Source organism: Pelophylax lessonae (assembly GCF_965119305.1).
Source record: "Pelophylax lessonae genome assembly, chromosome: 6".
Taxonomy (NCBI): domain Eukaryota; kingdom Metazoa; phylum Chordata; class Amphibia; order Anura; family Ranidae; genus Pelophylax; species Pelophylax lessonae.
The window spans coordinates 18,875,321-18,997,216 of record NC_138773.1 but is presented as its reverse complement, the minus strand read 5'-3'; the positions used below and the strand labels follow the sequence as shown (position 1 = coordinate 18,997,216).

General features: G+C 43.8%; 1 protein-coding gene across 1 annotated transcript; it reads right to left on the bottom strand.

Annotated features, from left to right (window-relative positions):
• Nucleotides 1-575: 575 nt before the first annotated feature.
• LOC309558466 (uncharacterized protein) lies at nt 576-85,374 on the bottom strand. Its single transcript, XM_082261537.1, has 17 exons — nt 85,056-85,374; nt 84,902-84,912; nt 73,647-73,806; nt 70,416-70,441; nt 68,291-68,534; nt 64,658-64,846; nt 52,240-52,320; nt 47,818-47,901; nt 46,114-46,200; nt 39,523-39,609; nt 39,379-39,440; nt 31,181-31,460; nt 29,124-29,318; nt 21,864-22,001; nt 18,884-18,924; nt 14,094-14,358; nt 576-1,258 (listed from the first exon to the last, which is right to left on the bottom strand). The coding sequence occupies exons 3-17, from the start codon at nt 73,705-73,707 to the stop codon at nt 1,038-1,040; spliced, it is 2,061 nt and encodes a 686-aa protein (XP_082117663.1). The 5' UTR covers nt 73,708-73,806; nt 84,902-84,912; nt 85,056-85,374; the 3' UTR covers nt 576-1,037.
• Nucleotides 85,375-121,896: the final 36,522 nt, after the last annotated feature.

The window sequence follows — 121,896 nt, the reverse complement described above, 5'->3', positions numbered from 1 at the left end:
AGCTTCATGTCCCGTGGGCACACTGTGTGTCAGTGTTGGATAATATGCCATGCATTTATAAAGTGTGGGAAGACTTCCCAGCGGGGACACAGCCATTAAAACCACAGTGAGGCTGTAAACCTTCTACACTATTCAAAAAATGGGTTTTATTGCTGTTTATGTTCCCTGTGAATGGATTATTCTTCACTTCCTGTGCTAGTGGCATGGCAGGATATGAAGAGACATCTCCACAATGACAAACTGACAACACCTGATGAAGGGTATGAGCCTTCACCACTTTTGTGCTCTATACAAAAGAAAAAATAAGGCTGCATATGACTTTTTTTATCTTTTCACTGCTAAGGCTGGGTTCACACTGGTGCAAATTGGATGTGGGTTTCCCCGCATCCAATTCGCATGTCATTAGACTGTGCCTGGCTCTCAATGAACCCGGTTCACAAAACTCTAGGGAGGCTGCGGAGCGGTTTGCAGAAGGATCCTGTGCATCTTCTGGTCCGTTTTAAGTCCAAATTCAGCCAAAAATTCAGACCAGTTTCGGATCTGAAACGGTGAACCAGCACATACTGGACCCCCTGCTGCGAGCCACTCCGCACATAAAGTGAACCCAGCTTAAGACTATGCAAGGGACAAGGTAATACAAGCTTGAAGAGTGGTCCTCATTCAGTCATTCATAATTATTCATCATTCTTCTTGATGTGAAGAGAAGCCAATATGACACCAACTTAGAACAGGTTCTTCAGATCTTCAATAATATGGTGACCAGTCTTTGGAAAATGTTTGCAAAGGGGGGTGGGCTGATGGGACGTAAGGACTGGGTGTTTTGGTAGAATAAATGGTATTTCTGGGTGTATTTATTGGGTCCACTAGTTGAGGAATTGATGTGCAAAACTATTTTGGCAACACCCAAACTGTTGGCTTCGTCTGGAAGAAGATGGTGGAACTCAATGGACGTTGGTCTTTTCTTAGCCTCGTGTCATTGTGTTGGATGGCCATTTGTTTTTATTGTGTAAAAAATGTGGAGGATGAAATCCTCCCCTTTATTTGATCAGCAATTCCTTTATTGCGTTGATTTTGTCCATCAATTTTCTTCCATCTTTTGTTGGATCCTTAACGTTTAGGTATTTTTTCTCCTTCATACTGAAGAGGAAAAGGTCTTTGGCGAATCTCCCGGTGCTGGGCTGCCTCTCGAGGATCTGAGATTTAATTTTATCATCACTGTCCACCAGATCATCGATCACCACAATCACCCTACGCTTCCCTAAAACCAAAAGAGAAATGAAATAAGTAATTTTCAGAAAGTAAACTTCACCTTCACCAAACCTACGAGTGCAAGCATGCAAATATATCACAAAAAACACAGGATCGTTAAAATGATAAAATATTGTATTTTAACAGTCTAAAAATTTCTTAAAAGAGTTTCAATTTTATCAATTTTTTTCTGTCATATCTTTCCTGATTTGCTTTTTGCATTGGTCACCGTACAAACTTTACCCATGTCTTGACCGGAAGGATTTGCCCCCTTAATGACCAGGTAATTTTTTTTTGCGATTCTGCACTGCATTACTTTAACCAGATCGGACCCCTAACTGACATTTTTGACACTTTTGGGGGGACCAGTGACATTACTACAGTAATCAGTGTTAAAAATATGCACTGTCACTGTATTAATGACACTGGCAGGGAAGGGGTTACCCAGGGGGGATCCAAGGGTTAAATGGGAGCCTAGGGGGGTGTTTTATAACTGTATGGGGGAGGGACTTGTGAAATGATCACAGAGACCTGTGATCCTAAATAGGAGGATCACAGGCGCTCTGTGATCATTCCAGAGAGAACAACCCCCAGAAGTAAGTCTGACCTGTGTACGATGGGGGAGCTCCTCGGTGTCGGAGGCCGGGTCCCGGGTGTTGAGGGTCACCCCCGATAATGGTGGGGTGTGAGGGACGTTCTGAATTCGTATGTGCTAGGGAGGCGGGAGGCGGATTTCCAATCAGTTGCCTTAGATTTAAAAATGGCGCCACCCGGCGCCAACATGTCACTGCGCATGCTCTGCTGCTCGGTAAAAGCCGTACACGTTTGGCATTTCCCTGTACCATGTCCGCAGCCTCGCATTCTCCTGTACAATGCCCGCAGCCCTGCATTCTCCTGTACCATGTCCGCAGCCATTGTAAACTTATATTCTGAGGTTTTAATTACATTATTTTAATATAGTCAGTCGTGAACTAAAGTGGGCCGGTCTAAGGCATGAAACTCCAGGGCTGAAAATGAGTCGCACTCCGGCCCTGCCGGAGAGTCTACACGCACCTGCATGCTGGAGCCGGGCAGGAGCACCCCGTCATGGGTCAGGAGAAGAGGCAGGTGCCGGGGGATCTGGATAGAGCCGCTAGAGGCCATGACCGGACACACACACAATCCGCACACCGACCGACCAAACTCACTGACAGCTCCGAGTCCGGGCAAAGAGCAGCAAGACTACAACTACGGAGAGCGGCCAGAGACAAATCATCTCCGCCTGAGGAAACCACCGCCATCTTGTGATATCCTACATACACCCCAGTATTATCACCTCGTCATATACTATATACCCCAATATAATCACCTCATCATATACTATACACCCCAGTATCATTCCGGTATAACTCCGCAAAGTCAGCCGATGTAGGTCTACGTCAGTTTGCGGTAATTTATGAGCTACATTATTTGAGCGCTGCTTGTGCATCTGACTGCCTGGAGATTTCCACACGAGGAGTTATATGCATCATTTTTGAAACTATTGCTATTTGACTTTAAATACCCCAATAGTTGAAAAATGAGAATTGTATGCCATACATCGAAAAAAAAAAAAATCACAGTATACATTCCCTATACTGTACTGTTGCAACCATGAAAACACAAATTAACTTTAAAGAATAACTCTTCTGTCATAGGAAAAAAATTAGCAAGTAAAAAAAAAAAGGAGAATATCATATACAATTGCTACACAAGCCACGTTGTAATTTAAAATGAATTTACCTGCCCGCTGTAATTTTTCTGTAACATTATTTTTTAAAATACCATATGGCAACCTGGAGGACTTCTGAATAGGGTTGAGCGAACACCTAGATGTCCGTGTTCGACGGGTTCGGCCGAACTTTAAAAAAAAGTCCGGGTCCGTGTCCCGGACTTTTACCGAACTTTTCCCGGACACCGAACCCCATTGAAGTCAATGGGGACCCGAACTTTAAGGCACTAAAATGGCTCTAAAACACCAAAGGAAAGGGCTAGAGTGCTGCAAATGGCAGCAAAACGTAATTAAGAGCATGGCAAGTGCTCTGCAAACAAATGTGGATAGGGAAATAACTTAAAACAACAAAAAAAAACAGAAAAATAAAACAATGTTCTTCTTCATCTCTGAAGGACGAGGCCCATATGGAGTAGGAGGGAGGTTAAGGTGGTGGTGGATGTGGCGGTGACATAGGCGTGCGCACAGGGTGTGCTGGGTGTGCCTGGGCACACCCTAATCACCTAGGGCACATAGCATTGCCAGTGAGGAGATGGGAAAGATCTCCCTGGGACCTGCTCTGCTCTATTTCTCCTTGCCTACAGGTACATGGCCCCGATACATTACTCTCCCTGCTGGCAAACACATGCATGTGTATTTCAACTTTGGGGTGCACACCTTAATGCAATAGGCTGCGCACACCTATGGGCGGTGTAGGTGGAAGCGGCGGTGGAGGAGGACCAGGGCCGGATTAACAGCATCATGGGCTTGGTGCTGAGGATTTTGAAGGGCCTTAGGGCCGTGCCTTGCCATGCACCCAGAGGAGGAAGGGTGCAGCCATGCATGCCTAATTCAACATGGGATGCTGTCTCTGAAGCCCATAAACACATCCATGCATCGCCAACTGTCCCTCCTTGTCCGGCCTTCACGCTGTGTGGGGAGGTTCTGAGGGTGCTGCCTGGGGAAGCGAGCATAGAAGCCAGACTTCTGTGTTTACAAGTGACAGAAGAGCGGTAACAGTGAATATGGCCAACCCGGGGCCTATATAAAAGGTAGGGGCCTGGAGCTGCAGCTCCAATAGCCCCTACATTAATCTGGCCCTGAGGAGGAGGACGAGGTAGCCAACACTGCTTCTTTTCACAAATTTTAAATGAGGGTACACCCCAAAAGAGTGAGAAAGAGCAAAAATGGAACAATGGGTGGGTAAGGTCGGTATCCATTGCTATTCTGCATAAGGTACGGAAAAGTCCCGTGGGATCCATGCCTGGTTCATTTTAATGAACGTGAGCTTGTCCACATTGTCTCTGGACAGGCGGCTGCGCTTGTCTGTTATAACGCCCCCAGCCGTGCTAAATACCCGTTCAGATAATACACTGGCTGCAGGGCACGCCAGCACCTCCAAGGCGTAAAGGGCAAGCTCAGGCCATGTGCCCAATTTGGAGACCCAGAAGTTGAAGGGGGCAGACCCGTCATTCACTACATGTAGGCGTGTGCACACATACTGCTCCACCATGTTGGTAAAATGCTGCCTCCTGCTAAGACGTTCCATCTGAGCTGCTGGTGCTGCTGTTTGTTGTGGCGTGCTGACAAAGCTTTTCCACATTTCGGCCATGCTAACCCTGCCTTCTGAGGTGCTGGCGGTGCCCTGGTTGCGTTGGCGACCTCCTCCTCCTCCTCCTCTGCCTTGTGCTTCCACTGTGGCCCCGCTGTCAGATGGGAATGCCAGCAGCATGGCGTCTACCAGCGTGCGCTTGTACTCGCGCATCTTGCGATCGCGCTCCAGTGAGTGAATTAAGGACGGTACGTTGTCCTTGTAACGGGGATCCAGCAGCGTGGCCACCCAGTAATCAGCACAAGTTAGAATGTGGGCAACTCGGCGGTCGTTGTGGAGACACTGCAGCATGTAATCGCTCATGTGTGCCAGGCTGCCCAGAGGCAACGAAAGGCTGTCCTCTGTGGGAGGTGTATGGTCCGTGTCCTCTGTATCCCCCCAGCCACGCACCAGTGATGGCCATGAGCTGGCCTGGGTGCCACCCTGCTGTGAACATGGTTCCATCTCCTCCTCCAGCTCCTCCTCCTCCTCATCCTCCTCATCCTCCAGAACTGTGCCCCTGCTGGACAATTGCGTCCCTGGCGTTTGCGTGTGCAGGAACCCACCCTCGGAGCCCCTTGCGAATGACTGCCCTGAAAGCCTTGGAAATGTTACCTCTTCATCCTCCTCCTCCTCCTCATCCTGTGCCACATCCTCTTCCATCATCGCCCGAATTGTTTTTTCAAGGAGGCATAGAAGTGGGATAGTTAAGCTGAGAACGGCGTCATTGCCACTGGCCATGTTGGTGGAGTACTCAAAACAGCGCAACAAGGCACACAGGTCTCGCATGGAGGCCCAGTTAAATTAAATAGCGGAATAGAAAATATGATCCAAAAAAAGTGTATGTATATCACACGTACACAACCACACTAGGCCCCAATTACTATTGTTTGTACCCCTAAAAGGCTAGATGAGGAGTAGGGGGAGTATGGAACAGGCAGCACCCTCAAACCTTCAGAAGTATGAGATGAACCCCAACAACTTGGAAAGGTGGATCTCTCTCACACGTACCGACACAGACTATCCCGCAATTCAATTGATCCTCAAAGGTTTTTATTGAATAGCGGAATAGGAAATATGATCAAAAAAAGTGTATGTATCTCGCACGTACACAACCACACTAGGCCCCAATTACTATTGTTTGTACCCCTAAAAGGCTAGATGAGGAGTAGGGGGGGTATGGAACAGGCAGCACCCTCAAACCTTCAGAAGTATGAGATGAACCCCAACAACTTGGAAAGGTGGATCTCTCTCACACGTACCGACACAGACTATCCCGCAATTCAATTGATCCTCAAAGGTTTTTATTGAATAGCGGAATAGGAAATATGATCAAAAAAAGTGTATGTATCTCGCACGTACACAACCACACTAGGCCCCAATTACTATTGTTTGTACCCCTAAAAGGCTAGATGAGGAGTAGGGGGGGTATGGAACAGGCAGCACCCTCAAACCTTCAGAAGTATGAGATGAACCCCAACAACTTGGAAAGGTGGATCTCTCTCACACGTACCGACACAGACTATCCCGCAATTCAATTGATCCTCAAAGGTTTTTATTGAATAGCGGAATAGGAAATATGATCAAAAAAAGTGTATGTATCTCGCACGTACACAACCACACTAGGCCCCAATTACTATTGTTTGTACCCCTAAAAGGCTAGATGAGGAGTAGGGGGGGTATGGAACAGGCAGCACCCTCAAACCTTCAGAAGTATGAGATGAACCCCAACAACTTGGAAAGGTGGATCTCTCTCACACGTACCGACACAGACTATCCCGCAATTCAATTGATCCTCAAAGGTTTTTATTGAATAGCGGAATAGGAAATATGATCAAAAAAAGTGTATGTATCTCGCACGTACACAACCACACTAGGCCCCAATTACTATTGTTTGTACCCCTAAAAGGCTAGATGAGGAGTAGGGGGGGTATGGAACAGGCAGCACCCTCAAACCTTCAGAAGTATGAGATGAACCCCAACAACTTGGAAAGGTGGATCTCTCTCACACGTACCAACACAGACTATCCCCCAATTTAACTGATCCCCAAAGGTTTTTGATTAAATAGCGGAATAGAAAATATGATCCCAAAAAAGTGTATGTATATCACACGTACACAACCACACTAGGCCCCAATTACTATTGTTTGTACCCCTAAAAGGCTAGATGAGGAGTAGGGGGAGTATGGAACAGGCAGCACCCTCAAACCTTCAGTATGAGATTGTGTTCACTGTACCCCACAAAGATTGAGTTCACTGCACCCCACAATGATTGTGTTCACTGCACCCCACAAAGATTGTGTTCACTGCACCTCACAAAGATTGTGTTCACTGTACCCCCCAAAGATTGTGTTCACTGCACCCCACAAAGATTCTGTTCACTGTACCCCACAAAGATTGTGTTCACTGCACCCCAAAAAGATTGTGTTCACTGCACCCCAAAAAGGATGTTGTTCACTGCACCCCAAAAAGGATGTTGTTCACTCCACCCCAAAAAGATTGTGTTCACTGCACCCCACAAAGATTGTGTTCACTGCACCCCAAAAAGATTGTGTTCACTGCACCCCAAAAAGGATTTTGTTCACTGCACCCCAAAAAGGATGTTGTTCACTCCACCCCAAAAAGATTGTGTTCACTGCACCCCAAAAAGATTGTGTTCACTGCACCCCACAAAGGATTTTGTTCACTGCACCCCAAAAAGATTGTGTTCACTGCACCCCAAAAAGGATGTTGTTCACTGCACCCCAAAAAGGATTTTGTTCACTGCACCCCAAAAAGATTGTGTTCACTGCACCCCACAAAGGATTTTGTTCACTGCACCCCACAAAGATTGTGTTCACTGCACACCAAAAAGGATTGTGTTCACTGCACCCCAAAAAGATTTTGTTCACTGCACCCCAAAAAGATTGTGTTCACTGCAGCCCAAAAAGATTGTGTTCACTGCAGCCCAAAAAGATTGTGTTCACTGCAGCCCAAAAAGATTGTGTTCACTGCAGCCCAAAAAGATTGTGTTCACTGCAGCCCAAAAAGATTGTGTTCACTGCAGCCCAAAAAGATTGTGTTCACTGCAGCTCACACACAGAAAAATGGATGTGGATCACTGACACCTGCCTATCTCCAATCCCACACCACACAGCAATATCGATTGTAGTTTGTAGAACACAGTTTCCCTAAAATTCAGCAGACTCTGTCCCTAACAGGATTGAGAAGAGATCGTAGATCAGGATTGAGTGCAGACCCCACCCCCCACACAGCAATATCGATTGTAGTTTGTAGAAGACACTGACCCTATATAATTCAGCAGACTCTATCCCTAAAATGCCTACAACTCGCCCTGCCTAAACACTCCGACCTGTCCCTCAATTCTATCCGGACACAAATGGTTTTTTCCTGCCTATCTTTCCCTAATCAGCAGCCAGCACGTTGATGTGTGCTCTGTCCCTGAATCTAAGCAGCATAATGACGCCGCTGCGGCTGCCTCGAACTTATAAAGACTTGGTCACATGCTTCAGACGGCCAATCACAGCTACTGAGACATTTGCAGGCATGGCTGGGATGGCTTAAGGCACACCAGTTAAACGATTGTTGATTGGCTGTTGAAAGCCCGCCATGAAAAGAGCGCCAAAGCATGCAAAACCCGGAAATAAAACGACCGAACACGGATTTTTACCCGAACATACAGTAAAGTGTCCGTGTCCGTGTTCGGGTACAAAAAATCCAATTATTCGGTACGAACACGAATAATACAGTCCGTGTTCGCTCAACACTACTTCTGAATACTAATAGTATAACCCTCCCCCCTCTTCATGTCTTTTCCTGCTAGTGTGATTGGCTCAATGATTTACCCAGATGGCTGCACTAAGATACAAGTCAGATTTTAAAGATGTGGTTGTGAGCGGTTGTCCTTGGAACCAATATCTTCCAATTATTCCGGTACAAGTCAGATTTTAGGCATCACTGCAATAGGAATTTCTGTTTTGCTCATTTATTACCCCAAATGTTAAATACTTCTACAGGGTTGCAGACCCTGCAACTTTCCTCATCAGAACACTGCTGTGTACCCCCCACCTGATGACAGGACACTTTACTTTATTTCACAACCTGATGGCAACAAGATCCCAGTGAATTAGACACAGTCTTCCTTTAGGCATGCCTATTATACCTTTAGAATTGTAGGGGTGGAATCCTCTAGGTCTCAGTGATACCTGCTCCTTGGCCTCAGGGTGCTGCACCCTAAGCAGTTTAAATTTCTTCATCAGCTTTCCAAAAAATAATGTCTTACATATTATGTGAATATGTGGGCGGTCGAGCAGAATTCTCAGGCTTTGTTTTTAAGGAATACATGGATTGTTCATTTGTAATGCCACATGATTGATTCTGATCCCACACCCCTGATGAAGGAGAGATTCACTCTCTGAAACGCGTCGGGTGGAGGAAGCTACAGCCTTATCATCGCCATCTCTCACAGTCAGTATTTTTATAGCTGCTCATACCGTGTATACACTGTGTTTTATAATATTTTTTTATTCTATGATGGGTGAATAAAATATAATTACAAGAAAACAGCATAATATTGGGATTTTAAAGACACTTTGAATAAAATGTATATTTTTTTTATAAATTACCATTTCTTTATGTTCTATAATAAAAGTGTCTTTAAAATCCCAATATTATGCTGTTTTCTGGTAATTATATTTTATTCACACATCATAGAATAAAAAATATTACAAAACAAAGTGTATACATGGTATGACTATCTATAACCCTCCCATTCAGCTAAAACCCTCCCATTCAGCTAAACCCTCCCATTCAGCTAGACCCTCCCATTCAGCTAAGACCCTCTCATTCAGCTAAAACCCTCCCATTCAGCTAGACCCTCCCATTCAGCTAAAACCCTCCCATTCAGCTAAAACCCTCCCATTCAGCTAGACCCTCCCATTCAGCTAGACCCTCCCATTCAGCTAGACCCTCTCATTCAACTAGACCCTCCCATTCATGAATCACTCTGCAAAGAACATGGTAAAACAGACAGCTATTTTTTCAGAGCAACAAAAGGTAGAAATCCTTATTAAAGTTTGTTATAATCCCTGTAATGTACATTGATCACCCAGAGGGGAATGTTTTTTCCTTAATAAAAGTAGAATTACTCTTTAAGCACGAATCAGCTTAGTACATTCTAGGTTCATCAAAATAAAAGGTGTGCAAAGTCTTACAGTTCCTTTTCTATAAAAAGCAACCACTGCCTGAGTATAAAAGCCTGTCCCCTTCCAGAATGCTGCAAAGAAAGACCCTTGTTCTCTGTGTGGTATCAAGGGTCTCTCTGCAGAGTTTTGGCATGGCCCCCACAAGGTCAGAGCTAGAGACATCCAATTGGCCAATCAGCAAGCCATATTCTCAATGCTGATTGCAGAGCCCTTGCTAGAGCTGTTTGAGCTCTATACTTACCTTCAATCTGGAGCTGTCCCCTGTGGTTCTCTCTTTCCCCACAAGATTCCCTCAGTCTTTTAGGTTGAATAATTCCTAGTGTCATTTAACCTGGAAGACTGAAGACTCTACTGTAAGTGCATGGCATCACTAGCCGACCCATGAGAGGACATTATCACAGTCAGCTCCACTCTCTGCATCATCAAGGATGGTCAGCAGAAGAGGCAAATGGGAAGAAATGGGAAGAAGAAGACCCTGAGGCATCACGTGCCTGAAAACCTAAGGAAAAGGTCAGTATTGGGACGCCTGCCTTTACACACACATGAACATTATGGGCATCCCAGTCTTAGTCCGTAGGGTTCAATATTGAGTTGGCCCACCCTTTGCAGCTATAAAAGCTTCAACTCTTCTGGGAAGGCTGTCCGCAAGGTTTAGGAGTGTGTCTATGGGAATGTGTGACCATTCTTCCAGAAGCGTATTTGTGAGGTCAGGCACTGGTGTTAGACAAGAAGTCCTGGCTCACAGTCTCCACTCAAATTCATCCCAAAGGTGTTCTATCGGGTTGGGGTCAGGACTCTGTGCAGGCCAGTCAAGTTCCTCCACCCCAAACCCATTCATCCATGTCTTTACGGGCCTTGCTTTGTGCACTGGTGTGCAGTCATGTTGGAACATGAAGGGGACATCCCCAAACTGTTCCCACAACATTGGGAACATGAAAATTGTTCAAAATGTTTTGTTATGCTGACACCTTAGGAGTTCCCTTCACTGGAACTAAGGAGCCAAGTCCAACCGCTGAAGAACAGAAGAACAACCCCACACCACAATCCCCCTCAATCCCCCCTCCACCAAATGATTTGCACCAGTGCACAAAGAAAGGTCCATAAAGACATGGATGAGTGAGTTTTGGGTGGAGGAACTTGACTGGCCTGCACAGAGTCCTGACCTCAACCCTCAACCCTACTCGTCCACATCAGTGCCTGACCTCACAAATACGCTTCTGGAGGAATGGTCAAACATTCCCATAGACACTCCTAAACCTTGTGGACAGCCTTTCCAGAAGAGTTGAAGCTGTTATAGCTGCAAAGGTTGGGCCAACTCAATAATGAACCCTACGGACTAAGACTGGGATGCCATTAATGTTCATGTGCGTGTAAAGGCAGGTGTCCCAATACTTTTGGTATTATCGTGTGTGTATATATATATAAAGAGAAGTGTTGGATTAAAAAAAAAAAACTTACCTACAGTATGTGGATGCAGCATCAGCTCAATGCTGCAGTTGACCACTGCCGGCTCTAAGACGGAGAACTATGTGATCACACAGCCGATCGGCTTACGGTCTTCTTGGATCAGGGAGCCGTCACCGGCAGTCACCGGCTCTTTGCTCCGCCCCTCCAGCGCTCACTGACGGGAGTGGCTGGCTCAGGCACTCAGCAGTGAAAATCTGGGTGGATCGTGTCATTATTTTTGGGATCTCTGTGTCCTGAGTCCTGCAGAGGCTTTAGCCCCCTGTCCACTGAATCTGTGTCACATGAGTGCAGAACTAAGTGCACCCCTGTGTCCTACAGGAGAAGTATAGCCAAAAGAACTTTGGCCATACTTCTCCTCTAACAACCCCGTATATTGCGGGGCCGGGGGACCTGTGCAGGACCACACTGGGGGTGGAGTCACAAGGCTAGATTTGGACTTTAAACAATGATGTTCCACTTTTTATAGTTCAAAGTCATTCATACATTTTATTAATGGGTCTATAACTATATAAATATTTTAAACACGATTCACAAAACTTCCACCAAAAGCTCACACAACTTTCCATTTGTAATCACTTGGATAAATGTGTGAATGCTGGAGAAAAAAATGTGTGAATCTCGTGTGAAAACATTTACAAATAGACCCCTTAGTGCATGGGTTTCCAACCTTTTGGCTTCCCTGGGCCACATTGAGTGTGGAGAAATTTTCTTGGGCCGCTTAATAAAACTGTGCCCTTCCCGCGCCGCTGCACCCCCCTCCCCCCCCCCTCCCCTCACTAATCAAACACAACTAGAGGATGATGAAATGAAATGGAATCAGTTCACAGAGGTTTACTTCTTATGAGAGATATTAAAGGAACACTCTAAGTGTGATCAGTGATTTGAAGTGGTGATGGTGGTAGGAGTCAGAAACACTGCACATGCTGGGGTATTTACAGTTATTTGCTAGGGGTGCAACTAGCCCCCAGCACATATGACTTAGGCAGCCAGAAAATGCCATTTCCTTATTCATATATGTATGAATGAGGACATGACATTTTATTATGACAAAACACAACTAGTTATTAAAAAACATTGCAACAATTTACACACGCTAATGCACATACCATTTCTACTTATTTTGCTGACTGCTGGCGGGTACTGCTGGTAGGTAATGCTGGTCATGATGTCAGGTATTGATGGAGGAAGCAGCTGCTGCAGTAGAGAGCAGAGCCGCTGCTTCCTGTATGGCTCCTGTCACAGGCGGAGTGCATTTCATATGACTCTGCCTGTGATAGAGCCGGAAGTATACAGGTAGCAGCGGCTCCGTCACTGACTGCAGACATCCTAAGTCTCCCGCATCAGCCAGGAGATTGCACGGCACTTGCAGCCTAGTGCGTGCCCATCCAATGCAGCTTCACCAGTGTGTGCCCATCCAATACAGCCTGATCAGTGCCCATCCAATGCAGCCTCACCAATGCATGTCCATCCAATGCAGCTTGATCAGTGCCCATCCAATGCAGCCTCACCAGTGCATGTCCATCCAATGCAGCCTCACCAGTGCATGTCCATCCAATGCAGCTTGATCAGTGCCCATCCAATGCAGCCTTACTAGTGCATGCCCATCCAATGCAGCTTCATCAGTGCATGCCCATCCAATGCAGCCTGATCGGTGCCTATCCAATGCAGCCTGATCAGTGCCCATCCAATGCAGCCTCACAAGTGCATGCCCATCCAATGCAGCCTGATCGGTGCCTATCCAATGCAGCCTGATCAGTGCCCATCCAATGCAGCCTGACCAGTGCATGCCCATTCAATGCAGCCTGATCAGTTTCCATCCAATGTAGCCTCACCAGTGCATGCCCATCCAATGAAGCCTCACCAGTGCATGCCCATCCAATGCAGTCTGCAATGAAGGGAGAGGAGAGCCGCTGGATTACAGAGTGGGGATCTCCTGCTTACCCGGCGACCGTTGTCATGCGAAGTCCTGCCTCCATGTCACCAATGTGCTGTCAATCATAGGAGCTGGTCCAGGGGGCGGGGCTTCGTATGACAGCGGCCCCCGGGTAAGCAGGAGATCCTCAGCAAAAAAAAAAAAAAAACTTGTCAGGTTTGGACATGCCTGCCTTAGTGTATACTTAAAAAATATATTTTTTTTTTAATGGCACGTTGTTTTACATTACATTATAGCTCTTGTGAAGAAATACAGCTTGAAGAATTATTTCAACCAGAGGAAAGCAACATATTTATTGGTAATTGTTGCCACTTTGCATGCACATAATATTTTGAGTTTCACTCGCTATTGAGCTTCAGTGGAAAGAATGTCATTGTTTATATGTGTGAAATATATCATTTGTATCACATTCACTTACAATACTGCTATAGTGGCATGAGCTTCACACTAGGCTGTAGTTACTTTAGTGGCCAGCAAGTGGCAGTGTTTGAGAATGAAGACAAAGCTATACAATGCACAACAATTACTGTCCAATTATGTATATACGGTTTTCAATAAACTTTCTTCATTTGTTTTTTACTACTTTGCTGAGTATAAAAATTAAAATGTAAATTTTTCTGGGGACAAACCAAAAGTTGGGATTTCTTTTTTAATTTCAATGATAATGGTAAACAGGAAAAAAATGAGAGGGTGAAGCTCCATAATAGGACACAGACAGCAAGAAAAATCTGACAGGGGTTCCAGACCATCTCCACTCTGTCCAAAACCAAAAAAGAAAAAAAAAAAAAAACTTACAGGAATCGAATTTTAGTAAACGGAAATAGTGTATTTACCCGGAAAGAACACATGATGTTGTCTTTCATACCTTGTGAAGATCAACCTCAGGTATAAAAGCAATAAATACATTTGGAATTCTCTTACCGAATTTGATGGAGAGCATTTCCAGCTCCTCGTGGTACATGGCATCCTTGGCGTCTGTAAGACGTAGCTTCCCATCATGCATATTGTGATACAAGATTACAAGCTTGCACTGGAATGCGGTTTCTTGGGGCTGATTGGAAGAGGAAATCTTATAAGATCGGACATCCAGACCTCTATTTGAGAGCTGCTGACTCAGCCAGGAAAAATCACTCTCCTCTGATTTGGAGAAGATGGCGACCGTAGACTTGGCGGATGCTGTCACAGCCTGGAAAAGTGAAGAAAAGACCACACTGTCAGACAGCGGAGGATGGAGTCACTGGGTCCTTCTGGGACTGTAATAGTAATGGCACTTTTCCACTGCAAGTACCGACTCGGCTCCACTCGGCCCTGCTTGGCTCGGTTTGGTTTTTTCCACTGCATGGTATCGCATGGTACGGTGTTGGAACAGTTCGGTACGATTTGGTACGGTTTGCTTTTCCACTAAAGTAGGAAGTGGGTGGGATAACAACGATTCTCTGACCAATCAGTGGCTAGTAGTGACAGTCAAGGCTGCATGCAAAGGATTGTGGGATATGGTACCAGTACGGCCCTCTTGGAACCACAACCAAGGTGGTACTGTATAAGCGAGCCGTACCGTTCGGTTCCATGTAGTGGAAAAGCGCCGCCATACCGTATCGAACCGTTCCAACACCGTACCATGTGGTACCATGCAGTGGAAAAGTGCAAAAGCGAGCCGAACCATTCGGTTCCATGCAGTAGAAAAGTGCCATATGTTAGGGCTTGTTGACACCATGTGCAGTGACCTGAGTTTTTCTACAGGTCACTGCATGGGCACATGGAAAACAATGGTTTCCGATGAGTTCAACCCTAGTGTGACTAATTTATGTTGGAGCTGTTCATCAACACCGGGCACCATCCTGCATCTGTGGTGGTCCTGTCCAATGCTTCAAGCCTGCTGGTCTAAGGTACATGAAATTATTTCTCAGGTTACTATCTACACTCTGGATTATACCCCGTTACAATTTCTTTTGCACCATTCCTCATTACTGCCTAAAAAGTACCTTAAATTCCTAGCCATGCCAATGGTTAACTGGGCAGACTGGCAACTTTTAGCCCAGGGGGCAAGTACAAACCAGAGGCCCAAGGTGCAGAGACTTGGTCCAGCTTCCACTCTCCCTCTTCCTTTCCTCCTCCTGATCCCCATTCCAGGCTGAAGCTCCACTCCTGGTGCTCTCTACTCATTGGCTGAAACCCAGTTCCTGACCTGGCCAGCAGGAGGCAGTTGGGGGGGAGCTAGGACAGCTGGGTTGGGGCTGGCCAGGGTGGGGGTGGAGAGTCTCCAGTGGGGCATTAAACTGGCCTCTGCTCAGACACAGTTTACACCATCCATGCTGGGGGGGCTGCGCTCTGCCCTTGTCTTCAACCGGCGCTCAGTAGGTCAGCGGCAGGGACTTTTTACTTCTCTTCACCAGAAATCCTTTAGGTGTGTCTGTAGCAGAAGCGGTGCAGCCTTTTTACTTGGCATCAGAGGGGCCCAGGGGGCAGTTGCCCCCCCTGCCCCTTGGCCCAGTCCTCCCCTGATGGTTAATGTTGCAAAATTGTGCATTTACCGAGATCAGATATGCGGTGTGTCCGAGTGACACATCGCACTACCGATCGCCATGCTGCCAGCCGCTTATCCTGCTGGACGTCATATGACCCCCCAGTCAGGATAACTGATCCTCCGCCTGGCCGTCATTCTGCTATAGGCTGGGTGGGATGTGGTTAATATCGCACCCCACCCCCTTCCTTTTTTTAGAATGATAGTAGTAGTATTTTTTTGTTTTTGGGAATAAATATTTTTAAGCCCATCCCCACACTCTCAGGATTAGGATAGAATACCATAGCCATGCTGCTAACCGCTCACATTCCTGGAAGCTTTGGATCCATCTATCACATGTTGTGCATGCATGGAAGGATGTCACTAAGGCCTCATTTAGACTTGCAGTTGGGTGTGTTCCTGTCCCTGACCTAGCCACATGCAAAATAGCTTTATAAGCATTGCCCTCAACAAAGATGGATTGGGGGGTCTTCCATGGCAGCAGCATCCAACCGGACAGATATGGAGGCCTAGAAGAAATGTGCATTCATCCTGTCCTCCACTCTCCCTGCCTGGTGAGTGCACAGCGCCACCTATGTAGGGGGTCAACCTACACCTGCCAACAAGAATTCACATTCTATTCAAGCAACTAATTTAACATTTTGAGAGCCACGTATTAGCTTTGGAGAAGTGCTGGCAGATTGCATATCACATGCAATAATGGAAATATTTAGCCCCCGCCTTGCTGGTGTGTTACGCTTGCAAAGGATTTCCTCCTAAAGCATTAACAACACCCTTTCTGGTCTTGTTAGTGGAGATGGTGTCAGGGGCAGACTGGCAACTTTCAGCCCAGGGGGCAAGTAGAAACCAGAGGCTCATGGTGCAGAGACTTGGCCCTGCTTTCACTCTCCCTCTTCCTGTCCTCCTCCTGACCCTCATTCCAGGCTGAAGCTCCGCTCCCGGTACTCTTGACTCACCGGCTGAATCCCAGTTCTCAACCTGGCCAGCAGGGGGCAGTTGGGGGGAGCTGGGACAGCTGGGGCTGTCCGGGGGGAGGAGAGTCTCCAGAGGGGCAATAAACCGGCCTCTGCTCACACACAGTTTACACCATCCATGCTGGGGAGGGGGAGGCCTGTGTTCTGTCCTTGTCTTCAACCCACACTCAGTAGGTCAGCAGCAGGGACTTTTTACTTCTCTTTACCAGGAATCCTTTAGGCATGTCTGTAGCAGAAGCGGTGCAGCCTTTTTATGGAGTATCAGACCGGCCCAGGGGGCAATTGCCCCCCTGCCCCCTGGCCCAGTCCTCCCCATGGTGTCATATAGTGAGCAATCTCCAGATGAGGTTCTACTGTATGGACAGTTATCATAATTTTCTCAAATATTTGCAACATTTACACTAAATTTGGAGATTTGATTGTACTGTATATTTGGTAACACACGTGTGTTTGTATTTTCTTCTTCACAATCAAAGGTATCCAGTTCTTTATATTCAGTCATTGGTTCTTTCTCAGCCCTTATGTATTCAGATTGAAAACCAGTTATGGAAAGAATGTAAAGTTCAGTGAAGCACAGGATTGCTGCTACAATGAGCTTGGTTATGTGTACTGGTAAAGCTATTTACGGACAGACAACCGAGTTGTATTACAAATAAAAAATGTTTCCAGGATCCACCTACACCAATTGTTTTCTCAGGTGAATTTGAAAAAGTAAAGAGCTTTCCGATTTCACCATTCAGCACACTATTGATATCACATACTAGCAATCAATAGGGTTGATTTACTAAAGGAGTAGGGAATGTTTGCTTTGCAAGTACTGTATGTCTGACAAGGTCCCCCCTTTCTGTCCTTCTTTGCCACTGATCCGGATGGTGGACACATTGATCCAGTACTGTAATGCCCTGCAAGATCACCAGTCCCTTGCATTCCTTCCTTGATGACTTTGACCTCTTCTGGATCCTGAGAGAACCCCACTGCTGAACACCAAGTGCGACCAATGATAATTCACATTCCGTTGTTTACGACTTTGGTAAACTAAAATTTAATTGGTCATTCTATTTTATTTACAACTTAACCGCTTCCCAAATGCCCGCCGCAGTTATACTGTGGCAGGCAGTCCCTCCTGAACAAACCAACGTAGGTATATGTCGGTTCACGCGCCTGCAGCTAGGGGGCGAGCGCGCTACCTCCAGCATGCTCCTGTCCCCACTCATCAGCGGGGACTCCGATGCACGGGGCAGGCAGCTCCGATTGGTGCCCGACACCTGCAATCGTTCCCCGCTGAGAGAGAAGAACGGTCGGCTGTTGTAAACACAGCCGACCGTTCTTCTCCCTGGAATGATCACAGAGCCCCTGTGATCCTTCTATATAGAATCACAGGTCTCTATGTTCATTCCACAAGCACAACCCCCATACAGTTAGAATCACTCCCCTAGGTACACATTTAACCCCTTGATCACCCACAGTGTCATTATTACAGTAACAGTGCATATTTTTAGCACTGATTACTGTAGTAATGTCACTGGTCCCCCCAAAAGTGTCAAAAATGTCAGTTAGGGGTCCGATCTGTCCGCCGCAATGTCGCAGTCTCGCAAAAAATCGCAGATCGCCACCATTACCAGTAAAAAAATAAAATAAAAATTACATAAATCTTTCCGTAGTTAGTAGACGCAATATACGCTTATTGCGATTTTCTTTTACAAAAAATATGTAGCAGAAAACAAATTGGCCTAAAATGTTAAAATAATTAGATTTTTACATTTTTTGGGGGGGAATGTTATATAGCAGAATGTGAAAAATATTGTTTTTTTCAGAATTGTCGCTCTTTTTTGTTTATAGCGCAAAAAAATAATAATCGCACAGGTGATCAAATACCAGCAAAATAAAGCTCTATTTGTAGGAAAAAAGGACATCAATTTTATTTAGGTACAGCTTTGCACGACCGCGCAATTGTCCGTTAAAATAACGCAGTGCCGAAAAATGGCCTGGTCATTAAGGGGGCAAATCCTTTCCGGTCCAGAAGTGGTTAAAGAAGAACTTATATATGGATGTATATAAGTTATATGGATATATGGATTTATCTCTTAGTTATAGATCAATTCAGTTTTATTATCAATGTCATACCTCTATATTGTCATTATCCTAAAAAGTCTATTTGATGTTTGCAAAATTTCATATAAAATAACCAAATAAAGTTACAATGTGTCCATACTTACACTTGGCATTCTTTCTCTTGACTGGACTGGTGAGACATTACCTGAGTCAACAAAGCAAAAAATTAAATACAGGAACTTAACAAACATATAATGATAATATGAGGGACATTTAAGTCAAACCGGGACTTTTAGGTTTATATAATAAAAAAATCTAATTTCAAGGAGTGGAAACTGCATTTATTTTTTTACATACTCCCCTACTACATGTATACACTTATCCCAGTGTTTAATTAATGCCTGGAAGACTTTGGCATAGAAAGAATTGTTAGTACGCCTGAACTGCCATCTTGGTTAATGGTCCGGGACATGTGCGGTGCCTATTAGTAACAAGACACACTTGCCGCCTACTACTGCATGCCAAGCTGGCTTCCCCTTTTTATACCTGTACAATGAAAAGTCCCGGTTTGAACACCCATCGTGTATATAAAGCAAAACATTTTTTTGAAGTCCTGCAGTCCATAATGGCCATGTGGACTAAACACGACAAGGTCATTATCAGTGGTAATGTTATCATCACATCAACAAAAGGCAAAAGACCCCCTAAATTGGGTGGGACTATATAGGCCGCCACACATCCAGTTGCATAAAAAATATATATGTTTATTCAAATCTTTAGAAGAAAATTGTATGTAGCTTGACATGACAAGTGTCTAAATCAGGGATCCTCAAACTACGGCCCTCCAGCTTTTGCGAAACTACACATCCCATGAGACATTCACAGACATGACTAGGCATGATGGGAATTGTAGTTCCTAAACAAATGGAGGGCCATAGTTTGAAGACCCCTGGTCTAAATACATGTTACAAAACATACATGTTCAACAATAAAATGTATGAATATATGAAACACATGAAATATTAACAATGGTAAACACGGCTTGCAAAAGATGCTCATCAAAGGTGTAGGGATGACGTTGGGGAAATCCTCCTAAACCCGACGCGTTTCAGGTGAACACCTTTCCTCAGAGGTGTGTAGATGGAGTTGTATGATTTCCAATTTAGAAGTTCTAAATGATGGGAAAGCCGTGTAAGGTAAAATCAATAGAAGGAAAACAGGAGGAGAGGAGGAGGAAGTTGCGTGGCTGGAGCTACGAGGTGTAGAGATGCTACCCCAATGTCATACAGATACAGTTAGATCCATCTTACAGACCGAGGAATGACTGACTGGCCTGCTTTAGCTGAAACCCTTGTGAGATCTCTCGAGACTTGGCTGTGGTGGCACCCTTGCTGTTTCATTGGGGTAACATCTCTACACCTCGCACCTCCAGCAGCTCTAGCAGCTCCAGACTCTTGCTCTCTGTGTGAAAGTAGTGGTCTCTCCACAGTGGTCCGACATGTCTTCTGTTGAGTCAGAGGTAGAGCTCCTCAATTGGCAGGGAGCATGAGGGTTGTTGGTTTGTTGGCTATGGTACTTTGGGTTTGACTCAGCAGGAATGTATTTTACCCCTGCAGAGAGAATTGGGGTCTTCATGGTTAAAAAAATTAGAGAGTTTTAATACCACAAATTTAACCCTGGTTGGCCATTGAAAGAATGTGTTTTTTTTTTTTTTAAACCCCTATACTGTTATCTTGCCCTTGGGGATTATTCAAGTTGCCTATAGACCTTACCCATGTCCCAACAACCTCTTTGGTTACCAGAGAATGATGCCTATCAGCATTAAGCTGAAGCTTTGAAGGGTTTGCCCCATTGTGTGTGTGTGTTGGGGTGGGGGGGTTATTAAAGTACCTGCCCTCTACTAAATGGGTAATAGATTGGTATTGTTTATGCGGCAGCTCATCCTATTCAGACATATGGTACTTTTTATAATTTAATCTCAATCACAGTTACTTAACCTCTTCACGTCGGTGGTACACATACTGCACTGAGTTGCCGCATATATGCGTGCCAGAATGTAAACAAAGCTGTGCGAAAAGTGCCCGCTACCACCGCAGTTACTGGCAGCCAATGGAAAGCTCTCAATCTCTACCTACGATCGGGAGCTTTCAGACCATGTGACCCCTCTGACATCCAATCACAGTGGGCAAATGATTAAAGGGCCGGGAGGCCTGGCGTTAGGGGGTTAACATAATTCTTAGGGAAGGACGTTGATAATTGATGTGCTTCCATGAACTTCTTATGCCTTTGCCCTGTATACATTTCAGTATTTTTTAAAATGTATGTATTGATACATTTATTTGACCAAAGCAACTGCTGTATAAAACTTGTTTTGATTTAAATGAAGACCTGATGAAGGTAAATGACCCCTGGAACGCAATGGTTGTCAGCTCTTGATAGACCCTTTTACTGTGACAGATAAAAACTCATATATGGACCAATCCCTTCAACCTGTTATTCTTATCCTTTCTCTCCATACAAGCTGACTCCCAGGGACCCCATCTGTAAAACGATAGAGGCCCGCCACACTATAAAGTTCTTCCACCAAGCTTTGAGTCCAGTGCTGCATCAACCCGATTCCTGAATCTTGTGCATCATGTTGATGAAATAAAGCTCAAACCCCCTATGATTAAGCCACGGTGGGAAGGGTGAAACATGTCAGGGGGCATGGCCTGAGGAGCGGAATTCACAGAGGCTTTCACATCTATTAATCGACACAAGGATTGGCTATGGTGAGAGGCGGTTTTATGTTTAAATGCTCATTGCTCATTGGATGCGCTTTTCTTACATTGGCATCCCTACTATCCTGAGTGCCAATGGGGCTCTATACTGGAGCAGCACCACTGAGTACGAATGGCCCTATTAGATAGAATTTACCTTATTCAAATATATATATACTCTGTTCCCTGTTATTAAAGAATATTGGAACTGTATTTACTGGACTTATTATCTTCTCACCCACTGAAACACGAGGAGCTAAAAGTGTGACGGTGATTGGTTGGATTTTGTTTTTTTCCACAGTTTATACATTAAAACATTTAGATTTTGATTGGAATAGCGTTCTCTTTTAAGGCAAAAGTGGGGTTCTCTAGAAGGGGTAAATACTTATAAGATGCTTCTTTAGAAACCAGAGAGAATTACCTGCACCGTTTTCCGGATACGGAGGCACAGGACGAGGATTCGGAGGATGGGTGTGCTGGTCGGGGTTACCAGTGTTCTGAATTTTTAGACTAGCATAGTCACCTAGAAAAATCACATAAAATTTGTTTTATGATATTAAACCTTAACAGATTTCAGTTCAAGAAGAGAATAAAGTAAACAAAAATAAATAAATAAATAAAAAGTAAAAAACAAAACAAAAAACAAAAAACAGCAAATATAATAATGTGATTTTCTTTATCTGGACTGAAAATAATGACCTAAAATATTCGGAAAGTGATACTGTGACTGTGTTCACCGTCACTGGGAGTGAAAGACAGATAATTAATGGTTTGAATTGCTTCAGATGGGACAGTAATATTTGTCAGCGATATCTTCATATAGAAATATGAAGATTTAATCCTATTCTACACTGGGAGACTTAGACTGTTATAGACCATCACCTTGATGTCTGACTCCTAGATAATGTGTATTCCGTGTGCTTGTCTGTGAGAAAGGCACACAGACTGTCATTGGCAGACTTCCCTATTGTTTGTGTACTGAAATGGAATGTGGATTGTGCCTGTCCCATTGTTAAATGTTGATGAGCTCACATTGTTCTGTCCAGATGGCTAGATAATTAGTTTAGGTTAATTCTGTTCCTGTATACAATTTCATCTGCATATGATAATGTAATCAGCCAGAGGGGAGGGATTGAGTACACTGTATTGGAAGTACTGAATGTAAAACCCTGTTTCTTTTGAATTGTGAATGTCATGTTCTGTTCCCAACAAGGTCCACCTGGGTGGTAACCTTGTTGGGGAAAACTGTATAAAAGAACAGCTGTAAAATTAAAGTTTGAGTTCATCTTCACCCTCATTCTAGAGTCCTGTCTCTCATTGGGGGAACCTGCTACAAGAGATTGCTATGCTCTTCATACTCCCTTGGATAATCACTAAGCTCTTGTAAGAGCTTGTCCCTGCTGCACTCTCTTGAGAAAGAGACGTTCACCCACTGGAATCCGGAGCCTTGTCGTAGGTCCAGGGTGGGTAGGGGACGGCGAGACCCCAACCAAGCTGTGGCAGTTCGTGGGGTCTGTGGTGGTTATGGTGTCTGGTGGGTGCTTGGAGCCCTCGGGAAGCACTAGGAGCATCCGTCAACGGAAGTACTCAGTCGGGCTGCCGGTTGATCCGTTACAGATTCAATTTGTAATTTTTATCCAATAGCTCCATTTATTCACATTTTAGCTATGGGCCTATTACAGTAATTCTGCTGCCATTTTATTTTTAAGTAATGATGCACAAGTTGTCTTGCAAAAAATATTTTTTATTTATTTTCTATATGTTATAAAGAAAAAAAAAAATACTAAAACATTTGCTGTCTCCAGGCTTCAAAATCAAAAAATCAAAGTCTATTTGGTAAATAAACAGGTATTAATACAAAAAAAAATCATAAGAATGGCCTCAATGACCACATTCCCACATTCCACAGATAGCAGCTATCTGTGGAATGTGATCATTGAGTCCATACTTCAGGTTTTTATCTATTAGTACTAATATACACTGCCTGGCCAAAAAAAAAGTCGCCACCTAGTATTAACTAAAGGGCCGTACACACTTGACGAAAATCGGACGAAATATCCTCCGATTTTTCTCTGTCTTCTCAGCGTTCATTAGGCTGCATTCACACTTGAGCGTAGCGTTTTTTACAGCGATTTTACCGCGATTTTTACCGCGATTTTACCGCGATTTTTTCAGGCGTTTTTCATTGACATCTATCAAAAACGCTGGTAATCAGCCCAAAAAGAAGCTCATGTACTTTTATTCAGCTACAGGCGTTTTGCAAAACGCTCAGATGTGAACAGGGGCCATTTAAATGAATGGGGTTTTACTTGTTGGGCGTTTTGGAAGCGTTTCTTTTGAGCGTTTTTGGAGCTGAAAACGCCCAGGTGTGAATGGAGCCTTACCGTTTTTAGTCGACAGAGCATAAATGTTCACGAAATTTCTCGTCCGATTTTTCTTTTTTTTTGGCACATTTGTTCCCAGACTTCCGGGTTGTCAGCAACTTCAGATCATGCACGGTCTTTCGTATCCGATTTTTCACGGACGTACTGCATACACATTAAACGAAAATCGGTCGTCTGGGGATGGACGAAAAAAATTTTGGTGTTTGTCCCTCCGTTTTTTTTAGTTGAAAATGTCGGCATTGGCTGCTGAAAGTTGTGTACACACTAGCCCGAAAATCGGATGATTTCACATCGGGCGGGAATTTTCGGCAGATTTTCTACTAGTGTGTACCCCACTTAAGCAACTAACTAAACTAAGCATGCAGTAACTCTCCTATTGGATAGTTACTGCATGTGCCCAAATAATGAGGTCAGCTGACTACCTGAATGACCAGGTTATTCCATCAATGGATTTTTTCCTCTCTGGTGGCACGGACATATTCCAAGATGAGAATGCCAGGATTCATCGGGCTCAAATTGTGAAAGAGTGGTTCGGGGAGCATGAGACATCATTGTCACACATGGATTGGCCACCACAGAGTTCAGACCTTAACCCCATTGAGAATCTTTGGGATGTGCTGGAGAAGGCTTTGCGCAGTGGTCTGACTCTCCCATCATCAATACAAGATCTTGGTGAAAAATGAATGCAACACTGGATGGAAATAAATCTTGTGACATTGCAGAAGCTTATCGAAACAATGCCACAGCGAATGCGTGCCGTAATCAAAGCCAACAAAATATTAGCGTGTGTGACCTTTTTTTTTTTCGGTGGCGACTTTTTTTTTGGCCAGGCGGTGTATATGTTTTAAAGGCAGAACAGTAGAGGAGAGAAATAATTAATGCTAGTTGGGGATGTTCAAAGTTAAATAGGAAAGAATTACACTTACAAGAAAAGCTAAACTGTTTTATATTAACTAAATACTTTGTAATTAGCTGCTCATGATAGGCACTACAGTAGTAATTCACGCAGACTGTGTTCTCATTTGCGTGTAAGCACGGGGGAAGGTGGACACTTTAATTTTTTTGATTATTATTATTTATTTTATACAAAACTTTTTTTCTACACAGTTTCTATAATTGTTTTTGTTATAACTTTATTGCTATCACAAGGGATGAACAACATGTCAGCAGGGGCCACGACAGGTCCTCTTTTTGGAGAGATATAGGGAGAGATTTACTAAAACTGGGGAGTGCAAAATCTGGTGCAGCTCTGCATAGAAACCAATCAGCTTCCAGGTTTTATTGTCAAAGCCTAATTGAACAAGGTGAAGTTAGAAGCTGATTGGCTACCATGCACAGCTGCACCAGATTTTGCACTCTTCAGTTTTAGAACATCAACCCCTTAGTGTCTATTAGACATTGCACATGATCAGACACAGATCGATCTGATTGGGTGCTTTCCTGGCTGCTAACGGCCAGGTAAACAAAGAGCTGAAACTGGAAGTGATGAAATCCTCGTTGCTTCCGGGTTCTGGGGGTCATAGAGAGGGAGGAGCAATGTCAGTTCCTCTCTCTCTGTGTAGTAATGCCGTTGCCATGGGTCCCTTCACTCCTGGGATCAGCGATCGGATGGCAGAGCCCAGGAAATGTGGCAGCAGCGGGAGAGGGGGGGGGGGCCTTTCCGCCAGCTGCAGATGTGATCAAGTGGCTGAAATCACTTCTGTCTAATGGGAAATCGCCGGCTGCAAATATTGATACCTGCACCTATAGACATCATCCCAGTATAACCACTTTGACCTAAGGACATCCATGGATGTCCTACATTCTTGAAGTGGTTAACCAATATTATTCCCAAAACAAAAAATGTAATATATTGCACCAATCCTTGGTGCCTGATTTTTATTTTTTATTTTTTTATGTTTTTTTTCTTACTTTTATCTGGTGATTTGGCCATAGAGGAGCAACAGCACCACCCTTGGACAGTAGCATTGCTAGTCTGGGGGGAGGGGAGTGTTAAAGCGGAGTTCCACCAAAAAGTGGAACTTCGGCTCATTTGTCCCCCCCCCTCCGATGCCACATGTGGCACCTTTCAGGGGGGAGGGGCCACGGGTACCTGTTTTTGACAGGTACCCTTCCCCACTTACGGGATACGGGGCTGCAGCGCCGTCCCTTGGATGTTTGGTCCCCTCCTTCATCCCCCGCCGCTGTGCCACTAGAAATGTACAGCGCGCTTCGAGCATGCGCAGTAGGGACCCGACTGTGAAGCCACAAGGCTTTACTGCCGGATTCCCTTACCGGCAATGGCGGTGGCAGCACCCGACAGCCAATGGAAATATCGGCTGTGGTGCCGACATCGCTGGACTCCAGGACAGGTAAGTGTCCCAATATTAAAAGTCAGCAGCTACAGTATGTGTAGCTGTTGACTTTTAATTTTTGGAGGGGTGTGGAACTCCGCTTTAAAGCAGAGTTCCACCCAAAAGTGGAACTTCCCCTTATCTGTCTCCCCCCCCCCTTCAGTGCCACATTTGGCACCTTTGGGGGGGGGGTACCTGTTTTGACAGGTATCCTGTCCCCACTTCTGTCGGACTTCGCCACGGCAAGATACGTCAGAAGTTCAGCCCCCTCCTCCTCCCTCCTCCTTCCTCTGCTGCCAGGCCAGTAAGAGAGCGCAGCGCGCTTCACGCATGAGCAGTAGGGACCCATCCGGGAAGACCCAAGGCTTCACAGCCGGGTTCCATTACCGGCAATGGCGGCGTCAGAACCCCACAGCTGATGGAAACATTGGCTGTGATGCCGACATCGCTGGACTCCAGGACAGGTAAGTGTCCTAATATTAAAAGTCAGCAGCTACAGTATGTGTACAGTATGTGTACAGTATGTGTAGCTGCTGACTTTTCATTTTTTGAAGGGGAGGGGGGAGCACCACTTTAAATAGACTAGCTAGATTTAGGTAGACTTGGCTAAAAAAATAAAGCCAAATTTCAGCTAATACTTTTTAACCAGATCCCGGGAGGTGGGGGAGGGGTTAATGATCATGTGACCGCTGTGATTGTCTGTAACAGCAATCACATGATCGGAAAGCTCCCAATCGCAAGGAGTGGTATGGAGCTTCCCATTAGTAACTGTGTCGGGAGCGTGCAGGGCACATGCTCTCAGCACAGCTGTGTTTGCAGTGTGGTACACAAATATGCAGCCACTCGCTCGCAGAGAGGCTGCCTATTTTGCGTGCCATCTGCGACAAGAGATTAAGCAGCTAGAGCAACAGCTTTTTCGGGGAATAAAAGTTTATTTAACTACTTGCCGCCCGCCCACCATCAAATGACGGAGGAGTGGCGCTGCTCTCGTTCTGGGAGGACGTCATATGATGGCTCCCCAGAACAGCCGATCTCATGCGCTCACAGGGACATGCAGCACGGCGATCGCGGCCGCTCCGTGTTCCTAGGACACAGTGCGACCCCTATCTTGGTAAAGAGCCAATGATGTGGCACTTTTCCCATGTGATTGACTGTGTCCAATCACAGCCGGTCACATGTAAATGCGGAAGTGCCATTTACCGGTGTTCCGTGAGAATTACCTACCCCGTGAGAATTACCTACCCCTCGTCACTTCCGGCCAGAAAGAGCTGAGCAGCGCAGCAGTGCGCATGCTCAGAGCCCCGGATACGTGATGGAAGAACAGAGGAGCTTACTAGTGCGCATGCGCACTAGTATGAAACGATCACGGTGTACCGTGAGAAAAACCTACCGACGCGGCGCTTACCTAAAACAGCTGTGCGGCAATACGAATCATCTCCGCTCCTGTCCCGGTCACTTCCCTGCTCTCGGCAAGTAAATATAAAAGCGGCTTTCGGCTCCGTGATTTATCTTTTCATACAGCCGCTGCCGCTTTTATATTTACTATCCGAGATCAGGGAAGTGACCGGGACAGGAGCGGAGATGATTTGTATTGCAGCCCAGCTGTTTTAATGTACCCGCTGCATTCCATACAGTGCCGAGTACCGGAAGTGACGAGGGGTAGGTTTTTCTCACGGGTAGGTAATTCTCACGGAACACCGGCGCTCCTCGCCTCACACTGTCAGAGTGTGTGGCGAGGAGAGCCGATCAGCAGCTCCTCCTCAAAGGGGAGTCTAGGACAGGTAATCAGGGCACTGATCATCAGTGCCCTGATTACAGTAAAGCAAAAACAGTGCACATTAGTGACACCAGTCAGTGACCATCAGTGACCCCAATCAGTGCCCACCAGTGACATTAATCAGTGCCCATTAGTGATGCCAGTCAGTGCCAATCAGTGCCTTCTCATCTGTGCTGCCCATCAGTGCTGCCCATCAGTGCCACCCATCAGTGTCCATCAGTGTCACCCATCAGTGCAAACTAGCAGTGCCATCTATCAGTGCCCATTGGTGCAAACTATCAGTGCCACCTATCAGTGTTCATCAGTGCCATATATCAGCCCCACCTATCAGTGCCCATCAGTGCGGCATATTAGTGCATCCTCATCAGTGCCGCCTAACAGTGCCCATCAGTGCCACCTATCAGTGTCCATCAGTGCCACCTATCAGTGCTCATCAGTGCTGCATATCAGTACCATCTATTAGTGCCCATCAGTGCAGCATATTTGTGCCTCTTCATCAGTGCCACCTCATTAGTGCCCATAAGTGGCACCTCATCAGTGCCCATAAATGCAGCCTATCAGTGCCCATCAGTGCTGCCTCATCAGCGCACATCAGTGAAGGAGAAAAAGTACTTCTCTACAAAATTTACTGACAGAAACTAAGAAAAACATTTATTTTTCAAAATTTTCTTTTTTCTTTTTTTAGAAAAAAAAAATGAATAAAAACTCCAGCAGTGATTAAATACCATCAAAAGAAAGCTCTATTTGTGTGAAAAAAATGATAAAAACGTAATTTGGGTACAGCATTGCATGACCGCGCAATTGTCATTCAAAGTGTGACAGCGCTGAAAGCTAAAAATTGGCCTGGGCAGGAAGGGGTGAAAGTGCCCGGTATAGAAGTGGTTAAATAAATAAAATCTGACCAATGTAAGCACCTTTCTCAACCTTATATCTGCTACCTCTGCAAGACAGCTTGGTCTATTAAAGGAAGTTGAAAAATAGACATTCTGGCAGGATCAACAGGTAGAAAAAAGTCTAAAAGAAACAAATGCAGCCACCATATTTAAGAATTAGAAAGTTGCAATATATTACATTTTTGCTTTTGATTTTAGCTACACTTACACATGCTAAAAAAGGTACTTTTTATGTAAGAAATCAAATTAAATTTCTACCTTCAAAAATGAATTTGAGCGGCTTCAGTTTTGTCGCCAGTCTCAGTTTATTGGCTTTTTCTGAAACTGAAATGAGGAAGAGTTCACAGGACAATTTGTTCAGTCTGGGCTGTGCCCGTAGGATCTTAGTCTTCTCCTCCTCACTGCTCATGTCCTCCTCCAGATCATCAACCACCACAATGATGTTTCTCCTGCCTGCAAGAGAAAATACAAATGATCAATCTGAGAGTAGAAAATGTCCCAATGCCGGTAGAGAAAAAAACAATGCCTCATCTTTGGTTTCATTGGCAGAAATTGTGCCCTATCATTGGTGTCAATGATAGACCAATTGTAGGTGTCATTAAAGCCTTGTACACACACAACGATTGTTGGCCGACCGATCGGCCGTCTTTTGTCCAGTGTTGTTGTGTTGGTTGGAATGTGCCTAGACTGCACACGAATTTTCTCGGCCAACAAAAACCAACTTCAGAAGTGATGTCATGTGCTGGTTAACTTTACGTGTGTTTTTTCTTCTCTGAGCATGCCCAGTCTTGCTCATCAGATTTTTGTCTGCCGAAATCTGTACTGGCTGAGGAACAATCGGCCGCTCTGGTGACGGCCAACAAAAATTTTATAGCATGCACACCAGATTTTGTTCGGCCGAAAAGTCGCAGTCGGTTGTCGGAAGCATCATACTAACAAGCCGACAATCGGCCGATCGGACGTTGGCCGAAAATTCACGGCCAACAGTCGGTGCGTGTGTACGGGGCTTAAGAGGAATAATACCTCATCAGTGGTGTCATTGGGAGGAATTGTGCCACTTCATTGGGATCATTGGGCCCAATTGTAGGTGTCATTGAGAGGAATAACACCCCATGGGTGGTGTCATTGGGACAAATTGTGCCCTGTCATTGAGCCTAATTGTTGGTGTCATTAGGAGGCATTATACTGCATTAGTGGTGTCATTGGGGATACATTTACCCCATCATTGGGCCCAATTGCAGATGTCATTGAGAGGAATTGTACCTCATTATTGGTGTCATTAGGAGGAATTGTGCCACTTCATTGGGTTTAGTGGGCCCGATTGTAGGTGTCATTGAGAGGAATAATACCCCATGGGTGGTGTCATTGGGAGAAATTGTGGCCTGTCATTGGGCCTAATTGTTGATGTCATTAGGAGGAACTATACCCCATTGGTGGTGTCATTGGGGGATGAATTTGCCCCATAATTGGGCCCAATTACAGATGTCATTGAGAGGAATTGTACCTCATTATTGGTGTCATTAGGAGGAATTGTGCCACTTCATTGGGTTTAGTGTGCCCAATTGTAGGTGTCATTGAGAGGAATTATGCCCCTTCATTGGTGTCATTGGGAGGAATGGTGCCCTGTCATTGGCCCCAAATGTTGGTGTCATTGGGAGAAATTGTGCCCTATCATTGGTGTCATTGGAAGGAATTGTGCCCTTTCATTGGTGTCATTGGAAGGAATTATGCCCTTTCATTGGGGTCAGTGGGGTAGGGGGAAATTATGCCCCATTGTTGGTTTCAGTGGATGAAATATTGCCCAGAGGGCCAGATAAAAGAAAGCAAAGGGTCACATCTGGCCCTCAGGCCACAGTTTGGAGACCACTGCTGTAGGCTATAAGAATTGTGCCACAATGCCAGGAGGGGTGTTCCTAAGGACATTGATGATTGTGAGAAGATTGAGAGGGGTGTTCCTAAGGACATCTTTACATCTTCCAACATCAGCTTCCTTTTTTCTCTTTCACCATTTAGTCATATGATATCTCAGAGCCACAAAGAAAGATGGCGCTGGAAGACATCCCTCTATGAGTGGCTATGATCTAAGATCTCAATGGGAAGCTGTAGCATTAAAAGGTCCACCATGTTTTACCAACTGCAGGTCCCTCTCTCATCAATGTCTAAGTCGTAAAGTGTGTCCACTTGATGGCTACCGGCTCAACATTGTGTTAAAATGAGTGACATGGGGAGCAAATGATCTCCTGCCCATCAGCATACCCCAGCCCGGCCTTTCTGTGATTAAATACATAGTTTATTTAATACATCTTATTTCTTACCAAGTTCAGCAGAAATGGTTTCCAATTCCTCATCATATAGAGCCTCTGCCACATCGGTAATGTTGACTCTCCCTCTGTTCTTAGTGTGATAAAGAATACCAAATGTGCACTGAGACATGCCATCCATGAGTTCCCGTTGTCCATTGTTGGAGACGAAACAACATTTCACATCCCCAACAACATCCTGAAAGGCTTCCTTGAGGAGTCTCACCAGCCAGGTGTAATCTTGTTCCCCTGATCTGGAGAAGATACCCACTATGTGTTTTCTGTCTACTGACCTCTAAAGGGAAAGCAAAGGAGAAGTTAATCAATACTTAGTAACAGGTGTTCAAGTAATTATCAGAGGTTTGTCAGTCATTATATATTTTTTGCTAAACTTTCTGATAACCTTCCATGATTTGATACATTTAGGAAATGTACAATGTGAATTTTCGTTTAAGGTATTCATTAGTCGCATAATATAAATTTTTAATCCATTTTAGTTTTAAACCTTTCCAGTCTACCCAAAGCAGAACTACTGTCGGGATTCGAACCCGTGACTAGCCAAATCCCAGGCGGTAGCCCTGCTTACTAGGCTACCGTCCTCTCTGGACATTCTTCCTTGAAGCCTATTATTTTAACCTTAGTCTTGCCAAGCCTTGCTCATCACTCTTGATTCCCCACACCTGGTACTTCCCTATATAAGTCCAGCCCCTTGCACTCAAGCTTGCTGATTATTGAGCTCCTGAGCCTTGATCAAGCTTCTCCTCATCTGCTGCTCTATCTACTACCACAAATCCACTGCTGACCAGGAACTGACTACCGACTATTCTTCTGCTTTGTCCCTACCTACTGAACTTCTACCTCCGTTGCCGATCCGGATTGTCTGACCACGCTTACTGCTGCCCGCCCTGACCTTTGGCTCATCTGACTTCTCTCTGGTTGTCCCTTGTCTGCTTTCCCACCTCCGGACCGAACCTGCACTCTGCCTGGCTGGGTGATCCTGGGGACCGCGACCTGGTGTTAGCTTGCAGCGCAGTCTATCCCCACCATCAGGGGCTCTAGTGAAAACTAGCTAGCACTTAGTTTCCGTACCTCAGGTGAACCCGTGTCCTCATCAGAGTACTACCTGGTGTCCATCCGGCATCCAGCACTGCTACCACCGTAGCCAACCCGGATTGTCTGACCACGCCTCTGCCAGACTTCCTGCACCTACTACCGGCCTGCGGTCCTTGCCGCTGGGCTCCACTCCTACCTCTGGCCAGCAGTCCTCTGACTCAGGTGAGCCTGTAGAATTGTTACACCTACACTATCACCATGATAGAATATATTTTTCTTTCAATCTTTTTATTGAAGTTTACCAAAAAGAAAACATCATCAAATACAGAACAAATAACATAATCATGAGAAATGGAGTTTATCAGAAATGAAATAACTGCCCAAAAGTACATAAAGTTTCTAGAACTCCTTGTTATCCACCAGCTGGGAGAATAATTGCCTTTGCCTTAATTGCCTTATCTCATGTGACTTAGTCACTGGTATGATTTCAGGGAATCATCAAGGTTACTATTAATCTGGAGGGATAGAAACCCAGGAGCCGCGCGCCAGTATATTGGTTGCAAAACTTTTGGATCCTTGGGGACAAACCAACCAGGAGATAAATTGTCTGAAAAGGTTATAACTCAACTTGGAAACCATAGGCAGCCTGTAGTCATGATAAAAACAGTTGAGAAAAATAAACAGTTATTCGACATCCCTGCCATTGGGACTACCTAAAACATTACTAAGTAACAAATAAGGGATCTTGGAGCATCTCCCTAATCCTAAAGGGAGGGAACCTTCGGAGGGAGACAGAGCAGGGATGCCTTAACAAAATTGAGGTTGAAGTCAACCTTAATAAGTAAAAAGCAGGGCTTTTTTTCTCAGATAATAGTTGCAGGAACTCCCATCTTCTGAGTCACTTCTTGTCTCCGCCCCCTATCCACCTCCGAGAACCATTCCTTGGTTCCACCGCCCCTACTCACCTCCCAGTAGCACCCCTTTTAAGACAACAGAGAGGCAGGTATCATTTTGTGGTGGAATTAGTTTTGGTAACAAGAAAAGTAGTAAAATAGATCCCCACAGCCAGCAGCAATAGACCCCCCCCCAGCAACAATAGATTTGCCCATAAACAATAGACCCCCCCCAGCAACAATGGACCCCCACAACAAAAAGTCACCCAGAAGCAAGAAAAGATCTTCCAGCAGGCAGCATAAATAGACTCTCAAGCAGCCAGCAAAACTAGACCCTCTCTCTCAACAGTAGATCTCTTCCAGCAACAACTGACCCCCAGTAAAAATAGATCCAACACCAGCAACAACAGACCTCCTCAGCAGCAATAGACCACCACACAAAAATAGATCCCCTCCAGCAACAACAGATCCCCCAGCACACGCCAGCACCCCTTGCCGTTGCATACATTCACTGCTGGAGGTGCTGGAGGTGCCGGAACTGCGTTCCCTCGCATTCCCACTAAAAAAAAGCCCTGGTAAAAAGAAAAAAAAATATATATATGTATGTATGTATATATATATATATATATATATATATATATATATATAAAAACAAAACAGAAGGCGGACAGGGAGAAAGAAGAAAAAAAAGGATGAAAGTGGAGAGGGGAAAAGTGGGGAAGAAAGTCACCATGAAAGAAACATGAATACTCCGACAATAGTTTAAGTTATAGGGAGATATTAACATAGGATGCTCAGGGCTCCCAAGTACGTTGACATTTCTCCATCCAGTCTATCTAGTAAGACAGAAACCAGTTTTTCTTGCATCAGAATTCATGAGCTTTTACGTTTAGGCACTCTATAGAGATCGTAGGTTTTTTCCAGGCTCATGGTGATCTTAGCTCCAAGAAGCATATAGAATATAAGAGTTTGGAAATGTTTAGTCATCTTCTCCATCTGACTGTTTAACAAGGCTATCTGTGGGGTTTTAGAAATAGCACATCATGTGACCTTGCCTATTATCTGGAAGAATTTATTTCAGAATTCATTATGAATTCTGGGATAAGACCACCATGTGTGGATAAAGCTACCTATATGGCTGCACATGGAAGAAAGAGGAGAACCGCTCCGATGTGCAAATGCCCAAACAATCAGACAGGGTGCCAGCTAGGTCCGCAAACCCAGCAACTGAGTAAAAATGGAAAATAGGCAACCACACTCCTGATTGAAAGTATGAAAGATAAAATCTGACTATGTCGGTTATGACTAAGCAAATTTTGTTTTCGTGAAACGCTTTAACTGTATTCATCCTTTGTCTCTGATGTTTGTCACTATGGATTATTTGGATTTTTTTGATCTTCAATAAATGGATTTTATCTTTCATACTTTCAATCAGGAGTGCAGTTGCCTATTTTCCACTTTTACCTATATGGCTGCAGCCTCGAAAGCAGAGGGGAGATGAATCCAGATACATTTTAGCCAGATGAGTAGGCACTAGATACCGGCGTGACATAGGTTTTACATTTGCCTCAACTAGTGAGACATTGACTACTGGAAAGAGCGCTGACAACGCTGGTGCAAAGTGGCTAGATCCCATTCCTCCTCAAAGTCCTGTTCCCAGCTCTGTGTGTAGCCCGGCTTCTCCCTGCTCTCTGCAAACAGTGAGTAAATTATGGAGATACCTCCTGGTCAAGAAGTTCTGAGCACCAACGTTCATATGCTGAAATTCTGGGGGGGGGGGGGTTAGATTTGTTGATCCAAATAGAGTGCAAAGAATTAGAGATTTGTAAAAATCGAAAATCTCTCTATGGGGGGCATTTTTAAATTGCTGATGCAGTAGCTTGCAGAAAGTGGCCCCAAGGAGATAAAAAAAAGGTGCCCTATGCGGTACAGGCCCTAATATTCAATCCTGGGGGGATGTGTGGGTTGTGAAATATATATGTCAGAGGTCTAAGTTCAGAGATCAGAGAAGGGTGTTTGTGGAGTTGATCAATTAGAGCAAAGGAATGTGATAAAGTCGGTGCAAGAATCTGGGGTCTGGTTTTGGGTGGGCACCAAGCAAGAAAGTCTAATGTAAACTGGGGGACAGCTTGACGTTTCATGGGGATCCAGTCAGGTTTGGATCCTCGGGAATGGATCATGGAAAATTGGGCTAGATGAGCTGCTTGGTAATAGGGATGATCGAACGGTTCGGAACATTGGCTGTTCGAGGTTCGGCCGAATTTAGAACTTTTTGCTGAAAAAGTTTGGAATTCGGCAACCAGAACCGACCAAAATGCAATGGGTCAGGAAGTGGGCTTTAAAAGCCTGTGATTGAACCAGAACCATTAGTAAAAGCCAATTGAGGGGGCAGGAGAATGCTAGGAATGTGATTGGAGTGACTAGGGGGTCCCTAGACCAATCATTAGTGAATACGCCCCCCAGTATATAAGATAGCCCCCGCCAAATTCCTAGCATTGTAATACAGGGACATGGAAGAGAGTGGAAGCAGTTCTGTTAATTTTACTTTAAAAGTGTCATTTAGCAATTATTAGTGTGAGGAAAGGGATATCTAGTGTAGTTAGAGTGCTATTTTACACTTTAGTTAGATGCAAAAAAAATAGTTTCTGTAGGGAAAGTGTTAACCACTTAAGCCCCGGAGGATTTGGCTGCTAAAGGACCAGGGGTTTTTTTGCGATTTTTTACTGCGTGACTTTAACGGACAATTGCGCGGTCGTGCGACGCTGTACCTAAACGAATTTGACGTCCTTTTTTTCCCACAAACAGAGCTTTCTTTTGGTGGTATTTGATCACCTGTGCGATTTTTTGATCACGCGCTATAAACAAAAAAAGAGCGTAAATTTTGCAAAAATAACAATATTTTTCACATTTTTTTATATGAAATTCCCCAAAAAAAAAAGTAAAAATCAAAATTTTTTAACATTTTTCGGCCAATTTGTTTTATGCTACCTATGTTTGGTAAAAAAAATCGCAAAAAGCGTATTTTGATTGGTTTGCGCAAAAGTTATCGCGTTTACTAACAAAGAGAAAGATTTTTGTCATTTTTGGTGTTTTTTTTTTTAACGCATAATGGCGGCGATCTGCGATTTTTTTTTCGGTACTGCGACATTGCGGCGGACAGATCGGACCCTTGACTGACATTTTTGACACTTTTGGGGTTACCAGTGACATTACTGCAGTAATCAGTGCTATACATATGCACTGTTACTGCAAAAATGACACTGGCAGGGAAGGGGTTAACTTTATTGGACAGGGAGGGGTTAAGTGTGTCCTAGGGGCGTGCTTTCTACTGTGTAGGGACATGGCTATTGGTGTAAAAGCAAAGATCAACCGTTCTACATAGTAGAACGGTCAGATCTTCACTTTTACACAGGGAGAACTGACAGGCAGCTTGTTTACACAAGCTGCTCTGTCTTTCTCCCTTCACAGGAGCGATCGTAGTGTGGCCGGCGGACATCGAGTCCGCCGGTCACACGCACTGACTTGCCTGTGAACGAGCCGCGGCGGGCGCGCGCCTCGGCGGGCGCGCGCCCGCCCGCGATAGGCTCGCAAGTCAGTGACAGGCGAGTGACGTACCGATACGTCACTCTGCCTGGCCGGGGCTGACCGCCGCAGTATATAGTCGTGCGGCGGTCGGCAACCGGTTAAGTGCCAGGGTGACCGTAATGTAGTGTAGGGTGAACTGACAGTGACTGCTATGGCAGAGTGACCAAACCCTTCCATATCAGGGTGACCGCTATAGAGAAAAGATTGTTTCTCTTAAGTCACATTCAGAGCACTGATATGGCTTCTCGCCGGTCAGCTTGCTTTTTGGCTGCAGGCGTTTATAGGGACTTTTTGAGGACATGTTTGGAGTCAGGCATGACATCTGAACATGTGAATAGGGGGTATATATACACACCCATGTATGTATATATACACCTGCACATACAGTATATAGGTGTGAAAGGAGCAGAACACTATACTTGCGCTAATTAAATAATTAACAGGCATATGGCTCCGCTCCTATAACACCTATATATGTGTAAGTGTAAAATGCATATAAGGGTGTATGTACATATATACCTCTATACAGAAGTTCAGATGTTTTGCCTGCCTCCAAAGAACCCAAAAAAATGCCCAAAAAAATGCCCAAAAAAACGCTAGCGCCAAAAAATGTTGCAGGCATTTTTTGGGTTTTTTTTGGAGGTAGGCAAAACATCTGAACTTGTGTATAGTGGTATATATACACACATACTTGTATGTATTTTTACACTTACATATATATAGGTGTGAAAATAGCGAAGCCATATCCCTGTTCTATAAGTGACATAATACAAACAATCTTTTTTTTTCTGGTTCTGGACATGCTACAGAGCTGAAACTTCACAGGTACACTTTTTAGACCCCCTCAGACACTAAATCCAAAGTCAAAATCAAAAAATCTCTTTTTTTTTTCAATAATTGGCTCTCTATCAAAAATGACAATTTTTAAGAACTTTTTTTGTGTGATTAATAGTCCCTGGGGCATGACCCAGAACCCTAGGCACTTTTTAGGGGCATTTATTGGGTTTATGGCTTCAAAATGGTGTTTTTTGATTACCGAAGTTCGGGTCCCATTGATTTCAATGGGGTTCTGAAATCCGGGCCGAACTTTCGGGAAGTTCGGATGTTCTGGCCAAACCGAACTTTTGAAAAGCTCGATCATCCCTACTTGGTAGTACCACCAGGGGTTAGGAAGGGAAAGCCCTTCCCGTGTGCGTAACTGGAAGAGAACCGTTTTGGGGCAGCAGTGGCCTTTTTTCTCCCACACAAACTGAATAATTTTAGACTGGAAACTATTCAGGTGTGCCCTTTTTATCGGCACAGGGTGGGATCTAAACAAATATAGGAGACGGAGGAGAAGGGTCATTTTTACTGAACTGATCCAACCTATCTAGGATAAATCATGCTTAGCCCACAAAGTGAGGTCAGCAGCTAGTTTCTAATAAAGGAGAGGGTAGTTTGCCTTGTAAGTTGGGCTATGTTGGAAGTTAAGTGAATGCCTAAAAGAAGGTAAATGTCTTTGTAAGCGCTCAGCTAGATAGAATATATTTTATATTTTCATTTTTGAAATGCTCTTGGCAGAAATGGATCTGTTGTACATTAGACATCTACGCCATTTTACTATTCAAATAATAATAATAATAATAATTTAATTTTGTTTTACCTGTATTGTCTCACTCTGATGGCCTGTGGGTAAAAATATATATACCATGAATCTTGTTAAGAAAAAACAAATTCTAGCAACATTATCATACCTGGCTGAGTGAACGATAACTTATTGAATGATATCTGAGTGAATGATTAGACTGAATTAGAAAATCATTGTTAGACAGAAAGAAAATAAGTAACCAATGTATTGATAAACTCTAGCACCCGGCTCTGTGGGCTGGTAGTTTTTGACACAGGGATTATACATTTTCTTAATAGGATATGATAGGAATATCTTAATAGGAAACTCCATCCATAAGGACCCGCATCTACTCTGCTATACAGTAGAACCATCCAGTTGCCCTGCCATCTAATAGGACACCTCAGTTACCCTGTTATCCCATTAGACCAACAGTTACTCTGCCATCCAAAAGGGACCCTCTAGTTGCCCTGCCATCTAATAGGCCACCCCAGTTGCCCTGTCATCCAATTGGATATACAGCTACTCTGTCATCTAATAGATCCCCAAAGTTGCCCTGTTATCCATAAGGCCCCCCAGCTACCCAGCCATCAAAAAGGACCCCTAGCTGCTCAGTCATACTATAAGAACCCCTAGCTTTCCTGCCATCCAATAGGACCCTATAGTTGCCCTGCCATCTAATAGGTCACCCCAGTTGCCCTGTCATCCAATTGGATATACAGCTACTCTGTCATCTAATAGATCCCCACAGTTGCCCTGTTATCCATAAGGCCCCCCAGCTACCCAGCCATCAAAAAGGACCCCTAGCTGCTCAGTCATACTATAGGAACCCCTAGCTTTCCTGCCATCCAATAGGACCCTCTAGTTGCCCTGCCATCTAATAGGTCACCCCAGTTGCCCTGTCATCCAATTGGATATACAGCTACTCTGTCATCTAATAGATCCCCACAGTTGCCCTGTTATCCATAAGGCCCCCCAGCTACCCAGCCATCAAAAAGCTACCCCAAGCTGCCCTGGATACTATATCCAATAGGTCCCCCAGTTATGCTACCAGCAAATGTGACCCCCCTAACTACCCCAGGTTCTGGGATTAACACCTTTTCAACAGGTAATGAGGTCTTCCTTTTTCTTCTACTAGCTATGTGAAAGTGCAAGAAGAAATTATGTTATAGAGGTGAGAAGCTTGTATAGGGTCTATTTCAGAAGTAATAGAAGATTACCTGTGCCAGCAGGTTTTGGTAGACGGTATGAAGGCGTTCTGTATTGATCCAAAATTGGTGCAGGTAATTGGTTTTTAAATGATCCACCTAAGAAAAGCAGATATTTCACAATGAAACTCTTCACTGACAAGACCCAATCCACCCTGCCATTCAATATGACCACATCCATATGCTCCTTGTAACACTACCCCCCCCCCCCCCCCAGCTGCCCTACCATCCAGTAAGACTTCTAGCTACCTACATTTTTATAGATATAACAAATAACAGAAAAAAAAAGAAAATACTTCCCTCTTTTAACAGGAACCACTGACATCTTAAGACAGCTGTTCCAATTACCAAATATAAAGGCGTTAGTCCTCTGATCTCTCCTGAAGAGAGGGATCAGCCCAGTGCCTGAATACCCCACTTCGAAATACATGATAGGCTCAGTTTAAAGATACCACACCAGGATAATGGATCTTCAGTGCTTCATGAGAACTACCTGGAAGGGGTTTTTTTGATCTCAGTGGAGCCCTATAGTCGTTCTTTGCCACCGTCCCGTAGAATTGTGTTTTTGGTTTTGGTGCCTCACACCAGGTTGTTGGGACTTTATGGGCAAGAGTAAAGCAAATAGCATGGTATAAAATCAAACGATTTATTTAACTATTTACAGTATAATACAAGCTTTTTGGGACTGGGTGAAGGCCCAATGTGTTGGAGGTGCAAAAGTATAGAAAGGTAAGTGACAGGTGATAATGGGTGACTGACCACCAACACGGCTAAACGCTACTTGTCTAGCCCAAGTAAATATATTCTTTAATTTAACCACTTATTACCCATATCAACACAGCTATTATTTACTCATTTTTTATGGTTTCAAAAATGATACTTTTTCCTCCAAATAGGAGGCTTAAGAATAACTCATCTCTATTATTTATTATTTAAAGAAATGGTGACTAGTGTTGAGCGAACACGGACTGTATTATTCGGGTCCGTACCGGATAATTGGATTTTTGTTACCCGGAAACGGACCCAAAAACTTTACCGTATGTTCGGGTTTAAAATCCATGTTCGGTAATTTTATTTCCTGTTTTGTATGTAATGGCGCGCTTTTAATGGCGGGCTTTCAACAGCCAATCAACAAGCGTTTAACTGGTGTGCGCCATCACAGCCATGCCTACTAATGTATTAGGAGCTGTGATTGGCCAGCTGAAGCATGTGACCCAGGTCTTTATAAGCTCGAGAGACACAGCGCGGTGCATCAGTCTGCTGTAGTGTAGGGAGAGAGCACACATCATACGTGCTGGCTGCTGCTGATTAGGGACAGACAGGGTAAAACAACATTGTGCTGAAAAGAATGTAGGGACAGGTCGGAGTGTAGGCAGGGAAAGTTATTTGAGCATTTTAGGGACAGGCTGGAGAGATTAGGCAGGGAGAGATTAGGAGACACAGGACAGAACAATCGTCCGCTAGCGATCTACATCGATTTTGCTGTGTGGGGGGTGGTGCAGTGAACAATCTTTTTGCCCTCACTTGAGCCCACTGAGGAGGAGGAGGAGGGAGAAACAAATATTTTTATCAGTCTGTTGTGTGCAGCGTTCAGCTATATTTTACTACAGATTGATGTTCTAATCTGCTATTTAAAAATTACAAATTTAAAGGGGAATTTTTTTAAGAGCACTTGCCATGGTCTTAACTACATTTTTCTGCCATTTGCAGCAGTCTAGCCCTTTCCATTGGTTTTTTAGAGCCATTTTAGTGCCTGAAAGTTCGGGTCCCCATTGACTTCAATGGGGTTCGGTGTCCGGGTAAAGTTCGAAAAAAGTCCGGGACACGGACCCGGACTTTTTTTTCAAGTTTGGCCGAACCCTCCGAACACGGACATCTAGGTGTCCGCTCAACTCTAATGGTGACAAATCCTTGAAAAAGGCCCTATACGGCCGAAACGCATAGGATAACCCATTGGACCTTTCCTCTGAACCAAGTTCCAAAGATATATGGAACAACAGAGCAAAATGTCCTGTTAAAAGTCACCCATTATCACCTGTCACTTACCTTTCTATACTTTTGCACCTCCAACACATTGGGCCTTCACCCATTGACAAAAAATCCTGTATTATACTGTAAATAGTTAAATAAATTGTTTGATTTTTATACCATACTATTTGCTTTACTCTTGCCCATAAAGTCCCAACTACCTGGTGTGAGGCACCAAAACCAAAAACTCATGAGAACTACCTTTCTACTACCTTTCATGACATTGAAGGAACGGAATGGGACAGGGAGATGCATTGGTGTCATTTGGCAGTAGGTCCAGCTTACACTGGTTGGGATTATAGATGGATTAGTCACTCAGAATCCAATCATTTCAACTGATCTTTAATGGTGACTGCCCCAAAGGATAATAACCTTACACAGCAAACATAGGGACTGTTGCTGGAGAGATGTGATCCCTGTTTATATCCAGAGAACTGGCAACCTTTTGCCTAGGGGTGAAGCAAAACCAACTGGTCCTTTAACCGGTTGCCGACTGCGCACAGTATATTTACTGCGGCAGTCGGCCCCGGCCAGGCAGAGTGACGTAGATCTACGTCGCTCGCCTGTCACTGTGATTTGAGCCAATAGCGGGCGAGCGCGCGCCCGCCTCTGCTCGTTCAGGGAGGAGTGCGGACCCGATGTCCGCCGGTCACACTACGATCGTCGGTAGAGAGGGAGAAAGGCAGAGCGGCTTATGTAAACAAGCCGCCTGTCATTCTCCCCTGTGTAAAAATGGAGATCAGACGGTTCTACTATGTAGAACCATTGATCTCTGTTTTTACACCAATAGCAATGTCCCACTACAGTTAGAATCACGCCCCTAGGACACACTTAACCCCTCCCTGTCCAATACAGTTAACCTCTTCCCTGCCAGTGTCATTTTTACAGTAACAGTGCATATGTATAGCACTGATTACTGTAGTAATGTCACTGGTACCCCCAAAAGTGTCAAAAATGTCAGTCAAGGGTCCGATCTGTCCGCCGCAATGTTGCAGTACCGCAAAAAAAATCGCAGATCGCTGCCATTACTCGTTAAAAAAAAAACACCAAAAATGACAAAAATCTTTCCTTTTGTTAGTAAACGCGATAACTTTTGCGCAAACCAATCAAAATACGCTTTTTGCGATTTTTTTTTTTTACCAAATATATGTAGCATAAAACAATTTGGCCGAAAATGTTAAAAAATTTTGATTTTTACATTTTTTTGGGGGGAATTTCATATAAAAAAAAGTGAAAAATATTGTTATTTTTGCAAAATTTACGCTCTTTTTTTGTTTATAGCGCATGATCAAAAAATCGCATAGGTGATCAAATAGCACCAAAAGAAAGCTCTGTTTGTGGGAAAAAAAGGACGTGAAATTCATTTAGGTACAGCATCGCACGACCGCGCAATTGTCCGTTAAAGTCACGCAGTGAAAAATTGCAAAAAAACCCCTGGTCAGGAAGGGGGTAAAATCTTCCGGGGCTTAAGTGGTTAAGGGGAGATCCGGGTTTTTGTGGGCTAAAGAAAGTGTGTAAAGTGTAAGGTGTCCCATTACTTGGTGAACAAGCTGAAAGCTGTTTCTAAAAATCAAAGTCTATCATGGTACACCTTTACACATCTTCCACCATCAGCTTGCTTTTACTTTGACCACCTGACATCTCAGAACTGCAAAGGAAATTGGTTGTGGGAAATTTCCCACTGCCAGGTGTCATGACTGTAGCTCTAAACAGGGAGTTATGAAATTGCCAGCATGTGTCACTGACTGAGTGTCTGTCTCTGATCAGTGTTTGAATGGTGATGTGTTTCCACTCAGGGCCAACATGTCCTATTAGTACTGACCCAGGGGCAATTGCCCTTCTGCTACCCTAAACTCAGTCCTTCGCTATTTATACCAGTCAAATGCCTTTTGTTAGTCAACACGTGTTATTAGACTTGCAGAATGTTTGTATAGCACTGCCCCCTTGGGAGCTGCTGAGAATGGATTCCCCTGGGTTACCCATAGCAACGGTCTGTAAACTCTTAGCACTTTAACACTTGGCTCAGTCAATGAACAGTCCAGGGGATTTGGTTTTTTTTTTGTGTTTTTTGTTTTTAGAACTTGGATAGGAGAAGGGATGAGTGGGATACTCCAACTTGAACTATGCACAATGTAGAGGACATATAACTATAGAGTATGCGGCAAGGCCGCTGCTTCACTCTGCCACTGAAGTGAAGATGGTGAAAATGATCCTGTAATATTGAACCTTCAGGGTCCTAGACTTGGCACCCCCTTTCTCATTTGCTGTGTGTGCTAACTTCTGTCCACTGACCCTCACTGGAGTGGTCCCCTTCCTGGGCAGACCCCTGGCAAGCTCCCTGGTAGTCACAAACATTGTTTTTCCTCAGGTAGCTCTGCCTCTTTCTCCACTGTCAGGATCCTGGACCTCCCAGCTCAGCACCGCACCTGCTGGTCCACTAGGCCGACCGCCTGTGTCCACCTTCCACTCTGACAGGAGGAGAGACAGCCGTCACCCTCCTCCAGGGACCTGGCTTCCTGCCCAAAGACACCCTGGCACATGTGCCCTTGGCTTTTATGACCAATCCCAGGATGCACTGTGGTGGTGCCCTCCCACTGGGACAGCCACAAAAGCCTGTGTGTCACTGGCTGGGTTTCCTCCACTGTCCTCCGAGAATAGAAGAAATCCAAGTTTGAGACCGCACTCAGGGTATATGGTGAAATCAAAAGGTTTCTTTATTCCTCATAAATAGTGTGGTTATGAGTAAGCGACCTACAGCGTCGTGAAACGCGTTAACCCGACAGGTCTGTTTTCACACTGTCTGTCTATTTTATTTATGAGGAATAAAGAAACCTTTTGATTTCTTCTATTCTCGGATGACGGATCTGACCTGCACCGGGTCTGGAACACACACCTGAGCGGCTTCCCCCCCTCTTCATTGTTTCGTTTCCTCCACTGTCCAACAGGCTCCCCTATTGGATACAGTGGGGACACTCCCTCAGACCAAGTGAATCACACATGGACACATGCAACAAGCAAAACTACTGATCAGGCTCCCCTGATAAGCAGATGAAGCAAACAAATGCTTTTACCTAGCACCTACCTGGAAGGGTGCTACATCTGCAAAGAATGTTGATCCGGAGTCATGCAATGCAGAGTTGTTGCAATTGTGAAACAAAATTGTGAAGCCTGGCAAGTCTAGCAATAGCTTAGCAAGTCATTTTCAAACTTGCAGAACAATTGCTTGTTAAACAGACCACCTGTGACTGCAATAATGTTCCTGGGTTTGGACCTGTTTATTTGCATATGCTATATACCTAAATAAATATGGCATTTTCTACCCCTTTTAAAAGTGTCTCCTTCTCCTGTTTGAGAGGCTTGGCATACAGGCTAATATAAAGAAAGCTATAGGCCCGTATGCCTGTCTGTACTGTATAGCTGGTTCTAGAGGGAATCCCTTTTGAACTGGTAATGAGGACCTTTGTGTCTTCTACTATCTATTTAACCGCTTTACCCCCGCTCACATTGCTGCTACTGCGGCACAGTGGCTCGTTATCATCCAGCGACGTAGACCTACGTCGCTGGACTCCTCCTCTTGTGGGCGGCGCGCACGCGCCGCCGGAGGCTCGCTCCCGCTGTATTCAGTCACAGCGGGAGTCAGGCCAGGGGAGGAGCAGCGGCGATCGCCGCTGCTCTTCCCCGATCGTCGGAGAATCGAGTCTGGAGATCCGCCCGCTTGTGTAAACAAAGCGAGCGGATCTCCTAAGTGACAGACAGTGACAGATTACAGGGTTCAGCATAGCTGAACCTGAGATCTGTCCCTGTGTCACTCAGTCACCTCCCCCCACACACGTCAGTAAGCACCAGGCATACATTAACCCCTCCCTCTCCAATAAAATTAACCCCTTCCCTGCCAGTGTCATTTTTACAGTAACAGTGCATATATATAGCACTGATTACTGTAGTAATGTCACTGGTAACCCCAAAAGTGTCAAAAATGTCAGTCAAGGGTCCGATCTGTCCGCCGCAATGTCGCAGTCCCGCAAAAAAAAATCACAGATCGCCGCCATTACTCGTTAAAAAAAACCCACCAAAAATGACAGAAATCTTTCCCTTAGTTAGTAAACGCAATAACTTTTGCGCAAACCAATCAAAATACGCTTATTGCATTTTTGTTTTACCAAAAATATGTAGCAGAAAACAAATTGGCCAAAAATTATAAAAAATTTTGATTTTTTTTACATTTTTTTGGATGGGGAATTTCATATAAAAAAATGTGAAAAATATTGTTTTTTTTTTCAAAATTTTTGTTCTTTTTTTGTTTATAGCGCAAAAAGTAAAAATCGCACAGTTGATCAAATACCACCAAAAGAAAGCTCTGTTTGTGGGAAAAAAAGGACGTCAATTTCATTTGGGTACGGCGTTGCACGACCGCGCAATTTTCCGTTAAACTCACGCAGTGCCAAATCGCAAAAAGTGGCCTGGACGTAAGACAGCAAAATCCTCCGGTGGTAAAGTGGTTAAAAGTGCAGAACAATATGTTTGGTATGGTATTAGGTTCTTTTAAGGTCTTCATCAGAAGTAATGTAGGACTACCTGAGTCAGCAGGTTGTGGAAGACGGTAAGGAAGGTGTTTGTATTGTTCCAGATTTTCTTCAGGTAATTTTCTTTCCAGTGATCCACCTAAGAAGAACAGACATTTCACTATAATATAACTATTCACTGGCAAACCATGAGCTGACACATACATTGCAGTCTGTACAATCAACCTAACCTCTTCCCACCCAATCCTGGCATCCCGTAATAGGATCTCTGTACCCCGGTGGCAGGAAGGATTGGGTCATGTGACCACTGTGATTGGCTGTCACTGCTGTCACATGACCGGGAGCTGGTCCCACTGACTCCTGATCTATATTATGAACCAAAACAGCTGGGTAGCTGGGCTGGAACCATGCAATGAGCGTGCTCTCAGCACAGAAAGCTCTGCTGCCCATGGCGGCATAGGCGTGGCATGTGGGCATTAACGTGCACCTTTTTGCTGCTACACATATGCGTTATATGGGTGGAAAGAGTTTAGATTTATTGTAATATGATGGTCTATCTTATTGTAACTATGTTATTAGATTCAGAGGCGTAACTAGAACCTTTAGAGCCCCGGTGCAAGAAACCATGAAGGGCCTCCTGGACCCCTGGTCGGGGCCCTTCCCTTCAAGACTGGGACTCTTCCCACTGATCCTGGGGCTCTTTACTCTCATTGCGGGGCCCCTTATTATGGTCCCGCAGCGGGTCCCTTTCACAAGTTCTGCAGTGGGCCCCCTTCCTGCCATTTTGTGGCCTCCCCACGGTGGTGGAATGCTAGGGCCCGCTCGCAAGTGTGACCTTTGCGATCCTGGAAGTTCACCCACTGGTGTCAGAAGTTTTTATTTTTTGGTATTTTAATTATATTATTTTTTATCATTTTATTTTTTTTACAATGTCACTGACTATGACTCTGTCCATTCAGAAAAGGAAGGAGCTGGTAAATTACATATTTACTGATCCCTTCCTGGGTTCTCTATTGTGAAACATCCCCTGCAGCATCCGGCAGGAGAGGGAAGGGAGCACAGTAGAGTGGGGGACCAGGGGAGCACACAGGGGCCCATAGACAGCAGAACACAAGTGAACCTGGATAGGAGGAGTGGCGGGGGCAGCACAGTAGTGGGGGGGGGGGACCAGGGGAGCACACAGGGGCCTAGAGACAGCATAACACAAGTGAACAGGATAGGAGGAGTGGCGGGGACAGTACAGTAGTGGGGGGGGGGACCAGGGGAGCACACAGGGGCCCAGAGACAGAAGAACACAAGAGAACTGGATAGGAGGAGTGGCGGGGGCAGTACAGTAGTGGGGGGGGACCAGGGGAGCACACAGGGGCCCAGAGACAGCAGAACACAAGTGAACTGGATAGGAGGAGTGGCGGGGGCAGCATACAGAGGAACCAATCTCCTCCATTTTCCTCCTGCAGCTACAGGAGGAAAAAGGAGGACAGTGATTTCTCTACATGCTGCCCCCGCCGCCCCTCCTATCCAGGTGTACAGGGGAGCCACACAGGCCCCTAGAGCATGGAGCCCGGTTACAATTGCAACCCCTGCAGTTACACCCCTGATTAGATTGAAGGGCCCTCATTCTAAAAATCTGTTAGTAAATCTAAAGGTGTTGGAAGAGGGATTGTACAATTGGTTAAGATTTAGGATAATTTGATATGTATGAAATTGTATATACTAAGTTCTTCTAAGCTCTTCTTCAGAGGAAAAAGAGGACTACCTGTGCCAGCAGGTTGGGGTAGACGGTATGGAAGATGTTTGTATTGATCCAGATTTTCTTCAGGTAATTTTTCCAATGATCCACCTAAGAAAAACAGACATTTCACTATAATATAACTCTTCACTGGCAAACCATGAGCTGACACATACATTTCAGTCTGTACAATCAACCTACCCTCTTCCCACCCAACCCTGGCATCCCTAATAGGGTCTGCACCCCAGTGTCAGGAAGGATCAGGTCATGTGACCACTGTGATTGGCTGTCACTGTCGTCACATGATTGGAAGCTGGTCCCACCGATTCCTGATCTATATTATGAACCAAGTCAGCTGGGTTACTGTGCTAGGAGCATGCAATGGGCATACTCTCAGCACAGAAAGCTCTGCTGCCCATGGAGGCATAAGTGTGGCATATGGGCATTAAAGGGGTTGTAAATTCAGAAGATAAAAAGCCTTCTGGGTGTAGCAACCCCCCTAATACTTACCTGGGCCCCATCTTACATAGTTAGTGAGGTCGAAAAAAGACATCAGTCCATCCAGTTCAACCTATGATGTGTGTGTGTTTGATGTTAACCGTACATTGTATACCCCTCTATGTTGTGGTCTTTAAGGTGCCCGTCTAAAAGTTTTTGTCCAGTGATGTACACAAGTGTGTCAGCTGTCCGAGTTTCTCCCTCATGACTGGTTGAGACACAGCAGCGGCACCATTGGCTGTCACTGCTGTCAATCAAAGTCAGCTATCCAATTAGGAGAGAGAGAGAACAGGGCTGAGTTGGGGCTCAGTGTCTGAATGGACACAGGGAGCTGTGACTCGGCTTAGGTGACCCCATAGCAAGCTGCTTGCTGTAGGGGCACTGAACAGGAAGGAGGGGCCAGGATCACAGGAGAGGGACCTGAGAAGAGGAGGATCTGGGCTGCTTTGTTCAAATTCACCGCACAGAGGAGGTAAGTATGATATGTTTTTTATTTTTATAAGAAAAAAAACGAGACTTTACAATCACTTTAAAGTGCACCCTCTTTGCTGCTACACATATGTGATACAAGGGTGAAAAGAGTTTAGATTTACTGTAATATGACGGTCTGCCTGAAAGAAAGGTGCTCTATTGGGTTGAGGTCAGGACATGTCTTTATGGACCTTGTTTTGTGCACTGGTCTGGTGCACAGTCATGTTAGAACAGATGGAATCCTATCCTAACATATCATATGTTATTGGATTGATGGGCCCTCATTCTAAAAATCTGTTAGTAAATCTAAAAGGTGATCGAAGAGGGATTGTACAATCAGATCGATAACGTTTAGGATAATTTGAAAGGTATAAAATTGTATATACTCCTTTTGCTGCAAAACAAAGTAACAAAAAAAAAATCCAAACACCCAAATGGAATGGTAGTGCATCTAATCACATAAAAACCTAAATAGACATATTTAGTAGAGCTGGGTGAACTCAGGTGTGGTTTGCAACACCTTAAAAAAAAAAAAAAAAACCTCTGAAATTCAACATTTTCCGATTAGAAAGCCCATTAAAATCAATAAAAATCCAAACCGGGCTCCAAAATTTGTGAATAACAGAACTGGAAACTATAAAATATTTTCAAATTGATTTTGGAAGCCCTTCCTGATATGATAATGGGACCAGAAATCTGCCACTTCAATCCAACAAAATCCAACCAGGGATTCTAAAGCCTCGTACACACGCACAGATTGTTGGCCAACCGATCGGCCGTCTTTTGTCCAGTGTTGTTTGTTGGTTGAATTGTGCTCTAGACTTGCACTGGACTTTTGTTGGCCAACAAAAACCAACTTCAGAAGTGATGTCATGTGATGGTTGACTTTCCCTGTGTTTTTTCTTCTCTGAGCATGCCCAGTCTTGCTCATCTGATTTTTGTCTGCCGAAATCTGTACTGACTGAGGAACAATCGGCCGTTCTGTTGTTGGCCAACAAAAATTTTATAGCCTGCACACCAGATTTTTTTCGGCCGAAAAGTCGCAGTTGGTTGTCGGAAGCATCATACTAACAAGCCTACAATCGGCCGATCGGACGTTGGCTGACAATTTACGGCCAACAATCTGTGCGTTTGTACAGGGCTTAAGGTAGATTGGTGGAACCTGGTGGCACTGGAAATCAAGCTAGTGGTGATCAGCCAACAGCAAACACAGCTAAAGGGCAGAAAATACTCTTGGTCCCTTTCTTTCCTTAGATTTTAGGGAATTTGAATTTCTAAAGAAAAAAAAAAAAAAAAAAAACATTGAAATCTGATTCAAGTTGTGACTGAAAGTCAGTGCGAATCTAACATCATCCTAACTTTGGAATCAGCTCTAATTTCTAATACATATATATATAGTTAACGAACATGTGTTTTAGGAAGAAAGCCCAAAATAAGTCTCTCTCTACACACATCTGCTTATCTGGTGTTGATGAAGCTTGGGCTCCTCTGCACTTCTGCTACCCAGCCGGTGGTTATGGGCAAATCATGGACACAGACCTCAGTGGACCATTAAAAGGCTGTTAGTCAGAAGCATTGATTGATGCTACTGACTGATTTCTTCATTTGACAGGGCCGGCCCTACCATCAGTCCAATGGACCCAGGCAGCACTTTGAAAGGGGCAGCAAATTGATGCCCAAGGAGATTTCTTTTCCAGCAGTTTGGTGCGCACTGCCGGCACCAGATCAGATGTACAGCTTTCCTCTACCTGTCCCAGTGGCACGGCAGGTCTGTCTCTTCCATAGGATCACAGCACTCCCCCTCCCCTATCTTATTTACACAAGATGGGAAGCATGACAAGTCCAGTCAAAGGACAGGAACTTTAAAGTTCAGAACCGGGTGATTGGTTACTAGACAATAGGGAGGTCCTAGCAATCAATCACCTGGCTTTCATATGAAAAGTCCCGCCCTTTTCCAGTCCTACAATGCTTCCCATCTGGTGTAAATATGGTATGGGAGGGGGAGTGCTGCGATCTTATGGAAGGGGCAGTCTGTGATATCGATGGAGGACTGTGATGGAGGGTCTGTGATGAGGGGTGTCTGGGGTTGGGGGGATCTGTGATGGAGAGGGGTCTGTGATGGGAGGGTAGTCTGTAAGAGGGGTGATCTGTGATGGGGGGCTCTGAGATGAGAGGAGTCTGTGATAGGGGGAGACTGTAATGGAGAGGAGTCTGTGATGGGGGGGGGGATTGTGATGGAGAGGAGTCTGTGATCTAGAGGAGTCTGTGATAGGGGGAGACTGTGAAGGAGAGGAGTCTGTGAAGGAGAGGAGTCTATGAAGGAGAGCAGTCTGTGATGGAGAGCAGTCTGTGAAGGAGAGGAGTCTGTGATCTAGAGGAGTCTGTGATAGGGGGAGACTGTGAAGGAGAGACTGTGAAGGAGAGGAGTTTGTGAATAGGGGGGGGGGATCTGTGATGGAGAGGAGTCTGTGATGGGGGGGGGGGACTGTGAAGGAGAGGAGTATGTGATAGAGAGGAGTCTGTGATGGAGAGGAGTCTGTGAAGGAGAGGAGTCTGTGATCTAGAAGAGTCTGTGATAGGGGGAGACTGTGAAGGAGAGGAGTTTGTGAATGGGGGGGGATCTGTGATGGGGAGGGGTCTGTGATGGGAGGGTAGTCTGTAAGAGGGGTGATCTATGATGGGGCTCTGAGAAGAGAGGAGTCTGTAATGGAGAGGAGTCTGTGATGGGGGGAGACTGTGATGGAGAGGAGTCTGTGATGGAGAGGAGTCTGTGATCTAGAGGAGTCTGTGATAGGGGGGAGACTGTGAAGGAGAGGAGTTTGTGAATGGGGGGGGGGGGGGAATCTGTGATGGGATGGTCTATAATGAGGGGAGTCTTTGATATGGAGTTTGTGGTTTGGATTTGAACATAATGGAATGCCATATTTTGCAAATGGACAAGGTGCTGTTGCATGTAAATCTGACTTCCTGATAAATTTAATTTTAATTTTAATTATCATGATATAAAAATAATGGATGTGGGGTGTTTTTGGTGGGCATGTTTTTTTTTTTTTTTTTGGGAGGGGGCAGCATTTCATTCTTGGACCCAGGCAGCCCTGTCATATTCTGTGTTTTGTTTCAGCCGTAATGCTTCCAAAAGAAAGTTCTATCTCAGAGGAAGCAGAAGATTATCTATAATGCCAATAATGGGGAAGCAGAAAGTTCTGGTATCCCTGGGCCCATGAAGGCTTCTTTGCAGGGAATACGACTCTATAAACTGCCTGTGACTGCAGTCATGTTCCCCATGTTTGGACCTGCTTATTTGCATATATTGTATACTGTATAGCCTATCAGTGCTTAATGGCTGGTTCTGAAGAGAACCCCTTTTGAACTGATAATCAGGTCCTTTGTGTCTTGTAATAATTAACTTAAAATGCAGAAAAATGTTATGGTGGTGATACAATTTTTATATACTCTTCTTCTAAAGAAATGGAAGACTACCTGTGCCATCAGGTTGTGGTAGACTGTATGGATTATGTTGATCCAGATTTTCTTCAGGTGATTTTTTTTTAATGGATCCACCTAAGAAAATTAGACATCTCAGTACAATATAACTCAATATATACCAATATATCACAAACATTGTAGTCTGTACAATCAGCCTTACCCCTTTCTACCCAACCCACGGCATCTTAATAGGGCCTGTGGCTACGTGGGTAGCCAGATGTTGGACTGTAATATGACAGTCTGCCTAAATGTATATAAATGGAATGGATTGGTGGGTTCTTATTGTAAAAAGCTAAAGGTGATTACAGAGAGACTGTACAATAACATTTTTCATCTTTCGGATATTTTTTTTATAGGGATTATAATAGACAAATCATTGTAATTGTGTATATATATATACTTTTTACTGCAAAGCTGAGTAAAAAAAAAAAAAAAATCCAAAAAAAGCCAAAACAGAATGGTAGTTCTCCTAATTGCCAAATAAAATTACATAGAAATATTTGGTAGAAATGAGTGAACTACACTTTGCTGCATTAAAAAAAAAAATAAAACTCTGAAGTTCTGAAGTTTTGGACTGGAAGTTCCATTGAAATCAATGCAAATCCAAACCAGGCCTAAACCATTGTGAATTTCAGAAACAGAAAATTATGAAAATTGTTCAAACTAATTTTGGAAGCCCTTCCTGATATCATAATGGGACCAAAAATTTGCCTGAGCCATTTCCTTTTAAAGAAAGCCAATCTGAGATTGTAAGACAGTAGGGTGGAAACCTGGCAGCACTGGCAGTCAATCTAGGAGTGATTAGCCAACAGCAGAAGCAGCTAAAGAGCAGAAAAAGCCTTTGGCCTCTTTCTCCCAGAAGATGTTTAGGAAATCGAGAAAAAAAAAAAAAAAAAAACACTAAAATTTAGGTTCAACTTGGGACTGAAAGTCAAGAAATAGCTAAAATGACAATGAAAGGAGAAGTTATCATTATGGGAGATTTCAATCTTCCAGATATAAACTGGAAAACCAAAATAGCAAGTTCTACCAGGAGTACAGATATTCTAAATTCCCTACTGGGGTTGTCTCTGCAACAAGTGGTTGAGGAGCCAACCCGGAGGGAGGCCATTTTGGATTTGGTATTCACAAATGGGGATTCGGTATATGATGTCATTGTAGGCGAAACCTTGGGATCTAGTGATCACCAGTCAGTGTGGTTTAATATAAGAACTGTGAAAGAATCACACCACACAAAAACAAAAGTTTTAGATTTTAGAAAAACAGACTTTTCAAAAATGAAATTAGTCATAAATGAGTCCTTATCAGACTGGAACGGATTACATGGAGTCCAGGAGAAATGGGACTACTTAAAAGGTGCACTATTGAAGGCAACAGAAAATTGCATTAGACTTGTCAGTAAAAGCAAAAAAAGGAAGAGACCACTGTGGTACTCAGCAGAAGTGGCCCAAATCATTAAAAATAAAAAGCTAGCATTTTGTAATTATAAAAAAACCCAGAGCAATGAAGATAAGGAAATCTACAAGATTAGGCAGAAAAAGGCCAAGCAAGTTATAAGAACTTCTAAAGCGCAGGCAGAAGAAAAACTAGCTCAGTCTATGAAAAAGGGGGATAAGACATTCTTCAGATATATAAATGAAAAAAGGAAATTAAAACAAGGAATAACTAAATTAAAAACAAAGGACGGAAGGTATGTAGAAGAGAATAAAGGGCTAGCCGACTGCCTTAATGAATACTTCTGTTCAGTTTTTACAGAAGAAAAAGAAGGAGAAGGACCTCCACTTGAAAGGATGACTAATGAATCGTTTGATGCATGTGTCTTTACAGAGGAAGACGTTCTAAGATTGCTGTCTAAAGTGAAGACAAATAAGTCACAGGGTCCTGATGAGATACACCCAAAATTATTAAAAGAGCTTAGTGGTGAGCTGGCAAAACCATTAACAGATTTATTTAACCAATCATTAGTAACAGGAGTCGTCCCGGAAGATTGGAAATTGGCAAATGTCGTGCCCATTCACAAGAAAGGTAGTAGGGAGGAATCGAGCAACTATAGACCAGTGAGTCTGACATCAATAGTAGGCAAATTAATGGAAACCCTATTAAAGGATAGAATTGTGGAACATCTTAAATCCCATGGATTGCAAGATGAAAAACAACATGGGTTTACTTCAGGGAGATCATGTCAAACAAATCTTATAGATTTTTTTGACTGGGTGACTAAAATAATAGACGGTGGAGGTGCAGTAGACATTGCATATCTAGATTTTAGTAAGGCTTTTGACACTGTCCCACATAGAAGACTTATCAATAAACTACAGTCATTGAACATGGACTCCCATATTGTTGAGTGGATTAGGCAGTGGCTGAGTGACAGACAACAGAGGGTTGTAGTCAATGGAGAACATTCAGAACAAGGTCATGTTACCAGTGGGGTACCTCAGGGATCTGTACTGGGACCAATTTTGTTTAATATCTTCATAAGTGATATTGCAAAAGGCCTCGATGGTAAGGTTTGTCTTTTTGCTGATGACACAAAGATATGTAACAGGGTTGATGTTCCTGGAGGGAAATGCCAAATGGAAAAGGATTTAGGAAAACTAGAAGAATGGTCAGAACTCTGGCAACTGAAATTTAATGTGGATAAGTGCAAGATAATGCACCTGGGGCGTAAAAACCCAAGGGCAGAATATAGAATATTTGACACAGTCCTGACCTCAGTATCTGAGGAAAGGGATTTAGGAGTAATTATTTCAGAAGACTTAAAGGTGGGAGGACAATGTAATAGAGCAGCACGAAATGCCAGCAGAATGCTTGGATGTATAGGGAGAGGTATAAGCAGTAGAAAGAGGGAAGTGCTTATGCCGCTGTACAGAACACTGGTGAGACCTCACTTGGAGTATTGTGCGCAGTACTGGAGGCCATATCTCCAGAAGGATATAGATACTCTAGAGAGAGTTCAGAGAAGAGCTACTAAACTAGTACATGGATTACAGGAAAAAACTTACCAGGAAAGGTTAAAGGACCTTAACATGTATAGCTTGGAAGAAAGAAGAGACAGAGGGGATATGATAGAAACCTTTAAATACATAAAGGGAATCAACTCGGTAAAGGAGGAGAGCATATTTAAAAGAAGAAATACTACCACAAGAGGACACCGTTTTAAACTAGAGGGGCAAAGGTTTAAAAGTAATATGAGGAAGTATTACTTTACTGAAAGAGTAGTGGATGCATGGAATAACCTTCCTGCAGAAGTGGTAGCTGCAAATACAGTGAAGGAGTTTAAGCATGCATGGGATAGGCATAAGGCTATCCTTCATATAAGATAGGGCCAAGGACTATTCATAGGATTCAGATATATTGGGCAGACTAGATGGGCCAAATGGTTCTTATCTGCCGACACATTCTATGTTTCTATGTTTCTAATCTGAATCTAACATTGGAATTAGCTGTAATTTCTAATGCATATACATACAGTAAATAACACTATATTGTCAAAAATATTGGGACACCTTCCTTTAGATGCACATGAACTTTAATGGCATCCCAGTCTTAGTCCGTAGGGTTCAATATTGAGTTGGCCCACCCTTTGCAGCTATAACAGCTTCAACTCTTCTGGGAAGGCTGTCCACAAGGTTTAGGAGTGTGTCTATGGGAATGTTTGACCATTCTTCCAGAAGTGCATTTGTGAGGTCAGGCACTGATGTTGGATGGGAAAACCTGGCTCGCTGTCTCTGCTCTAATTCATCCCAAAGGTCAGGACTCTGTGCAGGCCAGTCAAGTTCTTCGACCCCAAACTCACTCATCCATGTCCTTATGGACTTTTTTTTGTGCATTGGTCCAAATCATGGAAGGGGGGGGGGGGTTAGTGGAGGGGGATAATGGTATGAGGTTGTTTGTCAGGGGTTGGGCTTAGCCCCTTAGTTCCACTGAAGGGAACTCTTAAGGCATCAGCATACCAAGACATTTTGGACAATTTCATGCTCCCAACTTTGTGGGAACAGTTTGGGGATGACTCCTTCCTGACTGTGCACCAGTGCACAAAGCAAGGTCCATAATGACATGGAGTCCTGACCTCAATCCAATAGAACTCCTTTGGGATGAATTAGAGCAGAGACCTTCTTCTTAGAGCACCAGGCCTTCTCATCCAACCATTACAAAACCTCCCTCACCTTTTTGCTTCTCCTAACCTCTGCAGACATATCCCTAAACCCTGGGCCTCCATCATTTACCTGTACTCAACACACCCATTACCCTGCACTCTCTGGCTGCAGCTGCAATCAGCACAATTTAAATCCCATCTCTCTAATTCCCAAGACCAGACTCCCTCTCTCTTATGAAAGCCCGCTCTGTCTATAATAAACTCACCTCTCTCAATGACCTTTTCACTCTAACTCATTTAATCTACTCGCCATTACCGAAATCTGGCTTCATGAATCCGACACTGCGTCTTCTGCTGCCCTATCCCAAGGTGGTCTTCTCTGGACTCGCTGCTTCAGAACCAGTGGACGCAAGGGAGGGGGTGTTGGGATCCTTCTAGCCCCACATAGCACCTTTCATGTACTTCACCCACCTCCCTCTTTGTCACTCTCCTCATTTGAGGCACACTGCATTTGTCTTTTCTCCCCTGTTTCTCTAAGGATAGCTGTGATCTAACGCCCCCCTTAACCAGTACCAACGTTTCTTGATGACTTCTCTGCCTGGCTACCCTACTTTATCTCTGCCGAAATCCCCACAATCATTCTCCGTGGCTTCAACATCCATATTATTATTAACACTCCTACCACTTCCAAACTTCTCAGTCTAACCTTCTCCTTTGACCTGAAGCAATGGATACATGCTTCTACTCACTCTGAAGGCAATATCCTTGACCTTGTTTTCTCCCACCTATGCACTCCATACAACCTTTCAAACAACTCTTTCCCTCTCTCTGATCACTACCTTATTAGTTTCACTCTCTCCCTCTCTTCCAACTCCTCTCCCTCCAACTGCCTTACAGTTACCCGTAGAAACCTACACCATCTCAACCCTTCTCTTCTCTACTCTGCTACTGACTACCGCTATGACAAAACCGCACCCCTGTCCTGGCCACTTCTGTCTACAATGCCTCACTTTTAGCCTCCCTAGACACACTGGCCCCCCTCACTACACATCGAATCAGGCCCCGACCCCTTCAACCTTTGCAAACAGATAACACTAGAAGTCTGAAAAAGCATAGCTGTGCTCTTGAGCGCCTATAGCGCAAGACTAGGTCTAAGAAAAATTTCAACCAATATAAATCTGCCCTCCAAAAATACAATTCCAGTGTCCACACTGCCAAACAGACCTATTTTATCACTCTCATTAACAACTTATCATCCCGCCCCACGACAACTCTTCGCTATCTTTAATTCTCTACTTCGTCCTCCACTGCCTCCACCCACTGGCTCACTCACTGCCCAGGAGATTGCCAACCACTTCAAACAGAAGATTGATACAATTCGTGAGGAGATCACTGCTGTTCAGATACCTTCCATGCTTAAGCTTTATGCCCACAGGTGCGATCACTACTTCCCTCATTCAACCCCGCCACTATAGACGAGGTTAATAAACTACTTGCTAACGTCCACTTAACCAATCTTAACAATCTACGCCCTATTTCCTTGCTCCACTTTTTATCCAAACTCCTTGAACGTCTGGTCTACAACTGACTGTGCGACCACCTTGCCGAGAATAGCCTGCTTGATCCCCTTCAGTCTGGATTTCGGCCTCAAAACTAACAAACGATCTACTAACGGCCAAAACCAATGGACACTATTCGTACTCCTACTCCTGGACCTTTCTGCTGACTTTGATATGGTTGACCACCCCCTCCTCCTCAAAAAATTCCATGCCTTTGGTCTTCGTTACTGTACTCTTCACTGGTTCTCTTTCTACTTATCCAACCGCACCTTTAGCGTTACTTAAAATTCTACTTTATCCTCTCCTCTTCCTTTCTCTGTTGGGGTCCCCCAAGGTTCTGTTCTTGGACCCCTCCTATTTTCAATCTACACCTCCTCTCTGGGTCAGCTGATAGTCTTCCATGGCTTCCAATACCATCTCTACGCTGACGATACCCAAATCTATTTATCCACCCCTCAGCTCTCTCCCTCAGTCTCCTTACGTATCACTAATTTACTATCAGACATATCAGTCTGGATGTCTCACCACTTCCTCAAACTCAATCTATCCAAAACCAAACTTATAATTTTTTCTCCACCACGTGCCCCTTCCCCTGATCTCTCTGTCAATATCGATGGCACAACTATCAGCCCATCCCCGCATGCCAAGGTCCTAGGTGTTTTCCTGGACTCTGAACTCTCCTTCAAGCCCTACATCCAATCACTGTCCAAATCTTGCTGCCTTAACCTCCGCAACATCTCCAAAATACGCCGCTTTCTAACAAATGACACAACAAAGCTCCTAGTTCACTCCCTGGTCATCTCCCGCCTCCACTACTGCAATTCCCTTCTCATTGGCTTACCTCTGCATAGGCTATCCCCCTTCAATCCATCACGAGTGGTGCTGCCAGACTCCTCCACCTTACCAATCACTCAGTGTCCGCTACTCCTCTCTGTCAATTCCTCCACTGGCTTCCGCTCACCCAACAAATTAAATTCAAAATACTAACAACTTAGAAAGCCATCCACAGTTTAGCCCCCAGCTACATCACTATCCTAGTCTCAAAATACCAACCAAATCGCTCTCTTTGTTCCTCTCAAAACCTCCTGCTCTCTAGCTCCCTCGTCACCTTCTCCCATACTCGCCTCCAGGACTTTTCCAGAGCCTCTCCAATCCTATGGAACTCCTTACCCCAATCTTTCTGATTATCCCCTACTCTATTAGCTTTTAGACAATCCCTGAAAACCCTCCTCTTCAGAGAAGCCTATCCTACCCACACCTAACAACTGTACTTCCATTTTTTCCATCAGCTCATCCCCCACAGTTATTGCCTTTTGTTTCACTTGACCCTCCCATTTAGATTGTAAGCTCTAATGAGCAGGGCCCTCCAATTAATCCTGTATTGAATTGTTGTCAGGTCACCTGTAGCCAGGTGACAACTGCACCCAGTTGGAGGCAGGGGCGCAGCGCAAGGTAGTGAACCCGATAGCAGACTGCTGCAGATGGACCGGAACGTGATCCCAAGATTCCCCGGGGCGTGGAGTCTAAGAACCAGCAGGTGTTCACCAGAGCCTATAGTGGTGAGGATGGACTTGGCTGCAGCTGGGCCCAGGTCGCGGCCCCTGGGATCCCCCAGGTCACGCTCCGTAGGGAGAGAAGGGATGCAGCCACTCAGTACACACGGAATGGTGATGGGCAAGCCAAGGTCGGGGTAACAGGCAGACAAGGGTAACCAAGGGACAGGCCAAAGGTCAGGGTAACAGGCAAACAGGAATAGTCAGAGACAAGCCAAAGTCGGTACACAGAAAAGTAGATCAAGCACACGGCAAATAGGAAACAAACACTAAATAGGTATATATCATAGGTAAAAAGGCGCTGGTAATCTTAATATATCACGTGTTATAAAAATTAATAGGTGATTTAAAGTGTAATATATGTGATTAAAAATTGCTACAAATATATATATGATCTACTATTGGTGCAATTAGCAAAGAAAAGTGCATACCAGTGCAATTTCAATTCAGAAGTGTTTGTGCTTCTCAAAGTAAATTAATCCACAAAGGTGTGGATCAGTGAACCAATAAATAGATATATAAAGAATTCCATACAAAAATCACATAAGAATATATAAAAATATAAATATATAAATGTGCTCCAAGTAGTGTTTAAAAATCCAGGCAATAGCATGCAATCAAAATTGTGCTTGGTGGATTCTTATTAATCCCTTCACAGTGCTCCAGGTGCTGGGATGTGACAACCGTCAATTAAGAAGTGCTTGTGCTTCTCAAAGTAAATTAATCCACAAAGGTGTGGATCAGTGAACCAATAAATAAATATATAAAGAATTCCATACAAAAATCACATAAGGATATATAAAAAAATCACATAAGAATATATAAAAAAGTATAAATATATAAATGTGCTCCAAGTAGTGTTTAAAAGTCCAAGCAATAGCATGCAATCAAAATTGTGCTTGGTGAATTCTTATTAATCCATTCACAGTGCTCCAGGTGCTGGGATGTGACAACCGTGGCCTCTTACCAGCTAGCAGCAGGTCACAAGGACCCCCAACGCCTGTGATCCCTTTATTGGGTGGATCAGACCTCTCCTCGATTGCTTGGATCTCTGGCTCCTATATTACTCGAGTTGGACCATGTAGTCCCCCCATACACATAAAGATATAGAAGAACAAATAGCCTCCAATAGTGAAATACTGTTTTATTCTCCAAAAAACATACACTATAAGGTGACAATTAGCCTCTTACTATTTGTTGTGCCCTCCTGGCACTGGGCAATTCGGCAGTACAAAATCGTTTTTTTGGGTCTTAGGAAGATATTCTCCGGGGATCTGCAGCACCCTGTATCTCCTTTCCCCCTTTCTTTGTATTGCAGCGGTGGATGTGTATCCCAGCCTCTGTTCCGAATGCCTCTGTGTGTTACTTCCGGGTTAGCATTGACCACAATGCATTTCGCTTAACGAGCGTCCTCAGGCAGTCTGTGCTGGCCCTGTCAGTCACATCTTAAGTATCGCTATCTCTATTATGATTGGCCGGTGTTTAATTTTGCTTTTGTAGCGCCATTCATTTATTTTTATTGACATTAAGTGCCGATCTGTATATTTAACAGGATCCTGTTAAATATACAGATCGGCACTTAATGTCAATAAAAATAAATGAATGGCGCTACAAAAGCAAAATTAAACACCGGCCAATCATAATAGAGATAGCGATACTTAAGATGTGACTGACAGGGCCAGCACAGACTGCCTGAGGACGCTCGTTAAGCGAAATGCATTGTGGTCAATGCTAACCCGGAAGTAACACACAGAGGCATTCGGAACAGAGGCTGGGATACACATCCACCGCTGCAATACAAAGAAAGGGGGAAAGGAGATACAGGGTGCTGCAGATCCCCGGAGAATATCTTCCTAAGACCCAAAAAAACGATTTTGTACTGCCGAATTGCCCAGTGCCAGGAGGGCACAACAAATAGTAAGAGGCTAATTGTCACCTTATAGTGTATGTTTTTTGGAGAATAAAACAGTATTTCACTATTGGAGGCTATTTGTTCTTCTATATCTTTATGTGTATGGGGGGACTACATGGTCCAACTCGAGTAATATAGGAGCCAGAGATCCAAGCAATCGAGGAGAGGTCTGATCCACCCAATAAAGGGATCACAGGCGTTGGGGGTCCTTGTGACCTGCTGCTAGCTGGTAAGAGGCCACGGTTGTCACATCCCAGCACCTGGAGCACTGTGAATGGATTAATAAGAATTCACCAAGCACAATTTTGATTGCATGCTATTGCTTGGACTTTTAAACACTACTTGGAGCACATTTATATATTTATACTTTTTTATATATTCTTATGTGATTTTTTTATATATCCTTATGTGATTTTTGTATGGAATTCTTTATATATTTATTTATTGGTTCACTGATCCACACCTTTGTGGATTAATTTACTTTGAGAAGCACAAGCACTTCTTAATTGACGGTTGTCACATCCCAGCACCTGGAGCACTGTGAAGGGATTAATAAGAATCCACCAAGCACAATTTTGATTGCATGCTATTGCCTGGATTTTTAAACACTACTTGGAGCACATTTATATATTTATATTTTTATATATTCTTATGTGATTTTTGTATGGAATTCTTTATATATCTATTTATTGGTTCACTGATCCACACCTTTGTGGATTAATTTACTTTGAGAAGCACAAACACTTCTGAATTGAAATTGCACTGGTATGCACTTTTCTTTGCTAATTGCACCAATAGTAGATCATATATATATTTGTAGCAATTTTTAATCACATATATTACACTTTAAATCACCTATTAATTTTTATAACACGTGATATATTAAGATTACCAGCGCCTTTTTACCTATGATATATACCTATTTATTGTTTTATTACAATTAAAAGGGCAGCAGGTTCAACAATCTTTTATTTAAAGGGCCAGGCGCCTTCTCTTTTCTTTTTAAGGAAACAAACACTGTTGAACAGCAAAGCAGACCTGCAGTGCACTGGTTAATATAGACTTCCTGTGATGACCTGGGGTGGGACAGGAACAGGAAGGAGAGATGATAAAAAGGAACCAGAAGTGCAGTCTGACCTCTAATACAGACATAAAGGGACAGGTAAGCTTGCCAAACACTATTGCAAGTCCATGACAATTGTATTGTAACTTTATTGTCTTCCCTAATATTGTAAAGCGCTGTGCAAACTGTTGGCACTATATAAATCCTGTATAATAATAATAACCATTACAAAACCTGACCACACAAATGCACTTCTGGAAGAATGATCAAACATTCCCATAGAAACACTCCAAAACCCTGTGGACAGCCTTCCCAGAAGAGTTGAAGCTATTATAGCTGCAAAGGGTAAGGGCCAACTCAATATTGAACCCTATGGACTAAGGATGCCATTAAAGCTCATGTGCGTGTAAAGGCAGGCATGCCAAAACGTTTGACAATATAGTGTGTGTGTATATATATATATATTTATACACACACACACACACACACATTTTTCTCATGGTGTCCTTTTCACAACAAAACACATAATACTACACTTTGTACAGTGCATGGAACCATCCCTCTAGAGCGGTGTTTGTCAACCAATGTTCCTCCAGAGGTTTCTAGGGGTTCTAAGGGTTCAGCATCTCAGAAAGGTACTTACTGTGACCCGCAACAAAAATTACAGGTGCCGCTCAAAGATCAACCAGGTCCTTTTGCATGGCATACCGCTAGGAGTGCTGACAAGAACAGAGCTTGCCCCAGCTCAAAACATCCAATAGGGAAAAAAGTCTTCAAAGTTGTTACTTCTTTCCCTATTTCTCAGAAATGTAACCATTGACAACAATGTTCTTTTAGCTATTTGGAAGGAGGGGTTTTCCCCAATGACCTCAAATGTAAGGAAAAAATCTTCACAGTGACTATAATGCTAATGTACTGTAAGCTGAAGCTATAGTAATTAGCAGGGGTTACCTAAGACAGGAAAGTTATTGCAAGGATTCCTTTGTGATAAAAAGCTTGAGAAAGGCTCTAAGGCAGGCATGTCCAACCTGCGGCCCGGAACCACAGGCAATGCGGCCCACTGCCCCCTGAAAATGTATTTATTTTTTTTTTTGCTGGGGAGGAAGGAAGCACGGCCACAGTGGATTCCAACTATTTGTAGGCAGAGGCTGCCTCGGAGGAGGGCGAGCGCCGCTGGATTACAAACAGAGCAGGGATCTGAGTGTTCCTTTAATATCTCTCAGGAGAAGTAAACCTCTGTATACTGATTCCATTTCATTTGATCATCCTCTAGTTGTGTTAAATTAGTGCGGGGGGGGGGGGGGGGGCACGGCAGGGTGGGAAGGGCGCAGCAGCATTTTATTACTTATATACCTTTTATTATAGTATATATTATATATGCGGCCCGAGAAAATTTCTCTACAATCAATTTGGCTCAGAGAAGCTATAAGGTTGGACACCCATGCTCTAAGGGGTAACAAATAAGAGTGTGAAGAATGTAATCTTTCCTGGATCCTGCTTCTAAAGTGATTTCTCCTCAAAGAGCATACAATCTAATTCCTCTATCATACTCCTACAGAGACATATTGGAAGCAGTGCCATCTTAAGAGCATTAAAGGGTCCCGGGCAATGCAGTGCACTGGGGCCCCGCCTACACAATCACCCACGAGAATAAAAATGTGAATTATCAATAAGACGATATTTATTGGTACAGCAGTGCCAGGCTAATGACAGCTTCCAAGTTCGGCGGCTGGTTCCAGTGAACACACACACAGACGGGAGTCACACTTGACTGTCCTGGGTGTACCTGTTCCCATGGAGGCGGACAGGCATTCCTGCAGTTGTGGGCTCCCCCCTCCACGGCCCAAGTGGCCTGACAGCAGCGCATGGCCGACAGACGCTTGCCACCTGCTAAGTTTGGCAGTGGAATGCACACGGGAATCGGGACTACGCTTGGCTGGGTTGCTGGGCAGGTGGGGCCCCCCGGGCAAGTGGGGCCACCGGGCAACTGTCCAGCGTGCCCATTCGGTAAGATGGCCCTGATTGGAAGAGTGAACTGGAGTACATGTATAAAGGAAACACAATCCTAGGAATCACTTGCAAACTTTATGCAGACTGAGTCCTCCTGGAAAGGAACAGAACCCAGGAACAACCGGTTTGTGAAGCCTCATGATAAATTACTTAGCTTTTGTGACAAATATTAACCTTTAGAATACAATGTAACCAGCTAAAGATATTGATTCTCACCTTGGAAACTCGTAGATACTTGGCCAATGCCCCTGTCCTGCGGAATGGCAGATTTTTCTTCTATTCTTTTGAATAAGAAGAGATCCAAGATATATTCCTTCATTTTGGGCTGGTCCTTTATAATCCGATTCCTCTCCTCATCACTGCTGTCAATCATGTCTATAATTAGCACAATGGGTTTCTTCTTCCCTGTATTGAGAACAGAATGTATTAATCCCAAATCCAAATTTATCTCTGTACAATGTCCTATCACTTACCAAAGCTTGCGAGAGCTTTTTTTCTCTCAGAAGGAGTGAGGGGAGTTTTCCATTTATGTTTGGTGAGGATATAAAGGCAAAATGTAGAATCAGAAAGGGCCTTGTCAAAATCTTTTGTCTTAATTTTAGACACATTGACATATTTGATCTCCTTAATGTGTTCACCGGCACGTCTCAGCTCCGTGGTCTTTCATCTCTTAGCATTAAAGCCTGAAGATGGTTGAGAGCTCAGTGGAGGAAGCACTTTGTTTGGCCTAACAGCTATTCTGTGGTTATCCTTGGAAGTGACCATAGGGAGGAAGTGAGCTTTCCTATTTATAAGGAACCAGCGCAGGACTGCTTAACCGGTTGCCGACCGCCGCAAAGTGTATATATACTGCGGCGGTCAGCGCCGGCCAGGCAAAGTGACGTACCGGTACGTCACTAGCCTGTAAGCCAATAGCGGGCAGGCGCGGGCCGCCGGAGGCGCTCCCACATCGGCTCGTTCACGGACACCTCCGTGCGTGTGACCGGCGGACCCGATGTTCCGCCGGTCACTCGCGATCGTCCGCTGTGAAGGGAGAAAGGCAGGCGGCTAGTGTAAACAAAGCCGCCTGTCATTCTTCCCTGTGTAAAAGCACTGATCTAACGGTCCTGCTATGTAGGACCATTGATCTGTGCTGTTACACACACAGCCACATCCCTGCACAGTACAGGCCCGAACACACGTACCGATTGTCGGCCGTAAATATTCGGCCGACGACCGATCGGCCGATTGTAGGCTTGTTAGTATGATGCTTCCGACAGCCGACAGCGCATTTTCGGCCGAAAAGAATATGATGTGCATGTTTTAAAATTTTTGTAGGCCAACACCAGAACAGCCGATTGTTCGCCAGTCAGTACAGAATTCGGCCGACAAACAGCAGATTTGCAAGACTGGGCATGCTCAGAAAAGACAAAACACACGGAAAGTTAACCATCACATGACATCACTTCTGCAGACGGCTGTTGTTGGCCGACAAAATTCATGTGCAGTCTTTTGCAGTTTTCAACAGACATGACAGCCCTGGACAAAAGACGGCCGATCGTTCGGCCGACGATCGGTACGTGTGTACGGGGCTTAAGAAGCACGCCCCTAGGGACACACATAGTCACTGCATCTCTAATAAAGTTAACCCCTTCCCTGCCAGTGTCATTTTTACAGTAACAGTGCATATATATAGCACTGATTACTGTAGTAATGTCACTGGTACCCCCAAAAGTGTCAAAAATGTCAGTCAAGGGTCCGATCTGTCCGCCGCAATGTCGCAGTCCCGCAAAATAAATCGCAGATCGCCGCCATTACTAGTTAAAAAAAAACCAACAAAAATCTTTCCCTTTGTTAGTAAACGCGATAACTTTTGCGCAAACCAATAAAAATACGCTTTTTGCGATTTTTTTACCAAACATATGTAGCAGAAAACAAATTGGCCTACAATGTTAAAAACTTTTGATTTTTAATTTTTTTGGGGGGGAATTTCATATAAAAAAAATTTGAAAAATATTGTTATTTTTGCAAAATTGACGCTCTTTTTTCGTTTATAGCGCATGATCAAAAAATCGCACAGGTGATCAAATACCACCAAAAGAAAGCTCTGTTTGTGGGAAAAAAAGGACGTCAAATTCGTTTAGGTACAGTGTCGCACGACCGCGCAATTGTCCGTTAAAGTCACGCAGTGCCGAATTGCAAAATACCCCCTGGTCAGAAAGGGGGTAAAATATTCCGGGGCTTAAGTGGTTAAGGAAAGCCCACGTTGGACAGCAGGGAATCCAGATACCTACTTCCAAATCCTTTTTCTGATTATACATTATCAGACAGCTGGTAAGAAAGAGTCCATACTTACTTTCACCCAGGGTGAAGGACTGGTCAGTGGGAAGATCCCTTTGTTGTGTTCAAAGGGTCATCATTTCACTACAAGTGCATGTTTAGTTGCCAGTCGGTAAGGGTACCTCTTCCACACATGGTTCAGTTGGTGGATCAGTATACTCTATTCTGCACCTTGATAATCAGCACTTTAACCACTTGCCGACTGGTCACGTTGACCGTACTGCAGCAAAGTGGCTCGTTCCCGTCCAGCGACGTAGACCTACGTCGCTGGACTCCTCACCTTGTGGGCGGCGCACGCGCGGCGCCGGAGGCTCGCTCCCGCGTGCCGCTGGAGGCTCGCTACCGCTGTATTCAGTCACAGCGGGAGTCGGACCAGGGGAGGAGCGGCGACGATCGCCGCTGCTCTTCCCCGATCGTCGGGGAATTGAGTGTGGAGATCCGCCCGCTTGTGTAAACAGAAAGCGGGCGGATCTCCTAAGTGACAGGCAGGGTCAGATTGCAGGGTTCAGCATAGCTGAACCTGCAATCTGTCCCTGTGACACTCAGTCACCTCCCCCCACACACGTCAGTAAGCACCAGGCATACATTAACCCCTCCCTCTCCAATAAAATTAACCCCTTCCCTGCCAGTGTCATTATTACAGTAACAGTGCATATTTATAGCACTGATTACTGTAGTAATGTCACTGGTACCCCCAAAAGTGTCAAAAATGTCAGTCAAGGGTCCGATCTGTCCGCCGCAATGTCGCAGTCCCGCAAAAAAAAAAAAAAAAAAAAAATCGCAGATCGCCGCCATTACTCGTTAAAAAAAAAAAACACCAAAAATGACAGAAATCTTTCCCTTAGTTAGTAAACGCAATAACTTTTGCGCAAACCAATCAAAATACGCTTATTGTGATTTTTTTTTTACCAAACATAGGTACCAGAAAACAAATTGGCCAAAAATTTCAAAAAGATTTTGATTTTTACATTTTTTTGGGGGGGAATTTCATATAAAAAAATGTGAAAAATATTGTTATTTTTTAAAAATTTACGCTATTTTTTTGTTTATAGCGCAAAAAGTAAAAATCGTACAGGTGATCAAATACCACCAAAAGAAAGCTCTGTTTGTGGGAAAAAAAGGACGTAAATTTCGTTTGGGTACGGTGTCGCACGACCGTGCAATTGTCCGTTAAAATCGCACAGTGCCGAATCGCAAAAAGTGGCCTGGCCTTAAGACGGCAAAATCCTCCGGTGGTAAAGTGGTTAAACGTCAAGAATTATTCACCTGCACAAGTTTTTGGACTTTATTGGGACTTGTTTCTCCATCACTTTTGTACTTTCACAGAGATTATGTTTAATATTTTTTTGCTATAATCAATGTTGCAGTTTTGTTGCATTATTTTTGTTGCACCATTTGTGTAAACTCCCTACATTTACATTCAGGGTTTCTCACCACCCTTACAGTGAATATTTAGCACCCATCAATCTACACACCCTTCTTTTAATAATCCCAAAACCAAACTTCTCTGTACAATGTCCTATTACTTACCAAAGCTTGCGAGAGCTTTTTTTTTCTCAGAAGGAGTGAGGAGAGTTTTCCATTTATGTTCGGTGAGGATGTACAGGCAGAATGTAGAATCAGAAAGGGCCTTGTCAAAATCTTTTGTCTTGATTTTAGACACATTGACATATTTGATCTCCTTAATGTGTTCACCGGCACGCCTCAGCTCCGTGTCTATCCATGCTATCTCGCTCTGCTGTAGGGTGGTTAACATCCCAATCACGTAGCCGGACTGTGCCAACAGGATAAAGGAGATTCATTAATCATAAAAAAAATGGAAAGTATAAACAAAAAACTATATACACTTTATGGCCACAAGAATGCACAAGGATACCTGACCAAAAGTATGTGGTTAACTGATCCTCATACCTGTATGGGGAAAACTGCACCGGCCTCTTTTTTAGGTACACCTGTTCAATTGCTTGGTAATACAAACTGCTAATCAGCCAGCAACTCAATGCATTTAGGCATTTAGGCATTTAGGCATTTAGGCATTTAGGCATTTAGGCATTTAGGCATGGTGAAGAGGACTAGCTGAAGTTCAAACTAGGCATCAGAATGAGGAAGAAATCAGAATTTAGTGACTTTGAATGTGGCATTGTTGTTGGTGCCAGAAAGGCTTGTCTGGGTATTTCAAAAACTGTTGATTTACTGGGATTTTCACGCACAACTATCTCTAGGATTTACAGAGAATGGTCCAAAAAAGAGAAAATATCCAGTGAGCAGCAGTTGTGTGGAGGAAAATGCCTTGTTGATGTCAGAGGAGAATGGACAGACTGGTTCCAGATGATAGAAAGGCAACAGTAGCTCAAATACCACACGTTAAAACTTAGGTATGCAGCATACCATCTCTGAATGCACAACATATTGAGGCTACAGCAGCAGACGACTACACCGGGAGCAACTCCTGTCAGCTAAGAACAGGAAACTGAGGCTACAATTCCCACAGGCTCACCAAAGTTGGACAATAGAAGATTAGAATAACGTTGCCTGGTCTAAGTCTCAATTTCAGCTGCAACATTCAAATGGTAGGGTCAGAATTTGGCGCATGGATCCATCCTGCCTTGTATCAACAGTTTAGGCTGGTGGTGGTGGTGTAATGGTGTGGGGGATATTTTCTTGGCACACTTTGGGCCCCTTAGTACCAACAGAGCATTGTTTAAACACCACGGCCTACCTGAGTATTGTTGTTGACCATGTCCATCCCTTTATGACTGCAGTGCCCCCATCTTCTGATGGCTCCTTCCAGCAGGATAATGCACCATGTCACAAAGCTCCAATCATCTCACCACTGGTTTCTTCACCATGACAATGAGGTCACTGTCCTCCAATGGCCTCCCCAGTCACCAGATCTCATCCAATAGAGGACCTTTGGGATGTGGTGGAACAGGAGATTCGTATCATGGATGTGCAGCTGACAAATCTGCAGAAACTGCGTGATGCTATCATGTCACTATGGAGCAAAATCTCTGAGGAATGTTTCCAACACCTTGTTGTATCTATGGCACCAAGAATGAAGGCAGTTCTGAAGGCAAAACTGTTCCAACCCGGTACTAGCAAGGTCTACCTAATAAAGTGGCCGGTGAGTGTATATGGACACCCTCTAAATGATTGAGGTCAGGTGTTTTTATTGAAGGGTAGGGTTGAGGCGACACCATACACCAACATTGTAGAGAATTGTGTTCTTCTAACCTTGTGACAACAGTTTGGGCTGTACCCCTGTGTACCACGCCAGCTCCATAAAATTGTGGTTTGACTGGTGTGCCATGGAGGAAATTGAATGGCCTGACCTCAACCCTTCTGAATGATTTTGGGTTGAATTGAAACCCAGTGGTGAGCCAGGTCTCATCTAACATCAATACCTAATCTTATGAATTATTTTTTGGCTGAATGGGCCCAAATTCCTCTTATACCCATGCTGGAAAAAAAGGGGGAATAAGACTTAACTTCTATTTTTTTTTTTTTTTTTTTTTATACCTACACCCTAATGGAAACATGATAGACACACTGGGTTCAACTCTATGAAAATATTTTACACAAAATTATAAACTAAAGAATGCATAACAATGTCACAATTAAAAAATGTAAAAAAATAGAAAACTTGCTTGCTTACCGATGATTTTCCTTTCTTCTTTTCAGCTAAACAGAACAAAAGACAGATATAAGAATGATATAGATCTAGACTGGATGGAAGTGAAGGGCAGAGAAGCACATTGGCCTCCATTCACTAAAGCAGATGATCACATGCAGTATTTAGGTGATCTGTCACTTTTTTCCCAAATATCGCATGCCATGCTGAAAATGTCAATTTAAAAAGGAAGGAATAATCGCGCTTAAAAGGTGAAAAGTAATTAAAGCCGCAACTTCAAGTGTGACCACACCCTCAAAAAACTATACAAATAATAAGTCGCGCTCAGTGAAAATTGACCAAATAAATGCCCAAAAGAGTAAGTAATGTGTCAAATTCTTAAGTCCTTATATCAAAAGGTCCGAAATATAAATAAATAATTGGACATTTATTTGGTCCATTTTCACTGAGTGTGACTTATTATTTGTATGAAAATGTCAATTCACTAGCCCTTTATGCGGTATTTATTTCAAAAGCAAAAACGCTCAGTAAATACTACATAAAAAGGCGTTAAAGTCAATTTACTAAAGGAAATTAAAATAAATAAATAATAATAATAATAATAATAATAAAAATCCTTATGGTAAATAAGCTGTGGTCCAGGCATGCGATAGTTAAGGAATATGTTTCATCAAGATAGTTATTAAGAAACGGGGGGCAGCTGGCGTCCTTAACCACCAGTAAATATCATGGTTGTTAAGGAACAGGCAAACGAATTGCCAGCATTTAAAAAAAAAAACAGGGTGGGGTTTCCCCCCAATCCATACCAGGCCTGAAGGGCCTGATATAGATTTTAAAGGGAACCCATGCCAAAATTGAAAAAAAAAGTGGCCTGGGGTCCCCCCAAAATTTATACCAGACCCTTATCCAAGCATGCATTCCGGCAGGCCAGGCAGAAGGGAACGAGCTAGCCCCACTCCTGAACCATATCAGGCCACATGCCTTCAACATGGGGAGGGTCATGGTTGTTAGGGACGCGGCGGCCACCTGCTCCTTAACAACAATGATATTTACTGGTTGGTAAGGATGCTGGCATCTGCCCGTTTATTAACAACCATGTTTTTTTAGCTGTCACTACTAAAATGTCCGCATTACTTCATAAAATAGCTTAGGCAGTATTTTAGTAGTGATTTTTAGTGAATTGCAAAATAATTTTTGAAAAAAGCTAAGCGGTATTTTATTGCAGTTCTTAAAGCGGTAGAAAACTCTTTGTGAATTGAGCCCATTGTCATACATTTTGCAGTGTTTGAATACTGAACATTAATGCTGCTCTGCTGCTTCAAAGATAAACTACAGTATAATGGTGTTCAAGTGCAGTCGACTTTATTCCTTTCTTTATTTTTATATTCTTGTAAATGGTTTATGAGTTTTTAACTGTTGATTATCTGTTTATGGGTACAAGCAAATGGACATCCTAAGGCATTAAATATGATTATTGTGAAAAACACCCAGGGAGCCGCATGCGAGGCATACAGCCAGCTATAGAAGTGAATGGCTGTAGGCCCCAAAACTTGTGTACACACCAATGTTTCATTGCATTAGCATTTACCCACACATGGGCGTACAATGTACTTTTTTTTTTAACATGGAGGTATCATGGAAGTACAACTATTCATTATTATGGCCAGCTTTTCCCCACCTTTGGGGAAAGAAAAAGGAAAAGGAAAAGAAGAAGGAGAAGGAAAAAGGAGAGGGAGAAGGAGATGGAGAAGGAGAAGGAGAAGGAAAAGGAGAAGGCAAAAGAAAAGAAGAATGCAAAGGAGAAGACGAAGGAAAGGGAGAAAGAAAAGGAGAAAAAAAAGGAGAAGGAAAAGGAGAGGAAGAAGGAGAAGGAGAGTGAGAAGGAGAAGGAGAAAGAGAGGAGAAGGAAAAGGAGAAGGCAAAAGAAAAGAAGAATGCAAAGGAGAAGACAAAAAAAAAAGGAGAAGGAAAAGGAGAGGGAGAAAGAGGAGAAGGAGAAGGAGGAGGAGAAGGAAAAGGAGAAGGCGAAAGAGAAGGGGAAAGAAAAGGAGAGGGAGAAAGAGAAGGAGAAGGAAAAGGAGAAGAAGAAGAAGGAGAAGGAAAAGGAGGAGGAGTAGAAGAAGGAGAATGAGAAGAAGAAGGAGAAGGAAAAGGAAAAGGAGAAGAAGGAGAAGGAGGAGAAAGAGAAGGAGGGGGAAGGCAAAAGAAAAGGAGAAAAAGAAAGAAAAGGAGAAGGAAAAGGAGAAGGAAAAGAAGAAGAAGGAGAAGGAGAAGGATAAGAAGAAGGAGGAGGAGGAGAAGAAGGAGAATGAGAAGAAGAAGGAAAAGGAGAAGGAGGAGAAAGAGAAAGAGAAAGAGAAGGAGGAGAAGGAAAAAGAAAAAGGAGAAGGAAAAGGAGAAGACAAAAGAAACGGAAAAGGAGGAGGAAAAGAAGAAGGAGAAGGAGGTGAAGGAAAAGGAGAAGGCGAAAGAAAAGTAGAAGGAAAAGGTGAAAAAAAAAAGGAGAGGGAGAAAGAGAAGGAGAAGAAGAATAAGGAGAAGGAAAAAGAAAAGAAGGAGGAGAAGGAGAAGAAAAGGAGAGGGAGAGGGAGAAGGAGAAGAAGAAGGAAAAGGGGAAAGAGAAGGAAAAGGAAAAGGAGAAGGAAAAGGAGAAGGAAAGGGAGAAGGAGAAGGAAAAGGAGAAGGACGGCGGGGGCGTGGCCGGAAGCGGATCGTGGCGGTTGCCTGAATACAGAGCTCCGCCGACCTCGGTAAAAAATCCGCTGCAATCCTTATTTTATCCCCCTTCCAGAGGGATATATTTAGCCACCATCTGCCATCCGATACCCAGGGGACCCAGCCTGCACGAAATTTGCCCGAAAAAAGCAGCCGTTTGTGGAAAAGGAGAAGGAAAAGGAGAGGGAAAAGGAAAAGGAGAAGGAAGGAGAGGGAAAGGTCCTCCCTGACCTTTCTATTTCCCCATACCTGTAGTTTTTGGGTGGAATTCACACCAAAGGGATCCCTGGTAGATGTGAAAAGCTAGTATGTATTTTATTTTATTCTGACATGTTTTGCGCTAGATACAGTCCTTTCTCGATGAAAGCTTTGAGCAAGAGCTGTGCCTAGCTCAAAACATGTCATAATAAAATTTATTCCTGGGGTATTTTAATAAAGGAAAAATGATTTGCGTCTCGGTGTACGGCATTTCTGTTGGTGATACAAGCTATTGGAACTGTGGTTAACAGAAACAAAAGCTAAAATAATACATGAACTTACTATAGATTTGGTCCATACGTTGTTTCATTTGAGTAATTTTGATTCCTACTTCTGTATCCATCTCTTTTAGAGTTAAATATTTTCCTTCTAACAAACTGATGTTTCAACTTCTGACTTCAACTTTTCAGCTCTAATTAAATCTTTGAAGGGATGTGTTCCTCTGGAAAAAAAAGAACAAAAAATAAAAATAGGTATAATATTATCATTATTATTATTATTCTTCAGAGTGTAGGGAAAAAAAACAATGCGCTACCTAAGGTAAGTGATAGAAGTATAAATAATTTGAGCGTATAAGAACAAGTACCATAGACGGAACAGCAGCCAATTCTAATCGGTGTCTCCACCGTGAAAACAATATGAACAAATAAAAAAATCAGCGCAGATTCCTGGCACAGATGGATAAATGATGAATAAGTGCGTTGCAAACAAAGTATCCAATCCAATGTAAAAGATAATGTATACTGATGGTATCTTCACTAAATCAATAAAATAGTAGAGGTGTGAGGTACAGATGAATGAAATGCACAAACATGTACAGAATAAGTACAGATGGATAAATGTATAAAGGTAGATCTAAATCCTATTGTGCTCAAAGGTATCAGTGGAGAATGGTACAGATGTCGAAAGTGAAGATAAATTAGTGCACAAAGAGATATCAAAGAACACGGGACAGATGGATAAATGCACAAAAAATATTTCTAAGATAATCAAAATAATCTTCTACTGCAAAGATCAAAAACAGGTGAGGTGAAAAACTTAAAATAAAATCCAAATGAAGTGAAGGACTATATAGTAGTGCACATAATGATACCAAAGTGGCTAGGTGCAACAATACACGAGGTGAAGCAAGCAAATGCTGACATGGAAAAAATCACAAAAATGAAAAATAAATATATAAAATATATCATAAAACAAAAATAGAGTTCATGAGGTGAATAATGTGGATGGTGATGACTCCAAAATAAACAGTGACTTGCACAAGTGAACACAATATATGACAGGTGACTTCTGTGAGTGAACCAAACGTGTTGTCTGATGACAGTGGTGTGTCACTCCAGTGAGCTAGACAGACAAGTATGTGCAATGGCTGCTCACCTCCATACACACTCAAAAGAGCGTGTTTGTGATATAAATCACTTGAACTGATGGCAACCTTTCCTTATGGGATGAATGGATAGATGGATGGATTCCAATTTTACAGGGACCCTCTATTTTCCTAATACACACTCGTATAGGCGTGTAAAACACTCCTTAGGTACAATCAGGGCCTATTGTAGGATGGAATGGATGACGGGATGTAAATAGTGCACCTCTCTTCCCTCCGTGAGGATCACTCCAAAACGCTATGCTGATAATGGCCAAATACTTCTCAGATGTATCTCATAGATGGGGGAATTAAATAAAGGCCATCATGGTGCAGTATGTCAGAATAACAAACTTTAATCCCTTGAGAAAGTCACGTGTTTTGGTGACGCAGCGTGTCGGGAGGAGCTGGGTGACGTCACTTCCGGTTTACAGCCGTAACCGGAAGTCGCATTGTATACCGCATCTGCGGCAAGCGCTTGAATCTCTGCATCATTGTAAGTGTATTTCTACATATTAAAGTTTGTTATTATGAGAGTAACTGACCACACCAGCTCCAGCCCGCACACCATACCCCCCCGGTCACCGGCTCACTCACCCTGGACTGACATGTGGAGGCAGTGGTGGCAGCGGCTTCCCCCTCAGTCTCCTCCATGAGTCAGGCTTTCCCTGCGTCTCCTCCCTCCTCCTTCGCCAATAGAATGGCTTCTCCTTTCGGCCAATCGGGAAACGGGTCTCAGGACCCACTTCCTGATTGGCCAGGAGGAGAATCCGTGTGACAATAGAGAATATTCATTCGCTATTGTCACACAACTGGGTAGGCTCAGGGCGCAGTGCTCTGTGCCCCGAGCCCACCCTTTTTTGGAAGCCTATTGGAGCCTCTGGCTCTAATCGCGTGCTTCAAAAAAAAAAAAAACATTGGAATCAATGCGTCCGGTGCCCTGCATTCTAGCTCTTCCCCCACTCCCCCTCCTCCCCTTCCCTCTTCCCCCACACCCTCCCTAAAAGCCCCCCTCCTTTGTTTTTTTTTTTTTCTCTCCCCACTTTCCCTCTCTCCTCGACCCCTCCCTTTCATCATAGGTCGCTACTTGGCTGGTACAAGTAGTGAATACCTACAGACTGGGCAACATCACTTGCATACCATTAGTCTGCCAAACTGCTCTACAGACAACTTTCCCCACCCCATGATGGATACCACTACCCAGGACAAGGGCTCACCCCAGGACTTACTCATACTAGACCTGGTATCCACTCCCTGGCATCCTCCGGATGATACATGCCCCATGTTTCTGCTCAAATTCTAGGCACTGCCATGAATATTGCACTCACATGATGCCCACACCCTTGGTTCGACGGGATGAACGGGAATGGTACTATGCCAGAATTTCGCTCTATTATGTGATTTCTCTTTGAGTTTGTTGCCAGACATTGAATTATCATTTGCACTGTCCTTACTTTTATATATGTTTCTTTGGTGTGGATTGTTGCCAATTGTAAGAACAGATGTACATTTACTGTTTTTATACATTTCTGTATTGCATTCTTTTTTTCTCAATACAAATTGTTTGTAAAAAAAAAAAATAAAAATTACACAATAATTAAATAAATAATTATTTATTTTAAATAAAAAAGAAACATAATGAAATCTGTCTGTACTGTATTTGCAGTCCTTGGCTGTGATCTGTAAACTAGATTTGAATACTGCTTGTCCTCACAAAGGGTTTCAAATTTAGAAACCTCCTTCCTACGTTGTTTTAAATAGGAAAAAGACAGATATACAGAGTTATCAGCAGCATGGTGTCTTTATTTTAAATGTACAGTTATACCCAGAGGTATTCCTTGTGGCTACAAAGTTATGCATAGCACAGGCACAGAAGGGATGACAATCACAGGAAGTGGGATTATTAGGATTCTCGTCTATCCACATTCCTCTAGGTGCTAACAGTTGGTAAGCAATGTTGAGAATCTGATGCATGGTAGCATGGTAACGTGTCTCCTAAACATACAAAGAATGTATATCAGGCATAGTACAAGGAGTGGTAGGACTAAGAATTTTACAGTAAGTCCCGGTTCACACTGGCACGACTCGCCTGACAAGTTGAGCTCCATTCAGTACAATGGAACCGTTCTAATCAGAGCGACTCAAGTTGCTCCGACTTAGAAAAAAGGTTCCTGCACTACTCGGGGGCGACATCAGAGCGGCTTGCATTGACTTCTATTAGAGAAGGCGTTTGCAAGTCACGCTGAAGTCGCGCTGCACGGGGCGGCTTCAGAGTCAGGCGACTTTGAAGTCACCCCAGTGTGAACCGGCTCTAATGGGTTCTGTGCTCCACTCATAGTCACTCATAGTCATAGTCATAGTCATATATATATACTCATGTCAGGCGACTATATATATATATACTGTATATATATATATATATATATATATATATATAAAGAAGCTGACAGTACATCAGGATTGATCAATTTTCAGATATATATATATATATTCCATAGTTTGTGAACTTTCCTACAGATTAAATAATATACACTGATTCTGGTTATTTTCAGCAAAGGAATGTAGCAGAATACAGTTTGGCCTACATTCATGATGAACAATTTTTTATTTGCAAACTTTTATAACAGAAACAAAAGAAAAACACAATTTTTTATTTTTTTTTCAAAATGTTCTGGTCTTTCATTTATACATAGTTACATAGTTAGTCAGGTTGAAAATAGACACAAGTCCATCTGGCTTAACCACTTAAGCCCCGGAAGATTTTACCCCCTTCCTGACCAGGCCCTATTTTGCGATTCGGCACTGCGTGATTTTAACGGACAATTGCGCGGTCATGCGATGCTGTACCTAAACGAAATTAACGTCCTTTTTTTTCCACAAACAGAGCTTTCTTTTGGTGGTATTTGATCACCTGTGCGATTTTTACTTTTTGCGCTATAAGCAAAAAAAGAGTGTAAATTTTGAGAAAAATAACAATATTTTTCCCCCCAAAAAAATGTAAAAATCTAAATTTTTTAACATTTTAAGCCAATTTGTTTTCTGCTACCTATGTTTGGTAAAAAAAAAATCGCAATAAGCGTATTTTGATTGGTTTGCGCAAAAGTTATTGCGTTTACTAACTAAGGGAAAGATTTTTGTAATTTTTGTTGTTTTTTTTTTTTAACGAGTAATGGCGGCGATCTGCAATTTTTTTTGTGGGACTGCGACATTGCGACGGACAGATCGGACCCTTGACTGACATTTTTGACACTTTTGGGGTTTTGGGGTTACCAGTGACATTACTACAGTAATCAGTGCTATATATATGCACTGTTACTGTAAAAATTACACTGGCAGGGAAGGGGTTAACTTTATTGGAGAAGGAGGGGTTAAGTGTGTCCCTAGGGGCGTGTTTCTAACTGTAAAGAGGCGTGGCTTTTCGTGTAACAACAGAGAAATACGATCCTGCATAGCAGAACCGTGTGATCTCTGTCATTACACAGGGGAGAATGACAGGCGGCTTTGTTTACATTAGCCGCCTGCCTTTCTCCCTCTCCACCCGACGATTGTGGACATCGGGTCCGCCGGTCACACGCGTGGAGATGTTAGGGAGCGAGCGGGGGTGGAAGCACGCCTCCGGCGGCACTCGCTCACCCCCTAGAGCCTCACAGGCGAGCGACGTAGATCTACGTCACTTTTCCTGTGAGGGGCTGACCGCCGACATAGATAGTCGTGCGGCGGTCGGCAAGTGGTTAACCAATACAAAACAAAAAACAAAAAGAAAACCCAACCATACAATCCCATATACACAATCCTATACCCGCAGTTGATCCAGAGGAAGGCGAAAAACCCCAGCAAAGCATGATCCAATTTGCCACAGCAGGGGGAAAAAAATCCTTCCTGATCCCCCAAGAGGCAATCAGATATTCCCTGGATCAACTTTACAGTATCTCACAAAAGTGAGTACACCCCTCACATTTTTGTAAATATTTAATATTTTCTTTTCATGTGACAACACTGAAGAAATGACACTTTGCTACAATGTAAAGTAGTGAGTGTACAGCTTGTATGACAGTGTAAATTTGCTGTCCCCTCAAAATAACTCAACACACAGCCATTAATGTCTAAACCGCTGGCAACAAAAGTGAGTACACCCCTAAGTGAAAATTTCCAAATTGGGCCCAATTAGCCATTTTCCCTCCCCTGTGTCATGTGACTCGTTAGTGCTACAATGTATCAGGTGTGAATGGGGAGCAGGTGTGTTAAATTTGGTGTTATCGCTCTCACTTTCTCATACTGGTCACTGGAAGTTCAACATTGCACCTCATGGCAAAGAACTCTCTGAGGATCTGAAAAAAATAATTGTTGCTCTACATAAAGATGGCCTAGGCTTTGAGAAGATTTCCAAGACCTTGAAACTGAGCTGCAGCACAGGGACCAAGACCATACAGCGGTTTAACAGGACAGGTTCCACTCAGAGGTTGTCTTTGGTAAATAGACCTATGAGTGCTGCCAGCATTGCTGCAGAGGTTGAAGGGGCGGGGGGTCAGCCTGTCAGTCATCGACCATACGCCGCACACTGCATCAAATTGGTCTGCATGGCTGTCGTCCCAGAAGGAAGCCTCTTCTAAAGAAGATGCAGAAGAAAGCCAGCAAACAGTTTGCTGAAGATAAGCAGACTAAGGACATGGATTACTGGAACCATGTCCTGTGGTCTGATGAGACTAAGATAAACTTATTTGGTTCAGATGGTGTCAAGCGTGTGTGGCGGCAACCAGGTGAGGAGTACAAAGACAAGTGTGTCTTACTTACAGTCAAGCATGGTGGTGGGAGTGTCATGGTCTGGGGCTGCATGAGTGCTGCTGGCACTGGGGAACTACAGTTCATTGAGGGAACCATGAATGCCAGCATGTACTGTGACATGCTGAGGCAGAGCATGATCCCCTCCCTTCAGAGACTGGGCCACAGGGCAGTATTCCAACATAATGACCCCAAACACCTCCAAGGTGACCACTGCCTTGCTAAAGAAGTTGAGGGTAAAGGTGATGGACTGGCCAAGCATGTCTCCAGACCTAAACCCTATTGAGCATCTGTGGGGCATCCTCAAATGGAGGGTGGAGGAGCGCAAGGTCTTTAACATCCACCAGCTCTGTTATGTCGTCATGGAGGAGTGGAAGAGGACTCCAGTGGCAACCTGTGAAGCTCTGGTGAACTCCATGCCCAAGAGGGTTAAGGCAGTTCTGGAAAATAATGGTGGCCACACAAAATATTTACACTTTGGGCCCAATTTAGACATTATAACTTAGGGGTGTACTTATTTTTTTTGCCAGCAGTTTAGACATTAATGGCTGTGTAAGAAAGAGGTAGGGGGTGGCGCTGTCTAATGGTCCAAGAAAGGGGGGTTATTTGTTAGTGCTATCACTAGTCACGTATAACAGGTATAAACCCAATATATAAATGAGGTAGCTATTGTGTCAAAGTGCCAAGTATATGTAATTCACCCTTAAGGTGCCTAATGCTGTATATGTAGAAAATGGATGTAAATGACACTTGAATGTCAGGTAAAATATTGCACAAGTGTGATATAACCAACAAATAATCATAAACAATTATAACCGTGCATAAGTGATATATCTATATAAAGTGACAAGTGCTAAAGTGAATGCTGACAATAATAATACAGTATAAGTGTATAGAACTTAATACAACATAATACATATAGATCTATGTGCAATCGTGCTTGGAAAGTAACTCAAATAGTCCCCAACGATTAAAGTGACCTGTGCAAATTAAATAAAATAACGTGACTGGTAAATAGGGGGGAATAATTTAAATGGTGATAATAAAGTGACATGTGCTCAAGACACCCAACATGAGTATCCAATGTCCAAAAAATAGATGAGTCTCTATTTAGTGAAGCAGTGATGGGTGCTCATATTCTAGGAAGCTGTAACAGATTTTTTCGTGTGTCCTGTACACACCAATGGATAACCCCGTGGTGGGTAGTGAGGTGAACCGTGACCCCTATAGTAGGTAACACACTCACCAGAAATACCCACCCCACACAGGGGTATAAGGTGGGTATATGAGATGGATAAATCCTCCCTCCTACTCCAGGTCCTGGGGGGGGACAGCTGGGAAGGTCCCTGGTGGTCCAAGGGTTAAAGGATATCGACTATGTACTGTATGGGTCTGGTGGAATTTCAGGGGTGTCCACTCCGGGGGTCCGCGGTGTGTATAAAGCAAGGGATCAAACGATAAAGAGGCACATAGTGTGAGACTGTAAATACAGTGCTTTATTCTGATAAGGCAGGGTAAAAGTACTCACAAACGTGGGTGATATATAGGCAGGGAAGTCGAGCGTCCGGAGCGCTATGCAATCCAAGCCTCGATGTGGGAACCGGAAGTGATGCGACTTGCCGTACCGCTTTCGTATTGGATACGTCCTCAGCAGACTAAATCTGTTTTCCTCTAGATGTAAAGAGTGCCCCCTTGTCCTCTGTGTTGACCTTAAAGTGAACAACTCAACACCAAGTTCACTATATGGACCCCTTATGTATTTATACATGGAGATCATATGAAAATAAAATTGATCTCCTTTTTCCCCCCAACTAATAAAGGTTTCTTTTGGTGGTATTTGCGCTATTAACAAAAAAATAGCGACAATTCTGGGAAAAAAAAACAATATTTTTCACTTTCTGCTATACAACATTCCCATTCCCAAAAAAAAAATCAAAACATAAAAATCTAAATTTTTCATCCTTTTAGGCCAATTTGTATTCTGCTACATATTTTTAATAAATATAAAATCGCAATAAGCGTATTTTGATTGGTTTGTGCAAAAGTTATCGCATCTACAAACTAGGGGAAAGATTTGTGTCATTTTTATTTTTTACTAGTAATGGCGGCGATCTGCGATTTTTAGCGGGACTGGGACATTGCGGCGGACAGATCAGACCCCTAACTGACATTTTTGACACTTTTGGGGGTACCAGTGACATCACTACAGTAATCAGTGCTAAAATATGCTCTGTTACAGTAATAATGACACTGGCTGGGAAGGGGTTAACCTGGTGGATGATCAAGGGGTTGAATGTGAGCCTAGGGGAGTGTTTTCTAACTGTGGGGGGTGGGGCTTGTGAAATGACCATAGAGACCTGTGTTCCTATGCAGGCGCTCTGTGATAATTTCAGAGAGAACAGTTGGCTGTGTTTACAACAGGAGACCGTCCTTCTCTCTCAGGGGGGGGGAGCGATCGTGGGTGCACAACGGCAGCCCTGGCTGCTGGCCCCATGCATCAGCATTCCCACTGCATAGTGGGGGGGGGGGCGCGCGCCGCTGCCGGCGTGCTCGTGCCACCAGGAGCGCTTCCGCGAACCGCCATACAGGTACGGAGGCTGCCGCAGTGTATCTACAGTATGCCGCAGTATCCCCGCTACCTAGTGGGGGCGGGAGCGCGCCGGCGGCGGCGGCATGCGCTCACCCCACAGCACCACGTGTGTGACCGACATAGTACTATGTCGGTTCGCGCAGCCAAGTCAGCCTGCGACAGTAAAACTGCAGCGGGCGGGCGGCAAGTGGTTAATGGAACTAGCTGAAGTTAGAAGCTGATTGGTTACCATGTACAGCTTCACAAAATTTTCCATCCTCCAGTTTTAGTAAATCAACCCCAAACGTCTGATAAAAGTCTGCAGGAGATCAGCAGCACTGAGTTGGAACAAAAAAAAGAATAATAAAAAAAAAAATAGGTAAAAACAGGATTCTGTAAAGAAAAAAAACAATTCTTAACTCCAAAGAATCAGACAGTGGGGGGAGGGAACCAGCTTTTGGGGGAATGAGGAATAAGCTAGATATAAAGTATTACCTTATTTATCATCCCCTAGGCAAAATGAGTCAACTCTTGGAGTGAGGATAGGAACCCACTGCAAGGAGAAAAATGCTAAAGCAGAACTATAGGCAAACCTTTTTCTTTCCATTTTGGATAGAGTAAGGGAGGGTTATAACCCCTGCCAGATTTTTTTCTAACCCATCTCCACTCCATCCAAAACAAACAAAAGTTTTGCCTTTATGTATACTTTAAAGCAAAGTTCCACCTCCCCCTCCACCCCCTCCAAAAATTAAAAGTCAGCAGCTAAACATTCTGTAGCTGCTGACTTTTATTATTAGGACACTTACCTGTCCTGGAGTCCAGCGATGTCCGCACCGCAGCCGGTAAGGGAACCCGGCTTGCGGCTTCACGAGCGGGTCCCTACTGCGCATGCGCGAAGCGCGCTGCGCATTCCTATTGGCTCAGCGGCGGAGGAGGGAGGATGGGTCCGAACTTTCAAGGGATGGTGCCACAGTGCCGTATCCCGGAAGTGGGGAAGAGTACCTGTCAAAAACCGATGGTTCCCCCCTCCCCCCGAAAGTTGCCAAATGTGGCACCGGGGGGGGGGGACAAAAGAGCGGAAATTCCACTTGTGAGTGGAACTCTGCTTTAAGTTCTTAGTAGTCAGTCAGAACAGTTATCCACTTGTCAACTGCCCGCCACAGATATACTGCGGCAGGCTGGCTCGACTGCGCGAATCGACATACGGGTATGCCGGTTCGCGGGAGCGGTCCTGGGGGCGCACTCCCGCCCCCACTAGGCAGATCCACAGGGATGGTGGCCGCAATTGCTGCCGGGCACCCACAGTCGTTCCCCACTGAGAGAGAAGGACGGTCAGCTATTGTAAACACAGCCAACCGTTCTTCTCTCTGGAATGATCACAGAGCCCCTGTGATCCTTCTATATAGGATCACATGTCTTTATGGTCATTCCACAAGCCACGCCCCCCCCACAGTTAGAAAACACTCCCATAGGCTCATATTTAACCCTTTGATCACCCCTGGGTTAAAACCTTCCCTCCCAGTGTCATTAGTACAGTAACTGCATATTTTTAGCACTGATTACTGTAGTAATGTCACTGGTCCCCCCCAAAAGTGTAAAAAATGTCAGTTAGGGGTCCGATCTGTCCGCTGCAATGTCGCAGTCCCCCTTAAAATCACAGATCACCGCCATTACTAGAAAAAAATAATAAATAAATAAAAATGACATAAATTTTTCCCCTAGTTTGTAACCTAAAAGCGATAACTTTTGTGAAAACTAAAATAACATAAATAAAATAATAAATAATATAAAATAAATAAATAAAATAATATAAAATAATTAAAAATAAAATCAAAATGCGCTTACTGCCATTGCCAAAAATATGTAGCAGAATACAAATTGGCCTAAAAGGATGAATTTGATTTTTAGATTTTTTTTTTTTTTGGGGGGGGGGGGGGAATGTTTTATAGCAGAAATTGAAAAATATTGTTTTTTTTTGTTTTTTTTGTTTTTTTTCAGAATTGTTGCTCATTTTTTGTTTATAGCGCAAAAAAAAAAAAAATGCAGAGGTGATCAAATACCACCAAAAGAAATCTCTATTTGTGGGAAAAAAAGGACATCAATTTTATTTGGGTACATCGTCGCACGGCCGCGCAATTGTCCATTAAAGTAACTCAGTGCCGAATTGCAAAATAAGGCCTGGTCATTAAGGGAGGCAAATCCTTCCGGTTCAGAAGTGGTTATTTTTAATGCACACAATATATCACCCACATTTTCAGTAAAATAAAAATATGAAGTTGTACCGAGTAAATAAATACACAACATGTCAAGCCTTAAAATTTCAGCCACTTGTGAAATGGGGAAAAATGTTGGTACCCAAAATTGCCCATAGCAACTCCTTAAACCCTTTACAGGCCATCAGTTGAAAAGTAACCGGTAATGGTGGGCCTGGAATTATTGCTGTCACCATGACGGGTGCAGCAAAACCTCCAATGTCTGGTGCAACTGCCATTTTTGTATGAAGCCGCACCTAACCCTTGATGTATATGTTTAATATCCATTTATAAACGGGGCTAGTAGACAAGTTCTTAATCATCAGGATCTACAGCATCACTAACACTTTTGGGTACCAAAGTTTTTCCCCATTTTCCTTGGTGTCGCTATCTCATTGACCCCAGAGATGTGGCTCCTTCGCTTTGAAGTGAGCTACTAAGGGACTCTGTAAAGGAAAGTGATTCTTAAACTTGGGTTATTCTGCTGCTTGCCACCTATCACCAGTTTCAGAATTGCCCTTCTGACCTCACTTTTTAGCGATAACGTCGCCCATGATTTAGTGTGAATTACCTTGATAAGATCTCTAGGACTTTCAGATGTCATACCATGAATGAAGAAATGGTGGTATCCTTCAGATAATCGGAGGTTCTGTATCCAGGTGTTTCCTTTGGCTAGAAATGATCTTTAGTATCGGAGATTTGGGTCTGAATTACCTTGATAAGACCTCTAGGACTTTCAGATGTCATACCATGAATGAAGGGATGGTGGTATCCTTCAGATAATCAGGGTTCTGTATCCAGGTGTTTCCTTTGACCAGAAATGGTCTTTAGTATCGGAAAATTGGGTCTGTTGCTGGTAATATTTGCTGCATGTGACTCTTCACCTATTCCTTAGATAGTATTCCAGGAAAGTCACATTATCCAGGCCTCTCCTCTTCTTCTTATCGGTTGTTCCTCAGTACATATAGATCTGAATGTTGCATCCTAATATCCAACATGAAACCAGGAAGGAAGATCGGCACCCAAAATCCTTCTTAAAATTTCTTTTATGGATTCAGATAAGCCAGGTAACCTCTTATTTCCCAGCCCAAAAGAGCTGAGTTGGGCGTTTCAGTCGTTCAGAAGTTTTTTTCCACCTCGGGAGGGATCTGAGCGACCTTTGTTACCTGCCAACGAGAGTCTGAGATGTTTACATTTCCCTCTCACACCCATGTTCAATGTCCAACCTACAACGATAGTGGTTGCTGGAGAACCGGTTTTACCAGGGCTTATCAGTCACTGCACAGGATGACTAAATACATGTTCAGTATCTGTGATTTAATAAGCACTGGTGAATCATTTCTATTATTTGCTCAAGGAAGGAACTGCCTTTTATATTCAAATTTTCTGAGCAATGTAAATGAGTTGGAGTAGGAAAATTTGAATGAGTATGTCCAATATTAACCAATAGCTGTCCAAGCCAATTCTTTTTTTTTTTTGATTATTTAATTTATTTATTTTTATTATTAATTGTTATTTTTTTTTATTAATTGTTTTATTATTATTGTCCAAGCCAATTCTGACTCTTCTCTCATACATGTAAAAATCTATGTTTTTTTTATTTTATATTCTATTAATTAATTAATTAATTAATTAATTAATTTCTATAGGACAAAGGAGGAGTGGATGGTAACACTAACTTATTATTTATCTAAAATATATACCCTAGCAAGCCTCACCTTTAAAATCCCACCATTTGGTTCACGCCCACCTATTGCGGCCTCTCTGGGGCGCCAATAGAGCCCGCAGGGTTAGTGTTACCATCCACTCCTCCTTTGTCCTATGTTCAAACAGGGATGTGGTGTTAGCTTGCTGGGTACATTGGCCAGTTTAGGCATGGCGTCTCTCCTCTTTATATTAATTAATTTCTATAATTCTTTAGAACCCCCCAAACCTTTTATATTTTCTGAAAGCAAAGGTCTGGCAGAAAAAAAAAATTTTATTTGTTGCATTTTTTTTTTTTTTTTGTCACACGATATTTGGACAGTAGTTTTTCACATGCAAATGTATTGAAAGAAATACAGTTAAATTATTTTTAACCACTTCCATACCGAGACTATTCTGGCACTCCTCTCTTACATGTAAAAATCATCATTTTTTTCCTAGAAAATTATTCAGAACCCCCAAACATCATATATGTTTTTTAGCAGAGACCCTAGGGAATACAATAGCGGTCGTTGCAACTTTTTATGTCACACGGTATTGCGCAGCAGTTTTTCAAACGCGTTTTTTTTTTTGGAAAAAAAAAAGTTTTATGAATTAAAAAAAAAAAAAAAAACACCAAAGTTAGCCCGACTTTTTTGGAAAATGTGAAAGATGATGTTACACTGAGTATAATTCTTTAGAACCCCCAAACCTTTTATATTTTCTGAAAGCAAAGGTCTGGCAGAAAAAAAAAATGTTATTTGTTGCATTTTTTTTTTTTTTTTGTCACACGATATTTGGACAGCAGTTTTTCACATGCAAATGTATTGAAAAAAATACAGTTCGATTATTTTTAACCACTTCCATACCGAGACTATTCTGGCACTCCTCTCTTACATGTAAAAATCATCATTTTCTTTCTAGAAAATTATTCAGAACCCCCAAACATTATATATATATATATATATATATATATATATATATATATATATTTTTTTTTTTTTTTTTTTAGCAGAGGCACTAGGGAATAAAATGGCGGTTGTTGCAACTTTTTATTGCACACAGAATTTGTGCAGCAATTTTTCAAACGCATTTTTTTGGGGAGGAAAAAAAGTTTTATGAATTAAAAAAAAAAAAAACGAAAAAAAAAAAACCACTAAAATTAGCCCGACTTTTTTGTATAATGTGAAAGATGAAGTTACACTGAGTATAATTCTTTAGAACCCCCAAACCTTATATATTTTCTGAAAGCAAAGGTGTGGGGGACCTTGTCCCAGCACTGAATACAGTCACCGGCAGTTACTTAGCAAGGTCTGGGAATCCTTCATGAGCAAAGAAAAGGTGCCAGGTAAGTATGGGTTAAATATTATATACAAGACTATATATATATATATATATATATATACATATATATATATATATATATATATATATATAAATTAATTCTTTTTTTGCCGTGCATTAATATTGGAACAGAAAAAATTAAAAGTGTAACATGCATTCAACTAAAAAATGAAAAACAACTAATCCATTGTATAGCAATCACAATATAAATTGTTCATCAATGAAAGTCCATAAAATAAAATAAAAAAGAGGCGGCAGTTGAATTAAGAATAGATTAGATTCCAGTGTCCCAGAAAACATATTCCACAGGAGAGCTAAATGCATGTATAGGAGAGCCAGCCCCCCCCCCCCCCCTCAAATTCTCCATGTGAATGCACCAACAGCAGTAGAGATGGCAGCTTACCAGAGTGTGCTGGCTTCCAAACTAATGGAGGAGCCAAATGAGCCTCAGGGAGAAGATTCCTAAACACATCCACATGGATACATTGTAATACTGTATAAGGCATATACACTCACATTTTTTTTTTTTAAATTAAAAACAAGCATTTAATTGTTACAAAGTAGCTGCAGCGATGGCTATATAAAACAGCGATAAACAGACGAAGAGATGGGACCAGATGTGACGTCACCATGCTCTTCGGATCTTTTTAAATATACAGTGAAACCTTGGATTGCGAGCATAATTCGTTCCAGAAACATGCTTGTAATCCAAAGCACTCGTATATCAAAGCAAATTTCCCCATTAGAAGCAAAATCCAGCAGGAACTACAGAGTATAAAAGAGAAGAGAGGCGCCTCTAAGTGTAGCAATATGGTTACATTTTATGAAGGTTCAATATTTAGCTGTCAGGCTAGCTCTCTATGGGCCAATCAGGGACATGGAGGGGGGGGGGGGGAGCCGGCCACACGATCATGGTCCACACTATTTACAGTTCTGGCAGACAACGGTCGGGCTAACAACGTGTGTAAGCAGCGTGAAAGGAAGAAAAAAAGGAAATGCTGAATGGGGGAAACAACAAATGCTGCTACACAGGGAATGTCCACTCCAGTCCACCCGATTGGCTTTACACATAATAGTAAAAATGTGCAGATATATAAAAAAAAATGATACAAAGAATGCATAACAATAAATAATGATAAAATTACATCGTAATAAAAATACAAAACATTGTGTAACACCACTTTTAATTATCCAAGATCAACTGTATACCATAATTAAAAGACATGTCTGGATATGACTGGAGAATCTTGGTTAAGGATTGAATAAAAATGCAGCTACTGTAATAAAACATTCAAAATTGGATTTAATACATGCCTAAACATTTTATAGAAGTAAATTAAACACGGAAGATGACCTCCTTAGCACTATCATAAAATGGTATTCATTTATGTTTCCTGATTTAACCCTCCGGGTGCCAAAGAGTTTAGAGTAAAAATCCAGTAGGTCCCCCTAGGGCAGAGTTCCTGGAATCTTTTGTCTTGGGAATCACACCAAAATTATTACCCAGACTCTCAAACTTTCTCTAGATTTATTATGGTGGGTAAGGAAATGCCTCACCATCCTCACTAAATCTCCTGTGTTCCCCCGAAGTGGGCCCTCTTGGAAGGCTTTATAAACTAGATCAAATTCATATTCTTTGTCAAGGAATCTGTCTTAAAAGTGTGTCTGACTTGAAGTGTGTCTTGGACACAATGCTGTCCTATGCAGAGGGCAGGATTGTGACCAAGACACACTTTTAGCCCTCTGCAGGCAACTCTTATCTCCACTTTGCAACCTGTCACCATCCTAAATTATCAGCCCAATAAACGCCTGAAACAAAAACGCCCAGGTGTGAAAGGAGCGGAACCCCATCCCTGCGCTACTAAACATTCTAAGAAAATTATCTTTTTTTTCTGGTTCTGGACATGCTACAGAGCTGAAACTTCACAGGTACACTTTTTAGACCCACCAGACACTAAATCCAAAGAAATCTAATTTTTTTTTTTCAATAATTTTTTCAATAATTGGCTCTTTATCAAAAACGGCAGTTTTTAAGAACTTTTTTTGTGTGATTAATATTCCCTGGGTCATGACCCAGAACCCTAGGACCTTTTAGGGGCATTTATTGGGTTTTAGGGCTTCAAAATTGTGTTTTTTGATTACCGAAGTTCGGGTCCCATTGATTTCAATGGGGTTCTGGAATCCGAACTGAACTTTCGGGAAATTCGGGGGATTCTGGCCGAACCAAACTTTTCAAAAGTTCGATCATCCCTACAAAGGATATGAATTAGATCTAGTTCATAAAGCCCTCCTAGATTACCAAACTTTCACCCCTAGAGATAACCCAACAACTCTGATAGCCAATTCAGAAGTGAAGTTTATTACCCAGTACCATTATAAACATAAAAAAAATTGAGAATATCCATAAACGGCATTGGGGTATCCTTATTCAGGACCCTAAGTTAGGCCCAGTCTTGTCAGATAGACCCAGGGTCATCAGCAGGGGAGCAAGAAGCGTAAAAAACATTGTGGCCTCCGGTTAGATCTCCCATTCAACCACCACCCCCTCTAACTCTTTAGTCACATTTTGTAATCTGACTGGCATATTTCAGCGCAAGAAGATCAGATGCAAGATATGTCACTTTGTACAACATTGCCAGAAGAGCTTTAACCATACCTCCGGCAAGACCTAACCCATTAACCACTTAAGCCCCGGAAGATTTTACCCCCATTCCGACCAGGGGGTATTTTGCGATTTGGCACTGCGTGACTTTAACGGACAATTGCGCGGTCGTGCAACGCTGTACCTAAACAAATTTGGCGTCCTTTTTTTCCCACAAACAGAGCTTTCTTTTGGTGGTATTTGATCACCTGTGCGATTTTTTGATCACGCGCTATAAACAAAAAAAGAGCGTCAATTTTGCAAAAATAGCAATATTTTTCACATTTTTGTATATGAAATTTCCCCCCAAAAAAATGTAAAAATCAAAATTTTTTAACATTTTCGGCCAATTTGTTTTATGCTACCTATGTTTGGTAAAAAAAAATCGCAAAAAGCGTATTTTGATTGGTTTGCGCAAAAGTTATCGCGTTTACTAACAAAGGGAAAGATTTTTGTCATTTTTGTTGTTTTTTTTTTAACGCGTAATGGCGGCGATCTGCGATTTTTTTTGCGGTACTGTGACATTGCGCGGACAGATCGGACCCTTGACTGACATTTGTGACACTTTTGGGGTTACCAGTGACATTTCTACAGTAATCAGTGCTATATATATGCACTGTTACTGTAAAAATACACTGGTAGTGAAGGGGTTAACTTTATTTGGGAGGGAGGGGCTGTGTGTATCCCTAGGGGCGTGCTTTCTACTGTGATTGGCTGTGGCTTGAGCTGTAAGGACACTGATCAATGGATCTACATACTAGATCCGTGTGATCAGTGTCTTTACAGCGAGGAGAATGACAGGCGGCTTGTTTACACAAGCTGCCTGACATTCTCCCTCTCCCCCGCCGATCGCCGAGTGACCGGCGGACATCGGGTCCGCTGGTCACACGCGCGGGGGGGTCCGTGACCACGCGGGAGCGTGCCTCCGGCAGCGCGCGCTCGCTCCCTAGACCCTCACAAGCTAGTGACGTAGCCCTACGTCACTTTGCCTGTGAGGGGCTGACTGCCGACGTAGATCGGCGTTAGGCAGTCGGCAAGTGGTTAAAAACGCCTTCAGTTGCTCCACAGAATTTGTGGTCTACTGTCTTTCTTGCCCCTGTGATCTCCTCTATATGGGCCAAACCATTCGCATGGTAAGGGCCCACTTTGGGGAGCACAGGAGGTTCATTGAGGATGGAGAGGAGAGAGACCTACTGGATTTTCACTCTGAACACTTTGGCATCCAGAGGGTTAAATGAAGAAATAGAAATGAATACCATTTTGTGATAGTACTAAGGTCATCTTCTGTGTTTGACTTTTTAGACATTTATTAAATTTACAATATAGCTAAAATTACTTATTTATTAAATTTAATTTAGATTTTTTTTTTTTTATTACTGTATTTTCATTTTTATTCAATCCTTAACCAAGATTCTCCAGTCACATCCAGGCATGTCTTGTAATTATGGTACAATGTTGCTCTTTGATCATTTGAAGTGGTGTTGCACAATGTTTTGTATTTTTATTACTATGCAATTTTACTATTATTTATTTATTTTCATTACTATGTAATTTTACTATTATTTATTTATTATAATGCGTTTTTTGTATCATGTTTTTTTTTTTTTTTTTGTTATATATCTGTACATTATTGCTATTATACGCAGAGCTAATCGGGTGGACTGGAGTGGACATTCCTTGTGTAGCAGCATTTGTTGTTTCCTCCATTGAGCATTTTCTTGTTCTTCCTTTCACGCTGCTTACACATGTTGTTAGCCCAACCGCTGTCTGCCAGAAATGTAAATAGTGCGGACCATGGTCGTGTAGCCGGCTCCGCCCATCCATGTCCCTGATTGCAAAATAGAGAGCTAGCCTGACAACTCAAAATCCTTCCTTTCCCATGGGGCGGGCATGCCTGATGAAGGAGGTGGGGCCTCAGAAACGCGTTACAGCCCACCCCCTCTGCTTGTTTTTTTATTTTCACTCGGCGGGTCCATGCCTGCCTGTGCCCTGCGGCTGTCTTCAGTCCACTGAGATCGCTGCTTGTTGCCTGCATATCACATCAGCCCTGTACACAGCACACAGGAGTTTTTCATGTAAGTGGATCTGTAAAAAATGTATGTTGCTTTTAACCCATACTTACCTGGCGCCCTTTCTATTGCTTTATTTTTAATAACAAACATGTCATACTTACTGTACCTCCTCCGTGCAGTTGGTTTTGCACAGAGCATCCCTGATCCTCCCTGTTGGCTCTCCTGCACTGAGCCCATCAGCAAAGCCCCATCCGCGCAGCTCCACCAGCGCAGCCCCACCAGCACCCATTAGTACAGCCTAATGTCACTGGATTAGTAAGGTTACACTTTTCTTTTAAGATATTTGGACTTGTGTTTGCTGCCACTGATTATAATCATAGGATTATTTCACTTATTTGTATAATGAATAGGAAGTCCAGAGTCATTATACAAATACATGGAATAATCAGTAGCAGCAAACACAAGTCCAAATATCTTATAAGATAGGAGTAATCTTACTAATCCAGTGACATATTGTGATAGCAAATATGAGGTGAGCAGGTCCAAAATAGTATTGAAATAATATACAATTAAGTCTGAGTTGTATATGATGCAATTCAATATTCTCACTCAAGGAAAAGGATGTTTAAAGAAATAAAATTATATTATTGACATGATGCCTGCCATACCTGGGGGCAGAGGAGTGTAGGCGGAGCATTAGGCTGCAGTCACACACTTATTAGCATTGGTGCTTGTCGGGCCAGTTGTATTAAGTGTGGTCGGTGGCCTGCGGTCTGTCCAAATGTCCTGAACTGCCGGTAGCAGTGTGACCACTTTATAGGGGTGCCAGACTGATTTGCCTCCTGGATCTTGCCCTCAGGCCCAATTCGCCCCATAAGATTGGCACTATATTAAAAGTGTAGCGCAAGCTGGCGGGGACCCTTTTCATGCGGGAGCCAGGAGGAGACAGATTTTTTTTTTTTTTCAGGGTGCAGCTTTTTTGCTGCCCCTCTGCAAAGTGCTGCCCTAGGCCAGGGCCCTGTCGGCCTAGGCCAAGGTACAGCACTGGGTAGGTCTATACCTTTGAGTCTTTGGTTGCTGATTGTAGGTCTATGGGATCTTCAGAGTATAGGGCTGTATAATAATTGGTAAGGGGGGTGCTGATCTCAGAGGGCGGGTTAGTGATGGTTCCTTTAGGGGTACGCAGGGCTCCTATATGGGTTGGTTGATGTTGGCCTGAGCATAATTTTGCCAATAATTTGCCAGCTTTATTTCCATATCTATGGAAGTATAGTTTGGAATAAGAGTTTTTCAAGAGTTCTTCTTGGGTGGCCCAATGGTCAGCAGGTTCCCGCAAAATGCCCTACCCCTACATCGCGTGAGCAATCGTAAAGGCATGCGCCCATTCGCCAGCGGGGAAGCTGATCTGCAGGGCCAGTGGCTGTGATTGCCGCCGGGCACCTGCAATGGCTCCCCATGTAGAGAGAACGGTGGTCTGTCGTTGTAAACACAGCAGACCGTTGTTCTCTCAGTAATCATTACAGAGCTCCTGTGTTCCTCCTATTTAGGATAACAGGTCTCTGTGTTGATTCCATAAGCCCATCCCCCTCACAGTTAGAAAACACCCCCTAGGCATACACTTAACCCTATGATTGCCACTGGTGTTAACCCCTTCCCTACCAGTGTCATTATTACAGTAACAGTGCATATTTTTAGCACTGATTACTGTAGTAATGTCACTGGTCCCCCCAAAAGTGTCAAAAAATGTCAGTTAGGAGTCCGATCTGTCCACTGCATCGCAGTCCTGCTAAAACTCGCAGATCGCCACCATTACTAGTAAAATAAATAAATAAAAATGACTGAAATCTTTCCCCTTGTTTGTAGACGTGATAACTTTTGCGCAAACCCATCAAAATACACTTATTGGGATATTTTCTTTACCAAAAATATGTAGCAGAATAAAGATTGGCCTAAAATGATGAACAAATTTTATGTTTAAACATTTTTTAATTGGGAATGTTCTATAGCAGAATTTTTTTTTTTTCAGAATTGTCATTTTATTTTTTTGTTTATAGTGCAAAAAATAAAAACTGCAGAGGTAATCAAATACCGCCAACCGCCAAAAGAAAGCTCTATTTGTGGGAAAAAAAGGGCATCAATTTTATTTCGGTACAGCATCGCATGACCACGCAATTGTCAGTTAAAATAACGCAGTGCCGAATTGCAAAAAAATGGCCTGGTCCTTAAGGGGGGAAATCTTCCGGTCTAGAAGTGGTTAAAAGCCCCAAACATCATATATTTTCTGAAAGCAGGGGCACTGGAGAATAAAATGGTGGTGGAATAAATTTTTCACGTCATGTAACATTAGCACAACTGTTTATCAGGTAATTTTAGTGCACACAACATATTACCCAAATATTTTGGTACATTTTTTTCTTGATAACTTTAAACTGTGTGCTTGTGAAATGGTGACAAACTACGGCACCCAAAATTGTCCATAGGGGACGCTTTAAAATCCTTTTCATGTCATCAGTGTAGAGGTAATTGTCAATGGGGGTCCTAGAACTATTGCTCACACTCCAGAATGCACAGTGATACCTAACAGGTATAACACAATTGTCTGACACATTTGTTTACATTGATATGTGTGTGTACATGGATGACTCAAAATGTTTTTTTATCGATTTACTCTATCTTTAATTTTTTTAAACTTTATTTTTCACTTATGTGACAGCATAATGTAACAATACAGGTCCTCTTTTATAAGACATTAAAGGTCTATTAGACCACCAAAGGTCCCCTCTGCGTCCCATTGAAGCTAATCAAGCATAAATCTAACTTGATCAGCTTCTTCCCCCGGCCACAATCCCCAGGGAATGACAACCCCGAAACCAAAAGTGTCAGGAAGCTTGTTGCTTCTGGGCATAGGCGTGCCCACAGGGTGTGCCAGGTGTGCCTGGGCACACCCTAATCACCCCTTGTGGTGCAGATTTCCCCCTGTTTAGACCCCTGATATTTCACCAAAGATCCCTAACTGGGCTAACAAAAAAAATAATATTGTAAAAAAGAATAAAAAAGAACAATAAAATTACAGACACCGATCTCTAACCTACTGAAGCCATAAGTATATACACACGGATATGTGTTTGAGCTTTGGGGTGCACACCCTAATGCAATAGGCTGCGCACACCTATGCTTCTGGGAACATTCACTGCAAAGATGATTAGTGAATGGATGTTTACTGACTGTGCTCGGTCCTCCTCAATTACAGCCCATGGTGATCCCTGGCACCCAAATAATGCAATAAAGCTTGGGATACATGGGGATGTTAGATGGGGGCCACACATTGGGGTGACAGGTTGCCATGGCCTTACTACTTCACTTCCACAAAAAAACTAAAAAACTGACAGTCAACTGAGCAAGTACACATACTATAAATGTCAATAATGTGTGTAAAAGCCTTAGGTGCTGCTGGCGTAAGCTTATGCTGGTGGCAGCAAAAGAGTTAAAGGGTGAGTTCTCTTTTATAGGAAAAATGAAAAGTTGAACTCTTTCAAATACACAGTATATACAGTATCTCACAAAAGTAAGTAAACCCCTCAAATTTATGTAAATCATTTATTGTATGTTTTCATGTGACAACACTGAAGAAATGACACTTTGCTACAATGTAAAGTAGTGATTGTACAGCTTGTATAACAGTGTAAATTTGCTGTCCCCTCCAAACAACTCACCTTGGACACAGGACCTATACCTATAGACACATATATATACAGTATATATATTTATATATACATACACACATACATATATATCTATATCTATATCTATATCTATATCTATATATATATATATATATATATATATATATATATACACATACATACATACATATATATATATACATACACACATATATATATATATATATATATATATATATATATATATATATATATATATATATGTAATTATTATTATTATATAGTATTTATATAGTGCCGACAGTTTACGCAGCGCTTTACAACTTGAGGGTAGACAGTACAAATACAATACACTCAATACAGAAGGAATCAGAGGACCCTGCTCGTTAGAGCTTACAATCTATATATATAGTCATTTATATGATATACTTACCCTTGCTTTGTTTGCACATGAAGGATTCCCAGACCTTGCTAAGGAGCAGCCAGTGACTGTATACAGTGCTGGGACAAGGTCTTCTATATAAAATATTTCCAAAAATGTGAGGGTTGTACTCACTTTTGTGAGATACTATATATAAAACATTTTTTCAATAGTTATTGGCACAGATGCCTTAGTTAGGACTCACACCCAGACACACTAGTTGTTGGCTGAATGCTAAAAAAAATACTGAGAGATGTGATGAAAGTAAAGTCAACAAAGGTACAAAGACTTCCAGGGCAGAGGGCTCATACGAGTTCTGGATGATGTGTAGAGCTGAAGATTGACACCTGCTGGTCAAACAAGGTTCCTGCAGATTTCTAACAGCTGTCGGCTGCCAAAAAAAAAAATGCAAAAGATAATTATAGATTACATTAAAATGCAAAAACGTGAAGGAGTTATATGCATTGTGTTTTTCCTCTTTCTTTTGTAATACTTCATCCATTTTATTGGTTATAGAGCTTAAAGCGGTTTTTGGTTCCACCTAAAACAAAAAAAAAATACATAAAAATACCCCCGGTACAGTCAGGGCTAGTGCATTCCACAATGGATAGCCTCTGATCTGTCCCGGGTTGCACTTACCTGCAAGAAGAAATACTTACCTTGAAAATGTCTTCTCCAGCGCTGCCATCTCAGGTGTGGGCAGCTTGAAGCCAGCACGATCCTCTTCTGCGTCCTCTTCAGTCCCACGATGCACTGCGCCGGCCCAGCCATAACTTCCGGTGCTGCAGAGTCATCCCTGCACAGCTTCTGGGCATGCCCAGAAGCTGTTTAGCAAGGTATGACGGCGCCTGCACCGGAACTGACGTCGGGGCCGGTGCAGGCGCATTGATTCCTGGGAGAGACGACGTTCAGCTCCCAGGAATCATTGCATGCCAGGAAGTGACGAATTACCGTGGCCGCCGAGGGGAGGAAGAGGAAGTAAGGTAAGTATATTATCTTCTAAACAAGGTAAGTAAAAAAAAAAAAAATTGTGATTATCCATTTGTTTTTCAGGTGACCTGGAGCAAGAAGATGGACGGAACTTTCATTTTAGGGTGGAACTCCGCTTTAATAACCAGGACAGGTTAAACCTATCTCCAGTGGCTAGAAAGGATTGAAAGGGAATTCTAATAATCCAGTACTTTCATTTACTGGTTATTGGTACTAGTAGTTTTCTGTTCACCCTGTCTGACTCTCTCATATAAATAAACCATAAAAAAACATTTTTCTAAAAGTTGAACTTTAAAGGTACAGGAAAGAACAGTATTACTTTAAAAACATTTCCAAATGTTTATTTCATAAATGTAGGTAATAAAAACTTAACAGATCACTAGTTACTAATCCTAAAATACCACAACTTTAGCTATTTGGCCATAAAATGTTCAACAAAATCTTTTTAATGATCCCTGGACAACACCCATCCCCCCCCCCCCCCATGTCCTCTTAGCCACAAAAGACAGACGTGTCGTATTGCAGTATCCCTCAAAACTTGCTCTGAAAGTGGTTGGAAATTTCCTGAAACAAAGAGGGCAATACTCCTGGCCATATAGTAGGTTCATTTTAATGCTTCTTCAACACATATTAACCAGCAATGTTTTTATCCTTAATGGTTCCCACAACCTCAAGGTGCAGGGGGTTGCGATGGGCACCTATTGTGCCCCACCATATGCCAACCTGTGTCTCAGAGGTAGGAACATAGTCTAAATTCCGATTACATCAATACTGTATACCTGCCCCATAATATGTTATACGCTGCTAAAAAGAATGAAAGGAACATTTTGAAAACAAATCAGATCTCAATGGGGAAAAATATCATGCTAGATGTCTATACTGATATGGACTGTGTAATGTGTTAGGAAGGAAAGGATGCCACATCGTTTGATGGAAATAAAAATGATCAACCTGCAGAGGACTGAATTCAAAGACACCCCGAAAATCAAAGTGAAAAATGATGCAACAGGCTAGTCATTTTGCTGAAATTTCATTACAGCAACTCAAAATGATACTCAGGAGTTTGTATGGCATTGTCATGCACCAGGAGGAACCCAGGACCCACTGCACCAACGTAGGGATGGAAAATTGGTCCAAGGATTTAATCCCGATGCCTAATGGCAGTCAGGGTGCCACTGTCTAGCCTGTAGAGGTTTGTGCGTCCCTCAATAGATATGCCTCTTCAGACCATCACCGGACCAAACCAGTCATGCTGAACGATGTTACAGGCAGCATAACGTTCTCCACGGCTTCTCCAGACCCTTTCACGTTTGTCATATGTGCTCTGCGTAAACCTGCTCTCATCTGTGAAAAGCACAGGGCACCAGTGGCGGACCTGCCAATTCTAATGTTCAATGGCAAATGCCAAACGAGTGCCGGGTAGTGAGCACAGGGCCCACTAGAGGACGTCGGGCCCCTGAGGCCATCCTCATGAAGTTTGTTTCTGATTGTTTATTCAGAGACATTCACACCAGGAGCCTGCTGGAGGTCATTTTGTAGGGCTCTGGCAGTGCTTATCCTGTTCCTCCTTGCACAAAATAAGCAGATATTGGTTCTGCTGATGAGTTAAGGACCTTCTACGGCCCTGTCCAGCTCTCCTAAAGTAGCTGCCTGTCTCCTGGAATCTCCTCCATGCTCTTAAGACTGTGCTGGGAAACACAGCAAATCTTCTGGCAATGGCAGGTATTGTTGTGTCATTCTGGAGGGAATTGGACTGCCTGTGCTACCTCTATAGGGTCCAGGTATCGCCTCATGCTTTCAGTAGTGACACTGACCCTTGCCAAATGCAAAACTAGTGAAAAAACTATCAGAAAAGATGAGTAGGGCAAAACAATTTAAGTGGCCTCCAGTCGTCTCATTGTTGCCTATCTAGTGCACCTATTGTTATTTCATTAACACCAGAACATCTGAAACTGATTAACAACCCCCTCTGCTACTTAAATTAACCAGGAAGATGTCATCTATGATGAAACGTGTCGGGAGCGTGCTGACGTCACCACGTGATACCCGGAAGTCGGGTGGCTGTGTTCTGTTGGAATCTGCTGACAATAGCGCTATTTTTCCTTTTACATGTGAGTGTTTTACCTTATTTAATAAAAGTGTTCCCCTTAGTACTACACTATCTGTGGCCCCTTTCTTCTATATTTCGTTTGGGAGTGTCGGACCCGGACTGTTTTAGTGCGGTGGCTGGTCTATGATTGCGGCTCCCTGCTGGCGTTAGAGAGAGGCATCACGCCATATACATTCCATGCATATATACAGGATCCCGTTGGAGCTCCTATTACATATCGATGCTTGTCTTTATATTCCCTCTAGTAAGCGTTTAGCGTGCCCTTAGCATGCAGCACTGATTGTGGAGGAAGTCACAATATATGGTGAAGGATTCCTTTCTTGCACCTGGCACCCATTTTTGGACTTTTCATTTTGCTTTATCTATATGGACATTATTTTATGATTAGATTGATTCACTGCCATGATTTATTCAATTGGACATTATGGTATAATTTGAAGCACAGTTCACTGTTATTATAATTTTTTCAGTTTGATTTCAGTATCATTGTGTCAATTTAGCGCAGCTTTTCTTTTGCATTTCTGTATATGTTATAAAATTGTATAATACTAGATTTTCTTTGATCTATTTTACTTTGTTGTTATCTAAATAAATGATTTAATTTTACTCTTTTTGGAAGTGTGATTGCCGATAAAGTCCCACCCCTAGGGGAAACCCTTTCCTGTTTTCTGCAACAGAATGAACCAATTCCTTTGAAAGGCGAAGTCAATAGCTCTATAATTATGATTATATTGGGTGATAAAATTAAATGTTATTGGATTCCTTCTCCCCATCCTTTCATTATCTCCTCTGTCAGACAAGAATACATTTAGATGATACTTAAAGGGTTGCTTGATCAATGCTCTGTGGTATTTTTTCTCCCTGAATTTTTTTTAAGGGTGTCACTCTGATGTAATCTGATTTATTGCTACAGTTCTTTTCCAACCTACAAAACTCTCCTTGTGAAATGTGTCTTTTCCATAGCAGGTGATGCCAAGTTTTATAATGGAGATAGGCGGTACCACCAGTAGGTTTCAAGTAGGGTTTGGTGATAATCGTATTTTCTACATGGATAAGTTCCAGATTTAAAAAGATTAATGTATGCTCATCCACCAAATGTGTAAAGGCTAGACTCTGTCCTACTGTACTATTCCTATAGCTTTCTTGAGGCGACTCCACATGATGAGAATATCATCTATATAACTACCATAATATAAGTAAAGGGCAAAAGGGGTCAGTGTTCCAAATACGAATCTCCTCCCAAAACCCCATCATCAAGTTGGTAAAGCTAGGTGCGCAATTGGCACCCATGGCTGTATCATGGTGTGACGGGAGTCACTTTGGTTGGGGAACCCGTGGAACCCAGCTTACCTTGGAGAGAATGAGAAATCCCTTTCTCAGCTCCCTAAGCCCCTCTTGTCTATTAGGGGCACAGGGTGACCAAGAAAATTATGGACTTAATGGACACTGAGAATGCGGGGCAACAGTGACCATAGGTCAATTAGTTTCAGTATTAATCATAGTAATAGGAAACACAAGGGTAATATAAGGACACTGAATTTCAAAAGAGCCAATTTCCCAAAACAGCGATCTTTGCTAGAGAATTTTAAATGGGATAGAACCCTGGGAACAAAGAACACGGGGGAAAAATGGTAGTGCTTCAAGAGCAAACTAAACAAAGGGATTGGCCAGTGCATTCCAAAGGGAAATAAATTTAAAAGAGCAAAACTAAACCCTGGGTGGCTAAACTCCAACATAAAAATGCATATTAATACTAAAGAAAAGGCCTTCAAATTCAAATGAAATGCATCCAAGAATTACAAAGAGTGCAATAAGAAATGTAAAGGCGAAATCAAGGCGCTAAAATAGAACACGAGAGACATATAGTGGAAGAGAGTAAAAAAAACCCCAAGAAATGATTTAAGTATATAAATAGTAAGAAAGCGAGGCCAGAACACATTGGCCCCATAAAAGATAACGAAGGGAAGCTGGCCACAGAGGACAAAGAGAAGGGGAAAGTGTTAAATAATTTCTTCTCTTCAGTCTTCACAAAAGAATTGGGGGAGTTACACTAACACAGCTTGTAATAATAAACTAAATTATACACCTTAGGAAGGACTGCCATGGTTAACAGAAGATACTTAGAACTAAACTAGAGAAACTTAACATAAACAAATCACTGGGACCGGATGACTTGCACCTGAGGGTTCTTAAAGAGCTCAGCCAGGTGATTGCCAGACCATTATTCTTGATCTTTAAGGATAGTCTACAGACGGGTATGGTGCCAGCTGATTGGAAAAAAGCCAACGTGGTCCAATATTTAAAAAAGGGCCGAGATATATCCGGTGTATCTGGACTTTGCAAAGGCATTTGACACAGTTCCCCACAAATGCTTACTGTACGAACTGAGGTGCATAGGTAAATACCTGAATAGAAAACACACGGAGCAGATGCTGGGGATCGAGCCTGCTGGTATGCCCCCATAGCATGCTGCTTGCTGCAGGGGCACTAGGAGGGAGCGAGGGGCCAGGAGCATCGGCGGGGGACCCGAGAAGAAGAGGATCAGGGCTGCTCTGTGCAAAACCACTACACAGGGCAGGTAAGTATAACATGTTTAAAATAAATAAATAAAAAAAAAAGGAAGAAGATTAAACAATAAAATAAATTAATTAATAAATAAAAACAGAAAATAAAACATAAATGAAATAAAGCAAAACAAAATTAACAACAATAAAATAAAATAATGAATAAAACTGAAAATAAATAAATCAAACAAAAATAAAACAAACCTTTAATATCACTTAAACGCTTCAGATTTTTTAGATATTTAAATTGCCGCCCCTTGCATGCTTGCTTCCCTGCTCGGAATGAGTAAAGCTCGAAGTGAACGTTTGTGGTTTTATGTAGGAGAGTTCAATTCCCCTTCTCACTCTCCATAGCAATGAATGAAGGGGCAGAAAATGTTTTTATAAATTGTTAGTTGAACATTAAAATAATATGAAGTCAGGTTGGTGAGGGCCCAGATACACCCCAAAGTGACAGAGTCTGTGATGAGCCCCCCTTTACTTGTACTCCCCCAACAGAATCCCTGGTGTCAGAGCCTAGGAGGGGATTTGTGATGTCACCTCTTTTGTCATCTGGCAGTGTTCCAGTTCTTGGCCACTGATTGACTGCTAGATCAGAGCGCATGCTCCCCCATGCCTGGAAACACCAAGTAGTTTGCACTGATAGAAGTAGTGGAGGGGGGGGTCACTGGAGAGGTGAGTATCGGTGGGTTGGAAGGGGCCTTTAATAGACACTGTCATGTACATTTTTCCTACTACTGACCACCAATGTAAGGGGCATTCTTCTCACTCACAACCAATGTAAGGGGCATTCTTCTCACTGACCACCAATGTAAGGCATAGGTGTGCGCAGCCTATTGCAATTGGGTGTGCACTCCAAAGCTCAATCACACAGTACTGCTCACCCACTATGTTCATTCAGAAAGGGAGAGGGCCAGTACATATAAATATACCCATTCTAAAACATCCCCCTGTGTTTGCCCACAGCAGCAGCCGGTGGGAGTGATGTTGTCGCAAATTGAAGGCCCTCTGTACAGCATCTTAGAGCAAGCCAAGCTCAAGAAAGAAAATCAACTGGAGGAGGAAATTAAATCATATCAGCATGAAAGATAGTGGCTGATGGACCAAGCAAAGCAGATTGCTCAGAAGGATTTATCTCTGGCAGCTGAAGCAGACAAAGAATTGAATGGACTGAACATTACTTGGGAAAATACTAGGAGGCTTATCAGTGAGAGTCAAGAGCAGTGCCTGGCACATGCGTGCCTGGCAACCTGTGTCCCAACCCTAGGGTTGAAACAAGGGGGGGGGGAATATGTGACAGGAAGTCAGGTAAATCTGTGGGTGTTGTCACAGACAGGAGATACATTTCCACCTTGTTTAGGAAATTCACCAATTACTATAGGGTGTCGGCTGCAGAGGTAACCAGAAAGGTGTTAGGACGTTGAAAAGGCTTCAGCTGTTCAGGATGAGGCAATTAAGGCCTCTATAATTTATCCAGAGGATGATTACTGATGGTTGCCTCCTGAAGCGATGTGCGCTGAGGAGAGCAGTCAGCTGAAGACTTTTCAAGGTGAGGTCATGGACTTTTTCTGTGTGAAAGGAAAACAAATGGACTATTGATTGTCTGCTGTATGGCCAGCAGTGTCTGCCCAGCAGTAGGTTGGGACAGACTCCCTAGGTAGGTTCCTGTGTGTGAAGGTAGACGCTCCCACAGTGCCCAGGGTTTATTTTTGTTTTGAATTATGATGTTTTGATGCTTGCACTTGTTTGAAGAAAATTGCAAGAATAAAGCACAGACTGTTGTTTTCAATTACTCCTCGGCTATCTCTCTGTGTAACGAACCCCCCCAAGGGGTCACCCTCTCCCACTACCGAGCTAACCCCTCACAATATATATATATATATATATATATATATATATATATATACAAACCCGATTCCAAAAAAGTTGGGACACTGTACAAATTGTGAATAAAAACAGAATGCAATGATGTGGAAGTTTCAAATTTTAATATTTTATTCAGAATACAACATAGATAACATATCAAATGTTTAAACTGAGAAAATGATTTTAAATTCCATGGCATCAAAAAAGTTGGGACAAGGCCATGTTTACCACTGTGTGGCCTCCCCTCTTCTTTTTATAACAGTCTGCAAACATTTGGGGACTGAGGAGACAAGTTGCTGAAGTTTAGGAATAGGAATGTTGTCCCATTCTTGTCTAATACAAGCTTCTAGTTGCTCAACTGTCTTAGGTCTTCTTTGTCGCATCTTCTTCTTTATGATGCCCCAAATGTTTTCTATGGGTGAAAGACCTGGACCGGAGGCTGGCCATTTCAGTACCCGGATCCTTCTTCTACGCAGCCATGATGTTGTAATTGATGCAGTATGTGGTCTGGCATTGTCATGTTGGAAAATGCAAGGTCTTCCCTGAAAGAGACGACGTCTGGATGGGAGCATATGTTGTTCTAGAACTTGGATATACCTTTCAGCATTGATGGTGCCTTTCCAGATGTGTAAGCTGCCCATGCCACACGCACTCATGCAGCCCCATACCATCAGAGATGCAGGCTTCTGAACTGAGCACTGAGAACAACTTCGGTTGTCCTTGTCCTCTTTAGTCCTGATGACATGGCGTCCCAGTTTTCCAAAAAGAACTTCAAATTTTGATTCGTCTGACCACAGAACAGTTTTCCACTTTGTCACAGTCCATTATAAATGAGCCTTGGCCCAGAGAAAATGCCTGCGCTTCTGGATCATGTTTAGATATGGCTTCTTTTTTGGCCTATAGAGTTTTAGCTGGCAACGGCGAATGGCACGGTGGATTGTGTTCACTGACAATGTTTTCTGGAAGTATCCCTGAGCCCATGTTGTGATTTCCATTACAGTGGCATTCCTGTATGTGATGCAGTGCCGTCTAAGGGCCCGAAGATCACCGCCATCCAGTATGGTTTTCCGGCCTTGACCCTTACGCACAGAGATTGTTCCGGATTCTCTGAATCTTTGGATGATATTATGTACTGTAGATGATGAGAACTTCAAACTCTTTGCAATTTTTCTTGGAGAAACTCCTTTCTGATATTGCTCCACTATTTTTCTTCGCAGCATTGGGGGAATTGGTGATCCCCTGCCCATCTTGACTTCTGAGAGACACTGCCACTCTGAGAGGCCCTTTTTATACCTAATACGGTTGCCAATTGACCTAATAGGTTGCATATTGGTCCCCCAGATGTTCTTTATATGTACATTTAACTTTTCCGGCCTCTTATTGCTACCTGTCCCAACTTTTCTGGAATGTGTAGCTCTCATGAAATCCACAATGAGCCAATATTTGGCTGACATTTCAAAAAGTCTCACTTTCAACATTTGATATGTTATCTATATTATATTGTGAATAAAATATAAGTTTATGAGATTTGTAAATGAGCCCATTCCTTTTTTACTCGCAATTTGTACAGTGTCCCAACTTTTTTGGAATTGGGTTTGTATATATATATATATATATATATGTAAATAACTGTTCTCATCCAAATTGGAAAATAAAACATATAAACTGTAACTGGATAATTGTTGCAGGTTAGGAAGTGCAAACATCTACACTCGTGCTCAAATGTAACAATCATATTTTTCAATGAGTAGTTTTGTATAATTTTGTTCACTGGTTAGTGATCAGGAAAAAGAAACTGTAAACGTCTGTGGTCCTGTGAAAATGTATCAATTACTTTGTCAATCAGCTGTTTTTTTTTGCTCTATGGATGCTCATCATGCAAAAACCCGAGAAATCATGGGGCCCCATACAGCGTACTTGGCAGGGCCCCCTGAATATGTCAAGACAATATTTTTACTAAAAATACACTAAACTCATTATTAGCGGACACAAACATAACAGAGAACCTGTGTGAATTAGCCCTTTTTAATTTATTTTTTACATTTTTTAAAAGCTAAAAATCCTTACAATTACATGTATTTTAATTTCACATTTTTCTGGGGGGATGTATTGCAGATTGCTAGAATATGGCAGAAGTGTTTCATAGACCCATGCTAGGGGGGGGTGGTGGTTTGTTATTGTTGAATACCTGCATTCCATTGTCCTATTGTTCCTGTCTGGCTAGAGTAAGTTTATTAACCACTTGCCGACCGCCGCACGACTATCTACGTCGGCGGTCAGCCCCTCACAGGCAAACTAACGTAGGGCTACGTTGCTTGCTTGTGAGGGTCTAGGGAGCGAGCGCGCGCCCCCGGGGGCGCGCTCCCGCTCCCGCGTGGTCACGGACCCCCCCGCGCGTGTGACCAGCGGACCCGATGTCCGCCGGTCACTCGGCGATCGGCGGGGGAGAGGGAGAATGTCAGGCAGCTTGTGTAAACAAACTGCCTGTCATTCTCCTCGCTGCAAAGACACTGATAAAACGGATCTGGTATGTAGATCCGTTGATCAGTGTCTTTACAGCTAGAGCCACAGCCAATCACAGTAGAAACCACGCCCCTAGGGACACACACAGCCCCTCCCTTCCAAATAAAGTTAACCCCTTCACTACCAGTGTATTTTTACAGTAACAGTGCATATATATAGCACTGATTACTGTAGAAATGTCACTGGTAACCCCAAAAGTGTCAAAAATGTCAGTCAAGGGTCCGATCTGTCCGCCGCAATGTCGCAGTACCGCAAAAAAAATCGCAGATCGCCGCCATTACGCGTTAAAAAAAAAAACAACAAAAATGACAAAAATCTTTCCCTTTGTTAGTAAACGCGATAACTTTTGCGCAAACCAATCAAAATACGCTTTTTGCGATTTTTTTTTACCAAACATAGGTAGCATAAAACAAATTGGCCGAAAATTTTTAAAAATTTTGATTTTTACATTTTTTTTTGGGGGAATTTCATATAAAAAAATGTGAAAAATATTGCTATTTTTGCAAAATTGACGCTCTTTTTTTGTTTATAGCGCGTGATCAAAAAATCGCACAGGTGATCAAATACCACCAAAAGAAAGCTCTGTTTGTGGGAAAAAAAGGACGTCAAATTCGTTTAGGTACAGCGTCGCACGACCGCGCAATTGTGCGTTAAATTCACGCAGTGCCGAATCGCAAAATACCCCCTGGTCGGAATGGGGGTAAAATCTTCCGGGGCTTAAGTGGTTAAGGGATGTGTATGTTTGTGTGTGGAATGGCTCGAAGAGGGAGGGGTTCTCCCAGATTGTAGATCTCTAGTGCTTGTGTTTTTAATAAACTGTGTGATTCTAGTTGACTCCCAGAACTGTGTGTCGTCCAGTTACTGGGGGGGGGGGGGGGGGATTTTGCCTTAGATATTGTAGTACTTCCTCAGCTTCAATGATTATACAGCGGAGATACGTAGGCTGGGTATTGGAGCTCCGTTACATATTACAGGAATGATGCTGTGTGTCTCGTGTCTCTCCCCGCAGCAGCTGAAAGCTGGCAAGATGGGGAGAAACTGGCTTTCAGCTGCTGCAGAGAGCCACATAGGGCTTCCTTCTGTAATTGCCCCTGATTCCCCGTGCTGTTGGGGCCTCCCTGTGTCTCCGTGCCATGACAGGAGGACAGTCTATGTGCCTCCATCATCCGCAGCTCTCCTGTCCTCCTCCCCCTCTCTCCCTGCCTGTCTGCTCCTGTGTCAGTGCTCGCCCCCTCCCTGCCTGTTTTCTCCTGTGTCAGTGCCCGCCCCCTCCCTGCCTGTCTGCTCCTGTGTCAGTGCCCGCCCCCTCCCTGCCTTTCTGCTCCTGTGTCAGTGCCCGCCCCCTCTTTGCCTGTTTGCTCCTGTGTCAGTGCCTGCCCCCTCCCTGCCTTTCTGCTCCTGTGTCAGTGCCCGCCCCCTCCCTGCCTGTTTGCTCCTGTGTCAGTGCCCGCCCCCTCCCTGCCTGTTTGCTCCTGTGTCAGTGCCCTCCCCCTCCCTGCCTGTCTGCTCCTGTGTCAGTGCCCGCCCCCTCCCTGCCTTTCTGCTCCTGTGTCAGTGCCCGCCCCCTCCTTGCCTGTTTGCTCCTGTGTCAGTGCCTGCCCCCTCCCTCCCTGCCTGTGACACACCAGCTCTCTCCCCCTCCCCTCCTCCTCCCCTCCTCCTTATCCCCTGTCTGAGGGGGAGAGGAGAGAGCCAGCGGGTCACGTGAGCAGCAATCGGCGCTCTGAAAACTAGTAAAGAACAGCTTATTTTTTTAAAACACAGACACACGGGCACACAGGATTATTAAACTGACCACACAGGATGGTATATTCCAGGGGGGAGGGGCACTTGCCCCCTCCCCTTGTGGATGCCCATGGCCTTGACGCTGATTAAAAATTTTCATGAATGCCATTGATTTGACTACCACTGTAACAGGGGCATTGACACTGACCACCAATGTAACAGGGGCATTGACACTGACCACCAATGTAACAAATGCATTAACACTGACCACCAATGTGACGGGCATTGACACTGACCACCAATGTAACAAATGCATTAACACTGGCCACCAATGTAACAGGGGCATTTACACTGATCACCAATATAACAGGGGCATTTACACTGATTACCAATGTAACAGAGACATTGACATTGACCACCAATGTAACAGGTGAATTTACACTGACCACCAATGTGACAGGGGGCGTGGCCAAGCAGGGCATGTGAGAAGACCGTTCTCACGGAGCTCCTGTCCAGGAACCTGATCACTGATCCTTTCCCCGGCCGGACAGGACACATACACGGGCAGCTGCCACCCTCTGGGATTCCCCTGATCCTGGTGACTTCCCAGTCGTCTTCACATGCCTGCTGCCATGATTAGAGGGGAAAAAACAAGGAAGACACCGCAGCCCAGGAAATCCAAAATGGCGCTGGAGTGTCCACGCCGCACAGGAGCCTTAGAGGGGCCAATAGAACTAAGGACATGGGCACCAAAAGTAAACTTTCTTGCTCTCCAGGTAAGGAGACTGATGGATTTTGAGAAGACTGAGTCTCAGGGGGGTGCACAGGAGGGTGACAATCAACCCATGCTGAGCCAAATCCTGCAGGCAGTTCATACCTGCACTGCGTCTGTTAATTCTGTAAAGGACCGTTTGGGGGGATTGACAGAGGAGGTGGCCCTCATTCGACAAGATGTGCAGAAAATACGTGCACGCACCACGGCTGTGGAAAGTCACGTTAGCGACTTGGAGGACAAACTTCCACCCCTCATGAATGATTCCCGCAATACTGCACAGATTGCCCGTGAGGTCAAAGATAAAACTGATGACATTGAAAATAGACTTAAGCCCCGTACACACGCACCGATTGTCGGCCGAACGATCGGCCGTCTTTTGTCCGGTGCTGTCCTGTCGGTTGAAAAGTGCTAAAGACCGCACATGAATTTTGTCGGCCAACAACAGCCGACTGCAGAAGTGATGTCATGTGATGGTTAACTTTCCGTGTGTTTTTTCTTCTCTGAGCATAGCCAGTCTTGCTCATCTGCTGTTTGTCGGCCAATTTCTGTACTGAGGAACAATCGGCCGTTCTGGTTTTGGCCAACAAAAATTTTAAAACCTGCACACCAGATTCTGTTTGGCCGAAAAGTCGCAGTCAGTTGTCGGAAGCATCATACTAACAAGCCGACAATCGGCCGATCGGACGGTGGCCGAATATTTACGGTCGACAATCGCTACGGGTGTACGGGCCTTTAGACTCAATAATGTGCGCATGTGAGCCTGCCTGAAAAAGTGGAGGGTAGAGACCCGACCGACTTTGTTGAATCCTGGCTATGTAAGGTGTTTGGCAAAGAAGCTTTCTCCCTCATAATCGTGGTGGAACAAGCACACCCCGTCCCCACCAGGGCCATACCAGGAAATGCTCCCAGACCCATGCTAGCGTGTATACTGCATTACCGGGACCCAGAGAAGATATTGAGACTAGCCAGAGAAAAAGCCAACATCACTTATAATGACAACCGAGTGTCATTTTATCCAGACTTTTCAATGGAGGTGCAAGAACAACGGGCTAAGTTTGTGGATGTGAAACAGAGGCTAGACCTGGTCTATGCCATGCTTTACCCAGCATGGCATAGACCAGGGGAGAGTTCACTTTTACAACACGGCTCCTGAAGCAGTTTCGTGGTTGGATGTGAATGAGCCCTCCTTCCGTCACCGTAACAGGGAGGCACCTGAGTCTTGGTCCACTCCCAACTGTTTTACTACACCGGTTAATAGTTCCACTGAACCAATGTGACAGGGGCTTTTACACTGACCATCAATGTAACAGGGACATTGGCACTGACCATACCCAGGGCCGGACTGGCCTACCAGGATACCGGGAAATTTCCCGGTGGGCCACCGGCCCTGGGGCCGCTTTAAGATAGGGCCGCTTTAAGCATTGGGGCCGGCCGCTGCAGCCCTGGCCCCCTCTGCGCTCCAGAGTGACGGTGACGGCCCGATATACTCTTTCTACGTCAGCCACTGTGAGCGGCATGACTTCACATCCGGCGGGGGCGGCTGCGCGGCGGTGGATCAACTGACTCGACTCCAAGACTGTCACGGGATGCCGATCCATCATCCCTCCCACACGGCGAGACGTGTGAACGGAGCCTCACTGTGAGAAGAGGTTGTTGGTTTTATTATCACGATCTATCACTGAAACTGAGAATTATGCTTTTCCTGCATGTTGGTGGGCAGGCAGCTAAAGTAGGATAATGTTTCTTCTTCCTTAATTCATGAGGGTATAAAAGCAGAAACATCTACTATAGCTTTAGAAGGGCTCGTTCTGAGGGACATAGTGGATGGTACCAAGGTTGCAGCTAACAATAACAGATGGTTATCGAGTCTGAGAATGCACCAGAGCACCTCCAAGGTTGCTACGCCCCTCTTAGGGTTCCACCATTGTGGCGTATGCAAAGATGTGCCCACAAACTCTGCCCAGTCTTTGGGTTCTGGCTGAACCCATCGGCACATCTGCACATGTGCAGAGGGCTGAAGATACATGTGCAAAGACAAGGAAGGTTTCGGCCTACCCTGGAAGAAGGCTTTGCCTGTGCGTGGGTTATCAGTGGCTGTGGACATGGTGCGGGGGGGGGGGGGGGGTTATCAGTGGCTGTGGACATGGTGCGGGGGGGGGGGTTATCAGTGGCTGTGGACATGGTGTCGGGGGTGATCAGTGGCTGCAGACAAGGAGAAGGTTGTGGTCAGCGGCTGCGGACATGATGCAGGTGGTGGTCTGGTCAGAGGCAATGAACATGGTGCAGGGGGTGGTCAAAGGCTGTGGACATGGTACAGGGGGTGGTCAGAGGCTGCAGACATGGTGCAGGTGGTGGTCTGGTCAGAGGCTATGGACATGGTGGGGGATGATCAGTAGCTGCGGCAGTGGCGGCCCGTGCATAGGAGGCGCCGGAGCGCCGCCCCCCTAAAAAAAAAAGAAAAAAAAATAGAAAAAAAAAAATGACAAAAAATAATAAAGTTTTGAAAAATAATAAAATAATTGGGTTCGTAGGCCTATGCGCTCGGCCTGGTGGATATGGGGGGGGGGTGGGGTTTACGACCCAGAAGAGGCACCGATTGGCTGCCTTCTGGGGGCGTAACCTGGGCGCAGCAAAAAGCGCTGAGCCACCCCCACCTTCGTGATATCCTGGCTGTGATTGGTCCAGTCTCCAGCCTGGACCAATCATCATCCAGGACATCGCTGACTCGCAATGGGGGCGGTGCCGGTGCGTGCGTCAGTCACGCACTGTTACCGCTCACTTGGCACTCTCCTCTTCTCCACCCGGCCCCTCTCCGCAGTATCGGGTTCCAGCTTCCGAGATAACAGTCCGGAGACTCCGCAGAGCCAGCCCAGAGACGCTACTCCCGAGTCCCGCAGGCCGCAGACAGACCCGCAGCAGCAGTGAGAGTACTGTGAGACTGAGCCGCCGAGCCGGTAAGCGATGCCTCGGGGGGGGGGGGCGGCCTGCACACTGTCACAGTCTGGTGCCTTGAAGGGGGCACGCACGCTGGTCTCTCTCTGCGTTGATGGGGGGGGGGTGTTACATGCCTGTGACATGCTTGTACCTGTGTACAATGACCTGTGCCATGCCTATTCCATCACCTGTGCCATCTGTGCCATGCCTGTACCATCTGTGCCATGCCTATTCCATTACCTGTGCCATGACCTTACCATCACCTGTGCCATCTGTGCCATGCCTATTACCATCTGTGCCATGCCTATTCCATCACCTGTGCCATGCCTGTACCATCTGTGCCATGCCTATTCCATCACCTGTGCCATGCCTATTCCATCACCTGTGCCATGCCTGTACCATCTGTGTCATGCCTATTCCATCACCTGTGCCATGCCTTTACCATCTGTGCCATGCCTATTCCATCACCTGTGCCATGCCTGTACCATCTGTGCCATGCCTATTCAATTACCTGTGCCATGACCTTACCATCACCTGTACCATCTGTGCCATGCCTATTACCATCTGTGCCATGCCTATTCCATCACCTGTGCCATGCCTGTACCATCTGTGCCATGCTTATTCCATCACCTGTGCCATGACCTTACCATCACCTGTGCCATGCCTATTCCATCACCTGTGCCATGCCTATTCCATTACCTGTGCCATGCCTATTCCATTACCTGTGCCATGCCTGTACCATCTGTGCCATGCCTGTACCATCTGTGCCATGCCTATTCCATTACCTGTGCCATGACCTTACCATCACCTGTACCATCTGTGCCATGCCTATTACCATCTGTGCCATGCCTATTCCATCACCTGTGCCATGCCTGTACCATCTGTGCCATGCTTATTCCATCACCTGTGCCATGACCTTACCATCACCTGTGCCATGCCTATTCCATCACCTGTGCCATGCCTATTCCATCACCTGTGCCATGCCTATTCCATCTGTGCCATGCCTGTACCATCTGTGCCATGCCTGTACCATCACCTGTGCCATGCCTATTCCATTACCTGTGCCATGCCTGTACCATCTGTGCCATGCCTGTACCATCTGTGCCATGCCTATTCCATTACCTGTGCCATGACCTTACCATCACCTGTGCCATGCCTATTCCATCACCTGTGCCATGCCTGTCCTATCTGTGCCATGCCTATTCCATCACCTGTGCCATGCCTGTACCATCTGTGCCATGCCTATTCCATCAGCTGTGCCATGACCTTACCATCACCTGTGCCATGCCTATTCCATCACCTGTGCCATGCCTGTACCATCTGTGCCATGCCTATTCCATCACCTGTGCCATGACCTTACCATCACCTGTGCCATGCCTATTCCATCACCTGTGCCATGCCTGTACCATCTGTGCCATGCCTATTCCATTACCTGTGCCATGACCTTACCATCACCTGTGCCATGCCTATTCCATCACCTGTGCCATGCCTGTACCATCTGTGCCATGCCTATTCAATCACCTGTGCCATGACCTTACCATCACCTGTGCCATGCCTATTCCATCACCTGTGCCATGCCTGTACCATCTGTGCCATGCCTATTCCATCAGCTGTGCCATGACCTTGCCATCACCTGTGCCATGCCTATCCCATCACCTGTGCCATGCCTGTACCATCTGTGCCATGCCTATTCCATCACATGTGCCATGCCTGTACCATCTGTGCCATGCCTATTCCATCACCTGTGCCATGACCTTACCATCACCTGTGCCATGCCTATTCCATCACCTGTGCCATGCCTATTCCATCACCGGTGCCATGCCTGTACCATCTGTGCCATGCCTATTCCATTACCTGTGCCATGACCTTACCATCACCTGTGCCATGACCTTACCATCACCTGTGTCATGCCTATTCCATCACCTGTGCCATGCCTGTACCATCAGCTGTGCCATGCCTATACCATCTGTGCCATGCCTGTGACATGCCTGTACCATCACCTGTGCCATGCCTATACCATCTGTGCCATGCCTGTGACATGCCTGTACCATGACCTGTGAAATGCCTGTACCATCCCCTGTGCCATGCCTGTACCATGACCTATGACATGCCTGTACCATCACCTGTGCCATGCCTATACCATCACCTGTGCCATACCTATACCATCACCTGTGCCATGCCTGTACCATCACCCGTGCCATGCCTATACCATTATCTGTGCCATGCATGTACCATCACCTGTGCCATGCCTATACCATCATCTGTGCCATGCCTGTGACATGCCTGTACCATCACCTGTGACATGCCTGTACCATCACCTGTGCCATGCCTGTACCATGACCTATGACATGCCTGTACCATCACCTGTGCCATGCCTATTCCATCACATGTGCCATGCCTATTCCATCACATGTGCCATGCCTGTACCATCACCTGTGCCATGCCTGTACCATCACCTGTGCCATGCCTAGACCATCATCTGTGCCATGCCTGTACCATCACCTGTGCCATGCCTATACCATCTGTGCCATGCCTGTACCATCACCTGTGCCATGCCTATATCATATGTGCCATGCCTGTACCATCACCTGTGCCATGCCTGTATCATAACCTCAAAGTCATGCAATTTTTTACCGCGTTTTTTGCCGTGAAGCAATATCTATTACATTTTTCTTTTTGCGCCCCCCCCCCCAAAATTTTGAGCACCAGCCGCCACTGAGCTGCGGACATGGTGCCGGGGGCGATCAGTGGCTGTGGACATGGTGCAGGGGGTAGTCAGAGGCTGTGGAGTGGTCCGGGGCTGTTCTTACCAGGGCCAGACTGGTCTACCGGGATACCAGGAGATTTCTCAGTAGGCCAGCAAGTTCCCCCTGACCTGGGGCTGCTAAGGACCACGTTCGGCTATTCCCGGGCAGACGGCGTATGCGCGATGACGTGTTGGCGTCGGGCAGCACCATTTTTAAATGTAAGGTGCCTCACTAAAAGGTAAGTGAGACTCAGGAGATGCAGTGCTGCGGGCATGGTACAGGAGATTCAGCATAATGCAGCACTGCATCTTATGCATTATGCCTGCAGCCCTGCATCTTCTGTACCATGCCCACAGCCCTGCACCTCTTCTACCATGCCCGCAGCCCTGCATCTCTTGTACCATGCCCGCAGCCCCTGCACAATGCCGGCATGCCTGCATCTCCTGTACTATGCCCACAGCCCTGCATCTCCTGTACCATGTCTGCAGCCCCTGCACCATACCCGCAGCCCTGCATCTCCTGCACCATGCCCGCAGCCCCTGCACCATGCCCACAGCCCTTGCATCTCCTTCACCATGCCTGCCGCCTCTGCACCATGCCCGCAGCCTCTGCCTTTCCTGTAACATGCCTACAGCCCCTGCATCTCCTGTACCATGCCCGCAGCCCCTGCACCATGCCCGCAGCCTCTGCATCTCCTGCACCATGCCTGTAGCCCCTGCATCTTCTGCGCCATGCCCGCAACCCCTGCACCATGCCCGCAGCCTCTGCATCTCCTGCACCATGCCCGCAGCCTCTGACATGTCTTCCTGTACCATGTCCGTAGCCTCTGACATCTCCTGTACCATGTCCACAGCCCCTGCATCTCCTGTACCATGCCCGAAGCCCCTGCATCTCCTACACCATGCCACAGCCCCTGCATCTCTTGCATCATGCCCACAGCCCCTGCATCTCCTGTACCATGTCCAGAGCCCCTGCATCTCCTGTACCATGCCCGAAGCCCCTGCATCTCCTGCACCATGCCCGCTGCCCCTGCATCTCCTGTTCCATGCCCGCAGCCTCTGACATGTCTTCCTATACCATGTCTGCAGCCTCTGACATCTCCTGTACTAAGGTTTTCCCTTTTATGAACAAGAAAATAATGGCGTTATGCTGTTGGGCCGGTATAATAATGCTATGGGGCTGGTATGAAATTATTTCCAGGGCTGAATTTTATTCCCAGTCCGGCCCTGCCAATGTAACAGGGGCATTGACACTCTCCACCAATGTATTTTTCCCTTAGGGGCAGTCTTGATAATATTTCGCCCTGTGTTTCCCAGGTACACCCCTCTTACAGGGGGAAGGTATGTCTTCAGCACAGCCCAACAATGGTGCCCCTCCGCCGGCCCCCCTTTGCTTTATTGCATTGAGTGTAGCAGTGAAGGAGTTATGTAAGAATAATGTACTTTCAGGCATAGCACATAATTCTTACCGGCCACCTAGGAGAGGAAGGCAGATAAACACCATACAAGTCTGGGGGGTGTAATGCACCTGCATAGCCAGCAGAGGGAAGACTTGCACTGCGGTATATAAACATTGGAGGACACAGCAGGTGGATATCAGTTGGTATTTATAGAAACAGAAAAAGAAAGAGACCGAGTATTCCATCGAGTATGTCTAGTTTTTTTTTTTTTTTCATGAAACTTTATTGTCGGAGTAGATATGTTTGTCCCAAGCATGTTTGAAGCCATTTACTGTACATCTGGAGAAAGTTGGGATCAGAGGGAAAAGGATCAGTGCACTTTATAATAAATGTTATAAACGTCTTTTATGATAGTTCGGGGAAAATTGTGGCGCTTCCTTGCCTTATTTCCCCCAAGCGCGTTTTTCTTAACCACTTGCTGTACCGTGACATACCGGTACATCGCAGGACTTTCAGTGGTCTTAGGGCTCTTTCACACTTGTAGTCCGTCAAATGGACTCTGCTTTTCTCAGCGGGGGATCGATCCGTCGATCCCCCGCTGAGCAGGAAAATGACAGCTGTGTCTCCGCGCTGTGTGCGGAGACACAGCTGTCAGTTCCCCATGCATCTCTATGGGGGAAATCGGATGGGAACGGACCGTCGGTCCGTTCTCATCCGATCCCATTCAATCCGATCCCCTGGACGGATGGAAAATAGGATTTCCATCCATCCAGATTTGACGGATCGGATCGGGTCAGATGTCAGCGGACATGTCTCCGCTGACATCCGATGCCCCATAGAGATGCATGGGGGGACCGTTCAGATCCGCCAAAAAAACAAACAGGCGGATCTGAACGGTCCGCCTGTGTGAAAGGGGCCTAACTGGCAGGAGACCAGAATTGGAGTGTGCAGTCAGTATGCAGAGTTGAAAGCTGTAGTGATGACTCTACAGGAGGATCCTTTTTCCCATGTCACTATCTACACTGACAGCTGGGCAGTCTTTAAAGGACTGACTACTTGGATGCCCACATTGAAGTCCAATGAATGAATGATTCATGGAAAGTTGGTGTGGGGAGGTAAGGAAGTCTGGGTCTACATCTGGAAGGAAGTTCACTCACCATAAAAGTGGGGCATGTTAGCGCACATGTGCCCCTGGTCCCAGACTTTGAGAACTAAAACATAATAGCAGATAAAATTGCCAAAGTGAAAGCAGTTGTACCAATTTATCCTGTCTTGATGAATTTGGCCAACTGGGCCCACAAGCAATCTGGACATTTGGGGCAGAAAGTGACATATGAATGGGCACAGCAGAGAGGATTGTCTATATCCATAGACATGATAAAGACTGTAATTGGGAACTGTACAGTGTGTGGTGAAGTGCGGCAATAGCCATTGCAAAAGTACTTCACTCGGTCGATTAAGAGGGGTGAGAGGCCTGCAGAGATTTGGCAGATTGACCATCGGTCCCCTGCCCTGGAAAACAATGGACTGAGATATTGTTGCACTGCAGTGGACACCTATTCAGCACTTTTGCTTGTTCATCCTTGCAAATATGCAGATCAAGCAGAGATGCTTCAGCTGCTCCAGAAACTTGCTGTTGCTTATGGTTGTCCCAAACAAGTCCAAAGTGATAGCGGCTCACACTTCACCGGATCAACAGTACAGCAGTGGGCCAAAGATTCTGGAGTGTACTGGTTGTGCCACATCCCATACCATCCACAGGCAGCTGGTTTGATTGAAAGATACAATGGGCCATTGAAGGACCAGATACACAAGCTTACACCCACACATACACTAAGGGGGTGGGATCGGGTCCTCACACAGGAAACAATATTGTTAAATTCTAGACAAATAGACAAAAGCACACCATATGAGAGGATGGTGGGGGCTGGGCGCAGATTCCACATCTGGAGTGCAGTGTTCAGTGTTTACGTAAGATTTCTGAAAGAACAGGGCTTATCCGGTACCATGTTACTGCATCCCATGACATAGAAACCAAGAGTGATGTATCTGAAGCTGAAGCTTCTCTAGGAATAAGAGGGAATCTGGCAGAAAGGTTTGAAGTTATATTTGCATTGGCAGATGAGCTTCAGGACAGTGGCTGGTACTCTGATTGGTTAGTGGATTCTTCTCAGCAAGATGCAAAAAGAAACCGCCTAAAACTATAATAAAGGACTTTAACAATACCTTAAAAAGAGGCACACAAGGTGCAATATTTATTGTACAAAATTCAATTAAAAATCATCATCATAGTATGACAAACATGTATAGACAAAATATTGGATGTAACTCATCCCAGAAACAACATGTGAAAGACACCTAACTACCCTGCTGCAGACAGGTGGAGGTAATGGGAATAGCTGTGGAGTCGCTTCAAGACAGTTACGTTTCTCGGGGAAACAGCCCACTTCTTCAGGAAGACAGTAGACAGTGAAATAATATTGTTCTCTAAGATAAAAATTTAATATATAAGAAATCTTAATCAAAAAACATCTTCAATATTAATCACTACATTTCATATATCAAATTCCATATTTAAACAATACATACCTAAAGAGAGATAATAAATACTTAGTATTATATACCAGGATCTTCATATATTGTCTGTTGCTTACTGCCACTCACGCCAAGGTCCCAAGCCCAAGAAACCTGGGTAGTCCCCTGGTACTGAGTAAACTATATATATATATATAAAAAAAAAAACACAACAAATTATATATATATATATATATATATATATATATATATATATATATATATATATATATATATATATATATATATATATATACACAGGTCCCTCTCAAAAAATTAGCATATTGTGATAAAGTTCATTATTTTCTGTAATGTACTGATAAACATTAGACTTTCATATATTTTAGATTCATTACACACAACTGAAGTAGTGCAAGCCTTTTATTGTTTTAATATTGATGATTTTGGCATACAGCTCATGAAAAACCAAAATTCCTATCTCAAAAAATTAGCATATTTCATCCGACCAATAAATAAAAAGTGTTTTTAATCCAAAAAAAGTCAACCTTCAAATAATTATGTTCAGTTCTGCACTCAATACTTGGTCGGGAATCCTTTTGCAGAAATGACTGCTTCAATGCGGCGTGGCATGGAGGCGATCAGCCTGTGGCACTGCTGAGGTGTTATGGAGGCCCAGGATGCTTCGATAGCGGCCTTCAGCTCATCCAGAGTGTTGGGTCTTGCGTCTCTCAACTTTCTCTTCACAACATCCCACAGATTCTCTATGGGCTTCCGGTCAGGAGAGTTGGCAGGCCAATTGAGCACAGCAATACCATGGTCAGTAAACCATTTACCAGCGGTTTTGGCACTGTGAGCAGGTGCCAGGTCGTGCTGAAAAGTGAAATCTTCATCTCCATAAAGCTTTTCAGCAGATGGAAGCATGAAGTGCTCCAAAATCTCCTGATAGCTAGCTGCATTGACCCCGCCCTTGATAAAACACAGTGGACCAACACCAGCAGCTGACATGGCACCCCAGACCATCACTGACTGTGGGTACTTGACACTGGACTTCAGGCATTTTGGCATTTCCCTCTCCCCAGTCTTCCTCCAGACTCTGGCACCTTGATTTCCAAATGACATGCAAAATTTGCTTTCATCCGAAAAAAGTACTTTGGACCACTGAGCAACAGTCCAGTGCTGCTTCTCTGTAGCCCAGGTCAGGCGCTTCTGCCGCTGTTTCTGGTTCAAAAGTTGCTTGATCTAGGGAATGCAGCACCTGTAGCCCATTTCCTGCACACGCCTGTACACGGTGGCTCTAGATGTTTCTACTCCAGACTCAGTCCACTGCTTCCGCAGGTCCCCCAAGGTCTGGAATCGGTCCTTCTCCCCAATCTTCCTCAGGGTCCGGTCACCTCTTCTTGTTGTGCAGCGTTTTCTGCCACACTTTTTCCTTCCCACAGACTTCCCACTGAGGTGCCTTGATACAGCACTCTGGGAACAGTCTATTCGTTCAAAAATTTCTTTCTGTGTCTTACCCTCTTGCTTGAGGGTGTCAATGATGGCCTTCTGGACAGCAGTCAGGTCGGCAGTCTTACCCATGATTGCGGTTTTGAGTAATGAACCAGGCTGGGAGTTTTTAAAAGCCTCAGGAATCTTTTGCAGGTGTTTAGAGTTAATTAGTTGATTCAGATGATTAGGTTAATAGCTCGTTTAGAGAACCTTTTCATGATATGCTAATTTTTTGAGATAGGAATTTTGGGTTTTCATGAGCTGTATGCCAAAATCAGCAATATTAAAACAATAAAAGGCTTGCACTACTTCAGTTGTGTGTAATGAATCTAAAATATATGAAAGTCTAATGTTTATCAGTACATTACAGAAAATAATGAACTTTATCACAATATGCTCATTTTTTGAGAGGGACCTGTATATATATATATATATATATATATATATATATATATATATATATATATATATATATATATATATATATATATATATATATATATATATATATATATATATATATATATATAATATATATATATATATATATTTATATGTAGGAAAAATCAAAGCTTATATAATCATAAGAAGAGTATTAGATCCATAAACAATCACATGCACTGGATCTGCCATCACAAAAATAGGGGCAGATATCATTTGTCTAACATGGCCTTGGCTATTCCCAACTACACCCCTACTCCCCATGTTAGGATTAATAGAAAAAAAGTTTGTTCTATAAGAAACAAGGGTCATAAAAAGATACTCGTTAATAGAAAAATTTTCCATAAAAAATCTATTTAATTTAATGTAATATTAGATGTAGAGTATAATGTATAGTAAACTCTTTAACAACAACAAAAAAAAAAAAACACAACAAATATATATATATTTATATGTAGAAAAAAATCAAAGCATAAGAAGAGTATTAGATCCATAAACAATTACATGCATTCATCTGCCATCACAAAAATAGGGGCAGATATCAATAGATAGAAAACACTCATTCTGATCTGGGGTTATTTGGGACTTATTTAGGGGGTTTCTTTTAGAGAGTCACTGGGTGCAATGTTTCCTTGCTCATTCGTCTTGCACGTGGAGTATCTCATGCTTGTTGGTTGCATCTTAGCATCTCCTGGGGACACCTTGTGAAGCCGATCATGTGGTCATGCCTGGTCCGCACCAAGGTGTTGCCATCTGGGACAGTTGTGTTGGTTTCCGGTGGGGAGTCGTATGTGTCGTGTCCTGCCCCATGACGAACGCCATATATGATGTGTGTTTACATCTTTGGAGAACGGTGAGTGTGGGCGCCCTACCCTCTATCAATATGGATGATCTGAACTTCCGGCGGAAGTACCGCCTTTTTGGCACGGCCCCCACCTGTTACCACTTCTCCTTCACAAGCAATTCCCCTTTCTCTATAAAGCTGTGTTCCATGATGGTGTACACAGGGCTGATTTGGCTGTTTACTATGCGGATGTGCAGTGGCGGCTGGTGCTCAAAATGTTTTTTTTTTTGGGGGGGGGGGGGCGCAAACAGAAAAATGTAATAGGCATTGCTTTGCGGCAAAAAACGTGGCAAAAGATTGCATGACTGAGGTCACAAAACTGTGAAAGGGGCCTTCAGTAATCAAAGTATAGTGTGCCCCCTTCAATGCAGAATGACCACAGCGTGCCTCCTTCAATGCAGAGTGACCACAGCATGCCTCCTTCAATGCAGGGTGACCACAGCGTGCCCCCTTCAATGCAGAGTGACCACAGTGTGCCCCCATCAATGCAGAGTGACCACAGTGTGCCCCCATCAATGCAGAGTAACCAGCATGCCCCCTTCAATGCAGAGTGACCACAGCGTACCTCCATCAATGCAGAGTGACCACAGCGTGTACCCTTCAATGCAGAGTGACCACAATGTGCCCCCTTCAATGCAGAGTGACCACAGTGTGCCCCCTTCAATGCAGAGTGACCACAGTGTGCCCCCTTCAATGCAGAGTGACCACAGTGTGCCACCTTCAATGCAGAGTGACCACAGCGTGCCCCATCAATGCAGAGTGACCACAGCGTTCCCCCTTCAATGCAGAGTGACCACAGCGTTCCCCCATCAATGCAGAGTGACCACAGCCTGCCCCCATC

Excerpts from the sequence above, each read along its gene's own strand:
- LOC309558466 (XM_082261537.1), bottom strand. The coding sequence starts at position 73,707 with ATGGATACAGAAGTAGGAATCAAAATTACTCAAATGAAACAACGTATG. Across the intron at positions 47,902-52,239 it reads ACCACAACCTGATGGCACAG|GTGGATCATTGGAAAAATTA; the intron begins GTAGTCTTCCAT and ends TGTTTTTCTTAG. Across the intron at positions 39,610-46,113 it reads TCCACAACCTGCTGACTCAG|GTGGATCATTTAAAAACCAA; the intron begins GTAGTCCTACAT and ends TGCTTTTCTTAG.